Raw genomic sequence first — 101,132 nt, 5'->3', positions numbered from 1 at the left:
ATGCCCTGTTCTTCTTGATATAGTCCAGCTTCTCAGATTATTTGCTCAGTCTACAGACTGAATAGATATGGTGAAAGGATACAACACCGACGCACACCTTTCCTGACTTTAAACCACGTAGTATCCCCGAGTTCTGTCCAAACGACTGCTTCTTGATCTAAGTACAAATTCCTCATAAGCACATTTAAGTGTCAAGAAATTCCCATTCTTCACAATGTTATCCATAATTTGTTATGATCCACACAGTTGAATGCCTTTGCATAGTCAATAAAACACAGGTAAACATCTTTCTGGTATTCTGTGCTTTCAACTAGGATCTATCTGACGTCAGCCATAATATACCTGGTTCTGTGTTCTTTTCTGAATCCAGCTTGAATTTCTGGCAGTCCCTGCCAGGGAACTGTAATACAGGGAACTGCATATTGGCCCACAGAATCCTTCAAAATTGCAACTCTAAGCTTGAATTTTTTTCTTTAGTTTTTTCAGCTTGAGAAATGCTGAGTGTCTTCTTCACCTTTGGTTTTCTATCTCCAGGTCTTTGCACATTTCATTATAATATCTTGTCTTTTCAAGCCTCCCTTTGAAGTCTTCTGTTCAGCTCTTTTACTTCATTTCTTCCATTTACTTTAGCTACTCTACATTCAAGAGCAAGTTTCAGAGTCTCTTCTGACATTCATTTTGGCATTTTCTTTCTTTTTAATCACCTTTTGCATGTGCAGTAAGTGAGGGTGAATTTGTTGCAAGTAGGGGTTGCTTCAGTCATTTCAAAGTGAGGGCAAACTTTCATAACGAGTACAAGTTGTCCATGAGGCAGACATTTGTAATTTGGGGACTTACTGTACCTTTCATTGTGGCAGGAAATGTTACACACATGTAACTCCAACAACTGGTTTAACACTCATGAACCCTGAATCCATGCTGAATAGAAGTTTACTTGAAATCTGGTCTAAATCTTTTAAGAAATGTCATACAACGAAGATTTTGGTATTTTTACTTTGTGGCTTTTTTTTTGTAGAAGGGCATTGGTTTAGATTGAGACATACCTTCATAGGTAAAGTTAACTGAATCCATGACCACACTCTTCAACTTCAGAGAATTAAAAAAGTTTACATCCTTAAAAGTACAGTAGTTCCATCATTTCTCTTAATAATGGCAAAAGTATTTGAGTTTCCTGATCTTGTATAAAATACATAATATATGGGTACAGTGTCTTTCACATAGTAAGCATTCAATAATTGTTTAATGAATTGAAATGTAATTATAAGTAAACTTTCCAAAAATGTTATAAAACGTTGGCAATGACCAAATTACTATGAATTCCCTTAATACTAGATCTCTGAATGTGACATCAGAAGTACAGGAATGTGTTGCTTTAACATCCCTTTGGGCAACGTCCCACTACATATACGTCCATGGTCTCACAAGGTTATAAGAGAGTTAAGAAATCTCGATGGGAGAGTGGGAGTAGTGTGGGTATTTTGCTAAGTATGGAGATCTGATCTGTCTCTCACTAGCTCTCTGGGTCTGTGTCTACCTGGTCCTGGAGTGACAGGGGAGGGGGTACCAGCACTTGCCTCAGCAGGGACCGCACAGATGCCACCAGAGCTGCTGAGGAGGATGTGCCACTGGCACACTGCCTCCAGTCTGGGTACCCTGCCTGTGATGCCCAGGCCCTCCTGTGGTGACAGCTGCTGAATGGTCTGGGCTGTGGCAGTGGCAGGAAGAACAGGAGTCTGGGGGAGGAAGAGGAGATGGAGATGGAAACGGAGGAGGAGGCGGAGGAGGGGCTGGGAGAGTTTAAAGCCCCCTGGGGGGCAAGGAAGGCAGGCATGAAGAAAGGAAGGAAAGGGAGCCTGTGCAGGCAGCCCAGAAAGTGGCCGGCAGGACTGCCTGTGCACTGAAGCGGGTGGGGGCCAGGCTCGGCTCTTGGAAACCGGGTAGTGGCCATACAGGAATGGTGGCTGTGGTGCCAAAGTTTTTGTGCAGATCCTCGACATGGCGGTGGCAGCACAGGTCCTGCAATCCTCTCTCCTGTATACAATATGGTGTTCACACAATGTCCAAATCACATAATGTTCCATTTCATAGAAAGTATCATGGAAGTTAAGTGATGTATACCTGTAAAAGCATTTGTAAGGGGTTCGATTTGTCTAGTAAGCATTGACTCTTACACATAGTCCCTAGTGGTTTTGTTTTTAATTGCAGACTGCAAAATTGGATCCATTTCAGAGTACGACATCATTCTGATTCATTTAGTCTTAGAGATCATCCACTCTGCATATGCGGAAACTAAGACCCAAAGAATCTATGAGCTAATGACAACAGGGCTAGGCTCTAGGATACCTTCTGCTCTGTCTCAGTCATGACAGAAGGGATGGGCAGGGTGGGGGTTGAGAGGGAAAGTGGCAGAATGCAACAGTTGACAGGGTCTGAAAGGCAAAAAAAGAAAACAAAAAATATTAAAGTGTTATAAAGGTTCCAGAAAGGAGGGAAATTCATGAGAACAATTATGACTGATTAGTTGAGAAGAAAAAGGTGAACAATACTGTTTTATGGAAACAGGTTCAGAGATAGTGCCACTCCTGAAAATGTCCTTATTTTTTCTCTAAAAATGTTACACAGTATTAAAAACTTGTTTTGTTTGGAATATTGATAAAATAATCTTAAGTTACAGGTGGAAAATATAATAAATAGAACATTGCTTAAATGGCTTAGAATTAGTTTCCTTAATAACTAACAAATGTGTCACATAAGTCCAGTATAACATTTTTATTGGCACTTGAGATAAATGCATTACTCACTAGTGGATATGCCAAGAAGAAAATCCCCACCCTATTTCCACCCCCATAAAACTACAAATGATTATTAAGCTGTGACAGAGTGACTTGGAGTACAAAACAGAAGTCTTCATGGTTATCTGTGTTCTTAAAGATTAACTTTTGTCATAGTGTTAAGATAAAAAAATGGTTAGCACTATAAAGATTCCCATATGGAAAAAACAAACCAAAACTCAATTATGATTCTGGTGCCTCCAATAGTGGCTAGCTTCATTTCTCAGCAGTACTCCTTTAGACTTTTAAATTGCTGCCATTTCCCATATTTAGTAAGTGCAATTAATTTAAATTAGGTATTAGCTGAAATATCTTCCACAGAAAAGCTTTCAAAATTCAAAGTGCAGCCCTCTTTATCCATCATTTATCTAGCCCTCATGTATCCTGGACAAAACTAACGAGTCCTTCCCTTTTGCTTTCAGTCGACTTTAGGTGAGCTTATAATATACAGTTAACTTGGAAACCCTGGTGGCGTAGTGGTTAAGTGCTGTGGCTGCTAACCAAAAGGTCAGCAGTTCGAATCCACCAGGCGTTCCTTGGAAACCCCATGGGGCAGTTCTATTCTGTTTCATAGGGTCGCTACTCGACAGCAATGGGTATGGGTATACAATTAACCTAGAAAAAAAGAGCTAGGTAAAATCTCCCAAAAAAACCAAACCCAGTGCCGTCGAGTCGATTCCGACCCATAGCGACCCTATAGGACCGAGTAGAACTGGCCCATAGAATTCCCATGGAGCACCTGGAAGATTCAAACTGCCGACCCTTTGGTTAGCAGCCGTAGCACTTAACCATTGCACCACAAGGGTTTGCAGAGCTAGGTAAAGCTTACATAAAATTTAGTTAATGTTCCTGGCTTTAAAAAAATCTTGTACGCTGTTCTTGGCTGAGCACTATACCAAGCATGTTAACAGATAAGCCATAAACCCTTGCTGAGGAGTTCCACTTCTGGGATGGTAGCATGAGGAGCTCTGTAGATACACTCCCCATTGAAACAACCAGAGCTGGCAAAAACTACAAAAATAAAACTATTGAAAGTCTCCAGAAAGTGTCCTGAGGGCATAGAGTAAATGAAGAAACGTATAAGCAAAAAAATCTACTAAAACTTGGCAAGAACAGCAAGTCTCTCCTCAGCTCCCAAACTAAAATTAATGTATTTCACTGGGAGGGGAAGGTTGCTAGCATTTCTCATCCCCTCCAAATCCAAATTAAAGAGTCTAAATTACACTTACTTCTCACTTATTGACTATCTTGTTACCTGACATTCTGCGTTTATGACAGCAGTAAAAAATTTACTATCTTATTTTGTGCATTAAGGAGGTGGTGGGCATGGCAGCAATGGCTGCAGGATATTCGCTCCCTCATGGAGGGTCTCTGGACAGCCTCTGGGAAGCTGGGCTATGCTGCCCCACACTGTCAACTCCCTCATGCCAGCAGGGCTGTCCTCTTCAGTGGCCATAGTCTCCAGTCAGATGCACAGGCAGCATTGAGCCAGTGGGTACCTGTTCCAGCTTCCCAGCTCCTATGCAGCCTGAGGCCCTCCAGCTCAAAATTAATGTGGAATGGGAAGGGAGGAAAGAAACAGGCATTGGAGGGGGTTTGGAAGAAATGCATGTGAGTTTAAAGACATCCCAAAGTGAGCCAAACTGGACCTGAAGCCTCTGCCTCAGTGGGGCTGGGTGCAGGGCCAGGCTCCCAGCACTCTCGCAGGAAGCCCCCAGTCTAGGTAACTCACCATGCCTGGAGGGCAGAGCTGCCTCTGGAATCTTGAAGCAGGGCTTGCAGGGTGGGAGTGGAGCCCTGGAGGTGGCTCCAGGAGGGAAGCTCTGTCCCAGCACAGGAAGAAGGTGAAGTGGTTAAGCTGTGTGGGTCCAGTCACATAGCCCAGCTTTACCCAGCTTTATCTCCTCCAAGCCTCCTTCTCCACGGAGAAATAATCCATAACTGGACTCAGCACAGTGATAAGCACATCAGCAAATCTTAGCTATGGTCATATTTCCTAAATAAAAAACCTCAAATGGATGGTCTTAAAACAGAAAGAAAAAATCCCCCATTTTCGTGTAATGCTGATTTTCACATAACAACCTGGATTTTGGAACCTAACCATGTTGGTAAGTACGGAATGGATGTACTGTTGAGTGCAGCTGAGAGGTTGGGGGCCCCCTCCACCCAGTCCCTACCAACAGAATGGGGGCTCTATCTCAGGATCATAAGGCTGAGAATATTGGAGCTTTCATTACCTCCATGTCTGCCTGCTCGTAAGGCAGATGTTCCACATTGTGACAGGCAAGCTGAGAAGACTAGAGACTACCACTGCACTTAGCATCCAGGACAGTGGCTCAGAGATTTTGCCCAGATGATAGACAGTTTGTAAGAGAAGAGACCTAAGAAGTTCTCCCCAAAGGAAGTGCCTTCATTTGAAATAGAGTTCAAATCCATCAGCTGCTCCTTGGAAACCTTCTGGTGCAGTTCTACTCTGTCCTATAGGGTTTCTATGAGGTGGAATCAACTTGACGGCAAGTTTGCTTTTTTTGGGTTTGGGTAGGTAAGTTCATGCCTACAGGCACTATCAAAAACAATAAACCAAAAAGCAAACAAAAGCCAATCATTGCCATCAAGTCAATTCCAACACATAGTGACTCTACAGGACAGACCAGAATTGACCCATAGGGTTTCCAAGGCTGTACATCTTTTACGGAAGCAGAATGCCACATCTTTCTCCCCTGGAGTGGCTGGTGAGTTCAAACTACTGACATTTTGGTTAGCAGCTATGTGCTCAATGACTGTGCCACTAGGGCTCCTTCCCCTCTTAATTAAGAGCAACAAGCTAAACCACAAGCCAGCTAGTTCACTAAAGAGTCTCAGAAAGACAGTTAAGAGCCCTCCTGGGGTCAAAACAAACCTCAGAGATCGCCCTCAAATGTTATCTCTGCTAAATTGAAGTGGATCAGACTACTGAGCAATTTATACCCAAGGCATTGACGAAAACAATATAGCAAAGATAGATACAGTAATTAGTGGTGTATAAGGACTGGGAGAAATACCAAAGGAGGCAGACAGCTTAACAGAGAGATTAGGGAAATAGTTACAGCTAGCCTTGCTGTAACCACTGAGAACCCAGGGTGATTGTGCACACGCTCAAGGCTATGTCCTCTGAGGATCAACATCAGAGGCTTCACACGTTGGGAGAAACATACTTCATTGAACAAGCAAGTCAGTACACTCAGATCCACTCCCAGACACATCATAGTAAAAATGCTGAAAGCCAAAAACAAAGAGAAAATCTTGAGAGCATCAAAATGAGTCTTCATCTACCAGGGAATCTCAATAAAATAAACAGCGAACTTCATCAGAAACAACGGAGGCTAGAAGACAATGAGACAGCAAATTCTAAGTGCTAAAAGAGGGAAAAAACCTGTCAAAGAAGCTTATATTCTGCAAAACTATCTTTCAAAAATGAAGGCAAAATAAAGACATTCCTAGATAATAAAAACTGAGAGATTCATTGCCAGCAGACCCAACTTACACAAAATACTAATGGAAGTTCTTCAGGTTGAAAGTGAACCCAGATAAAAATTTGAGTCCATACAAAAAAACAAAAGGCAGCAGTAGAATTTGTAATTATAAAATACAGAACAAAAGCATCATTCTTTCTTGTCTAAGTGACTTAAAAAGCAACAGTAGGGGGGAGGCGGAGCCAACATGGCACTATAGACAGAAACACCACACTGTCCCTCCACAGCAAAGACCTGAAAAACTAAGTAAAACAGAGACAAATGTCAATCCTGGAACGCTAAGCGTCAAATGAAGGGATAAAGAACTCAACCAAGCACCAAATGGAATAAGAAACTGACAGAGAATAGACAGCGCTGAGAGTTACGGAGTGGAGGCCCCCTATCAGTTAATGTGGTATGGATTTGCCATCTCGGACCCCTCGGCCACCAAGAACAGTGGACAGAGAGTACAAGGAGACAGTTTCACAGAGCTCCCAGCAGGAGACAGAGCACCCGGTAACCAGTGATACACGCTTTCCCACCCTGCACCCTTCCTCCCCCTGCTCGGCCTCTGCCAATCGCTTGGCTGGGGATACACCAGCTCCTTGCCACTTGGATTTACCCCATCCACATTGGCTGGCTCCTTCAGTATAACTTTTTTCCTTGCTGTTGTTGCTTTTTTTTTGTCTTTTTCTGGTTTCTTCTCTCTCATCTCCTTCCTTCCTTCCTCTCGAACACCTGTTTCTGTGTGCCATCTCCGCTCCTTGACAGCCTGTGCAGCACTTCTCACCTGAGGAGCTACTTCCCCAGTCTGCAAGCCATGCTGGTGGGCTCCTTGGGGCACTTTTTTTTCATTTTTTCCTTCATTTCTCAGTTTCTTGTTTCTATCTTCCTTCTTGTCCTTTCTCTCGAATACCTGGCACCATGTGCCATCTTCGCTCCTTCTAGTTGTGCTGTGCGGTGCCACTCATCTGGGGAGCCACTTTCACAGTCCGTGCCACCATGCTGGTAGACTCCCTGGGGGCATTTTTTTTTTTTTCATTTCTTGGTTTCTTGTTTCTCTCTACCTTCCTTCCTTTCCCCTGAATACCTGGCACCGTGTGCCATCTCCGCTCCCTCTAGATGTGCTGTTCAGTGCCACTTGGTTAGGGAGCCTCTTACCTGCTCCATGTTGCCAACCCACTGGACCCCTTGGGGCTTTTTTTCCTTTTTTCAGTTTCTTATCTCTACCATCCTTCCATTCTTTTCTCCTGAATACCTGCCACCGTGTGCCACCTCTGTGACTTCTAGACGAGCTGTACAACCAACCCAGAGGACTCCCTCAAGGCATTTTTTTTCTTTCCTCAGTTTATCTACCTCATTTCCTTTCTCCTGACACCTGGTGCCCATGTGCCATCTCTGCTCCTTCTGGATGACTGTGCAGCACCCCTCGGCTAGGGAGCCCCTTCCCCGGTCCATGCCACCAAGCCAGTGGGATCCCTCAGGACATTTTTTTCCTCTTCTTTTCTCATTTCTTGTTTCTCCCTACCTTCCTTACGTTTCTCTTGAACACCTAGTGCCGTATGCCATCTCTACTCTTTCTTGACAGGCTGTGCAATGATGCTTGGTCACGGACCCACTTCTGGTAGGCTGCGTGAGGCATTTTTTTTATTCTCTGTTTCTTGTCTCTCTCTTTGATGGTTATGAGCAAGGTGAGGGATGGGGATGTAAAAACACGAAACAGACAACAGATAAATGGTAACTTTGGTAAAGGGTAAAACAGTACACGGTACTAGGGAAGCCAACACAATTTGTACAAGGCAAGGTCATGGAAGCTCCATAAACACATCCAAATTCCCTGAGGGAACAAATTACTGGGCTGAGCGCTGTAGGGATTATGGTTTCAGGGAACATGTAGCTCAAGTGGCATAACAGTTTATAAAGAAAATGTTCTACATTTTACTTTGATAAGTAGCATCTGGGGTCTTAAAAGCCTGTGAGCAGCCATCTAAGATACTGCACTGGTCTTACCCCATCTGGAGCAAGGGAAAATGAAGAAAACCAAAGACACAAGGGAAAGATTAGTCCAAAGGACTAATGGACCACAAGTACTACAGCCGCCACCACACTGAGTCCAGCACAAGTAGATAGTACCTGGCTACCACCGACTGTTCTGACAAGAATCACAACAGAGGGTCCCGGACAGAGCTGGAGAAAAATGTAGAACAAAATTCTAACTCACCAAAAAAAAAAAACAGACTTATTGATCTGACAGAGACTGGAGAAACCCCAAGAGTATGGCTCCCGGACACCGTTTTAGCTCAGTAATGAAGTCACTCCCGAGGTTCACCCTTCATCCAAAGATTGGACAGGTCCATAAAGCAAAAAGAGACTAAATGGGCACATCAGCCCAGGGGCAAGGACGAGAAGGCAGGCAGGGACAGGAAAGCTGGTAATAGGAAACCCAAGGTTGAGGAGGGGAGAGTGTTGACTTATGAACCTATGAAATGCATCTTAAGCAATGCTTAGAAGAAACTTTATAGCTGTAAACACTTACATTCAAAAAGAAGATTCCAAATCAACAACCTAACCTTCCACCTTAAGATGCTGGAAAAAGATGAGCAAACTAAACCGAAAGCAAGAAGAAAGGAAATAAGTGTTAAAATAGAAAGTAATGAATAGAGAAAATCAACAAAACCCAAAGTTGTCTCATCAAAAAGATCAACAAAACAGAGAAATATTAAGCTAGGCTAACCAATAAAAAAAGGGACAAGACTCAAATTACCAAGAACAGAAATAAAAAAGGAGACTACCAACCTAACAGAAAAACAAAGAATTATAAGGGAATACTATGAACAACTCTATGCCAACAAATAGATAATTCAGATGAAATGGGAAAAATTCTGGAAAAACAAAAACTACCAAAATTGACTTAAGAGACAGAAAATCTGATTAGATATAAAACAAGTAAAGAAACTATAAGTTAGTAATCAGAAACTTCCTACGGGGGTGGTGGGGGGCATTACCATTGTGCTGATTCCAACTCATAGTGGCCCTATAGGACAAAGAGAAGTGCAGGTCCTATTGGCTTCAATGATGAATTTTACCAGTCAAAGAAGAGTTCATACTAATTCTTCACAAACTCTTCCAAAAATAAAAGAGGAGGGAGCACTTCTCAATTCATCCCATGAGGTATTACCCTGATACCAAATCTGTGTTACAATGTCAGACACTAATTCATACTTTCCAATAATGTATGATTGAGTATATTCTCAGAAAAATAATTCCAGTCCTTTGCTTTGATATAACTGAGAGCAGAAATTGCTACTAACTATACTTTTTTTTTTATATACTTTCTTATAGGGTTTTTCCTTTCTAAAATCCTTTCCCTTTACTTGATATTTACCTTTCAAGCAGTTGTAGATCAACTACATCTGTTCTAAGCACGGCACTAAGTCAAGAAAGATTTCACTACTATATTTCCTACTAAATTGAGTCTGCTTTTTTATTAACTTGCTTTTTAAATCTGGGTATCTTTTTTTTTTTTTGGAAAACAAGAAATCTTATATTACTTCTTTAGACTGATATGAGAAGTAACATGCCAAATGTCATTCGCTTTCAGAAACATTCCAAGAAAGGTTATACATAGCACATATCGAATGTTCCCATAAGTACACTGCTTTAAAAATTCTAATATACTTTATACTTTCGACACTATTCCCTAATTATGTGCCTTTTACTTTACATTTTAAGTGTTTTTTCTAAGTTTTTAATCCATAATTCAAAAATTTTGTATTTTATCTTTATCCTTTAAATTTTCTGGAATACTTTCAAAAGCAGTACTTTTGTAATAACGTAAGATCCAATAAGAAATTCCTTATTATATAATAATGGGCAGAGGGGAACATAAGGACAAAAAAAGCCATTTATTTACAAACTTTCATACACACTTTTCAAATTTTGTAAGATTCATTGTGACAAATGAACATACTTTTTTAAAAATGTCAAACAATATTAGATACTTTTATTTAAAATGTTAGTCATAAGATCAAACTAAAGAATTACTTATAATTTATTGCGTGATCCAAATTAACAAAATATAAAAAATTACATTTATAACTCAAAATGACAAACCACTTTCTAAAGAAAAACATTCTCATTTATGCTATCATAATTTTTCCTACGGAGAATTGACAAAGAGTGTAAAGTTATATTGTGCCACAAATGGTTAAAAGCAATTTTTGGTTTAACAGTTTGAGTAAGATGAATAAAAATATGTACACTACTAAAAAAAAATTAGGGTTATTTTCTCTGAAAAGTTAGCTTGCAAATGAAAAGAAGAAATCCAAATCCGCATACTGTAACAGCTGTCCTCTTCAAAATTCTACTCCTCCATGGAGATGCTTCTTCCACTGATGGTATATGAGTTGGGTCATTTTCCCGTTCATTTTGCAACTAATATTTAGAAGAGGAAAAGAAAAGACATAATATGCAATACACTGGAAATAAAAATGTATTTACTTAAAAAGAAAAAAATGTTAATTCTCTTGATTGAGATGTAGGCAACTCAAGATTCCCTTGGAAGATTTAAATTGAACACATATGTCTTGAAAGACAGCCTTTCTTTCACCAGGATCTCAATATGTTAAATTATTAGTTTCACATTAAAATTAAATGCTTTCATGTATTATCACATTCTAATATGATATTTTATATAATGAGATAAAGTTCCTTTAATGTTAGCTTAAAGTTTCTATTTCTACCTATGAGGAATGACAATTTATACTTCCTTATCAACTGCTGTCTTAGAAAAAAGTGAATCATTCTTTCAGCAAACTTAAAATACATGAAAATTTAGCAAAAACTAGATGATCAGAAGCTAATGCTAGAAGTTTAACATATAATGTCAAGAGCAAAAGGTCAGCAAAAATTTAAAGCGCTTTCAGCACTTTTCAGCAATCAAAGCACATGGCCCAGTCAGTTTCTAAATTCTTACAGACAGAAATTTCTTGCTAAAGAAGCACCCCCTCGCACACACTGCTTCCGTATGGTGTGGTGTAGTCTGTGTGTGTATGTGTGAGAGACAGAAAGAGAGATGGTTGTTGGGTATGGGTCAGGAAAAGGAGAATGAACAGAAACCAAAAGATCTTTGAAAGATAAAGAGAATCAGGCACATTTATAGAGTGATATTTACTAGAAACATCCTGTGCTTGAGTGGTGATATATTTTCAACATTAACAGGAATAACCACTTCTAAAATCTACAGTGTAAATATTTAATTAAAAAAGCCTGCAAAATTAATTTTAAATTTATAGCAGAAAAAAGGACTTCAATGCCAATCTCATTAATACTGTAATCTTGGTCTAACTTCCAAATGGCTTCATTCAGCAACAGATTCCTTTTTGACACTGATGCTCCATTTACTGAATCCTGAGACAGTCATTCCTTTTATTAACCAATTACTTGGAATGACCCTTTCTGACAAGAGCCTGTCAGTGTGTTGGTTTGCAAGAGAGTGATGTGGTGTTAAAGTCTAGCCTTGACCTCTCCCACCCTCTCTCTTTGTCACCTCCATACACTTATCTGTGATAACTCATATGGTTCCTTTTTTTTTTTAAATCCTCTTCAGCTATTATTGGTAAACTCTGAAATATAAAAAGCTTAATAAGCATGGTAGCATATACCCAAATCTGGAAGCTCTCATAGTTCCTTAAATCAAATCTCATTAAGGTGATAACTACTTGTAATGAATCCAGTAAAACCAATCCACTAACTTCCTTCAAAATTGAGACTCTCCTGCCCAAAGAGCTGTGTTTGCCATTATTACAGACCAAAAAGTGTGTTTCCAAGTTAGTCCTTATGAGGGAATGTATAAATTCAAGGCAGAAAAAGTCACAGAAAGAAGGTCTTCCATTTAGCTAAAGAAAAGGGAAATTCTCTTTACAGGTTAGCATTATTAAAATAAATACTGTTGGACTGTTTCTGTTTTAGAGTCAAAAGTCAGTCTCTAAAGCAGTGTTTCTTAATTTCATTTATTTAAGGAAAATCTAGTTCTCCATCTCTAATTGTATATCAACCCTCTACTCCTCTCGCCCCCAGGTTTTTAGTTCATCTTGGAGAAACCAAATAGTTTATTATATATCCTGAACAAATACGTCTTAGGGAATTTTTTTATGCTAAGGTTAGCGCTTTGCAGGAAGTGTGTTTACAAAAACTGTTCCAAACTTCCCTTGGATAGCTATAAAAAAGACCATGTTAAGTAAAATCGGTACTATTTTCTTTTGATTCTTCCAGATGAGATGAGCGTAGTGAAGACAAATGGCGGCAATTTTTGTGTTGTTAGCAAATTCAGCTTCAAGCCTAGCTTGTGTGTAGCAGTTGCCTTAATGTTTGTTGAATGAATAAATATCAGAGATAATACAATTTCTAAGATGCTTCTTTCTCTGGAAAGGAGTTATTTTCTGTAAGAATTTTGAAACATACTGTTCATTTGCCACATTTAAAATGTCTTTTTTCCCTACTATTTTGAAGAATTTGTGTCTCAACTTTCTGCTCCCTTTAAAAGACTTCTTGTAATTTACAGATATATTAGCTAGATTAACAGTTTAGCTTAGCCGGAATGTGTATAAACTTTGTTTTGGAGAAAAATAACTGTTTGGATAAAATATTAATGAAAATATTAAATGGCTTATGGGTTGGAGCTATAAAAATTTAATGCATAATCTAACTTTCACATCCATTTTTTTATCCAAAAGCTTTATAGACATCAAATTTATTAATTAAACAGAACTTGGAGAACTCAGAAATGAGTTCTTAGCTGGCTGAAAGTTGTTTACTTTTTTAATTGCCTATCTTCAACAAAGTTTTCTATTTCAAGAAGTTAGATTTTGTTTTCTTCCTTTTTCTTAGGGGAAAAAAATTACTTATTCTTAAATCCAGATATGTACTTCTATATGACTATAAAAACAAGAACCAGAAAGCCCACATTCTTTAAAAAACATTCTTTTTTTCCATCTTGTCTAATGGGAGCTTCAGTTGTTCTTTTCAGAACTGCTTCATTGTCTAAGACATGCTGTAAATAATTTTCCTTAGTTTTTTACACTTCTTTATGCTAAATAAATACCTTCTGAATTAAATCTTTTAGTTTGCAGACTTCTTCACTCAAATCTTCAACATTACTAACCAGTTCTTCACAAACAGAAGTAAAATTCTGGGGAGACGCCCATTCTAGTACTATCTGTTAATATTATCAAAAGTTACATTTTAGAGAATAGAAAAGCTTCACAACTTTATATCCACAAAGATTATAAAACATTTTTAAACATAAAATTATAATTTAAAAGCATTTTTTGTTCAATTTTCCTGACAGCAAAAATAAATCAGTAATTTTATATAAATAGTCGTTATCAGTTTGCTCAATCCATTTACTTAAATATATGTATGTATAACTTTCTATGTGGAGAATAACATTAATATTTATGGTGGATATGCCAATTCATGAAGGTTTTAAGAATGATATGATCCCCATATTAGTGTTATATAAAAATCATAGGAAAACAAGTGCATTTAAAAATTTTCACTATAGACAAGTAGCTAAAACCGATTCACCTAAAAAGTCTACAAAATAATTTTGCTTTCTCAGGTCACTTACACTTTCTCTATCTAAAAATTTCCTTCATTAAAAAAATCTTAATATTGATTTGTTTTTTAATAATACTAAACAACAGTTTTGTTTCAACTTTCACTTGGATGTCCTTTAAGAACAAGTAAGTTCAATACACTGGTCAGTTTAATTTTTGATCTGCCTCATTTTCCTTTTTCTGAGGGCTAGAATACTTCTCAAGTAACTAGTATTTAAAGTAGTAATACTTCAACCAATTGACTTATTTAATCATACACGATTTCGTGGAGGAATAGATTAACCAGATCAGTACTGTGCTTTTGAATTGTCTGGAATGGTCTTTAGTATTCATTTTTTTCTTCACTTAATAAGTTTGTAGAATACCTTGTGAGAACTGACAGGTAACTCAGTAATGATATTCTGAACCGCTGTTATTAAATGGCCACACTGTTTGTTTAATTTCAGAAGGAAACTGAGGAACTCATCACCACTAAAGAAAGAAAAACAAACAGGAATCACTAATAATGGCAGTTTACTTCATTCTATTGGGTAGTTACTCGAAATCTATTCTTAAAATTAGATTCTTTCAAAAATACTTACAAAATAGCCAGTATCTATTAGGAAATGAAATAAATATTGAATACACAGAGCAAGCCAAGTCTCTGATCTTTGGGATCTCAAGGTTTAGGATGATACACAGACAAACAATTACAGCATCATTATTCACAATGGCACAAAGATGGAAGATGCAAAATTTGGGTATCTACTATGCGCAGATACTGCACTAGGTATTTTACATTATTTCTTTTAATCTCCCCTGTGAGGTATATGTTAACACTAGTGTATAACTGAGGTATCTAAAACTGAGAGAGAATGAACTTAGTATCACACAGTATGGTGGGAATAGGGATAAATTTGCCAGGTAGATAATGAAAGGAAGGGATTCCAGACGAAGAGAAGAGCAGGTGCAAAAGTACAAGGGTAGAAGGTAACCAAGTTATAACTAAATTATGAGTTATGAGAAAGTAATCAGAGAAGGGGCTGAATGTAACCGTTTATTAAAAGAAATTTGTGGCATGCTAAGGAATTGGATTTTATCTTTTTGATAATGTAGAGCTATTAAAAAATTTTAAACAGGAATGTAGAAAATCAAATTTTTGCTTTAGAAAGTTTATCTTAGGAGTGGTATTAATTAAAGGTTTTTACTGACGAATTTTTTTAATAAGTAGATCTCCAGGTCCTTCTTTCTAGTCTGTCTTAGTCCGGAAGCTCTGCTGAAACCTATCTACCATGGGTAACACCACTAGGATATGAAATACCAGCAGCATAGCTTCCAGCATCACAGGAACATGCAAGCCACCACGGTACGACAAACTGAGAGATGAGCAAACAACCTGAGAAGCCTGACTACATGAGGAAGAATGTGGCATCAGGATTGGAAGAAGACTAACTAACCTGTGATATGCAGATGACACAGCTTGCTTGTTGAAGGCAAAGCAGCACTTACTGATGAAAGCAAAGAAGCATTTACTGATGCAGATCAAAGACCACAGCCTTCAGTATGGATTACACCTCAACATAAGGAAAACAAAAATCCTCACACGGGACCAATACGCAACACCATGATAAACAGAGAAAAGACTGAAGATGTCAAGGATTGCATTTTACTTGGATCCACAATCAACACCCATGGAAGCAGCAGTCAAGAAACCAAATGAAGTGTTGTACTGGGCAATCTGCTGCAAAAGACTTCTTTAAAGTGTTAAACAGCAAAGATGTCACCTTGAAGACTAAGCCATGGTATTTTCAATCGCCTCATCTGCATGTGAAAGCTAGACAATGAATAAAAAAGACCAAAAAAGAATTGATGCCTTTGAATTATGGTGTTGGTGAAGAATATTGAATATACCATGGACTGCCAGAAGAACAAACACATCTACTTGGAAGAAGTACAGCCAGAATGCACCTTAGAATCGAGGATGGCGAGACTTCATCTCACATACTTTAGACATGTTATCAGGAGGGACCAGTCCCTGGGGAAGGACATCAAGCTTGGTAAAGTGGAGGGTCAGCAAAAAAGAGGAGGATCCTCAATGAGATGGAATGACACAGTGGCCCCAGCAACGGGCTCAAATGTAGCAATGACTGTGAAGATGGCGCAGGACCAGGTGGTGTTTCACTCTGTTGTACCCAGAGTCACCACAAGTCGGAACCAACCTGACAGCACTTAATAACAACAGCATGAATTAAAGGGGCACAAGAGTGGACGTAAGGACACTAGTCAGGTGGCTAATGAAAAAAATCCATCCAAGAGATGATGAAAGAAAGCTTAAATTAAGGATCTATTAGTCAGATTGGGAGCAGACAGAGTGGTATTTAAGAAATATTTTGGAGAACAAATTGAAGAAACTTGGTTATGGATAGCATTTAAAAGAAAGGAGGATTCTAAGATAATTCTCGGTTTCTGCTTTCAATGGAAGCAGGTGCCACCAAGCAAGAAAGTACACTTGGGGTTAGGTGCTGGGAAAAAGAGTGAGGTGACGAGAAAATATTGTTGTTGTTGTTGTTAGGTGCCGTCAAGTAGGTTCCAACTCATAGCGACCCTAAGCACAACAGAACAAAACACTACCCGGTCCTGCACCAACCTTATAATCGTTGTTATGCTTGACCTCATTGTTGCAGCCACTGTGTCAATCCACCTTGTTGAGGGTCTTTTTTTTTTTTTTTATTCCAAAGCCTACGCTTTTAATTACTATACCATAATATTTTCTCGAAGCTTTCGAGAAAATATTATGGCACAGTAATTAAAAGCGTAGGCTTTGGAATAAAAAAAAAATCTGAATTTGAATTCAGCTTCCACACTTATTAGCTTTATGATCTTGAGCTGAGTGTTTCCATATCTCTAGAATGACAATAGGAGGACCTGTCAGGAGGACTGAAGGAGATCATGTATGTAAAGCATCCAGTATTGTGCCTAGCACATAGCTGGTATTCAAGTAAGCTTAAATTATGATGGCCACAACATGATGAGACATACAAGTGGCAATGACAGCAACCAGTAGAAAATGTAGGACTGGTGGCACTATGGTTAAGAGCTACAGTGAGCTATGGCCGCTAACCAAAAGGTCAGCAGTTTGAATCCACCAGCTGCTCCTTGGAAATCCTATGGAGCGGTTCTGTTCTGTCACATAGGGTTGCCATGAGTCAGAATCAACTCTACAGCAATGGGTTTAGTTTTTGGTTTTGCACGGGTACTTAACATGGGATCCTGAGATCCCTGAGGCTGGAGAGAAATCGGGAAATTCATGAATTTAGATGGGAAAAAATTAAATTTTATTTTCACTAACTTCTAACCAAAATTCTTATTTCCTCCAGTTTTGAACACAAGCACAAGCCAGAGTAGTATTCACAGTGTCTGTGATTTGGTCACCAACAGAAATCAAACTTATGGTCAGTCATGGAGAAGAGCACAGACAAAAAAGATACATACTGTGAAGAGGGTAGAGCTGATGGGGTGGAAGAGAAAAGCTGTCAAAGGAAAAGTAGCCTGAGAAGTAAGAAGAAAATCAAGAGTTATGAAAGGCAATGAAGGAGATGGATTCAAGAAGAAGGAAACAGACAAGCATGTTAAAAAGTAAGGTAAGTCCGATGATTCTGGCAATGAGGAGATACTGGCAGCTAGGTTCGTTTCAGTGACAGAAGCCAATTTACAGTGGCAGCCACAAAAAAACTTACACAACGCCAATAGAAAAGTGGACTAAGGATATGAACAGGTGATTCAGAGAAAAAGAAACTTAAATAATAAATATGGGGGGATACAATAAAAATAAGATGCTACCTTTCTAGCAGAATGGCAAAAATTACGTAGACTATTAACATAAAGAGTTGGCAAGGATGTGCCACGATCTTTTGGGAAAAGTCATTAACACCCTACGATATACAGATGACATTTACTTGCTTGCTGAAAATGAAGACAACCTGATGAAGGTCAAAGATTATAGCCTTCAGTATGGGTCATACTCAAATGTAAAGAAAAACTGAAATCATCAAAACTGAACCAATAAACAATATCATGATAAATGGAGAAAAAATTGAAGTTGTCAATGATTTCATTCTACTTGAATCAACAATCAACGTCCATGGAAACAGCAGTCAAGAGATCAAATGACATTATTTCATGGGCAAATCTGCTAGAAAAAAATTCTTTAAGGCTTTCCAAAGCAAAGATGTCATTTTGATGTCTAAGGTGTGCCTCAAAAAGCCATTGTCAAACTACACAACTTATGTTACAGCCCTCAGTATTTTGTACTTACTTACAGAATTCAAAATAAGAAGACATGACATAGATCTGGTAGACTGTATTATGTGTTCAAATTACCATGTTCCTTCTACTGAGCCCAACACTACCAGGTCCCTCCTACCAGAGGATTATATTTTATGCCCCAGTGACAAAAGACCTGGCCATGTGACTGCTTTGGAAAGTAAAATATGACTGAAAATCATGATGCAAATTCTGAGCAGAAGCTTTAAAAGCCATGGAACGGTTCTGCCATCATGTCTCTCTTCCCCTTGCCACAAGAAGAGCATGTCCTGGAGAGGACCTGTCCCTCCAGCAGGCTATGAGAATAACCCCAACAAGGAGCAGAGCCACTGTAGCCAACCCAAGATACAGATGAGCAAGAAATAAACTTTGTTATAAATCACTGAGATTTAGAAGTTATTTTCTACAATAGCATAACATACTGTAAGCTCTCTAAAACAACAGGCGTATTTTAAAAATTTAAGTATTAAGACAAAATTAATATTTTAAATAAAGGTACTACATACTCATTTGTAGACTATATGCGAAAATTAAAATCACCAACAATAATTACTGGTACTATTTTCTTCCAAAATGTTTTCTTACAGTATTCCTTTTCTTCCAGTATTTTGCCTATGCATGTATACAACTGGCATTATACTTGACATGCCATTTTATATTGTGTCTTTTATGCTTATTATGACTATTTTCCCAAAACATTAAGTCTCAAAATAATTTTTAATGACTGAATAAAATAATTGTATTAATGTACTGTTAGTTCAACCATTCCCCTGATGTTAAGTAATTAGATTGTTTCCAATTTTAGAATGTTAAAAATAATAGCTGTGAATAATATCTTTATACACAAAATTTGTATCTCCACAAATATTTCTTTGTGTGTGTATGTATGTGGAGGGGCTTGCCATAATCTTGAGATGCCTTTAACACATTCCAGTGTATATCAGGTAGGCTCAGAGCTCAGAGAAAGGTCTGGGCAGAAACTGAAAAATTAAAGACATGGATGAATATATATTATTTCTGTTCAAAATATTTCACAATAGTAATGGAGTGGTTATTAATATTTTTAAATTGCATTCTCTAATTTTGAAAACATACTAATGCTAATTGCAGAAAAAAAATAAATGTACTGTGCATATGTGTCTTGTAACAGACAGTATTTTAGAAAATTTGACACAGAAGAAAAGTATCTTAAAATAAATCAGTAGCTATTGTTGAAGTCACATTACTAGGAGATTACAATCAATCAGTTCAACTTTTCCTGCTGTTAGTTTTCTTATGACTTAATGACTAATTTCTTCTTTAAAGAATGACTTGGAGCAAATGGGAAGTAAAACCTTTTCCATAACAGCATGTAAACAAAGCCTGTGATTTAATAACAAGGTCAAATTCCTGGAATATATGTCTGCCAGTTTTATTTTTAAAAAATTCAGCAGTTTTAATAAGTGAACCATTCAGGATTCTGCACATTCTTTACATCTATTGAATTCCACAAAGTAAATTCATGCAGGCAACCATGTCATCATACAAATAAGTTATATTATAAAATTTAATTTCCACGTCAGTCATGTAGAACTGAGAATATTCCTTCATAGAAACAATGAAAAAAAAAAAAAAAGTAAAGAAAATGAACAAAGAAGAGATTCAAAAAGGTTTACAGATTCAGTGCAGACAACTGAAATCCTTCATAACGCATTTAAACATTTAAGAACCATAATGTTATTTTTGAAATAATGATGAGGAATTAATCTGAATATAGATATTCATATCATAAGGTGATCTATTAAGAAACAGGGAGATAATTTAAACTTCGCAATAAAGATTTTAAAGAAACATCCCTCATCTAAATTATCCACAAAACTTCTTTAAATTCTAAAATGCTGTGAAAACCTTATTTGCATGTTTAATTAATGTTTATCATAGTTGCAATGTTAGTTTTAGACAAGCTATGCTTGTGATGATATTATTGCATTTGTTAACACTGTATTTTATAGGATATTACAATTCTTAGATTCATTTAGCCATTTACTCAATAAAATTTGTCTATACATTTATGTCACAGGCAATGGAGACTGTGGTTAAGATACACATTAAACTCCCTAGGTTATTCTGTTAGGATTGCCAGGTATGGAAACTACAAGCATAAATCATGGCTGTAATTCCCAATGTGTTTTAAAAGCATATATGTAAAGACCAAGTTCCCACTGATATACACGGTGCTTTAACTTGGTCAAGCATATAATCCTCATTTATATTATTTCTAGTGAAAAAAAAAATGAAACTAGAAAATCCTGAAATAAAAAATAGTACCTTTATTATCAGTGGAAAATAAAGTTTTTGCTACACTCAGTTAACTAAAAAAGAAAAACTATAAAACAATGCCAAATTGGTATTAAAAGTAAGATTACACGAAGCTGGCGAAGTAGAAAAACTTTTATGGAACTTCTAACAGAGAACTTTTATGTACTTTTAAGAGGTCTAAAGGCAAAATGAGGAACTCTGGTGGCACGGTGGTTAAGCACTCGGCTGCTAACCGGAAGGTCGGCAGTTCTAAGCCACCAGCCACTCTGTGGGAGAAAGATGTGGCAATCTGCTTCTGTAAAGATGTGTAGCCTTGGGAATCCTATGGGGCAGTTCTACTCTGTCCTATGGGTTTGGTATGAGTCAGAACTCGACAGTAACAGGTTTGGTAAAGGCAAAATATCTTACTTGTCCTCTGCACAGGTATTTTTGCTATATTTATTCCCTGTTATTTTTTGATACATATGAAACCAAAAGGAGAAGGGGAAGAAAGCTTCCCAAGCACTGAAAGAGCAAACAGAAAGGATGAATTAAGAAGAAATGCTTATACATAAGCAAAATAGACTCAGTAAAATATATGTAATTAACAAGACGAGGTAGAATGAGAGGCAGAGGGAGAGGGAAAACATATCTGGTGCACAAATCCCCAAGAAGGGAAGAAAACCATGGTTGAAAAAAAGAAAATTTCATAGGTTGGTTATTAAGCGGTATTGTTTAGTAAAAGAAGTTCAAAATTACCTAGTTGCATAGAGAAAAAAGTAATTATTATGGGTTATTTAGGATTCCAAAATCTGAGTGTCTAAATTACTATATATAAAAGTAATTTAAGAAAATTATGAACAAAGAGTTAGACAATCATATAGTCCTAGAGACAGAAGAAATCTTGAACATTTTCTAACCCATTTGTCTTAGTCATCTAGTGTTGCTATAACAGAAGTGCCACAAGTGGATGGATTTAACAAAGAAAAGTTTATTTCCTCACAGTAAAGAAAGCTAAAAGTCCAAATTCAGGGCATCAGCTCCAGGGAAGACTTTCTGTCTTAGCTGGCCTTCTCATCAATTTTCCCCTTCTTTGCACAAAAAAAAAAAAAAAATTTTTTTTTTTTTGCACAGGGACTTTGGGTCCAAAGGATGCACTCTGCTCCTGGCACTACTTTCTTTGTGGTATGAGCCCCCCTGTTTCTCTGCTTGCTTCTCTCTTTTAAATGCCAAGACATTGCCTCAAGACACAATCCATTCTTGTAGATTGAATCCTGCCTCACTAACACACCCATCCTCCCTCATTAACATCACAGAGACAGGATTTACAACATACAGAAAAATCATACAATACCAGGAATCATGGCCCAACCAAACTGATACATACAGTTTTTGGGGGGACATAATTCAATCTATGATACCATCCTACATTTGAATTTCTCCTGTAAGTGCAATATCCCAGAGGTAAGTTATTATATACAGTGAATACAATGAAATTATTATCTTATTTATTCTGGACACTGTATTTCTATTAATGTATTCTAAGAGTGCTAGATTTTCTTAGCTAGTCATGTGCAATATTCACCTAAACTGAGGTGATAAAAAGCCAACTAAAAGCCTTCTTGAGGTGTATTAAGTTAGGTTTCATCCATTCTATAGTAATATAGCTAATTTTGGGCTTTCTATTTATCCTTATTAAATTTAACCCTATTAAGTTTTGGGAAGTTTGCTTCAACCTGCCAAGACGTTTAAAATCTTGATTCTCTAGATCTGCAGCTAGTCACTAGTCACATGTAGCTATCAAGTGCTTGGTGCTTGAAATATAGTCAGTCTGAATTAAGATATGCTGTGAGTTTAAAATACATACCAAATTTCAAAGACTTAAGGTAAATGAATAAAATATATCAAAATAAATTTTTTTGCAACCATCACCACTTTTATTTCCAATTTTTTTCATCCTCCAACACAGATACTCTGTATCCTTTAAGCAGTAACTCTCCACTCTTTTCCCCCCAGCCCCTGGTAACCACTAATCTTTTGTCTCTATGCATTTGCCTACTGTAGGTATTTCATATCAGCGAGATCATACAATATTTGTCCTTTTGTGTTTGATTTATTTCATTCAGCATGTTTTCAAAGTTCATTCAGGCTGTAGCATATATCAAAACTTCACTTCTGTTTATGGCTGAATAATATTCCATTGTATGTATATACCATATTTTGTTTATCTAGTCATCTGTTGATGGACACTTCAGCTGTTTCTACCTTTTGGCTATAGTGAATAATGATGCAATGAACCTTGGTGTACAATCATGAGTAATTTTTAAAAACTGATTATATGCTGAAATAATATTTTTGACTTTTTGGGGTTAAGTAAATATATTATCGAAATAAATTTTATGCGTTTCTTCTTGCTTTTTTAAAAGTGACTACCAGAAATTCTTAAATTACATATGTGACTCCCCTAGTTCTACTGGACAGCACTGCTCTAGATAACACTTAACGCTACCAATTTTCCATCATCTTTAAAGTTGAAAAATACACTTTGTCTTCATTCAAGTCATCAACTATTTTGAACAGGCCAGAGCTGAAAACAAAGAGCACCATGGTGAGATAATTATAAGGCCATTACACATTCATCAATCTGCTTTATGGACAGGTATCTGATTACTGTCTTAGTCATCTAGCGCTGCTATAACAGAAATACCACAAGTGGATGGCTTTAACAAGGAGAAATATACTTTCCCACAGTCTAGTAGAAATTTTTTTTTTTTTTAGTAGGCTACAAGTCCAAAATCAGGGTGTCAGCTCCAGGGGAAGGCTTTCTCTCTCTGCTGGCTCTGGAGGAAGGTCCTTCTCATCAATCTTCCCCGAGACTAGGAGCTTCTCTGTGTAGGAACCCCAGGTCTAAAGGATGTGCCCCGCTCCTGGCACTGCTTTTTTGGTGGTATGAGGTCCCCCAATCCCTGCTCGCTTCCCTTTCCTTTTATCTCTAGTAAGTAAAAGGTAGTGCAGGTCACGCCCCAGGGAAATCCCTTTACATTGGATCAGGGATGTGACCTGAGTAAAGGTATTATATCCCACCCTAATCCTCTTTGACATGATCTAATCTTGCCTCATTAACCAAAGGCAGAGATTAGGATTTACAACACATTGGAAAATTATATCAATCACAAAATGGAGGACAGTCACACAATACTGGAAATCATGGCTTAACCAAGTTGACACATTTTTTGAGAACACAATTCAATCCATGACAATTACTGACAAATCCAGTTCAATAAACATTTACTCCACGTTATCGACAAAGGAATTCTCAGGGACTTTGTTAAAAGTCCTACTAGATTCATTCACAACATACCTTAGTCCTATAATCTACTCTTCTTTATCAGTTTTCTCATGATTTGTTCTCAGTGAATATTTGGCTGGGGACTCATATTCAACTTCCCTTATCCTAAAAGTCTTGAAACAATGTGAATTATCTCTAAGGGGACTGCCTAAAAATGGGAAGTAAGAAGTAAAAGAATTTAAGGTTTTAAATAGCAATTGTTTTCATTTTGAAAATAGGGAACTGATCTAATGATCAGTGATAGAGAGCTCAATGGAACATATAATAAAAAAAAATAGAAGCAGTGATATTTAAATAGGCACCACAGAGCAGAAGTAGCATCAAATGAGTACTTCCAAAGATATGTTATTGCCACTGGGATTGTGTTAAATGCCTTACTTAGCTACTGAGACTTGTTAAAGCACAAGTCTCTCTTCTGTTCAAACTGGATAAAAAACCCAACCAAGTGCTAAACTGGGAGCAAATCATTTTAAAAATCATTTACATAAAAACTAACTAAATAAATTGGAATTCTAAAAAAATGTTCAAGCAACCCACAGGAAAGCAAGAAAAAAGAAACAGAAGAACATGAAACAGAAATAACAAACATAAAACAAATAATAAGATGGCAATAAAATACATATGACTATATCCAATGCCATAAAACAAACCTTAAAGAACTGAAATCATACTTTTCCTGGTCATAATGGAGTCAAACTAGAAATCATTAACAGAAAGACAACAGGAAGCTCTCCAAACACTTGGAAATTAAGCAACACACTTCTAAACAATCCATGTGTCAAAAGAGGAAGTCTCAAAGGAAATAAAAATATACGTACAGCTGAATGAAAAGGAAGCACATCAAAATTTGCTGGATGCAACTAAAACAGTGCCAGAGGGAAATTTATACCACTAAGTGCTCATATAAAAAAAAACAAGAGGGGAAAAAATCCCAAATAAATAATCTAAACATCCACCTCAAGAATCTAGAAAAATAAACTCAAGGCTAGACAGACTCTTCCGGTAACCTCTTTACAACAAAGGCCCGAAAAAACAAGTGAAACGAGTATATTTGTGACAAGCTAGTAGCCCTGAGCTTCAAAGGCAAGCTTAGAAAATGAACTGAGGGGCAGGGGGAGGAAGAGACCGTTCAGAAGCGGAGAGGAGTTAACAGACCTGAATTGCGGGGAGGTCTCAGGCACCATTCCCGGAGCGGCAACAGTGGGCTGGTACTAGCGTTCGGCTGCAGTTTCCTCAGGGAGAAGAAGCCAGCCACACAGCCTACTCACACCTCTGGAACCTAAGAAGAACGGTGCTCTCGGCAAAAGCTAAGTACTTGCATATATTTTACCACGCCACTCCCCCACCTCCAAGCCGGCTTCAGCGGCTGAATTCCCTGGGCCTGAGACAGGCCCTGTTGAGCGCCTAGAGCCATCTTCCTGGCCTTGGAGAAGGAAAAAATTTGCAATTGGGGGAAAACATAATTTGCGAGCTCCACTAACTGGGGGAGCTCAGGACAGAAGTGGCTCCTGTTCAGGCATAAACCGTCTATGGACTTTGAGCACCATTCCCTTCTCTAAGGACCTTTGTGTGTGACTATTTCGGGAGAACAGGCCCTTGTTGACAGACTCCAGCCGTTTCAGCTGTGCGGCGGAGAGGTGGGTGTTTGATGTTTGACATTGCTTTGCCTATTAAACAAGGTCCTCACCTACCCACATCAGGGATCTAAGGATTGGTAGCTTCACTCAGGTCACCCCGCCACCCGCGACAGGGGTCCAAGGATAACTGGTACCTCCCAGTCCGTACAACCAAAAACTTTGGGTGCCCATGGTCTGTCTACAGAACCCACCCACCTGCACGCTCTAGGGAACAGGGACACACTTTCCTCAGAGACACTTGGGGGTCGGTTCTCAGCCCCCTGCCTTGTTCAGAGCATGACCCCCTGCTGCAATCAGATACCGGTACATACACCAATCACCCCTGCCCCTCTAAGACTGTAGGACAGAGCCTCTACCACACACTTGATGATCAGCTACCTGGAAACCTGAGCCGAATTCATCAAGAAAACTGAATGGACTCCTAGGCTGATATACCTGATAACAGCTCTAGCCAGCTGGGGACAGGACGTCAGAGCTCCAAAGGCAAAAATGATCAGGCTAGCTCACTCATGCAACCCATTTGGGTATATCAAAACAAAACAAAGCAAAAAGCTACAACACAGTAAGCAAGCATAAACTAATACAATAACTTACAGATGGCTCGGAGACAACAGTCAATATCAAGTCACATAAAGAAACAGACCATGATCACCTCAACAAGCTCTCAAAACAAAGAATCCAGGGATCTTCTAGATGAAAGTGCACTCCTAGAATTACCAGAGCCAGAATACAAAAGATTAACATACAGAGCCCTTTAAGACATTAGAAAGGAAATGAGGCAATATGTAGAACAAGCCAAGGAACACACTGATAAAGCAATTGAAAAAATTAGAAAGATTATTCAGGAATATAACGAAAAACTAAATAAGTTGGAAAAATCCATAGACAGTAATCAGAAATTCAAAAGATTAACAATAAAATTACAGAAGCAGACAACTCAACAGAAAGTCAGAGGAGCAGAATTGAGCAAGTAGAAGCCAGAATTTCTGAACTCAAATATATTATATATCTGGCACTAACATATTTGAAGAAAAATCAGATAAAAGAATTAAAAAAAAAATGAAGAAATCTTAAGAATTATGTGGGGCTCTATCAAGAGAAATAACCTATGAGTGATTGGAGTACCAGAACAGGGAGGGATAAGAGAAAATACAGAGAGAATTGTTGAAGATTTGTTGGCAGAAAACTTCCCTGATATCATGAAAGATGAGAAGCTATCTACCTAAGATGCTCATCAAACTCCCCATAAGGTAGATCTTAAAAGAAAGTCACCAAGACATACTATAATCAAACTTGCCAAAACCAAAGATAAAGAGTTTTCAGAGCAGCTAGGGATACATGAAAAGCTACCTACAAAGGAGAGCCAATAAGAATAAGCTTGGACTACTTGGCAGAAACCATGCAGGCAAGAAGGCAATGGGATGACATATTTAAAAAGAAACTGAAGGAAAAAAATTGCCAGCCAAGAATCCAGCAAAACTGTCTCTTAAATATGAGGGTGAAATTAGGACATTTCCAGATAAACACAAGTTTAGGGAATTCGTAAAAACCAAACCAAAACTACAAAAAATACTAAAGGGAGTTCTTTGGTTAGAAAATCAATAACATCAGGTGTCAACCCAAGACTAGAACACTGGGCAGGGCAATCAGAACTCAACCCAGACAGGGAAATCAAAAAAAAACAAAGGTTTAAAAAAAAAAAAAAAAAAGCTCAAAACAGGGTAACAGCGATGTTATTATATGAAAGAAGACAATATTAAAACAATAAAGAGGGACTAAGAAATGTAATCACAGACCTTCCATATGAAGAGGAAGACCCGGCGATACAAAGAAATAAAAGTTAGGTTTAAATTTAGAAAAACAGGAGTAAACGATAAGGTAACCACAAAGGAGACAAACTACCCTAATCATCAAAATAGAATACAAGAAAAAATAGAGACTCAGCAGAAACAAAATCAACAACAACGAATATGAGAAAAGGACAATATATAATCTACTCAGCACATAAAATTAAGTGGGGAAAAAGAAACTCAACAACACACAAAAAAAGACATCAAAATGATAGCACTAAATTCATACCTATCCATAATTATTGGACTAAATGCACCAATAAAGAGACAGAGAGTGGCAGAATGGATTAAAAAACAAGATCCGTCTATATGCTGCCTACAAGAGACACACCTTAGACTAAGAAAGACACAAACAAACTGAAACCCAAAGGATGGAAAAAATACATCAAGCAAACAACAATCAAAAAAGAGCAGGAGTAACAACATTAATTTCTGACAAAATAGACTTTAAAGTTGAATCAAAAAGGATAAAGAAGGACAGTATATAATGATTAAAGGGACAATACACCAAGAAGATATAACCATATTAAATATTATACACCCAATGACAGGGTTGCCAAGATACATAAAACAAACTCTATCAGCACTGAAAAGTGAGATAGACAGCTCTACAATAATAGTAGGAGACATCAACATACCACTTTTGGTGAAAGACAGGACATCCAGAAAGAAGCTCAATAAAGACACAGAAGATCGAAATGCCACAATCAACCAACTTGACCTCATAGACATGTACAGAAAACTTCACCCAACATCAGCCAAGTATTCTTTCTTTTCTAGTGCACATGGAACATTGTCTAGAATAGACCACACATTAGGTCATAAAGCAAGCCTTAGCAGAATCCAAGACACTGAAATATTACAAAGCATCTTCTCTGACCATAAGACCATGAAAGTGGAAATCAATAACAGGAAAAGCAGGGAAAAGAAATCAAACACTTGGAAACTGAACAATACCATGGTCAAAAAAGACTGGATTATAGAAGACATGAAGGATCTAATAAAGAAATTCATAGAATCCAATGAGAATGAAAACACTTCCTATCAGAACCTTTGGGACACAGCTAAAGCAGTGCTCAGAGGTCAATTTGTATAAAAAAATGCACACATCCAAAAAGATGACAGGGCCCAAATCAAAGAATTATCCCTACAACTTGAACAAATAGAAAGAGAGCAACAAAAGAAACCCACAGGCACCAGAAAAAAACAAATAATAAAAATTCGAGCTGAACTAAATACAAAACAGAAAAACAATTGAAAGAATTAACAAGACCAAAAGCTGGTTCTTTGAAAAATTCAACAAAATTGATAAACCACTGGCCAAACTGACAAAAGAAAAACAGGAAACAAATAACCTGAATAAGAAATGAGACGGGCGATATTACAACAGATCCAACTGAAATTAAAAGAATCACATCAGATTACTATGAAAAACTGTACTCTAACAAATTTGAAAACCTAGAAGAAATGGATGATTTCCTAGAAACACACTCCCTATCTAAAGTAACACAAACAGAGACAGAGCAACTAAATAGACCCATAACAAAATAAGAGATTGAAGAGGTAATCAAAAAACTCCCAACAAAAAAAAGGCCTGGGCCAGATGGTTTCACTGCAGAGTTCTACCAAACTTTCAGAGAAAAGTTAACACCACTACTACTAAAGGTATTTCAGAGCATAGAAAAGGATGGAATACTCCCAAACTCATTCTATGAAGCCAGCATATCCCTGATACCAAAACCAGGTAAAGACACCACAAAAAAAAGAAAATTACAGACCTATAACCCTCATGAACTTAGATACAAAAATCCTCAACAAAATTGTAGCCAATAGAATTTGACAATATATCAAAATAATAATTCACCATGACCAAGTGGCATTCATACCAGGTATGCAGGGATGGTTCAACATTAGAAGAGCAATTAATGTAATCCATCACACAAATAAAACAAAAGACAAGAATCACACGATTTTCTCAATTGATGCAGAAAAGGCATTTGACAAAGTTCAACACCCATTCATGATAAAAACTCTCAGCAAAATAGGAATTGAAGGAAAATTCCTCAACATAATAAAGGGCATTCATACAAAGCCAAAAGCCAATATCATCCTAAATGGAGAGGGCCTGAAAGCATTTCCCTTGAGAATGGGAACCAGACAAGGATGCCTTTTATCACCGTTCTCATTCAACATTGTCCTGGAGGTCCTAGCCAGAGCAATTAGGATAGACAAAGAAATAAAGGGCATCCAGATTGGCAAGGAAGAAGTAAAAGTATCTCTATTTGTAGACAACATGATCTTATACACAGAAAACCCTAAGGAATCCTCCAGAAAACTACTGAAACTAATACAAGAGTTCAGCAGAGTATCGGGATACAAGATAAACATACAAAAATCAGTTGGATTCCTCTACACCAACAAAAACAACATCGAAGAGGAAATCACCAAATCAATACCATTTACAGCAGCCCCCTAGAAGATAAAATACTTAGTAATAAATCTTACCAGAGATGTAAAAGACTTATACAAAGAAAACAATACACTTCTGCAAGAAACCCAGAGACCTACATAAGTGGAAAAACATACCTTGCTCATAGATAGGAAGATTTAACATTATAAAAATATCTATCCTACCAAAAGCGATCTATATATTTAATGCAATTCCCATCCAAATTCCAATGACGTTCTTTAATAAGATGGAGAAACAAATCACCAACTTCACATGGAAGGGAAAGAGGCCCCAGATAAGTAAAGCATTACTGAAAAAGAAGAACAAAGTGGGAGGCCTTACTCTACTTGATTTTAGAACCTATTATACTGCCACAGTAGTCAAAACAGCCTGTTACTGGTACAACAACAGATACATAGACCAGTGGAACAGAACTGAGAATCCAGACATAAATCCAACCACATATGACAGCTGATATTTGAAAAAGGCCCCAAAACAGTTAAATGGGGGAAAAGACAGTCTTTTTAACAAATGGTGCTAGCACAACTGGATAGCTATCTGCAAAAAAATGAAACAGGATCTATACCTCACTCCATGCACAGAAACGAGCTCAAAATGGATTAAAGACCTAAATATAAAATCTAAAATGATAAAGATCATGGAAGAAAAAATAGGGCAATGTTAGGAGCCCTAACATATGGCATAAACAGTATAAAAACATTATTAAGAATACAGAAGAAAAACTAGATAACTGGGAGCTCCTAAAAATCAAACACCTATGCTCATCCAAAGACTTCACCAAGAGAGTAAAAAGATTACCTACAGGCTGGGAAAAAGTTTTTAGCTATGACATTTCCGATCAGCGTCTGATCTCTAAAATCTACATGATACTGCAAAAACTCGACTGCAAAAAGACAAATAACCCAATTAAAAAATGGGCAAAAGATATGACTAGACACTTCACTAAAGAAGACATTCAGATAGCTAACACATACATGAGGAAATGCTCACAATCATTAGCCATTAGAGAAATGCAGATGAAAACTACAATGAGATTTCATCTCACTCCAACAAGGTTGGCATTAATCCAAAAACACAAAATAATAGATGTTGGAGAGGCTGTGGAGAGATTGGAACACTTATACACTGCTGGTAGGAATGTAAAATGATACAACCACTTTGGAAATCGATTTGGCGCTTCCTTAAAAAGCTAGAAATAGAACTACCATATGATCCAGCAATCCTACTCCTCGGAATATACCCTAGAGGAATAAGAGCCTATACACGAACGGATACATGCACACCCATGTTTACTGCAGCACTGTTTACAATAGCAAAAACATGGAAGCAACCAAGGTGCCCATCAATGGATGAATGGATAAACAAATTATGGTATATTCACACAATGGAATACTACGCGTCAATAAAGAACAGTGAGCAATCTGTGAAACATTTCATAACATGGAGGAACCTGGAAGGCATTATGCTGAGTGAAACTAGTCAGTTGCAAAAGCACAAATATTGTATAAGACCACTATTATAAGAACTTGAGGAACAGTTTAAACTGAGAAGAAAATACTCTTGTGTGCTTACAAGAAGGGGGTGGGTGGAAATGTGGGAGGGGGTATTCATTAATTAGTAGATAAGAACTACTTTAGGTGAAGGGAAAGACAACACACAATACATGTGAGGTCAGCACAACTGGACTAAAACCAAAAGCAAAGAAGTTTCCTGAATAAACTTAATGCTTCGAAGGCCAGCGTAGCAGGGGCAGGGATTTGGGGACCATGGTTTCAGGGGACATCTAAGTCAATTGGCATAATAAAATCTATTAAGAACATTCTGCACCCCAATTTGAAGAGTGGCGTCTGGGGTCTTAAACACTAGCAAGTGGCCATCTAAGATGCATCAACAAGTCTCAACCCACCTAGATCAAAGGAGAATGAAGAACACCAAGAACACAAGGTAATTACAAGCCCAAGAAATAGAAAGGGCCACATGATCCAGAGACTACATCATCCTGAGACCAGAAGAACTAGATGGTGCCTGGCTACAACTGATGACTGCCCTGACAGGGAACACAACAGAGAACCCCTGAGGGAGCAGGAGAGCAGTGGGGTGCAGACCCCAAGTTCTCATAAAAAGACCAGACTTAATGGTCTGACTGAGACTAGGACCCTGGTGGTCATGGCCCTCAGACCTTCTGCTGGCTCAGGAAAGGAACCATTCCTGAAGCCAACTCTTCAGACATGGATTGGACTGGACAATGGGTTGAAGAGGGATGCTGGTGAGCTTCTTAGGTCAGGTGGACACTTGAGACTATGTTGGCACCTCTTGCCTAGAGAGGAGATGAGAGGGCAGAGGGGGTTAGAAGCTGGCGAAATGGACACGAAAAGAGAGGGCAGAGGGAGGGAACGGGCTGTCTCATTAGGGGGAGAGTAACTGGGAGTATGTAGCAAGGTGTATATAAGTTTTTGTTTGAGAGACTGACTTGATTTGTAAACTTTCACTTAAGCACAATAAAATTTATTTAAAAAACAAACAAACAAAAAACCAAAAACTAGGAATAGAGAAGAATTTCCTCAATCTCATAAAAAAGCAACTACAAAAATTACCTAGTTAACATTATGATGTTGTTGTTAGGTACTGCCAAGTTGGCTTCAACTCCTGGTGACCTATGTACAACAGAACGAGACATTGCCTAGTCCTGCGCCATCCTCACAATCTTTGTTATACTTCAGCCCATTGTTGCACCACTGTGTCAATGCACCTCACTGAAGGTCTTCTTTTTTGCTGAGCTTCTGGTTCACCAAGCAAGATGTCCTTCTCCGGGGGCTGATTCTTCCTGATAACATGTCCAAAGTATGTGAGACACAGTCTCGCCATCCTTGCTTCTAAGAAACATTCTGGTTGTATTTCTTCCAAGATAGATTTGTTCATTCTTTTGGCAATCTGTGGTATATTTAATATTCTTTGCCAACAGCATAATTCAAAGGCATCGATTCTCCTTTGGTCTTCCTTATTCACTGTCCAGCTTTTGTATGCATATGAGGCGACTGGTAACACCATGGCTTCGGTCAGGTGGGCCTTAGTCCTTAAAAGTGACATCTTTTCTTTTTAACAGTTTATTTTTTGCTTTTTAACACTTTAAACAGGTCTTTTGCAGCCGATTTGCCATGCAATGTCTTGTTTGATTTCTTGATTGGGGCTTCCATGGGTGTTGACTGTAGAGCCAAGTAAAATGAAATCCTTGATAACCTCAATCTTTTCTCTGTTTATCATAATGTTGCTTATCGGTTCAGTTGTGATGACTTGTTTTCTCTATGTTGAGATGTAAACCACAATGAAGGCTGCAGTCTTTGATCTTCATCACTAAGTACTTCAAGTCTTCTTCACTTTCAGCAAGCAAGGTTGTGTCACCTGCATAACGCAGGCTGTTAATGAGTCTTCCCTTCAATCCTGATGCCCTGTTCTTCTTGACACAGTCCAGCTTCTTGGATTATTTGCTCAGAATACACACTATATAAGTATGGTGAAAGGAAACAACCCTGACGCACACCTTTCCTGACTTTAAAACACGCAGTATCCCGTTGTTCTCTTAGAATGACTGCCTCTTGGTCTATGTACAGGTTCCGCATGAGGCACAATTAAGTGTTCTGGATTCCACACAGTCGAATGCCTTAGCGTAGTCAATAAAACACAGGTAAACATCTTTCTGGTATTCTCTGCTTTCACACAGGATATATCTGACATTAGCAATGGTATCCCTGGCTCCACGTCCTCTTCTGAATTTGGCTTGAATTTCTGGTAGTTCCCTGTGGGTGTACTGCTACAACTACTTTTGAATGATCTTCAGCAAAATTTTACTTGGGTGTGACATTAATAATATTGCTCAAAAATCTCCGCATTCGGTTGGATAACCTTTCTTTGGAAAAGGCATAAATATGGATCTCTTCCAGTCAGTTGGCCAGGTAGCTATCTTTCAATTTCTTGGCTTAGATGATTGAGCACTTCTAGTGCTGCATCCGTTTGCTGAAACATCTCAATAGGTATTTCACCAATTCCTGGGGCCTTGTTTTTCGCCAATGACTTCAGTGCAGCTTAGACCTCTTCCTTCAGTACCATGGTTCCTGATCATTGGCTATCTCCTGAAATGGCTGAACATTGACCAATTCTTTTGGGAACAGTGATTCTGTGTATTCTTTCCATCTTCTTTTGATGCTTCCTGTGTTGTTTAATATTTTCCCTGTAGGATTCTTCAACTTCAACTTGAGGCTTGTGTTTTTTCTTCAGTTCTTTCAGCTTGAGAAATGCTGAGTGTGTTCTTCCCCTTTGGTTTTCTAACTCCAGGTCTTTGCACATTTCATTGTAAGACTTTACTTTGTCTTCTTGAGCTGCCCTTTGAAATCTTCTGTTCAGCTCTTTTACTTCATCATTTCTTCCATTTGCTTTAGCTACTCAACATTCAAGAGCATGTTTCAGAGTCTTTTCTGACATTCATTTTGGTCTTTTCTTTCTTTCCTGTCTTTTTAATGACCTCTTGTATGATGTCTTTGATGTCATTCCACAACTCGCTGGCCTTCAGTCATTAGTGTTCAATGTGTCAAATCTAGTCTTCTGATGGTCTCTAAATTCAGGTGGGATATTCTCAGGGTCATATTTTGGCTCTCAGACTTGTTAATTTTCTTCAGCTTCAACTTGAACTTACACGTGAGCAATTGATAGTCTGTTCCACAGTAGACCCTTGGCCTTGTTCTGATGGTTTTGAACTGTTCTACTGTCTTTTTCCATAGATGTAATCGATTTGATTCCTGTGTATTCCATCTGGTGAGGTCCATGTGTATAGTTGCTGTTTATGTTGGTGAAAAAAGGTATCTGTGATGAGGAAGTTGTTGGTCTTCCAAAATTTTATCATGCAATCTCAGTATCATTTCTATCACCAAGGCCATATTTTCCAACTACCGATTCTTCTTGTTTCCAACTTTTGCATTCCAATCACCAAGGCATCCTGATTGCATGTTCGATCAATTTCAGACTGCAGAAAAAGTTGGTAAAAATCTTCAATTTCTTCACCTTTGGCCTTAAGTGGTTGGTGCGAAAATTCGAATAATAGTCGTATTAACTGGTCCTCCTTGTAGGCATTCGGATATTATCCTATCACTTGCAGCATTGTACACTTCAGAATAGATCTTGAAATGTTCTTTTTCACGATGAATGCAATGCCATTCCTCTCAAATTGTCATTCCCAGCATAGCAGGATGTATGATTGTGTGATTCAAAATGCCCACCAGTCCACTTTGTCTCACTAATGCCTAGGTATCGATGTCTGCGTGTACCATTTCATTTTTGACCATTTCCAATTTTCCTAGATTCATACTTCATATATTCCACATTCTGGTTATTAATGGATGTTTGCAGCTGTTTCTTCTCACTTTCAGTCATGCCACATCTGCAGATGAAGGTCCCGAAAGCTTGACTCCATCCATGTCGTTAAGGTTGACTCTACTTTGAGGAGGTAGCTCTTCCCCAGTCTTACTTTGAGTACCTTCCAATCTGAGGGGCTCATCTTCCGGAATTATACCAGACAATGTTCCACTGCTATTAATACAGTTTTCACTGGTTAATTCTTTTCAGATGTAGACTGCCAGGTCCTTCTTCCTAGTCTGTCTTAGGCTGGAAGCTCAGCTCAGACCCCCCCACATCTGTCAATTTGTCATACTGTAGGGGGGCTTGCATGTTGCTGTGATGCTGGAAGCTATGCCACCAGTATTCAAATACCAGCAGGGTCACCCATGGTAGACAGTTACACCATAGTTAATGCAAAAGATTGACTGCTTTCTACCTAAGATTGAGAAGAAGGCAAGGATGTCTGCTACCCTTATTCTTAGTTCACACAATAGTGGAAGTTCTACCCACTACAATACACAAGAAAAAAAAGAGGCATACAGACTAGAAAAGAAGAAATACACTTGTCTCTTTTTCAGACTACATGACTGCCTATGTAGAAAATCTCCCAGAATCTACAAAAACTTCCTAGCTCTAATAAGTGCATTCAGTAAGTTCACAGGATAAGTGATCGACATGGAAAAATCAATTGTATGTGGGCCAAAATAAAAAAATGAAGTATCTACACATAAATCTAATAAAACATGTACAGGATCTGTGTAATGAAAAACTGAAAATGCTGATGAAAGAAACCAAAGAAGATCTAAAAATTGTACAATTATGTCTGTGGACTGGAAGAGTCAATGTAATAAAGATGTCAATTCTTCATAAATTAATCAAGAAGATTAATGCAAATTACTACAAAATCTCAGAGAGGTGCTTTTTAGACACAGATAATCTTATTCTAAAATGCACATGAAAAAGAAAAGGTCCTGAAATAGCCAAAACAATTCTGAAAAAGAACAAAATGAGAGGAATCACTCTTCCTGAAATAAACGCTCAATACATATATATGTATACAGTGTACATATATGTCCATATATATGTATACAGTATACATATTGTACGTGTGTGTATATATACACACATACATATATACATACACACATGTATATATGTGTATATGCGTGTGTGTATACATATACCAAAAACCAAGCCCATTACTGTCAAGTCGATTCCGACTCATAGCAACCCTGTAAGACAGAGCAGAACTGCCCCATACAGCTTCCAAGGAATGCCTGGTGGATTCGAACTGCCAAGCTTTTGGTTTACAGCTGTAGCTCTTAACCACTATACCACCAGGGTTTTCACGTATATATACATGGAGCCCTAGTGGCACTGTGGTTAAAGTGCTTGGCTACCAATCAAAAGGCTGGCAGTTCAAACCTACTAGTTGCTCCATAGAAGAAAGATGTGGTAGTCTGCTTCCATAAAGATTTACAGCCTTGGAAACCCTATGGGGCAGATCTACTCTGTCCTAAAGGGTTGCTATGAATAGACTTGACAGCAATGGGTTTAGGTTTTGGTTTATATATATAGCCAGAGTAATCCAGATGGTGTGGTAATGATGGAAAGAGACGTGTAGAGAACACAGAATATTGAACCTAGAATAGATCCACACAAATACACCCAATTAATTTTTAACAATGGATCAAAAGCAGTTTAATGGAGGTTTCATAGCTGTCTCAACAAATGGTACTGAAGCAACTGGATATCCACAGGGGGGAACAATGAACATTGACCTAAACCTCATACTTTTATAAAAACGAACTCAAATTAGATCATGAATTTTGATGTAAAATGTAACACCATAAAACTTCTAGGAAAAAAGCCTAAGAGAAATTCTTTAGGACCTAAGGCTAGGCAAAGTATTATTAAACTTGACACAAAAAGCACGATCCATAAAAAGAAAAACTGATAAACTGGGCATCATCAAAATAAAAAACTTTGCTCTGTCAAAGACCATGTTAAGAGGGAGAAAATACCAATTACTAACTGGGAGAATATATTTGCTAATCACATATCCAACAAAGGACTTGTACCTAAAAAACCCCCAAAATTCAACATTAAAAAAATCAGGGAAAAAAAAAAACCCAATCCAATAAGAAAACAAGCAAAAGACATAAAGAGACATTCCATTAAAGAGGACAGAGATGGCCAATAAGCACAAGAAAAGTTATTCAAAATCATTAGCCATCAGGGAAATACAAATAAAACCAAAGTAAGGTATTATTTACACATCTATCAGAACAGCTTTAAAAAAAGTGGTAACACCAAATGCTGGCAAGGATGCAGAAGAACTAGATCATGCACGCACTGCTGGCAGAACATAAAATGATGCTGCCATTCTGAAAATCATCCTGACCGTTTTTTAAAAAACTAAACATGGAACTATCACATGACCTAGTAATTGCCCTCTTGGGCATTTCTTCCATGGAAATGAAAACTTATTTCATGCAGAATTCTTGTACGTAATGTTCACTGCAGCTTTACTGTAATAGCCAAAAGCTAAAAAATACTCAAAGGTCCTTCAATGGGTGAATGATTAAACAAACTGTGGTATATTCATATCATGGAATACTATGGAGCAATAAAAAAGGAATAAACTATTGATATACAAAATAACAACTTGGATGAACCTTAAGGAAATTACGCACTATGAAAAAAGCCAATCTAAAAAGGATACATAGTGCATGATTCCATTTATATAACATTCATAAAATAACACCATCATAGGGACAGAGAATGGATTAGTGGTTCCCAGGGGCTAGTGAGGGGGGCGGGAATGGATCCGGTTCTAAGGGATAGAATGAGGGAGCCTTATGGTAATGGTGACCTGAAGCAACATGTGATGAAACTGCATACAGCTACACAAACACACACTAGAGAAGTGAGTAACTTCTGTGGATCGTATCAATGCCAATACTCAGGTTTGATATACTATAGTTACACAAGATGTTAATACTGGAGGAGGTTAGGTGAAGGGTGCATGGGATCTCCCTGTACATCTCTTTGCAACTTCCTGTGAACCTATAATTATTTCAAAATAAAAAGTTAAGAAAATCACTTAAGAGTTACATAATAATAAAATAAAACATTTTCATAACTGAATACTTATAATCAGTATAAGACATGTTTATAATACTGGAAATTAACTTTACATATTGATAACAATTTCATACAATAATACTAAAAATAAAGAGAGCAAGAACAACGATGAATCTGGGATACATCTCATAACATGGATGCATCTGGAGGGCATTATTCTGAGTGAAATGTCAATCACAAAAGGAGAAATATTGTATGAGACCATGACTGTAAAAACTCATGACTGGGCTGAGGGCTACGGGGACCGTGGTCTCGGGGACATCTAGCTCAACTGGCATAACATAGTTTATGAAGAAAATGTTCCACATTCTACTGTGGTGAGTAGCGTCTTGGGTTTTAAAAACCCGTGAGCGGCCATCTAGGATACTCCACTGGTCTTGCCCCTTTGGGAACAAAGGAGAATGAAGAAAACTAAAGGCACAAGGGAAAGATCAGTCCAAAGGACTAACGGACCACATCTACCACGGCCTCTACCAGACTGAGTCCAGTACAACTAGATGGTGCCCGGCTACCACCACTGACTGCTCTGACAGGGATCACAAGACAGGGTCCCAGAGAGAGCTGGTGAAAAATGTAGAAAAAAATTTTAACTCAAAAAGAAGGACCAGACTTGCTGGCCTAACAGAGTCTGGAGAAACCCTAAGAGTATGGCCCCCGGCGCCCATCCGGTCAGTAATGAAGTCACTCCTAAGGTTTACCCTTCAGCCAAAGACAGGACAGGCCCATGAAACAAACAAGACTAAAGGTGCACACCAGCCCTGGGGCAAGGACTAGAAGGCAGGAAGGGACAGGAAAGCTGGTAATAGGGAACCTAAGGTTGAGAAGGGAGTGTTGACATGTCGTGGGATGGTTAACCAACGTCATAAAATAGTATCTGTACTGTTTAATGAGAAACTAGTTTGTTTTGTAAACCTTCACCTAAAGTACAATAAAAATAATAAATAAAGAGAGCAGAGTTACATAAGAAATGCTTTCTTACTGCCCTAAGCAAAAATATTACTTTTAATTTTCTATTTAACACATAAAATGATATAAAGAGAATAAAATCTATGGTACGAAGACGGAATCTCTTACATAGTTCAATTTAGTAAGTAAAATGCAAGGAAAAAAATGTTTCCATGTGAGTTGACAAGGGGAACCATTTTGCTTCAAAATAATGCATCATAAAATAATTTCATAATAATTGTTAACTGATAAAAATGACTTCATAAAAATTGACTTTATAAAGTATACCTCATTTTAGAACATGGTATATTGCAAAATGAGTTGTCCATTTCTATGGGAAAATGATGGTAGCAAGTAAAATGACTCTAATGATCAAAATTAAACTAAGAAAAAGAGCAGCTTGTTTTAAACCGCTATTAATGTAAATCGGTGATTTTACCTGATTTCCAACTTTGCCACTTCAGGAAGCTCTCCGAATTTTATCTCTTCTACTGCTAACTCTTTAAGAGCAGCCAGAATTTTCTGCTGATCTCTACTGGCAATTCCATTCTATACAGAAAACGAATTTAAAGTGCATTAAGACAGTTATACTTGAATTATTTAATATTCAAAATTACTAAACAAGTTTTCTGTTTAATTTACATCTTGAAAAAGTAGATACATATTGGAAAAATAACAAACATGAAAAAGTATATGGTATGCCTTTAACCATGATGGACAAGGTTACATTATTAAAATATTTAGTGACTACAGTTAATTATTTGCAATAAATACAAATTATGATAGACTATAAAAACCAAATACTAGATTTTAATTTATAAATCTTTCAAAAACCCACAGTACAATAATTTTTCCTTCAAACTATTATCAGTGACAAGTGAGAATTAAGCCTTATTTTTGTCTCTATTCGACTTTTAGTATTAAACTAAAATTTCTACCCTAGATTTAGCTAATACAGTTACTTTTTTAGTAATACTGAATATTTAAGTTTCCAATGCGCTCATGCAGCAAGATCGTTACTTTTTAGATATCATATTTATCAAAGTATCTCTAACCCTTCCAACAGCTATTTCTGAATTGTTGCTTTATTTATTAGATGACAAAATAATAGGTTTTGATAATTTTTGGGAATGGAGCAAAGCAAGACACATGTTCATACCCACATACATAAAAAACCACCTCTTAATTCTAAGTTGCCTACTGTTTTACAAATCTATTTCACATTTAGGAATGAAGTACCAGTTTTAGTTGAGATATCATGACAATCTGAATAAAGATAAAAATAAAAATTTAACTCTAAGTCCTTAAATATTCTTAAAGTAACTTAATACTACAACAGAACAATGAGATATGGTTATCCATAATCAAGAACCTAGTAAAAGATTAATCAAAGTCTGTGGCTCTAGGATTTTTAAGAGAAAATAAAAGGATCCACAATTAAAACAGCATGAAAGAATATGTCTGAAGTTTTTGAAACTGATACCACCCCACTGCCTTCCAGTGGATTCTGACTCATAGTGACTCTACAGGACAGAGCAGATTTACAAGGCTGCAAATCTTTACAGAAGCAGACTGCTACCATCTTTCTCCTGCAGAGTGGCTGGTGGGTTTGAATGCTGACTTTTCAGTCAGCAGCCAAGCACTGAACCACTGTATCTCCAAGGCTCCTTAAAATTGATACTAACCTTTGAAAATTCATCTTTTCTCATGGTCAAAAGGTGTCTTAAAGATATATCCCTTTCCTGTAGAAAAGGGAAAAAAAAATACCACTTTTCAGTATAAATAAAGTAGCAGAAGGGAAGTAAGGCCAGGATACATAAGTCAGTTATATGTTCCACTCTTGACTTCCAACTGTCTAGAGGAGTTAGGATACACAGATATAGAAGTACACCACTAGGTAATTAGTAATGAGTGTCACAGTACCTATATTCACCTAAGAAAGCGTAAACATAACTAGTTTTCCAGATTCAAAGAAAATAATTATAATTTATATTTGCTTACAAAAATAAAAGCAGTTTGATAGTTTGATGGAAATTGTTTTATGAATATTTTAAATTTCTAACTGTATCAAATCAAACCATCAGTAACATCTATTTTACTCAATATTTCTCAAATAGGAAGAACTTTCAAGGTTGTACAATGCATTTCAATTCAGAAGTACCTAAATAGAATGTACATATCCTGAGGAGAGCCTGTCTTAAGTCAATGGTACTTTAGTGTGCCAGTATCCCCATCTAGCTGATCAAAATTATCATCTACAGAAACCACATACTGTATGCTTAAAACATGCAGATAATGCTCGGGATATGACCTAATTAAATCTTCTTAACAACCCTACACTACATGTTATCATCCTTACGAAAAAAAAAGATGTTAAAGTAACGTATCATTTAATAATCACTGGAGTCAGAATCTGGTAATATGGTTGTCCAGTTTAAAATCAGGCTTCTCCTAATATTCTCTACAGGAAAATCAGGAACTAGAAAAACAAACTATGGACTTAGACAGACAAGGAGGAATTCTATGAATTATTAGGCAGTGGGTAAAACTGTTTAAAAACCTATTGCCATCTGGTGGGTTCTAACTCATAGCAACCCTAAAGGAAAGAGTAGAACTGCTCCACTGGCTTCCAAGGTTGTAATCTTTATAAACGCAGACTACCACATCTTTCTTCTGCAGAGTGGATGGTGGGCTCGAACTGCTGACCTTTCAGTTAGCAGCCATATGCTTAACCACTGCACCACCAGGGCTCCTAAAACTGCTTAATCCAACCATCTTCTAAGTATACGCAAATTTTGGGAACAAATTTAGAAATGCTTATTACACATTTAAAACGGGGTGTACTACAAATTACAGAGGAAAGTGCAACTGACACTCATTCACAGGCATGCTTATAAGTTAAAATGTAATGTTACACTAACAAACATATATACACAACTAACTGTAAGTTATCATATGGAATCTTACCTTTAATAAATCTGTCATGTGTTCAAGTCCAAGACCATATAAAAATATTTCCAGATCTCCAAATGCTGCATATGAACTATGAATATTTATAGAACAGAACAATATACATACATATACTTAGGTTTCAGAGAGAGAATAAGAATGAGTAAGAATGAATCCATGCAGAATACATTTGCAAATTTACATATCAGATTTATGCTGTATCAAATGAGCAAGTTTTCTTGAGTGAAGATACAAGAGAGAAAACGGCAATGATAAAATGCAGCTTATCTTTCCTAAGAATGATAGTATTTGCTAGTATGTATTTGTTGCGAGATATCTGCACACAAAAAAATGTTTTTAATTGAAATAAGTGAAAATTAAGTAATTTTAAATGTGGGTAAGTACAGAACAGTTTTGTGGCCATATAATTCACAATTGTGTTTGGGGAAAGAAATACATTTTTAATTTTAGCTTATAAAAGCAGAAATGTGCTAAAAAGAATTAGAAAGCAAGATGCAATACAGTTTGAACACTAACATAAATACAATCTTAGAACCTTTCAGGAATAAATTTTATTGTTAATGTGTTTTATTTAAAATAAAGTTTACACTTAAAGTCAAAAGTTATTCTCATTAGTATTAGCTATTCGCATAAATATAACTCTTCTAACATTCTGGAGAACAGAGTACTTAAAATCCTGACATTTCTAAGTAATATTAAAAAATGTCGTTTAAAATACTTTTAGCTAAGTCACCCCATTTATTATAAGTAATAAGAACATGCACAAATTTTACTCATTTGTAGGTATTCGTGAACTAAAATGTTGTTACCTAAATATATAATCTTTTTCTTTATCAGAATCTGTCATCAATAGTTTACAAATAGTCTCCTCTTTAGTTAGTTGTTGAAGCTTTCCTTCCAACGGATTTAATGTCAAAGAAAGTAAACTGAAGATCTGAAAAAGTTAAGCCATTCGAATGCTTAATATTATTATGTACTATCACTTCCACTTAAAAGAAACTGAGCGTGTGATTATGTCAACAAAGGAAATTTTAGCAAGGTAAGACAATAAATGCCTTTACACCTGAGAACAACTTTTATAAAATCAAATAAATATTTCCTTGACCTAAAATAATAATCAGAAATAAAAATTAAAGGAAGACAATAATTAACAAAACTGTCAGCAAGACATAAAACAAAAAATTCCATTTTTACGAGTTAAAGATGAAATTCTGAGTCTGTTCTTAAAATACACTGTGGTCAGCAAGGAGGAAGTCCTAAGCACACCTAAAGGTATGCAAATGTATACAACTGTACACAAATGTATATAAATCCCAACTCTACACCTTAAAGAGACATTTGGTGACATTCCTTACTTTTAAAGCCTAACTGCTTAGGAAGTCATGGTATGTCACATCAAATAAAATGTAAATGTAATCGGTCAAAATACAAGATCAAATCTCACTTTAAGAAATGACGATGCCTTAAAATATTTAACCTTTGATATTCACAAATTTCTTGTTACGTCAAACTTGGTGTCATCTACCCTAAATTTAACAATGTAGTAAACCAATTATAGGTTTTCAAATTTTCAAAGGTTAGGAGAAAAACTAAATTTCTTTTAAAAGTTTCACAGAGCTTTGGCGATTAACATTTACTCTAGAATAATTTTGGAAATGTAGATTTTACTTGGAAAATGATCATATATTTATCAGATTGCTTAAAAAAGTTTTTCACATGCTGTGTAAGTGGTGGGGTCTAATGATATATGATGACCCCTTCTGGAATGTCACTTCAAATTCAGAAACCCGGTTTCAGAAAATCTTGAGCTACATAACTTGGTTTTAAGATTGTACTACATTTGATTCTAGTTGAGAAATTACAGACCTTTGACCAAAAGCTCTAATGTTCAGACCCAATGTTTTAACAATAATCTAATGAATGGCAAATATTTGCTACTGACTTTAACTTTTGAATGACAATAGTTCACATAACCAAAGTTGTTATCACTTAATCATTTGCCTTGTTACATATTTAAGAAGTAATATGGCTTGAAAAATTTTATTATTAACTTGTCCAATATCTACAAATTAAAATTACAAAACAATGCTTCAATTATATGTTCAAATTTTAACATTTTACTAGCTTTCTCAGTATGCTAATATTTAAAAATTGGGGCCAGTTTCAAATGTTTAAACAAATAAATAGCATGTAACAATTTATTTCTAGGGCCAGAATAAAACTTTTTTACCCTCGTTATATAACCTTTGCATTAAAAAAAAAAAAAAAAATTTTGCATTACCACGTTATAAATGCCTGTTTATTTAGTAAAAGACGAGTACCATAAAAAAAAAATAAAGTTTTTATCACCTGGCAGGAGGAAAAAGATTGTACCTATTTAAACATTTAATAATAGCCAGATACATTATTATTTCACTTGTGAGTTTTAACAAGATAATACCAAGGTTCTACAAATGATAATGTAACATGCCATAGAAAAATATATAGAAGGATACCTCTGGATGTTTATTTTTATTTGCAACCTCACTTGGTGTCTTTCCATCTTTGGTTTGTAGCATTTTATTAGCTCCAAGTTCAAGCAACTTCAAAACAACATTTTTATGACCCTGACGTGCTGCCCATGTTAAAGCCTACGATTGGGGGAAAAACAACGTTTAAAGAGAGGGAGTGTGTATGAGACAGAGAAGGAAAGTTTTCAGCTGTATTTGTGGCACAACAAAAAACTAAACATGGTTAATTAATAAATGGAATAATGCAATCTCTTCATTTCACAATATAATGTGAAATATACATAATTCCAAAGTTTAATTGCAAAGTAGCCTGTCAGTGCTGATTTTATAAAACCAAATGTTTTATAGTCAAATGATGTTATACTAATCGTTGAGGTTTTTTTTTACAAAAAAGAATTCTTATGTACATTCTAGCCCAGGCTTTGTAGTTACAGCTTCTTTTGTCAGGATTGAGGAGCCAGGGAGTCAGATAATTCTCTTCTCCTATCTCAGCTGTGCTTCTCTTCACCAAAAGAACAATTATAGCCCTGTCTTTCTATCCTTACTACTACAGAAGATTCGTTTTGTGAATTACTGATCACGAGACACCTATGTCTTAGAAACGAAAGAGGGACAGCGTAAAGTGGTTCTCACAGTGTAACCGTTCTCATCCTGGGCGTTAACTTCCGCTCCCTGAGCAACAAGAAGAGCAACCACCTGAGGGTGACCGTCTCGTGCAGCATACATGATCGGGGTCATAAGTCTCCTGAGGAGGAGGAAAAAAGAAACATCTGTGTTAACGTTTCCATTAACAGCCACTCAACTTCATTAATTTAACCATACACATTACCTCAGTGTTGCTTTGACAGCAATGAAAAAGAAATGAAAGCTTACAATAAATCAGGTGATTTAAAAACCCCATCTCTCAGCTAATAAGTAAACGTAGAAGAGATGATACTAAAGTATTGAATGCTTACATAGCACCCTCTAGTGAAGAAATGTGTAAAAAAAATCACGAAATAAGCCAGGTTTTCATATGGCGTTTTATAACTTTACATATTCACCTAGAAAAATATCAGAGTACCAACACGATGCTCATGCCAGAATAATGAATGACACAAGTAAGTCCCTACTCTCACAGGCTTTGCTCATACTAAATGCTTCCTACATTTTATTTAGTGCTGTCTCTGAAATTAAAAAAAAAATGAAATGTAAAATTCTCTTACTTCTTAATGTAGTCTATTCAGATTCTACTTAAGTTTGGGTCTGAAAAATTTTACCCTGACTGGGAGTCTCTCTCAGTCAAGAAACAGATCAGCCCAATAGTTTAACCAGTCTAATATTCTCAGTTTGTCTCTGAGAGCATTTTCTAAGACAGCATACTGATTTCTGTCTAGTATATCCTATTTCATATTTACTGTAATCTACTTCTGGGAGTTTGTCAGCTTCTGGACCTATTCCGAATGTCTTAGGCTGGGTTCTCTAGAGGAGCAAAACCAATGAAATATATATATATATATATATATATACACACACGAACATACAGAGAGAGAGAGATTTATTTCAAGGAAATAGCTCACACAGTGGTGGAGACTGGCAAATTCTAAATCCATGGGTCAGGCATCAGGCTAGGGGCTTCTCCTGACTCATGTGGCTGCAGGGGTGATGACTTCAAAATTGGCATGTCACACAGTAGGCTGCTGGCTCATGGGGCTGTGTGAGCTGGCAAATCCCCAAATCTTCAGGTCAGACAGCAAGTTTCTGGCTCACGTCCCAAGAACCGGGGGTCAGAGGCTGACGAGTCAGACACAGGATCGAGAGAGGGCAAGCTTTGCCAGAACATCCACATACACTGGATGTAGGCTATACCCCCAAGGAAATGCCCCTTTCAAATGACTGGCTGCTCACATCGGATCACAAATTGGAGTATCTGCCAAACCACTGAGAATCATGGCCTAGCCAAGTTGACACATAACCTTAACCGTCATACTGAAGAGCACCAGAAAGATTCTATCAGTTCTACTGGGGCTGATCTTGGTCTGTTTTAAAGGAGGTCTGGGATTCTGAGCTCAAACTTCCTGAGTCATCCCCAGTATACGACTTATAGACAAAGAACTTAAGAACAACAAATTAAATAATTTCAAAATTCTCTGTTTTTATCTCACTAAGGAAACTCAAGTTAGTTACTCACATTATAACTATCTATAGACAATTTCGTTTTTCTATGAATATGATCACTTTTTTTATAGACAATTTCATTTTTCTATAGTCTATATAAAGTATATCCTGAATATGATCACTTCACACCAATGTCTTTAGCACAAAAAGATTCACACAATTATGTCTTTTCTATTTCCTAGTGTATTATATTTTTTTTATTTTGTTGTTAAGAATATACACAGCAAAACGTACACCAATTCAACCGTTTTTACACGTACAATACGGTAACACTGATTATTCCCTAGTATATTATAATTTCAATGTTTGATGTGAAATATGTTAAGGTAGCTGTAAAGCACTGCATCTTCTACCATGAATATTTCCTACATAGTGGCTCTATCAGATAAACAATCGTCATGAGGTAAAGAATGAATATCCTGGACAATATAAGCAAACATACAAAAAATATAAAACCAAAAACTCACTGCTGTCAAGTCAATTCCAACCCATAGTAGCCCTAAGAACAGAGCAGAACTACCCCACAGGGTTTCCAAGGCTGTAAATCTTTACAGAAGCAGACTGCCGTATCTTTCTCCCGTGGAGTGGCTGGTAGGTTCAAACTGCTGACCTTTAGGTTAGCAGCTGAACGCTTTAACCACTGTGCCATCAGGGCAGAAAAAATTATCTAAGTAAACTAATTATCCAGATGGTTAACACCTAAATCAATTCTTGATGTCTGTCCTCCATCCCACTTGTCTTAGGCTGGGTTCTCTAGAGAAGCAAAACCAGTAATGCGTGTAACAGAGAGAGATTTATATTAAAGAAACAGCTCACACAATTGTAGGGGTTGGAACGTCTCAAGTCCTTGGATCAGGATAGAGTCCTTTCCCAATTCACGGAGCTGTAGAAGCTGGTGAACCCAAGATGAGCAGGTTGGAGAGAAGGGATCCCACTCACAGGTTGTGACGGTGGAGGAATCCCCAAGGTCGGCAGGCAAGACCGCAAGGTTTCTCCTGAGTCACTTAGCTGCAGGTGCCAGGAAACCCAAGATAGGCAGGTCAGGGAGCATGACTCTTGCTCACAGGTCGTGAAGATTGGCGAATCCCAAGATGGACAGGTAAGCTGCTAGCTCAAGGCCCAAGAACCAGAGGTCAGACGAGACAGCTGCTGGATTCAGAACAAGCCAACAACCTTTGCAAAGCGAGCAGGAAGGTAGCAGGCAGCAGAAGGCAGACAGATGAAGGCTGAGGGGGCGATGAGCCACCAAAGGCCCCGCCCCCCACAGGTACCACTCAGCAGATTCCATCATGGGGGTGATTACATATCATATTTCAACAGGGGAGTGATCACAACATTATATAACTGTCAAAACACTGAGAATCACAGCCCAGCCAAGTTAACACACAATCTTAACCATCACAGTCCACCCCTTGTCAACTTTGCATCTGTACACATCTCCCCAAGCCATACATAATCTCTGAATAAACACAATTACAAAGTAATACTTGCACCTACCATGATACAACTAACACACGTAAACAAAAAATGCACTAGCCCTGTTTACATCTTGTATTTGGCCAAAGGGTGGAATGTCATGGATTGAATTATGTCCTCCCAAAAATGTGTGTATCAACTTGCTTAGGCCATGATTCCCAGTATTCTGTGGTTGTCCTCTATTCTGTGATTTAAATTTTGTGTTAAAATGATTAGGGTGGGATTGTAACACCACCCTTACCTAGGTCACATCCCTGATCCAATGTAAAGGGAGTTTCCCTGGGGTGTGGCCTGCACCACCTTTTATCTCTCAAGAGGTAAAAGGAAAGGGAATCTAGCAGAGAGCTGGGGACCTCATACCACCATGAAAGTAGCACCAGGAGCAGAGCACATCCTCTGGACCAGGGGTCACTGTGCCTGAGAAGCTCCTCAACCATGGGAAGATTGAGGACAAGGACCTTCCTTCAGAGCCGACTGAGAGAGAAAGCTTTCCCCTGGAGCTGATGGCTTGAATTTGGACTTTCTGTCTACTTTACTGTGAGAATAAACTCCTCTTTGTTAAAGCCACCTACTTGTGGTATTTCTGTTATAGCACCACTAGATGACTAAGACACCATTCTTCCCACAACAGTCCGTATATACTCCCAATCTTCCCTATTTCATGAGGCCGCCATTAACCACATTGCTCAGGCCCAAGCATCAGTCATGACTATTCTTGTTATCACTCCATGTGCAAGCCACCAACAGGTTCTATTGGCTCTATCTTCATAATATATTCTGAATTTGACCACTTCTCATCACCTCGCTAGCCACTGAAGTAGTCCAAGTCATCATTACCTTTCTCTGACTTATATTATTACAACTGTCTTCTTGCTTCTACTTTTGGCCCCTTATAGTTTATTCTCTTTGTAAGCATCAAGGTCTTTCCTCTCTGGGACTGTGGAAGTGCTATTCCCTTCACCTTTCCCCAGATCTTTATATTGCTTATTCTTTCACTTTATTCAGATCCTTAGTAAAGGGAGAAGATCAATAAAACTGATAAATCTCTCACCAGACTGATTGGGACAAAGAGAAGACACAAATTACTAGTATCAGGAGTGAGGAAAGTGACATCAGTACACAGTCTCCAGATTTTAAAAGTATAAGGGAATATTATGAACAAAATTCAACCCAATAAATTCAACAACTAAATGAAATGGATAAATTTCTTGAAGATGCAAACTACCAAAGCTCACTCAAGAAGAAATAAATAACCTGAAAAGCCCTATATTTATTAAAGAAATTGAATCAGCAATTGAAAACCTTTCCACTAAGAAAACAACAGGCCCAGATGGGTTCATTGGTGAATTTTACAAGACAGTTAATAAAGAAACTTATTGAATTCTACACAAACTCTTCCAGAAAACTGAAAAGGAGGAAATGCTTTCCAACTCATTCTATGAGGCCAGAATTACTCTAATACCAAATCAGAGAAAGATGTTTTTTGGGGTGAAGAAGACTACAGATCAATGATCTTCACTGAACACGAGTGCAAACATTCTGAAGAAAGTTCAGCAAACAGAATCTAACAACATATAATACATATGACCAATTGCAGTGATTTCAGGAATGCACGGTTGGTTTGACATTCAAAAGTCATTCAATAAAATATACCATATTAACAAACTAAAAATGAAAAGCCATATGATTTTCTCAATAAATGCAGAACAAGTATTTGACAAAATCTAACATCAATTTATGATATTAAAAAACAAAACAAAACAAAAAACTCTCAGCAATGCAGAAATATAAGCACGCTTCCTCTACTTGATAAAGGACATCTATGAGAAACCAACAGCTAACATCATCCTTAATGGTAAAGATTGAATGTTTTGCCTCTAAGAGGAACAAGACAAGGATGTTTGATCTCACCATTTCCAGTCAACATTGTGCTAAAAGTTCCAGTGAGTGCAATAAAACAAAGGAAAACAAACAAGAGGTATCCAGATTAAAAAAAAAAAAATCCAGATAGAGAAGTAAAATTGTCTTTATCTGCAGATGGCATGATCTATGTAGAAAACTGATGCAATCTACAAAAAAAAGACACTAAAACTAACAAATGAATTTAGGAAGGCTGCAAGATACAAGATCAATATATTTCTATATAATAGCAATAAGCAATCTGAAATGAAAATTAATAAAACAATACCATACATAATGCTAATCAAAATATGGAAGCAGGGAAATCTGCTATTTATTAAAAATGCAACCAGTATTGGCATAGTCACACACATACCTACACACTCACATACTTGTATATATGTGACTGATAGCTTCACTTGCAATTTGGATCCAGATGTCTCTAGCCCAAACACAGGTCTACAGAGGTTGGCTACAAGAGGAAATATTGTATAGTGGTTAAATGAATGGGTCGAAGGAATCAGAATACCCGATTTTAAATCTTAGCTCTACTACTAACTAGCTGTGACATTAAATAAATTACTGTTCACGCTTCAGTTTCCCCATCTATAAATTGAAAATAATAATAGTACATACTTTAGGAGTTGTTATGGGGATTAAATGATCTAACACATGTGAGATGCTTGACATACAAGTGTTAGTTATCATTCAATCATTTATTTAAAAAAATGTACTGAGCACTTACATGTGTCACATACTATTCTAAGTACTAGAGACAGTGTAATACACAAAACCAAGTCACTGACCACATGGAGCTTATAGTCAAGTAAGCTGCTGCTATTGCTGTTGCTGCTGATTCAGCAATACCACTAAAGATGGTTGAACATGAAGATCTTTTACAGAAACTGGAAGTTTTACAAGTTCCGCTGTAATGCTAGAATGTATCAATGAGTTTATAAATATCTGATAAATTAGAATGCCAAAATCCTGTGTTTTCACGTCACAAAATATTTTCAGTTTAAAATATTTTTCCTGAATATAGCATTCAATAGTACTGGCATAATCTTTTATTTCACTTATACATTGCTAAAAACTCAGAATACTGTTTGTTTACTACCCTGAGTGGAGTATCATCTTAATACAACGGAATTACAATGGTCTAAAAAAGCTTAACAAAACTCAGCAAGTCTTTCCTCTATTATTATATATTTAATTTTAGATGATTTTAACCTTGTCATCTATCCAGGCTAACAGGTATTTGGTTTATAACTAAATAAAAACTTCTAGAGTGACCTATCAGTATTATAATGCTTACTGCTGTTGGCAAATTATTAAAATGAATTAGATATAATAAGTTACACACCATGTAGTTGTTCTCTTCTATCCAAAGGCTGGGATTATCTCGGGAATTTCTTATCAGATATATACATTATTTACCATTATTATTTCAACTCCCCAAACTCTGGATAAGTTTCAATTTCACAGGATTAAAAAATGAAAATGGTGGAGCCATTTCTTCTATAAAAGCCTAGACCATATTGGTTAAACTCACATGAAAAACAACCTACATTTAAACATCAATTTAGATTACAGAATTAAAAGAAAATAAAAAGATCACAGTAGCATCAGACTTCTCATTTGCAACAGCTGAAGCTAGAAAAGAGTGGAACTGTGTCTAGAGACTGAGACATACAAGCAACCTAAAAATCTTATTCTTGGACAAGCTATATCACTTACCTTTCAGAGTGAAAGAAAGATGTTCAAGGAAATTACAAGAATTTATAAAGTATATTACCCAAGTATTCCACCTGAGGAAAATACTTGAGAAAAGACACTAACCAACACCAACTATACGAGACTAAGGGGTCAACAATTACTCTAAAGCGATAATGAGAAGATAAGGGGGTAGGGAAACTAGAGCACCCAAAGTGGAACAACCAGAATGCAGTAAAAAAGAATGCTGACTCATCGTGAAAAATGTTAACTAACGTCACTGAAAAATCTGTATAAAAATTGTCAAATGGGAACCAATTTGCTGTGTAAATTTTCACCAAAAACACAGTAAAATAATATTAAAAAAGAAAAAAGACTATAACCAAACAAAAAATGGGCCAGGACATCCTGATGAAGGAGGATGAAAACAAGTAACAGTGAAAAGTGATGAAGGCTCAGTCCTTTTTAGACCCTTCTATTTTCTTCACTTTCTCTATGATATTCTTTTGTTGAATTTATTGTCCCTGTTTCATGATGCTTACACTTTCCTGATTTTGGTGATTTGTGGTTTGTGAACCCATCTTCTGGCCTGTCAAAATTCCCCAGGCATGGCCCACTTGAGCCAGCAGCCCTGACTTGGCCTATCACAAAAACAGTTCTTAGGTACTGCCAAGGATTCCATCTGTTTCTATCAGGAGGTTACTCTTTTTCTACTCCAGAGATAATTTCGATTATTTTGAGGAGAACTTTATTAAAATATTTTAATATGTTTGATTATCTGTAATTTGGTACGGATGGGCAAGACTTTAGTACACACTCAGTTTAACATCTCGAAGTCATAAACTTAATTTTCAGAGAATTTCTGGTCTTTTTGGGGGCAGGGAGGGGCATCATGTTTCTCTTCCAGAATTTTGAGAATCATTTCAGCAAATTAAAACAATACCCTTGGCATTCTGATTGGATATTTAATTTTACAAATTAATTTAGATAAAAAAACAAGTGTTTTTTTAAATGCTGGTAAACTCGGGGCATACTGGTTAAGTGCTACGGTTGCTAACCAAAAGGTCTGTAGTTCGAATCCACCAGGCACTCCCTTGGAAACTCTATGGGGCAGTTCTACTCTGTCGTACAGGGTCGCTATGAGTCAGAATCGACTCAATGGCAAAGGGTTTTTTAAAAAATGCTGAGTCATCCTAGCCAAGAACATGACATTTAATCTTCTTTTATTTCACTCAGTATCATCTTTAGCATTTCTTCATTTAGGTCCTTCACTTTCCTTGTATACTTTATCTCTAGATATTTATGCTTTTTATTCCTGAGAATGGCATCTATTAACTCATTGTATCCTCAAACTGGTTATTGTTGTGCTGTCGAGTTGGTTCCGACTCACAGTAACCTTACATACAACAGAACAAAACACTGCCCAGTCCTGCCCCATCCTCTCAACTGTTTTATGCTTGAGCCCATCATTGCAGCCACTGTGTCAAACTGGTTATTATTTGTAAATTGGAAACCAATTGAATTTTGCACAGTAGTATTGAAAAATACTACTTCACTTTATGATTATTATTTCTAGCAGATTTTTGAGTTGATTATATGGGTTTACGAAGCATATTTTCATAACATCTGAACAATTATAATTTGGTCCCCCTTTCTTTTTTTTTTTTTCCTAATAAGGGAACCCTGGTGGTGTAGTGGTTAACTGCTACAGCTGCTAACCAAAAGACTCGCAGTTCAAATCCACCAGGTGTTCCTCGGAAACTCTATGGGAAGTTCTACGCTGTCCTATAGGGTCGCTATGTGTCAGAATTAACTCAAGGCAAATGGGTTTTTTTCCCTAACAAAAAAAAATAGTTTAATAAAAGGCAGCGTAATTCAATGATGTAAAGTAAGGATTCACAAACTTTTTTTCTGTAAAGGGCAAGATAGTAAATATCTTAGGCTTGTGAGCCATACAGGCTCTGTAGTAACCACTCAACTCTGCATGAAAGCTGCCGGAAAGAATACATAAATGAATGAGCACAGCTGTCTTCCAGTAAAACTTCAGAGGTTTGCTGACCTCTGGTTTCGAGTATGAGCTCTGGAGTCAGACCGCCTAGGTTCAAATCTAGTCTTCTGCATTTACTGGCTGTGTCACCTTAGGCAATTTTTATAAACTCTGTCTCAGTTTCTACAACTTTGTAAAAAAAAAAAATTTGTAGAGACATACTAATACTTTTTACATTTGTGGTATCCATTTGTGATATAAGGAGCCTTGGTGGTGCAATGGTTAAGCACTTGGCTGCTAACTGAAAGGTCGGTGATTTGAACCCACCAGCAGCTCCACTGGAGAAAAGATCTGGCAATCTGATTCCATAAAGATTACAGCCTAAGAAACCCTACGGGGCAGTTCTACTCTGTCATATAGGAGCACTGTAAGTTGGAATTGACTTGATGGCACACAACACAACGTTTGTGATATTATCATCATTGGTGACAGTAATACTGTTGAGCAATTAAAGCAGTACTAGGCTCCAAGTAAATGCTCTATCATTACTAGCTGTTGTTATTTTACATCTTTCTTTTCTTGCATAATTGAATTGCCTTAGGGTTCTCAAAACAATGGTTAAAAAAAAAAGAGTGCTTATAACAAGCAAATTTGTCTTGTCCTGACATTAATGTAAATCCTACAAGTGCTCCTTTATTAAGCATGCAGCTGTTTTGGTTTCTGATATATGTTTATAAAATTAAGGGACTATTGATCTAATCCAATTTTACTAAGGTTATAAAAATTACAAACAGATTTTAACTTTCATAAAATGTCCTTCTGGCATCTATTACAATAGCTTTCTTTAAAAAAACTGTTTCCCTAATATTGAAACACTTTTCCATAGCTGATATGAATTCCATTTGATCATTCTATATTACTCACCTAAGGTACTATAATATTCAATCAGCTAATAATTCATTTAGGATTTTTGTAACTACATTCATAACTGAAACTAATTTAAAGTTTTTTGGATTGGATAATTTTTTTATCAGATTTAAGTATGTGTTATGCTTGCTTTATAAAAAGAAACAGATTTATTTCTTTATGTTCTAGAATTATTTAAATTGCCTTAGTGTAATCTATTCCTTGACAGTTTAAAAGAAATAACTGTGAAATTATCTGAAGCTGACACTTTTTTGGAGGTTAGCTTTCTGACAAAAGTTCATGACATAAAATTAAAAATCAGAGAAAAACAGTATAAGCAAAAAAAAAAAAAAAATTAGAAATCATACCTACAACATATTACATTCCAAAAAGCTAAAAGATTCATATAAGAACAAAAAACTCTTTATAAACCAGTAAGAAACACATGGAGCACCAAATATAAAAATTGGCAAGGGATACAGATAGGCAATTAATACACAAATAGAAACCAATAAAGATGTAGGACAGTAATCAACTATATGTTATTCGAAGACACGAAAACTAAAATTTTACAGTACGATTTTTTTCTGAAAATCAGATTGGAAAAATTGAAACACAAAAAATATCTCGTGATGTCACTACATGAACCCTCTCAAGTACTTCTGGTGACAGTGTAAATTGATTCAACTTTTGCAGAAGACAATTTGGCGGTACTTCTGAGAACAGATGGGCCCTGGTAGCAAAAGGTCGGCAGTTCAAATCCACCAACCACTCTTTGGAAACCCTTTAGGGCAGTTCTACTCTGTCCTACAGGGTCGCTTTGAGTCAGAACCGACTCGATGGCAATGGGTTTTGGTTATCAGAACAGAGGAGTCCCTGGGTAGTGCAGACAGTTAATGTGACCGGCTGCTGACTGAAAGGTTGGAAGTTTGAGTCTACTCAGAGGTGCCTTGGAAGAAAGTCCTGGCGATCTACTTCCAAAAAGTCAGCCATTGAAAACCCTCCGGAGCACAGTTCCACTCTGACACACCTGGGGTCGCTATGAGTTGGAACAGACTCAATGGCAACTGGTTTTCTCAATCAGGATAGAAATGTGTTCTGTAGAAATCCTGCCCAAGTTGTCAAGTATCTTCACTGTAGCATTTGTTGAAAGAATAAAAAAACTGGAAACAGTCTAAATATTCTTCAGTAAAATAATGGCTTAAAAAGAATAAAGTTTTTGTACATTATATACCCGTAATTAAATCTTTTTCTGGATGACAGACTCTCTTATTAGTCTCTTTTTCCTGTTATTTCACTTCAGCAAAACCTCCACTAGAGGGCACACAAGGAAAAGCAGAAACAACTAATTCGTGAATCTGACCGGGAACACGTATACCTTCAAAATGATGTATTCACCACTTCTCTGTACTAAGGGCAAAATGGGTTGTCTTTCTGTCATATTTTACTGTGTACTTTAGTATAATCTACCTATCTCCTGTTTTTAATCTGTTTAGAACAATCAGCTTTTAACTGGGAGATTAATGAAACAACCACTATGATAAAGGAGATTTTGACTATGCTAAAATCCTATGAACCGAACTTCCAACAGTCAAAGTAGTTTTATTAGACCAACCTTCCTACTAAGAAAAATTGTAAAAGCTTATCAAATACATAAAATATGTTTGAAGGCAATGCAGAAAAACCAAGGGAGCCAGACATGAGAGGTCAAGATCCTAGGCAGAAAAGAAGCATTCGCTGAGCTTTTGCTTTCAAAAAACCAAAGCCATTGCCATCAAGTCAATTCCACTGTACAGGACCAAGCAGAGCTACCCCAAGGGTTTCCAAGAAGCGGCTGGTGGATTCAAACTGCCGACCTTTTGGTTAGCAGTTGTAGTTAACCACTGTACCACTAGAGCTCCATTTGCTTTCAAAAAAAAAAAAAAAAAATCAAGGCACTTGCAAATTCCTAAATGGCACATGTGTATGGAGTGAGGGGGGATGGGTCAAGGACTACAAACTAAGCAGAAACCTGCTGCTAAGAAGTTAAAAATGCTAAGAAGGGTTTTTACTATTTACATAAGGCTGAGGATGTTGAGTAGAGGAGACAAAGGAAACCCTGGTGGTGTAGTGGTTAAGCGCTAGGGCTTCTAACCAAAGGGTCGTCAGTTTGAATCCGCCAGGAGCTCCTTGGAAACTCTATGGGGCAGTTTTACTCTGTCCTATAGGGTTGCTACGAGTCAGATGCGACTCGACGGCACGGGGTTTGGTTTTGAGGAGACAAAAACTGGCATCCCAATTTCTCCAGGGGACTAAGGCTCAGGTAAATACCTCAGACTTTGAGTTGAGACATTTGAAGGGCTATTTTTAAAAAAAAAAAAAAAAAAAAATGGGAAATACACTAACCCTGAAGCCCAGGCTTGAACCGTTTTAATACCTGATTACATCAAGGTGGCTGGCCCCTGCTCTGTCAGTCAGAAGAAATTAAATATTTTCTGGAAGTAAATAGACCCAATTAGATGCTTACATACAGTATCCAACATCTAATAGAAAATTACCAGGCATTCACGGAGACAAAAGCAAGTGACCAAAAGACAAGTGAAACTAGACAATAAAAATGGACTTACAATCTTATCAGAAACACGTTAAAATAAGCATTAGGATGTTTCAGAAAATAGTAGACACATTTAGAGACCTGGATTCCACAAAAAAGAGTCAAACAGAAATCCTAGAACTTAGAAATAGAATTATTAAAATTAAGCATGTAATAGACAAGTTTAACTGTAGTTTAGATATAGCAGAAGAGAATTAATGACCTGGAAGATATGTAAGACAAACTCAGAGGGAAACATGGCAACAAAAAAAAAAGGATAAAAAATAAAGAAATGAGTGTCAAGAGACATATGGGGCATGATGTAATAGTTTAAATCTGAATTGGAGAGAAGAGAGAATGAGGCAAAAACAATAGCTAAAGACATACTGGCTGAAAATTTTCCCAAACTAATGAAAGGCATCAATAGACTTAAGAAGGCAGTTCGAATCTGCCAGGCGCTCCTTGGAAACTCTGTGGGGCAGTTCTACTCTGTCCTATAGGGTCGCTATGAGTCGGAACTGACTCGAGGGCACTGGGTGGTTATACACCACAAGCTGGACAAATACAGAGAAAAGTATACTTAGAGATAACACAGCAAAACTGCTGAAAACAAAAGACAAGTAGAAAATCTTTAAAAGAATCAGAGGGGGAAAAAAGGCAACACCCTCAAAAATCAACAATAAGTCAAACAGCTGACTTTTCAACAGAAGCAATGGAAGTACCAAAGGAAATTAACTCTAACCTAGAATTCTATACCCAATGAAAACAGCTTTCAAAAATGAAAATGAAATAATGACATTTTCAAACAAAAACAGATGTCTTCAGACGTACTAAAGAAAGGTTTTCAGAATAAAAATGATCCCTAACTGAAACATGGAAATACAGAATGGAATGAAGAGCATCAGAAAAGATGTCTATGTGGATAAATCTAAGTTGGCAATAATAATAACATAATTGATAACAAAATTATAATGTATTGTAAAGTTCAAAATATATATAGATTTAAGATACATGACAAAAATAGCATAAAGGCAGAAGTGGGATGGGCAAATGGAGTTAAATACTGTAAGATTCCTACATTGCCTAGGAATTGGTAAAAGTACTAAGTTATAGTAGAATCTAGTAAGTACAAAATCCATGTTGCAATCTCTAGGTTAGCCTCTAAAAAAGTAATAAAACAAAGAATAACTATAACTAGCAAGCTAGTACAGAGAAGAAATAGAAAAAAAGAAATTGATTAATCTAAAAACAGTCAAAAAAAGAAAGGTTACTGGCTAAATGAAATAGACATACCAGTGTACATATTAAATGTAAATGGACCAAATATACCAAAAAAAGAAAAAACTACTATCCGTCAAATTGAAAAAAAAAAAAAAAACTATATGCTTCTTACTTTAAATAAAAGCACACAGAAAGGTTGAAAGTATGAAAAAATGATATACAAAACAAATACTAAAAAGAAAAAGAAGCTAGCACACTCATACTACTACTGTTACTGTGCTGTGTGGTGTGCCGCTGAGTCAATTCAAACTCGGAGCAACCCTACAGGACAGAACAGAACAGAACTGCCCCATAGCACTTCCTAAACTGTAATCTTTATAGGAACAGATTGCCAGGTCTTTTCTCCCTCAGAGTTGCTGGGTGGATTCACACCACTGACCTATCAGCAGCTGAGCACTTCAGCCACTGAGCCACCAGTGCTCCTTCTTACTACTATTAGACAAAGTATATAACAATGGAAGCGCTAAACATAAAAGGAAACACTTCATAAAGATAGAAGGTCAATACATCAAGAATACGGTAGTCTTAAAATAAACAAGCAAAAGGTGACTAAAACGAATCACAGTAATTAATAGAACAAGAAAGCAAAAATCAGCAGTCACTTAGAAGACCTCCAAGAACTAATAAACTCGGCCTGATTAACACACATAGAATATTACACTCAGTTACTGCCAAAATCACATTCTTTTCTAGTACATACCGAACATTTGCAAAAACTGACCCTAAAGCTGGGTCCTGAAAAGTCCTGACAAACTTCAAAGATCTGAAATTATTCAGAGTATGTTCTCTGACCACAATGAAATTAAGCTAGAAATTAGTAACAAAAAGAGATAAATAAATTTTGAATATAAATTGTGGTATACTCAAACACTGCAATATTTCACAGCACTAAAATAAACAGCAGATACATAAAACATGGATGTTTCCCAAAAACACACTGAGCAAAAGAATTCAGACAGTAAAGAGCACATACCATATGCTGTACTCAACAAAACTAATCCGTGGTGACAAAAAAATCACAAGAGTGGCTGCCTCTGGGTTTCAGGGGATTGTCTGGGAAGGTATCTAAGGGAACTTCCTATGGTAATGGTTATGTGGGTATATACATTTGTCATAATTCAAACCGTATTGCTTAAGATCTGTGCATTTCACTCTGTAAATCAGACCTCAATTTTTGTAAGTGATATTGTGATGCTTATGAGTGGACGGAACATTGTATGTATATATAACTTAACTTGGACGGAAAAAATACACACAAATTACAAGACTGTGGTTGCCTCTGGGGGAGGAAGAAAAAACATGACGGGGAAGCACAGAAAATGGCCTTTAACCACAATTGCATTATTTTATTTAAAACACATTTAACACACAAATAGAATAAGCAAAACACAGCTTTTCAAAGTCTATACAAATTACAGCTTTGATATGCAGAAGTTCTGCGTATTTTTCTTACATTTTTAGTAAGTCTTTTTTACTGGCTTTAATAAGGGTCAATGGATATTAAAAATTGATTTTCTGAGAAGATCCAGTAAATTTGTGATTGAATAATGGCCTCAATTATTGCAGAGTTCCACAAAAACATATCAACAGGAGATACTAAACTCTCTTAGCAAGAATGGATTCACTGCTGTACATAGGTACACTGTTATACCTGTAACATTGGATGGGAGCAAAAATCTCCAATAAGGAAATATAATCATAGCACTCTAATTATGCTTCTTATTAATAATAATATCACCCATCTATGCACATAAGTTACTACAGTAGATAAATAATTTATATATGACGCTTCTCTTACATCAACAGTCATTCTTCTTCTAACTTTGTTAGCACAGACCATTAATACATAGAAAGCAACCTGTTCTGACGACAAAGGATACAGTATATTCAAGACAAAGTCTAAATTCTGAAAGCAGTAAAGTCATGAGAAAGGCCTAAATTGTTTTTATACTCTAACTTTTTACTTTATACTGCTAACTTCTTACAGGACTTCTACTACCACTTGACACCCCCTTAGATTATACAAAAAGTATACTCTAAGACAAAACCAAAAAAATGGATATATAATAACTCTTCTACATTTTATTGGGACTAAGACATCATAAATTATAGGAGAAACACCAATCTGAGATGCTAGTATGTGAAAAAAATGTGAGTTTTAGAATACATGAAACATGGTTGTTTTTTGCTTAAAATTATTTTTGTGAAAATTTATATGGTGACATAAATCTAATTAATATCAAAGCTCAAAGAGAGACTACTGAAGAGGATGGAGTATAATTTTTAATTATAAAGCATTCAAACAACTACATTTGTCCATCTGAGTAATCTATGTGAGGAGTGTTAGGCAAATTCCAGTTTCATTTTTTTCATTTAAACAGAGTTTAAAGACTGCTGAAGAAAAGCCTGTACTTGACACCCTCATTTAGCCAACATTTTACAGCTCTTCTCTCTTTTTTGCAAAGCTTCTAGAAAGAGTAGTTAATATCCACTCTTTCCACATCCTCAATTGTCATTTACTCCTGATTCACTGCACTAATAATTCACATTTTTTTATACTGAAATACAGTCATGTGTCACTTATGTTCGTGATATGTTCTGTGAAATAGGACATTATAGGATTTGGATGCTGTGCAAACACCGTATTATGTTCTTAGCAAAGCTATATGGGATACCTTTTGTTTTACTTCCAAATTGATGCTACTACTTCTCCTCTTGCTGCTAACACTAGCACTGGTTTTACACCATCTGGGAGCCATGATGAACTTCCCGCTTAATATTTTCAACAGCAAATTAAACAGAGAGATAACGCTACAATACTGGACAGGTAATGCAATACACGTGACTGGGTGCTGCTGCCTACAAGTCGAAGCATACGCTGTTATACAGTAAACTTTTTATCTGTAAGTAGGAAAATTCACATTAAAATAACGAAAGAAAGTACAGCACGGCACACACATAGGCCAGTAACATAGGTGTTTGTTTTAACTATCAACACATATGTGTTGTTGTTAGGTGCCACTGAGGTGGTTCCAACTTACAGCAACTCTGTGTGTAACAGAATTAAACACTGCCCAGTCCTGCATCATCCTCACAAACGTTGCTACATCTGAGATCGTTGTTATGGCCGCTGTGTTATTCCATTTCATTGAGGCTCTTCCTCTTTTTTGCTGAGCCTCTACTTTACCAAGCCTCTACTCTACCTTCTCCAGGGACTGGTTGCTCCTAAAAACATGTCTTAAATCCATGAGACAAAGTCCCACCATCCTTGCTTCCAAGGAGCACTGTGGCTGTACTTCTTCCAAGACAGACTTGTTCGTTCTTCTGGTAGTCCATGGTATATTAAATATTCTTTCACAACACCACAATTTGAAGGCATCAATTCTTCTTCAGCCTTCCTTATTCATTGTCCTGTTTTCCACGTATATGAAGTGATCGAAAATACCATGGCTTGGGTTAGTCCTCAAAGTGACAGCTTTGCTTTTTAACACTTTAAAGAGGTCTTTTGCAGCAGATTTGCCTAATGCACTATTGCATTTAATTTCTTGACTGCTGCTTTCAAGGACATTGACTGTGGATCCAGGTAAAACAAAATCCTTGACAATTTCAATATTTTCTCCATTTATCATGATGTTCACTGATCCAGTTGTGAGGATTTTTGTTTTATGATGAGGTGTAATTCATACTCAAGGCTGTGGTCTTTGATCTTCATCAGTAAGTGCTTCAAGTCCTCTTCACTTTCAGCAAGCAAGGTTGTATCATCTGCATATCGCAAGTTGTTAATGAGTCTTCCTCCAATCCTGATGCCGAGTTCTTCTTCATATAGTCCAGCTTTCTGGATTATTTGCTGCGCATACAGAGTGAGTAAGTATGGTGAAAAGGATATAACCTTGATGCACACCTTTTCTGATTTTAAACCACTCAGTATCCCCTTGTTCTGTTCGAACAACTGCCTTTTGATCTGTGTACAGGTTCTGCATGAGCACAATTAAGTGTTCTGGAATTCCCATTCTTCACAATGTTACCAATAATTTGTTATGATCCACACAGTTAAATGCCTCTGCTTAGTCAATATAACACAAGTAAACATCTTTCTGGTATTGTCTGCTTTCAACCAAGATCCATCTGACATCAGCAATGACGTCCCTGGTTCCACGTCCTCTTCTAAATCTGGCTTAAATTTCTGGCAGTTCTCTGTCATGTACTGTTGCAACCGCTTTTGAATGATCTTCGACAAAATTTCACCTGCCTGCGATATTAATGATATTGCTCGATAATTTCCACATTCTGTTGGATCACTTTTCTTTGGAACAGGCACAAATATGGATCACTTCTAGTCAGTTGGCCAGGTAGCTGTCTTCCAATTTCTTGGCATAGATGAGTGGGTGCTTCTAGGGTTGCATCCATTTGTTGAAACATCTCAATTGGTTTTCTGTCAATTTCTGGAGCCTTGTTTTTCACCAATGACTTCAGTGCAGCCTGGACTTCTTCCTTCGGTACCACTGGTTCTCGATCACATGCTACCTCCTAAAATGGCTAAACGTGAACCAGTTCTTTTTTGTACAGTTATTCTGTATACTCCTTCCATCTTCTTTTGATGCGTCCTATGTTGTTCAATATTTTCACAGAATCCTTCAATACTGCAGCTAGAGGCTTGAAGTTTTTCTTAGGCTCTTTCACCTTGAGAAATGCCAAGTGTGTTCTTCCCTTTTGGTTTTCTTAACTCCAGGTCTTTGCACATTTCATTATAATACTTTACTTTGTCTTCTTGACCCGACCTTTGACATCTTCTGTTCAGCTATTTTATGTGATCATTTCTTCCTTCTGCTTTAGCTACTCTACGTTCAAGAGCAAGTTGCAGGATCTCTTCTGACGTTTATTTTGGTCTTTTATTTCTTTCCTATCTTTTAAATGACTTTTTGATTTCTTCATGTACGATGTCCTTGGTGTCATCCCACAATGCATCTGGTCTTTGGTCATTAGTTTTCACTGCATCACATCTACTCTTGAGATGGTCTCTAAATTCAGATGGGATACGCTCAATGTCATACTTTGGCTCTTGTGGACTTGTTTTAATTTCTTCAGCTTCAACCGGAACTTGCCTATGAGCAACTGATGATCTGTTCCACAGTCAGCCCCGGCCTTGAAGATAGACGTGTCATAGGTTATATAATACCATACTGATATACACTTGGCAGTGCAATCATTTTGTATACAAGAGACATTAGATACGCATGCTGCAAGCAGGAAGCTATTGCATTCACTACATCCTGTTACGTCTGCTACGTCCCATTCTCTGATCGGGATTTCTTAACTGTCTTAACCTTATGGGACCACGGACATACATGTGGTCAGACACTGCCCGAACAGATGTTATGTGGCACTGTAGTTAATCATTTTTTATGTTCGGTCAAAAGAACACATAACTGCACATACCAAATTCACACACACACACAAAAGACCAGACTTACTGGTCTGATAGAGACTGGAGGAACCCCTGGTGCTATGGTCCCTGGGCACCCTGCTAACTCAGGACCGAAGCCACTCCTGAAGTCCACATTCCAGCCAAAAATTATACAGGCCTATTAAACAAATTATTAAACAAATAATAACACATATGAGAAAAGCATTTCTTAGGCCAATGAAGTATGTGAGACCAAGTGGGAAACACCTGCCCAAAAGCAAGGACAAGAAGGCACAAAGGGACAGGAAACCTGGACAAATGGACACGGGGAACCCAAGGTGTAAAGGAAAGGAGTAGAGTGCAAACACACTGCAGGGACTGCAGCCAATGTTAGAAAAAAATTTGCGTATAAATTTTTGAACGAGAAATTAATTTGTACTATAAACTTTCACCTAAAACACAATAAAATTAAAAAAAAAAACCTGAATATACTTACGCTTGTATGCATATTTTATTAAAACACAATAAATATTTAAAGAAAAACAGTATATATTTACTGGTTGCTTTAGTTTTATAAATCAGTCAGAACTGTGCATTTAGAAATGGTGGCTCTCATAACGCGGCTCAGAAAACAGTATCAATTTAAGTAAATGTTCTACTTAATAACCACCTACTTGAGTTGGAATCGACTGGATGGCAACGGGTTTGAGTTTGTTTTTTTTTTTTTTGGTGAAAAGGCGGCGTGTCAAGTATTTTCATATTCATTACCTTATCACAACCACCCTGCTAGCTAGTTATCCCAACTACCAATCACCAAAGAAACTGAGGTACCAAGAGGTCAAAAAGACATAATAGTTTTATTAGGCTGGACAAGTTGCTAAGACAGAATCTGGATTCAGATCTTCAGGTTTAAGTTCCTTTTTATCATGCCTCATGCTTTCTGTGGTATAAACGGATTAATACATTAGCTACTTCACAAATAATACATTTCAGTTTTTTTTTTTGCAAATAATATACACAAAATGATTCTATTTCCAATCTATTAAATTCAGGGAAGAACTTGAAAAATATAAACATGAAAGAACTGTACAAGAATAAAAATACACACACACACACTCACAGCACCATGGTAGTCAAGACTTTCACACTTGAAAAAATGAGAGAATAACACAAGATGTATAAAAAAATACACTAAACAAGATATTCACCTCCTAAAATAGTAGGTCACAAACAAAGTACCCCTGGTAGCTGCAATATGAAAATTTTTAATAAAAGATTAAGCTGGTCCTTGGAAGCATAATCTGAATATGCAAGAAGGACAAGAGAGGGTATTTCAACCTGAAGAATAACAAAAGCAAAAAGTTGGAGGCAGGTATGACAATGGTATATTGGACAGAGAGTGTCATAAGTGTATAAATATTGTACTTTGACACAACTAATGCATGCCTTCTACATTTGTTTGCCAACTGTGCCCTCCTCCTGTGAGGTATTTTTGTAAATACACTATAATATTTTTTTTCCAGCACATGCAAAGAAAAGTGGCATAATGGCACTTATGATAATATCTCATGGGGGGCAGGTATGGTTGGCAAACAAACATAGGAAGTGTGCACTATTTGCATAAAAATACACAAAATAAAAGTGAGACATTAGGGACCAGTTAGAAATAAATACCAAAAACCAAACAAATAGGCATCGAGTCCATTCCAGCATGTGGCGGGCCAATGTGCCAAGAGCAGAACTGTGCTCCATGGGATTTTTAGTGGCTGACAGTTTTTTTTTTTTTCAGCAAGTAGATCGCTGGCCTTTCTTCCGAGGCACCTCTGGATGGACTTGAAACATCAACATTTTTGATCACCAACTCAGCACATTAACGGTTTGCACCATAAGGTGGGATCAAATTATGGAGAGTTTTGGATTTCATCTAACAGGCAAAAAGAAGCTTCTACAGGAAGTATGATCAGGTAACAGGATTGGCTAACAGAGAAATAGTGTATTCAAAAACATCAATAAGGAGGCGGGGCCAAGATGGCTGACTAGGTAGACGCTACCTCGGATCCCTCTTGCAACAAAGACTCGGAAAAACAAGTGAATCGATCACATACATGACAATCTACAAACCCTGAACAACAAACACAGATTTAAAGAGTTGACCTGAGTGATAGAGACGGAGAACGAACAACTACGGGGAAGCAGCGACTGTTTTCAGAGCCTGGAGCCAGCGTCCCAGTCAGGTAACCTTGGCGCCGGGCTTTGGATGGGGCCCAGGGGAGCTGAACGCGGCATCTGGTCACGGCGCAAACATGGGGCACAGCCCTACTCCCCTGAACTAACCCAGGGAGGGGGCCCAGCCTGTCTGCGGGGGCTGCACGGTGACGCAGCTGGCAGGACGAGAAGTCCCCAGGAGGCAGCGACTGATTTTGGAGCCGGGAGTGCAGTGTCCCAGCAGGGGAATCTTGACGCTGGGCTTTGGACTGGCAGCGGAGGATCTGACCGCGGCTTCAGCGGGCTAGACCCTCGGGGACAATCTCCACACAGCCAGCACATATAGGCGACACGCCCCTTGGGAATCTCAGATAAAATAGTCATCCCAAGCAAGATAAGCAACTTTGGCTATATTCCGGGGTGCTACTCTCTTCTGTTTTTCTGAACCCTCCCCTCCCCTTCCCAGGCGGCTTCATTAACATTGGAATTTCCTGAGCCAGAGGGAGTAACAGCTCCGGCTCCGCGGCTTTGTTTTTCCCTTTTTTTTTTTTGGTCTTTTCCTAACCCATTCTTCTGGCCTGAGAGAAGCAACCACAAAAAACCCAGGGACCAAAAATCCTTCCCTAATTGGACTAAAAACACAGAACCAGCTACAGCCAAGCATATATGATCCAAAGCTCGGGCTTTCATCCTTACAGGCAACAAGGTGGCTGTTATAATGCAAAGGCAGTTCTGATAGGGATCTGACTGCATTTTTTTTTAGCTGATTTACTGGAAAAACAAGTTCCCCAGGTCTGATATCTCTGCTTATTCAACAGAGCCCTAACTGACCCACAACAGGGAACTGAGGGCTGAAGCTCCCCCCAGACCACCTAGCCTCTTGCCTTAGGGGTCTAAGGAGGGTGACACCTACCAATCTGTAGAGGTACTTGCATTGGGGCCTAAGGTACAGCTGCAGAGCCCTCCCACCAAGGTGCTATAGGAATAGAGACACACCTACCTCACTGACACTTGGGGGAAGCCTGTCAGCATCCTGCCCCCGCTGGAGTGTGAACCCCAGCTGCTAATAGAATCTGGTGCACACAACTATCACCACTACTTCTCAAGGTGGATACGTGTTAGGGTGCAGCACACACTTGATGACCCCAAATCAGATTCTACTCAAGAATAGTGAATAGGCTCAGGCATATATACCTGGCAACAGCCCAAACCAGCTGGTAACAGGTCATAAGTAAGTCAAGGGCTACAACAAACAAGACAGCACAATCTAGTAGCCCAACCACGTATACTGAAAGAAAACAAAAGATAAGACTCAGTGAGGAAATATAGAAAAAATCACTACTATATCTTTTTTATATCTTAGTGATGGCTCGGAGACAGCAGTCGATATCAAACCACATAAAGAAGCAGACCATGACAGCTTCCACAACCCCCCAAACAAAAGAATCAAAATCTTTCCCAAATGAAGATACTATCCTGGAATTATCAGATACAGAATATAAAAAACTAATCTACAGAATGCTTCAAGACATCAGGGATGACCTCAGAAATGAAATAAGGCAAACTGCAGAAAAAGCCAAGGAACACACTGATAAAACAGTTGAAGAACTCAAAAAGATTATTCAAGAACATAGTGGAAAAATTAATAAGTTGCAAGAATCCATAGAGAGACAGCATGCAGAAATCCAAAAGATTAACAATAAAATTACAGAACTAGACAATGCAATAGGAAGTCAGAGGAGCAGACTCGAGCAATTAGAATGCAGACTGGGAAATCCGGAGGACCAGGGAATTAACACCAACACAGCTGAAAAAAAATCAGATAAAAGAATTAAAAAAAAATGAAGAAACCCTAAGAATCAGGTGGGACTCTATCAAGAAGGATAACTTGCGTGTGATTGGAGTCCCAGAACAGGGAGGGAGGACAGAAAACACAGAGAAAATAGTTGAAGATCTGCTGACAGAAAACTTCCCTGACATCATGAAAGACGAAAGGATATCTATCCAAGATGCTCATCGAACCCCATTTAAGACTGATCCAAAAAGAAAAACACCAAGACATATTATCATCAAACTTGCCAAAACCAAAGATAAACAGAAAATTTTAAAAGCAGTCAGGGAGAAAAGAAAGGTCTCCCTCAAGGGAGAATCAATAAGAATAAGTTCAGACTACTCAGCAGAAACCATGCAGGCGAGAAGGCAATGGGATGACATAGACAGAGCACTGAAGGAGAAAAACTGCCAGCCAAGGACCATATATCCAGCAAAACTCTCTCTGAAATATGAAGGCGAAATTAAGATATTTACGGATAAACACAAACTTAGAGAATCTGCAAAAACCAAACCAAAGCTACAAGAAATACTAAAGGAAATTGTTTGGTCAGAAAACCAATAATATCAGATACCAGTACAACACAAGGTCACAGAACAGAACATCCTGATATCAACTCAAATAGGGAAATCACAAGAACAAATTAAGATTAATTAAAAAAAAAAAATGCTCAAAACAGGGAATCACTGAAGTCAATATGTAAAAGATCACAATAATCAAAAAGAGGGACTAAATACAGGTGGCATAGAACTGCCATATGGAGAGGGATACAAGGTGCTATAGGACAATACAAGTTAGGTTTTTACTTAGAAAAATAGGGGTAAATGTTAAGGTAACCACAAAGAGGTTTAACAACTCCATTACTCAAAATAAAAGCCAAGAAAAAAGTAATGACTCAACAAACATAAAGTCAAATACTATGAAAATGAGGATCTCACAATTTATAAAGAAAAACATCTCAGCACAAAAAAGTAAGTGGAAAAATGAAACTGTCAACAACACACACAAAAAGGCATCAAAATGACAACACTAAACACTTACCTATCTATAATTACGCTGGATGTAAATGGACTAAATGCACCAATAAAGAGACAGACAGTCTCGGATTGGATAAAGAAACACGATACGTCTATATGCTGCCTACAAGAGACACACCTTAGACTTAGAGACACAAACAAACTAAAACTCAAAGGATGGAAAAAAATATATCAAGCAAACAATAAGCGAAAAAGGAGTAGCAATATTAATTTCTGACAAAATAGACTTTAAACTTAAATCCACCACAAAGGAAAAAGAAGGACACTATATAATGATAAAAGGGACAATTGATCAGGAAGATATAACCATATTAAATATTTATGCACCCAGTGACAGGGCTGCAAGATACATAGATCAAATTTTAACAGAACTGAAAAGTGAGATAGACACCTCCACAATTATAGTAGGAGACTTCAACACACCACTTTCGGAGAAGGACAGGACATCCAGGAAGAAGCTCAATAGAGACACGGAAGACCTACTTACAACAATCAACCAACTTGACCTCATTGACTTATACAGAACTCTCCACCCAACTGCTGCAAAGTATACTTTTTTTTCTAGCGCACATGGAACATTCTCTAGAATAGACCACATATTAGGTCATAAAACAAACCTTTGCAGAATCCAAAACATCGAAATATTACTAAGCATCTTCTCAGACCACAAGGCAATAAAACTAGAAATCAATAAGAGAAAAACTAGGGAAAAGAAATCAAATACTTGGAAACTGAACAATACCCTCCTAAAAAAAGACTGGGTTATAGAAGACATTAAGCAGAGAATAAGGAAATTCATAGAATGCAAGGAGAAGGAAAATACTTCCTATCAAAACCTCTGGGACACAGCAAAAGCAGTGCTCAGAGGCCAATTTATATCGATAAATGCACACATACAAAAAGAAGAAAGAGCCAAAAGCAGAGAACTGTCCCGACAACTTGAACAAATAGAAAGTGAGCAACAAAAGAACCCATCAGGCACCAGAAGAAAACAAATAATAAAAATTAGAGCTGAACTAAATGAATTAAGAGAACAGAAAAACAATTGAAAGAACTAACAAAGCCAAAAGCTGGTTCTTTGAAAAAATTAACAAAATTGATAAACCATTGGCTAGACTGACTAAAGAAATACAGGAAAGGAAACAAATAACCTGAATAAGAAACGAGAAGGGCCACATCACAACAGACCCAACTGAAATTAAAAGAATCATATCAGATTATTACGAAAAATTGTACTCTAACAAATTTGAAAACCTAGAAGAAATAGATGAATTCCTGGAAAAACACTACCTACCTAAACTAACACAATCACAAGTAGAACAACTAAATAGACCCATAACAAAAAAAGAGATTGAAACGGTAATCAAAAAACTCCCACCAAAAAAAATCCCTGGCCCGAATGGCTATACTGCAGAGTTCTACCAAACTTTCAGAGAAGAGTTAACACCACTACTACTAAAGGTATTTCAAAGCATAGAAAATGACGGAATACTCCCCAACTCATTCTATGAAGCCACCATCTCCCTGATACCAAAACCAGGTAAAGACACCACAAAAAAAGAAAATTGCAGACCTATATCCCTCATGAACACAGATGCAAAAATCCTCAACAAAATTCTAGCCAATAGAATTCAACAACACATCAAAAAAATAATTCACCACGACCAAGTGGGATTTATACCAGGTATGCAAGGCTGGTTTAATATTAGAAAAACCATTAATGTAATCCACCATATAAATAAAACAAAAGACAAAAACCACATGATCTTATCAATTGATGCAGAAAAGGCATTTGACAGAGTCCAACACCCATTTATGATAAAAACTCTCACCAAAATAGGAATTAAAGGAAAATTCCTCAACATAATAAAGGGCATCTATGCAAAGCCAACAGCCAACATCACTCTAAATGGAGAGAGCCTGAAAGCATTTCCCTTGAGAACGGGAACCAGACAAGGATGCCCTTTATCACCGCTCTTATTCAACATTGTGCTACAAGTCCTAGCCAGAGCAATTAGGCTAGACAAAGAAATGAAGGGTATCCGGATTGGCAAAGAGGAAGTAAAATTATCTCTATTTGCAGATGACATGATCTTATACGCAGAAACCCCCAAGGAATCCTCCAGAAAACTACTGAAACTAATAGAAGAGTTTGGCAGAGTTTCAGGTTATAAGATAAACATACACAAATCACTTGGATTCCTCTACATCTACAAAAAGAACATCGAAGAGGAAATAACCAAATCAATACCATTCACAGTAGCCCCCAAGAAGATAAAATACTTAGGAATAAATCTTACCAAGGATGTAAAAGACCTATACAAAGAAAACTACAAAGCTCTACTACAAGAAATTCAAAAGGACATACTTAAGTGGAAAAACATACCTTGCTCATGGATAGGAAGACTTAACATAGTAAAAATGTCTATTCTACCAAAAGCCATCTATACATACAACGCACTTCCGTTCCAAATTCCAATGTCATTTTTTAAGGTGACAGAGAAACAAATCACCAACTTCATATGGAAGGGAAAGAAGCCTCGGATAAGCAAAGCACTACTGAAAAAGAAGAAGAAAGTGGGAGGCCTCACTCTACCTGATTTCAGAACCTATTATACAGCCAAAACAGCCTGGTACTGGTACAACAACAGACACATAGACCAGTGGAACAGAATTGAGAACCCAGATATAAATCCATCCACATATGAGCAGCTGATATTTGACAAAGGCCCAGTGTCAGTTAATTGGGGAAAAGATAGTCTTTTTAACAAATGGTGCTGGCATAACTGGATATCCATTTGCAAAAAAATGAAACAGGACCCATACCTCACACCATGCACAAAAACTAACTCCAAGTGGGTCAAAGACCTAAACATAAAGACTAAAACGATAAAGATCATGGAAGAAAAAATAGGGACAACCCTAGGAGCCCTAATACAAAGCATAAACAGAATACAAAACATTACCAAAAATGACGAAGAGAAACCAGATAACTGGGAGCTCCTAAACATCAAACACCTATGCTCATCTAAAGACTTCACCAAAAGAGTAAAAAGACCACCTACAGACTGGGAAAGAATTTTCAGCTATGACATCTCCAACCAGCGCCTGATCTCTAAAATCTATATGATTCTGTCAAAACTCAACCGCAAAAAGACAAACAACCCAATCAAGAAGTGGGCAAAGGATATGAACACACACTTCACTAAAGAAGATATTCAGGCAGCTAACACATACAAGAGAAAATGCTCTCGATCATTAGCCGTTAGAGAAATGCAAATTAAAACTACGACGAGATTCCATCTCACTCCAACAAGGCTGGCATTAATCCAAAAAACACAAAATAATAAATGTTGGAGAGGCTGCGGAGAGATTGGAACTCTTATACACTGCTGGTGGGAATGTAAAATGGTACAACCACTTTGTAAATCTATCTGGCGTTATCTTAAACAGTTAGAAATAGAACTACCATACAACCCAGAAATCCCACTCCTCAGAATATACCCTAGAGAAATAAGAGCCTTCACATGAACAGATATATGCACTCCCATGTTTATTGCAGCTCTGTTTACAATAGCAAAAAGCTGGAAGCAACCAAGGTGTCCATCAACGGATGAATGGTTAAATAAATTGTGGTATAGTCACACAATGGAATACCAAGCATCGATAACGAAGAGTGACGAATCTGTGAAACATTTCATAACATGGAGGAACCTGGAAGGCATTATGCCGAGCAAAATTAGTCAGAGGCAAAAGGACAAATATTGTATAAGACCACTATTATAAGATCTTGAGAAATAGTATAAACTGAGAAGAACACATACTTTTGTGGTTATGAGGAGGGGAGGGAGGGAGGGTGGGAGAGGGTTTTTTACTGATTAATTAGTAGCTAAGAACTGCTTTAGGTGAAGGGAAGGACAATACTCAATACATGGAAGGTCAGCTCAATTGGACTGGACCAAAAGCAAAGAAGTTTCCGGGATAAAATGAATGCTTCAAAGGTCAGCAGAGCAAGGGCCAGGGTTTGGGGACCATGGTTTAAGGGGACTTCTAAGTCAACTGGCAAAATAATTCTATTACGAAAACATTCTGCATCCCACTTTGAAATGTGGCGTCTGGGGTCTTAAATGCTAACAAGCAGCCAACTAAGATGCATCAATTGGTCTCAACCCACCTGGATCAAAGGAAAATGAAGAACACCAAGGTCACACGATAACTAAGTGCCCAAGAGACAGAAAGGGCCACATGAACCAGAGACCTACATCATCCTGAGACCAGAAGAACTAGTTGGTGCCTGGCCACAATCGATGACTGCCCTGACAGGGAGCATAACAGAGAACCCCTGAGGGAGCAGGAAATCAGTGGGATGCAGACCCCAAATTCTCACAAAAAGACCATACTTAATGGTATGACTGAGACTAGAGGAATCCCGGCAGTCATGGTCCCCAAACCTTCTGTTGGCACAGGACAGGAACCATTCCCGAAGACAACTCATCAGACATGAAAGGGACTGGACAGTGGGTAGGAGAGAGATGCTGATGAAGAGTGAGCTAATTATATCAGATGGACACTTGAGACTGTGTTGGCATCTCCTGTCTGGAGGGGGGATGGGAGGATAGAGAGAGTTGGAAGCTGGCCAAATTGCCACAAAAGGAGAGACTGGAAGGGCTGACTCATTAGGGGGAGAGCAAGTGGGAGTACGGAGTAAGGTGTACATAAACTTATATGTAACAGTCTGACTTGATTTGTAAATGTTCACTTGAAGCTCAATAAAAGTTAATAAAAAAAAAAAAATCAATGAGGAAACTATTAAAGTAGCCCCTAAAGAAGGATTATAACAGGAAATATCAAAACTGTAATAAATCTAAGAAACATAAAGAACAAGTTAGGGATGAATTATATATAAAAAGAAATGCAAGAGTCAGAAACAAATACCACCTTCTCTTGGTAGAAGTTTATGTTCAAAATTTAAAATTAATTATTGCTTTAACTGTACAGTATAAAGGAAACATACTATTATTGGGACTGTGAAGAAAATACATTTGAGGTAACATGGCCAGCCATTACAGCTGTCCACCAAATATTTTTGATTTTCCTTCTGGGTACACAGTAGGATTCCACTTCCTCACTCCTCTGAAGTTAGGTGTGGCTATGTGACCACAATTAAATACGCCATTAAATGCTAGAAATGGCATGGGTACTTCCAGGTGGAAGCGTCAGTAGCCAGTACTCAGTTTACCATTTTCTTTCCCTCCACTATTAATGCTCTCACAGTGAGTTTTAGGGTAAGAACAACATGGGAAGAGCCCCCAAAAGACCCTTAATATATAAGTAGTCTGAGTGAGTAGTAGTTTTATTGTTTTAAAGCCACTGAGATTTTGGAATCGTTTGTTACTATCGCATAATAGTTTAGTACAAGATATAGTCATCCTGACTGATACAAATTATCATCAAAAACATACAACACAGCAGGCACTGTCATTTGCTTACCTAAATTCAAATCCCTTCTTTCCCCAACAGGTATATCCTCTCATCCTTTACAAAAGAACACAAGTTTTATTTCAGTAACTAATCCACTTCTATATGGCCGTGTACTTCATTAAGCCATTCATGGTAACTCAATTTCCCTAGCCAGTTTAATAAGGGTCAAGTGATATAATCCCTGGACAAAGAGATAAAAGGGAAGTCTGATGGGGGGAGCACCTGGTGGATTCGAACTGCCGGCCTTTTCATTAGCAGCCATAGCTCTTAACCACTAGGCCACCAGGGTTTCAAAAAAAAAAAAAATTCAAGAGGAGTTAAAGAAATCAAGTGGTCCTTACAGTCGAGACAAGATTTTCCTCTCTCAACTAGAAATGGGACTATGTTTAACTTAGAATTACTGTTGCTAGTGGCTGATTCATGAGGTTGTCTGGTCCTGTGCCATCTTCATGATCCTTAGTATGTTAGAGTCCACTGTTGTGGCTACTATGTCAACCTATCTTATTGAGGGTTTCCCTCATTTTTGCTGACCACCTACTTCACCAACCATGATGTCCTTTTCTAGTGACTAATCTTTCCTGATGGTATGTCCAATGTAAGTGAGCCTAAGACTTGCCACCCTTGCTTCTAAGGAGTATTCTTGATAAATTTCTTCTAAGACTGATTTGTTCATTCTCTTTGATAGTCTCTGCCAATACCACAATTTGAATGCATCAATTCCACTTCTATCTTCCTTTTTGACTGTCCAGGTTTTGCACGCATTTATGAGGTGATAGAAAGGTCATAGCTTAGGTCAGTCACACCACAGTTATCAAAGTGACAACTTCGTTTTTTAAAATTTTAAAGAGGTCTTCTGCTCCAGGTTTGCCAAATGTAGTACACTGTGTGATTACTTGACTATTTCCATGGATATCGACTGTCGATTCAAGTAGAATGAAATCGCTGACAATTTCAATTTCTTCTCCATTTATCATATTGTCTATCAATCTAGTTGTAAGGACTTTTGTTTCTTTTATGTTGAGGTGTAATCCATACTAAAGGCTGTAGTCTTTTACCTTCATCAGTAAGTGCTTCAGGTCTTTCTTCATTCTCAGCAAGCAAGGTTGTATCATCTGTGTATGACAGGTTGTTAACCAGTCTTCCTCCAATCCTGATGCTGTGTTCTTCACATAATCCAACTTCTCAGATTATTTGTTCAGAAGACAGATGAGTAAGTGGTGTCAGTGGATTCAATCTTGGCGCATATCTTTTCCGATTTTAAACCAAGCAGTATCCCGTTGCTGTGTTCGAACAACTGTCTCTTGATCCATGTATAGGTTCTGCATGAGCACAATTAAATTCACATTCTTCATTATGTTATCCATAATTTGTTACAATCCACATAGTCAAATGCCCTCTTGGTCAATAAAACATAGGCAAACATCTTTCTGGTATTCTCTGTTTTCGGCCAAGATGCATGTGACATCGGTAATGATATTCCTCACTCCACACCCTCTCCTGAACACAGCCTGAACTTCTGGCAGTTTCCTGTTGATGCATAGCTGTAGTCATTTTTGAATTATCTTCAGGACAAGTTTGCTAGCATGTGATATTAATGATACTGTTTGATAATTTCCACATTTTGTTATAGGTAATTAGGATCACATTTATGGCTGTTTATTAACCAAACTGCTGCCTACTTAAAAAACGTGAAATTTTCATTAATCCATTTGGAGTTACACATTTACTATAATATAAACGCTATTTTCTATTATTTTTCATGATATACACCTTATGAATAGGTCTTGTAGGTATATGACTTATTTTCATTATTTCCTTGAAAACCTATCATTCCTAATTAATAGGTTTCCTGGTATCTAATTAGTATTAAAAGTTATAACTAAGAAATAAAGTGTGACTTTTTCAGTGATTGTAACAATAATTTATATCAATTGCTCATATGCAAGTTCAAGAGGAAGCTGAAGAAAATTAGAACAAGTCCACGAGAGCCAAAGTACAACCTTTAGAATATTCCACCTGAATTTAGATACCATCTCAAGAACAGATTTGATGTGCTGAACACTAATGACCGAAGCCCACATGAGTTGTGAAATGACATCACAGACATCATGCATGAAGAAATAAGAGGTCATTAAAAAAGACAAAAAAAAAAGACTAAAACAGATGTCAGAAGAGACTATGAAAGTTGCTCTTGAACACCGAGTAGCTAGAGTGAACAGAAGAAATGATGAAGTAAAAGAGCTGAACAGAAGATTTCAAAGGTGGCTCGAGAAGACAAAATAAAGTGCTATGATGACACACGCAAAGACCTGGAGTTAGAACACCAAAAGGGAAGAACACGCTTGGCATTTCTCAAGCTGAAAGAACTGAAGAAAATACTCAAACCTTGAATTGCAATAGCGTAGGACTCCGTGGGCAAAATACCAAACAGCACAGTAAGCATCAAAAGAAGATGGAATATACACAGTCACTATGCCAAAAATAACTGGTCAAAGTTCAACCATTTCAGGAGGTGGCATATGATCAAGAACTGATGGTACTGAAGAAGTCCAAGCTGCACTGAAGGCAGTGGCGAAAAACAAGGCTCCAGGAATTGATGGAATACCAACTGAGATGTTTCAACAAACAGATGCAGTGCTGGAGGTACTTACTTGTCTACCCAGGAAATTTGAAAAGCAGCTACTGGGGCAATTGAATGGAAGAGATCCATATTTATGCTCATTCCAAAGCAAAGTGATCCATTAGAACATGAGAATTATCAAACAATGCCATTAGTATCACAGGCAAGTAAAATTTTTGCTGAAGGTCATTCAAGCGGTTGCAGCAGTACATCAACAGGGAACTGTCAGAAAGTCATGCCAGATTCAGAAGAGGACATGGGAAGCAGGGATATCACTGCTAATGTCAGATGGATCTTGGCTGAAAGCAGAGAATACCAGAAAGATGTTTATTTTTGTGTTTGACTGACTATGCAAAGGCATTTGACTGTGTGGCATAACAAATTATGGATAACATTGCAAAGAACGGGAATTTCAGAACACTTAACTGAGCTTATGAGGAACCTATACAGAGATCAAGAGGCAGTTGTTCGAAGAAAAGGAGGGGATACTGCATATTTTGAAGTCAGGAGAGGTGTGCATCAGGGTTGTATCCTTTCACCATACTTATTCAATCTGCATGCTGAGGAAATAATCCAAAAAGCTGGAATACATGAAGTTGAACGGGGAAGATTCATTAACAACCTGTGTTATGCAGATAACACAACCTTGCTTGCTGAAAATGAAGAGGACCTGAAGCGCTTACTGATAAAGATCAAAGACTACAATATTCGGTATGGATTATATCAACATAAAGAAAACAAAAATCCTAACAACTGGACCAATAAGCAACAACATGATAAATGGAGAAAAGGCTAAAGTTGTCAAGAATTTCATTTTATTTGCATTTACAATCAGCACAGCAATGAAGGTAGCAAAGGACACATTGCATTGGGCAAATCTGCTGCAAAAGACCTCTTTAAAGTGTTAAAAAGCAAAGATGTCACTTTGAAGACTAAGGTAGGCCTTAGTGTTTTCAATTCCCTCCTCATATGCATGTGAAAGCTGGGCAATGAATGAGGAAGATCAAAAAAGAACTGATGCCTTTGAATTATGGTGTTGGCGAAGAATACTGAATATACCATGAACTGCCAGAAGAAGGAACAAATCTGTCTTGGAACAAGTACAGTCAGAATGCTCTTTAGAAGCAAGGATGGCAAGACTGTGTCTCAAAAACTTTGGACATGTTATCAGGAGGGATCAGTCCCTGGGTGGTCCCAGGGACATCACGTTTTATAAGGCAGAGGGTCAATGAAAAAGACGAAGACCCTCAAGGAGACAGAGTGACACAGTGGCTGCAACGATGGGTTCAAGCATAACAACAATCACGTGGATGGTGCTGGACCAGGCTGCTATGAGTCAGAAACAATTCAAGGGCACCTAATAGCAACAACGACAATAAAAAACACTTGTTATGTTTATACACGTTTTACAAAATACTATTACATAATTTATAACAATTTGATATTACATGATATTTCATCTGATTGCCACAAGAACCTAGTAAAATAGGTAAAACAAGTTCCTTCATCTTATTCTAGAGATGCGAAAGAGTTCAAAGAGTTTCAGAGGTTCAACCAAGGTTAAAACGCTATGAAGCAATAGGAGCTGGGACATGTAATTCTGATTTCAAGATACTTCACAAATAAAACATTTTCAATTCTCACCTATTCATAATTTAAAAACAAAACAAAACACAAATTAGTTACCATCAAGCCTATTCTGATTCATAGTGACCCCATGTGTGTCAGAGTAGAACTGTGCTCCACAGGGTTTTCAATTGCTAGTTTTCAGAACCAGATTTTCAGACCTTTCTTCTGAGGCACCTCTGGGTAGATTCAAACTGCCAACCTTCCAGTCAGCTGCTGAGAGCATTAACCATTGTACCACCCAGGGACTTACCATTAATTAGGTAACTCAAAACACACTTTTTGCTTAATTAACAGAAATAAACATCGTGACTCCTTTACCAACATAATAGGATTTCACAATGACAAAACACAATAATGTTTAAAAAAAAAGCAAATAAAGAAAAAATATCCTCAAGCATAGAAAATAAATTTTTTTCTTTATTCTTCTTGGGAACTTCTGGTCACCATTACATTGTTGGGAACTAATGCACTAAAGTGAGATAATTTCTAAATAATAAATTATAAACTCTTATACTATCACCATATTTTTGTGCAAATAATACACACCTTCCCCGTTTGTTTGCCAACCGTGGCCGCCCCCTCCCCGCCCCCCTGCAAGGTTATTTCTGTAAGCACATTATGCCAGTTTTTTTTTCTAACCTAAAAAAAAAAAAAAATTGGCACAGTGGTACTTACGAAAATACCTCGTGGGGAGATGGCATGGTTGGCAAACAAACGTAGGAGGTGCCTGTTATCTGCGTAAAAATATGGTAGTTCTCTGCCACCAATTGTTAATACTTCAGGAAATTAATCATACCGGAATAGAAAAATTCTTATCTCTTGATAGCAATTCTTTAGTGATCTGGGATGGCTTTAATCATTACACAGGGTATGTAAAGTTTTTGTTCTCTTTAGAAAGATAAATGAGAAAAAAAAATCACGCTTTTATATAAGCTACTGAGCTTTTATTTCATACATAGAATTTAAAATATAACAAAAGACAAAAATCAAATTAATCAAACTAATTTCATAATGAAACAGTATACAATTATAACCCAATCAGAGTCTATAACATAATCAATGAGAGTTGTGAGAAGGAAGTCTATTTGATGGAGAATTCAGTTCAATTTTAGAAAATAATGGGATTTGAACCTTGGCAGTCTGGCTCATAAGACCATATTCTTAACCATTATACAACCCAAAAGTGTAAAAACTATAAAACAACCTAAATATCTATTAACATGGCAATGGTTCAATAAATTACAGTGCTTTAATGCTAAGGACTATAGTGCAGCTATTAAATTGATATAAACCTACTTTGTACTGACAAGAAAAGATCCCCCCAAAATTTTTAAGGAACAAGCCACAGAACAATACATCTAATGTGAACTTATTTGTGTTCAAAAATAAAAACTATGTATGTAAATATTTTGTTTGTATGTAAACTTACTTAAAAGATTGGAAGGACAGATATTAAGCTACTAAATGTGGCTATCTCTGAGGCAAGGAATTAAAGGAATTCCTTTACTCACGGAATACTCATGATTTATTATATATTTTGAAAAAAAAAAAAAAAACCCGTTGCCCTTGACTCGATTCCTACTCATAGTGACCCTACTGGACAGAGTAGAACTGCCCCATAGAATTTCCAAGAAGCAGCTGGTAGATTCCAACTGCCAACCTTTTGGTTAGCAGCCAAACACTTAACCAATATGCCACGAGGGCTCCTACTTACTCTGACTTCTTTAATTACATACATATTTTATGAAAAAAATATATTAATTCTGTTTCATAGGTTTAAAAGGCCAGGAAGAAATATTACAAAATAAATGCCGATTTCTAGTGATGTTTTCTGAATGAGTTTTTAAAAAAAATTCTTCCTTTAAATATTTTTGTGACTTCAGTTTGTTTTTAGAATAAAAATACATCACAAATTTATTTACAACTAGAAAACAAGTTAGTATTGTAATCCTAAATAACACCTCAATCTACCAAGCTGCTACACTGACATTTACAACTAAATTTATATTCTGAGAAATAAAGTAACATTTTCCCATAGTATCTTCTACTTATTAAAATATGCAGTAACATTCAGAAAGTTAACAATCACACAATGGTTACGTCAAAGCCTTGAACATTAGTTAATATGTGCTGTCTTATCAATGGTAATAAAACATTTGTTGAAATTAAAATGTCACATCATTTTACAAAACCCTTATCTCGTGATTAAACAATCTAACTATAACAAGCTCCTTTCCCAGACTTATTACCTTCTAAACGTAAAGAAAAGGAGTTTTGCTGGTGCAACGGTTAAATACTAGGCGGCTAATTGAAAGGCTGATGGTCCAAACCTACAGAGCAGCTCTGCAGGGGAAAGACCTGGCAATCTCCTTCTATAAAGATGACAGCCTAGAAAATTCTATGGGATAATTCTGTTCTATCCTGCGGGGTGTTCAAAAATAAAAACTGTGTATTTAACAACAACAAATGTATCTTTTTACTACAAGAAAAGGTTTTAGCAAACTAGGAAAAAAGATCACAATTTCCGAAAATGGAATATAAAGTACATGCATTTGAAAATATACTTATCACAATAAAAATACAAGCTCCAAATTCAGAACTAAATCTAAGAAAATTTTAAATTCTGTCATGTCTATAAAAATCTATTTTGGGGTTTATTAGTTTACGCTATCATTTTCTTTATTACATTATAAACATACAAAGGAAAATAAAGATTCTAAGTCCATACCATGAGCAACTGCCAAGCCCCAATTCAATTGAGTGCAGGCTACCTTGTTTCCAGACATAAACATTATTGAGCTGAATTAAGTGAAAACATTTTTCTGTTCGCATACTTCACGTTGCAGTCTGTGCACATTTTAGGTCAAAATATTCACTACCTATTATAACTTAGGGGAAAAGTACCCTGAAGATATAAGACAGTTTAACACAAACACATGTTAAAAAGAAATTACAAAAGTCATGCTGTCTAATCCGGACTGTGTTGAAAAAAATCCTAAATACAGACAAAATGGGGAATATGAATGCATCCCAGTGGTGGACCCTGCTCAGGTTAAACTGTTGTAAATGTCCTTATCACACCTCTGCTACATTCAAAAGCACTTAAATACCCAAGTCTCAATTTTCTGACCTGTAAAAGTAACGTGATACTATCTCCCACTGAACTGTAATGGTTATTCATTAGACAACATATTTGAGAGCAACTGACACAGTGTCTGGCATACAGCAAACATTCAATACATAGTTCATTTAGAAAAAACTAAACAAAAAATGACCAAGCCCAGAAACAAATTCTAAAGCCAAACTAAGCAAACTGGTATTAAACTCCCTTATTGGCTACAAATATGCACACTGTGCTAAGTATTGTCAGTCGCAAGATCCAAGGAAAATGTAAGATGTGACTTGGGCCTGAAAAGTTAATTTAAAAATGGCTTTCAAGTTGTCAGCATCAGTCCTACAGGAGGTAAAATGAGAAGAAGAAAACTAATAAAAAAATAGCAAAAGGACAAGGTCAATCAATACATACTAATACTGAAAGCTATCCACAAAATAATAAAAAAAAAAAATTTTTTTTTTTTTTTTTTTTGCAAAATAATAAGCCAGTGTTATTTCCAAAGATCAACAAGATATAAAAAGTCTACATGGAAAACAAAGGTAGGCAGTATTAAAGGAAGATATATAAGTAAAAAACAATTTCAAAGTTTAGAGGACAGGGATTTCTACTTCTGGTAATGGCAAGCTAGGTAATTTGGAGCAAACTTGTGAAGGCATTTGAAAAGTTACATGAAATTTTAAAAAATTTCTTAAAAACTAAAGAATTAAGAAGATACATAAAGGGGAACTACTGCACAAAATCTAAAAGGCAAAAACCCAGAGAGATAAACTCAGCACTCACACTTGCTTTACCCTTGAGGGCATTTGTCAATCCAGGGGTACCCAATGTGAAAATAAACTGTGGCTTTAGAGGCCTTTACATCACCAAGATGATTCAGGGAACCACAACCTTGAACTCACAAGAAAAGAGTTCTGGACTGATGGTGCATCATACTCTTGTTAGAAATACACAAAAGTCTCTCTGATGGATCAACCTAGGCCTCATATTATTCCCATAAGTTCTTATATCTAATGATTAGCACTTAATCATGAGTGAAAACCACAAGAAATATTGCTAGCAGAAACAAACCTACAAAGATTTCAGATACTGAAACTGTTCTAACAAGACTACACTACATGTTTACTATGATTAAATAAGTTTTCAATTTAAAGCCGGAAAATATTTTCAGGGAATGAGAAGCTATAAAAAATAACATTGCTAATTAAAAAAAAAAAATCAATCAAATTCTAGAAATTAAAAAAAAAACAAAAAACCCAAGAACTGAAATTACTGTTCACTTCAACTAAAGGTATGTTCCAATTCCAAGTTAATAACCAGATCTGAAAGTTATACCTAAACAGGGATCATATGAGATATGACAGGAGTATTGTGAACTGATTTGTTAATGTTAAAAATTGACCGATAGTTTTTCTACAAGTCTTTCTTATCTTTATTTGTTAAATACTGAGCAGCTACTCTATGAGTCTTGCCATTTCTCACACCTAGATCAGAGTTTCTCAACCTTGGCACTACTAACATCTTGGGATGGATAAGTCTTTGTTGTGGGGGACTGTCTGTACATTGTAGTGTATTTAGCAAAATTCTTGGTCTCTATCTACTAGATGTCAACAGCATCCCCTAGATGTGACAACCACAAAAAATCTCTCCAGACATTGCTAAATATCCCCTGGGAGGCAAAACAGACCTTGGTTGAGAACTACTGCACTAGACCAAAACCTCTGTGTCTCAAAAAAGATCTGGGAATTATCTAAAGCTGTCCAGTACCTTCCAAGGCTACTTCACGGGTGCCGTAAGTACTAAATTAGAAAAACCCTTGGTGACTAGCATAGTTATTTGTAGATATCAGGCACTAGGATCAATATTAAGGAGCTCTGGTGCCACAGCGGTTAAAGTGCTCAGCTGTTAACAGAAACGTTAGCGGTTCAAACCCACCAGCCACTCCAAGGGAGAACAATGTGGCCGTCTGCTTCCGTAAAGATTTATAGCCTTCGAAACCCTATGGGGCAGTTCTACCCCGTCCTATACGGTCACTATGAGTTGGGACTGACTTGATCGCAGTGGGTTTAGGATCAGTATTATTTGAATTAATGAATTATGAATGATAAGTCTACTCATGTTAGACCTATTTCTATTGAATGGGCTACTTCCTTCAATTTGAAGATTAAACAGAACAGAGAGAGAGATTTAATAGGAAGATGGAGCCAGACAAGAAACTCAACGTGATGAAAAAATCTGATTCATCTTTATTATTACTGACATTTCAATAGACTTAAGATACATTTTACTGCATGTCCCCTATCCATTGAGCTACAATTACATATACGGTATTATCTAGTTAACTGGTGAAGTCTTAGGAAGATGCAAACACTCCTATTTATTATTTCGGAATTCTTGGTATTTGTGTGAAACTCTTTATGTTACACAGAGAGAACACACACTGTGAGGCTCTACTGTTACAGCTCAATCATCATACTGAGTATATGGACCATAGGAAATAAGACAGCTTCTTGTCCTCCTTTACCTCTCACTCCAAATTTTTATGCCATTCCTGTAAAAATCAAAAGGTGAAAGACTGTCCTCCTTCCCACAGCCTTTATGACCTCTTTCCATTCATCAACTATTTGGTCAGTAAACACATATTATTCATTTTTTTTTTTTTAAAGGAATGTGCCATGCTACCAAATGCCTAGCTGGCTAATAGTCAAAGAAAAGTATCTCCACCACTTTGAAGGGACAGTAAAGTTCTCACCTACAAGCAACATTTGGATCAGCATTTCTTGAAAGCAGTAGCTCCACACACTTCAAGATCTGTTCCTGTGAGCCTCGAGCAGAACACGCAGTTATCAAAACAGTGTGCTTATCTACAGTGAATAGAAAGGTGAGGAAAAAACCCACACATCAAGGAGTGTATCTAATCGGCTTCTTTTACCATTTGAAACATTCTAAATCTTTATTGCACTCTTAAAATTCTACAGTCTATTCCCAAAGCTCTTACTCTTAGCAGTATACTGCCAGAATTCAAACACTGGTTGATTTAAATTTGCCTCCTGAGCTCATGTTCAGAAAACAATGATCTGTATCCCCTAGCTTCACTTCTTCAAACTCATTCCACAACTGACTGACATCTGGTTTATGCCCAAATCACTCTACTGAAACTGACCTAACTGCCACATCAGTTGGTTTCTTTTCAATGCTTTTCCTACTTGATCTCTCCGAACACACCGTTTCCTAAAATGCTTGTCTCAGCTCTTCCGGCATCAGTGGAGATCATGATGCCGTAAGAACTTCTGAAATAGGAACTAGGGAATTCAAAACAGGTCACAACAACCAAGGTTTAGATTCATGGTTCAATACTGATGGAGCAAAAAGATAAAGATTCTGCCACTTCTGCCACTAATAAACTGTGGCTCCAGTGCTGTCTTTATATCGCATTAGACCTAACTTATAGATATGAAACTAATACCTGCCCCCTCCTTACCTAAAGGGGCTATTATGGGATACAAAAAGATTTTATGTGAACATGCTGTGAAAAATATAAAGTGTTTTATAACTGTAACTGATTACAAAAACTCTGTTAGGATCAAGTCAATTCTGACTCACAGCAACCCTACGGTACAGAGTAGAACTACCCCATAGGATTACAAGGAGCAGCTGGTGGATGTGAACTGCCGACCTACTGGTTAGCAGCTGAGCTCTTAACCACTGCGCTACCAGAGCTCCAACTGATTACAAGGAAAAAAAAAAAAAACTACTAAAAACGTTAATTTTTTGAGCACAATATCTTATGTTTTCAAAAATTTCATTCCTTAGTATAGCCTTCAGGGGCTATATTTAGAATGACCTAACAAAAACAAAAACTTACAGCAGATTAAACATGAATCTGTCATTAAGGCAGAAATTTATGTTAATAGATAAATGAGAAAACAGAATAGAAATGATTTTACAAATATCTAATATGGATACAAAATTAATGCAAAAATTAATCCTAAAATAAAACCTACACATGAACTATAAATTAACTGCCTATTGGAAACATTAAAAATAAGTAATCAGTAATTGAACACGATTTACACACATACTCTTGTTCTTCAAAAGCATTAAACCAAAAAAAAAAACCAAACCCACTGCCGCTGAGTTGATTCCGACTTACAGCGACCCCACAGGACAGAATAGAACTGCCCCATAGAGTTTCCAAGGAGCGCCTGGTGGATTCGAGCTGCCGACCCTCTGGTTAGCAGCCGTAGCACTTAACCACTACGCCACCAGGGTTTCCTCAAAAGCATTACTGAGTGGAAATTATTTAAAAGCAAAGATAGGAACATATGGATTTAACAAACTGTCTTTGAAACAAGTACAAATGGCATTATAGTTTAGAGTTGAGCTTAATGTTCCAAAACCTGATTTTCAAGTAACTTTCCACAAAATTATCAACTTTTTCATATTTTCTTTCAATGAATTTTTTCTTTAAAATCATCAAAATCCCCTAACATGGAAACTGTTGTTAGTTGCCACTGAAGTCGACTCCAACTCATGGTAACCCCATGTGTGCAAGGAGAACTGTTCCACAGGGTTTTCCGGGCTGTGACCTTCTGGAAGCAGATAACCAGGCCTGTGTTCCAAGGCACCTCTGGGTGGGTTCGAACCACCAACCTTTTAGGCTAGTAGTTGAACACAGAACTTAAAGGTATATAATAACAAACAGAATATAGCTGGAATATACTTCTTTGAAGAAAAAAAGATTTTTTTGTCTATGACTTCTAATTTGATTTAGTATGTTATTTACAAAAAACTAATAGGAAGAATTTTTTTTAACTGCTTTAATTTTTTTCACTCTGTATAACAGCTGCTGGGGAATCAAGAAAACCATAGTACACATAATCGGTTAAGTTACCTCACACATCTTACCCTTCTCAAAGCTTGCATTAGCACCTCTGTCCAAAAGGACCCGAACCAGCTCTACATTGGCAACGCTAGCAGCATACATAAGGGGAGTCCATCCATATCGAAAGCTGGACTCTACACTGATGCCTGTCAACACAAAAACAAGCTCTTAACCCTGCCCCTCACAAAAAAAAAAAAAAAAAAATCAGGGTCATCATAATATGCTTAAAGTATTATGCATAATGACTGTTATGGATTGAATTGTTTTCCCCCCCAAAATATGTTGAAATCCTAGCCCCTGTACCTGTGAATGTGACCATGCTTGTGGAAACAGGGTTTTTCTTTTGTTATCAGTTAAGTTAAAGGAGGTCATAATGGAAAACGGTAGGTCCTAATACTAATCCCTTCTAAAACCAAAAATCCAAACTCAATACCACTGAGTTAATTTTAACTCATGGCAAACCCATGTTACAGAGCAGAACTGCTCCACAGGGTTTTCTTGGCTATAATCTTTATGGAAACAGACAGCCAGGCCTTTCTTCTGCAGTGGCATTGTTGCATTGGTTCGAACTGCCAACCTTCAGGTTAGCTGACTCACTGCCGTCAAGTTGATCCTCATTCACAGCGAACCTACAGGACAGAGTAAAACTGCCCCATAGGGTTTCCAAGGCCAGAATCTTTACAGAAGCCAACTGCCACATCTTTCTTCTGTGGAGCAGCCGGTGGGTTCAAACCTTCCCTATGCAAAACTTATTCATGGGGGTCTGGCAAACCATGAAGTTAAAAGGATCAGGGTGAGATTATAAAAACTGTTAAGAAACGTAGACTGTACTGTGTGATCAAGGGAGTGATATTATTATATCTGTGTTATGAAGACAATGAAGGTACCACTGTTGAGAGTGGCACAGGAGGTTGGGAGACCACTTATGAGTGGGAACAAAAGTATCTTTCTACTTATACCTATACACTTAAAGTGGCTTTTAAAAGTGAGCCACTTTTAATTTTTTTTTCCATTAAAAACAAATTTTAAAAGGTTGACTAAATACCAATTTACCAGTAGGCTCTGTTCAAAAGGCTGGAAAACCCAGTGTTTGCCCATCAATTTTACCAGGTCCTAATCTTTTAAGACCCTCCAAAAACTACATTGTACCTATTTCCACTACTCCCAAGACAACTCTCTTGTTTTTCTAAAACAAATGTCTGCCTAATCCACCCCATCCAACATTATGTACACTCCTGTATATGTTCATACCAGGTATTCAGAACCTATTCAAATTTCAGTCTTCAATTACAAACTCATGTTTCATTGTTCCCAAAGTCACATAGATCCTTCTCACATGTTACCAGAGTAAAAGCTAACAAACAATCCTTAAAGAACATATAATACTACCAAAAACAAAACCAGTTGCTCAGTGGATTCCAACTAAGGACAACCCCTTTTGTTGCAGCCTGGAACTGCACTTCATAGGGTTTTTAAGACTGTGACTCTTCTGAAGCATAGCACCAGGCCTTTCTTACAAGGCACCTCCTGGGTGGGTTGGAACTGTCAACCTTTCAGTTAAGTCAACTGTCTGCACCACCCAGGCACTCCATAATAATATCATAACCAAGTAAATGCTGAGAAAAGCAAGAATTATGCAGCTGATGGAGAATGGCAGAACAGGCTTCTGGAAGGAGGTGGCAGAACTGATGGAAGGTAATCAGGGTGGCATTCTAAATTTGAGAGTAGATGGAGAAAATAAAACAGACAAAAGCTCAGAATCAAGAATAAGTAAGATATATGGGACACCTGATACATGCTTCCATTAGAAAAACAACATAAACCTATTAAAATAAGGAACTCTTGTGAACTTAGAAAACTGCGTTCAGTTGAAACTAATGTCCTTTATCTCTCACCAGAATCTAGGAGCTCCTCGACCAACGAAATATCTCCTGTGGTCAATGCTTTCTTAAATATTTCATTCTTTTCTTCAGTGGGTAACGGACTCGTTAATTTCTAAAGAAATAGAAAGTTTAAAAGCAATTCTTGTTACATGTATTTTCATTTGCACTGCATCAGAAAACAATAATGTTTGGTACGTGATTTCGTTGTTGTTGCTAACATACCAAGTGCGTAAAGAATGATCTTTAAAGGAAGGAGGAATGACGGGGTCCAAACCCCGCGGAAGAGCTCCATGGAAGACCTAAGCCTTCCCTCTCCGGGCAGGCGAGGCCTGGAAACGCCAGCTCCACTTCCCCTCGACCACCATAACAATGGGACAGGACGGAAACGTGCTTGCATAGGGAACGCGCGTTTGATCTAACACACTTCGGGAAGGTGAGGAAAATTCTGCGTGTTTGCTTGGGGCCCAAAGGCTCCTTATTTCCCCTGGGAAAAGGTTTGGGCAACACCGGGGAGGAAGTAAGAGTTTTCACATGGGCCTCGCCTTCGAGGTCCAAGGCAGGTTGCTACCAGGTGTGGCCCAGTCAAGGCTGCCTGCACTACCTGAGATGCCCGGTCGAGATAGCCAATCTCCCAGCCGTCATCCTCGCTCTCGCTACTCTCGCCTCCTCCGGCCACCGGCAATCCGCGTTGAACGGCCGCAGCCATACCTGCTGGCCTCTCCACAGCGCACTGCGCCGCGCCAGAGCGTCGGCGCACGGCGGCACGTAGGGCTGGGCGGGAAGGCGCGACGTGCGAACGCTGGGGCCTTGGTGCCTGCTGCGCAGGCGCGTGCGCCGTACGCCGCTGTCACCTCGCACCCTCCGCCCAAATCCTGGGCGTGGCTAGCGGGGCAGGCGCTTCTCGAGATTCCAGCCTACTGGCTGCCTTTTCCAGCTTCCTTCAGGGGCTTATTCTTTCGGGGTATTTGCTTGACGAAGTTTTTTCTCTGCAAGGAATGCGCCACTTGTGGTAAGAACAGAATAGAATTTGATGTCTGTTAAGAGTTTGGTTGCTAACCAAAAGGTCTGCAGTTCAAATACACCAGCCGCTCCTTGGAAACCCTATGGGGCGGTTCTACTCTGTCCTATAGGGTCTCTATGAGTATTTGGTTTAAAACTAGACTCTATCGCCTTTCTGTTAAGTCCTCTATCAAACATGTTTCACCCTGGAGAGGGACTGCTACTGGGCAGAATACATCGTAAAGAGCGCCATCTATATACGTTCAAGAAACCATCACTGGAAGCCGCCGAGTCAATTCAGACTCATAGTGGCCGTATAGGACAGAGTAGAACTGCCCCATAGGGTTTCCAAGGCCGTAAATCGTTTACGGAAGCCGACTGCCACATCCTTCTCCAGCAGAGTGGCTGGTGGGTTCGAACCACCGAACCTTTAGTTACCAGCTTAGCGCTTTAACCACTGTGCCACCAGTGCCCCTGGAACCAACAAAACCAATACCAAACCGAGTACCGTCGAGTCGATTCCCACTCATGGCGACCCTATAGGACAAAGTAGAAACTGCCCCATAGAGTTTCCAAGGAATGCCTGGCAGATTCAAACTGCCGACCCTTTGGTTAGCAGCCATAGCACTTAACCACTACGCCACCAGGGTTTGGAACCAATAAGGGGGACAGGAAATTAGTGATCAGAATGGGAGCGAGAGAAAACAATGTCACAAAGAATTCTTGCTTTGAATGCCACTTACTCTTAGATCTCGGTTTATATTTAGAAACTACAGGCCATCAAAACGCTTTCCTTCCAGGAAGTATAGACTTAAATTAGAGGACAAAGTCAGTTATAAAATGGCTAAAATGGGTAATAGATGTACACAAATGTTCATAGCAACATTACTCATAATAGCCAAAAAGTGGAAACAACTCAAATGTCCATCAATTAATGAATGGTTAAATAATACATGGGATATAAAAAAAAAAAAATTTTTTTTTTTTTTTTTTTTATATCCGTACCAGAAACCCCGGTGGTGTAGTAGTTAAGTGCTATGGCTGGTGACAAAAAGGTCAGCAGTTGGAATCCACCAGGCGCTCCTCGGAAATTCTATGGGGCAGTTCTACTCTGTCCTGTAGGGTCACTATGAGTTGGAATTGGCTCCACAGCGTCATGTATACATAGCCATACCACACGTATCATTCGGCCTGTTTTCAATGTTCATCATGTTGGAGCATGTATCAGTACTTCATTCCTCTGTGTGCTGTGTAATGTGTACTATTGATTTCAGAGGGTGATTTTTAGGAAGTAGCAGGACCCATTAGAAGGTTACTGTATTTGTAACCCAGAGAAGTGGTAGGAAAAATTGAGAGATGATGCATTTCAAAATTTATTGTGAATGCTAATCAGTAGGACTTGGTGATTGCTGTAAATGATGGCGAGGAAAGAGGAGTCAAAGTTGATGTGACAAGGAACACACAGATGGAGGAAGAGGTTTTGAGGAAACAGAGATAAGTTCTGTCCTGCAAATACAGGTATGCACCACATAACAACCATTTAGGCAACATCAGACCACATAAACATCTGTGGTACCAAGAGGTTATAATAGAGTTCAGAAATCCAGATAGGGACTGGGATATAAGAGACATAAGTAAACATAGCAAACACAACGGTTTCCTGCACGCAACCCATGTATCTCATGTCTCTTGTACCATACAAAGTGATTGTGCCAAGAGGCATATAATGATACAGTACATATATACAGGCAGTCCCCAGATTATGAATGAGTTCCACTCCTAAATCTGTCTTAAAATTGGCTTGGTACATAATCAGGACAGTAAGATATAGTTTGTATCTAACATCAGTCAAACATTCGCCTTAGTACATAGTGTACCCCTCTATGCACAAAAAAAACATTAAAGAAACACTTGCAGATACACTAAAACATCTTTAACAAGTTGTTGTTGTCAGTTCCAGCTCATAGCAACCCTATGTACAATGGAACAAAACACTGCCCATTCCTGCAGCATCCTCACAATTGTGATGCTTGAGCCCATTGTTGCAACTACTATGTCAATCCATCTCATTGAGGGCCTTCCTCTTTTTTCACTGACCCTCTACTTTACCAAGCATGGTGTCTGTCATGGATTGAACTGTGTCCCCCCCAAAATATGTCAATTTGTCTAGGCCATGATTCCCAGTATTGTGTGATTGTTCACCATTTTGTCATCTGATGTGATTTTCCTATGTGTTGTGAATCCTACCTCTATGTTGTAGTGTTTCTGTTATAGCAGCACTAGGTAGCTAAAACAACGTCCTTCTCTAGGGGCTGGTCCCTCCTGATAACATGTCCAAAGTATGTGAGATGAAGTCTTGCCACCCTTGCTTCTAAGGAACATTTCGGCTGTACTTCTTCTAAGACACATTTATTTGTTCTTCTGGCTGTCCACAATATATTCAATATTCTTCTCCAACTGCATAATTAAAAGGCATCAATTCTTTGCTTATGTTTCTTATTCACTGTCCAGCTTTTGCATGCATATGAGGGGATTGAAAACATCATGGCTTGGATCAGGTGCGCTTTAGTCATTAAAGTGACATCTTTGCTTTTTAACACTTTAAACAGGTCTTTTTTTTGCAGCAGATTTGCCCAATGCAATGCATTGTTTGATTTCTTGACTGTTGCTATCATGGGTGTTGATTATGGACCCAAATAAATTGAAATCCTTAACAACTTCATTATATCCATTTATCATGATGTTGCTTATTGGTCCAATTGTGAGGATTTTTGTTTTCTTTATGTTGAGGCATAATCCATACTGAAAGCTGTAGTGTTTGATTTTCATCAGTAAGTGTTTCAAGTCCTCTTCACTGTCAGCAAGCAAGGTTGTGTCATCTGCATATCACAGATTGTTACTGAGTCTTCCTCCAATCCCGATGCCCTATTCTTCCTTACATAGTCCAGCTTCTCGGATGATTTGCTCAGCATATGTATTGAATAAATATGGTGAAATGTACAATCCTGATGTATACCTTTCCTGACTTTAAACCATGCAACATCCCGTTGCTCTATTTGAACAGCTGCCTCTTGGCCTATGCACAGGTTCCTCATGAGCACAATTAAGTGTTCTGGAATTCCATTCTTTGCAATATTATCCATAATTTGTTAGTCTCCACACAGTCGAATGCCTTTGCACAGTCAATAAAACACAGGTAAACAGCTTTCTGGTATTCTCTGCTTTCAGCCAAGAGCCATTTGACATTAGCAATGATATCCATGTTCTGTGTCCTCTTCTGAATCTGGCTTGAATTTCTGGCAGTTCCCTGTCAATGTACTTCTGCAACCACTCTTGAATGATCTTAGCAATATTTTACTTGTGTGTGATATTAACGATAAACTAAACCCCACGCTGTCAAGTTGATTCTGACTCATAGTGACCCTATAGGACAAAGTAGAACTGCCCCATAGAGTTTCCAAGGAGCACCTGGTGGATTAGAACTGCCGACCCTTTGGTTAGCAGCCGTAGCACTTAACCAGTAAGCCACCAGGATTTTGTTTGATAATTTCCACATTCGGTTAGATCACCTTTCTTTGGAATGACCACAAATATGCATCTCTTTCAGTTGGTCGGCCAGGTAACTATCTTCCAAATTTCTTGGCATAGACAAGTGAGCACTTCCAGTGCTGCATCGATTTGTTTAAACATACAATTGATATTCTGTCCATTCCTGGAGGCTTGTTTTTCTCTAATCCCTTCAGTATAGCTTGGACGTCTTCCTTCAGTACCATCAGTTCTTGATCATATGCTACCTCCTGAAATTAGTGAACATCGACCAGTTCTTTTTGGTACAGTGACTCCATGTATTCCTTCCATCTTCTTTTGATGCTTCCTGTGTCATTTAATATTTTTCCCACAGAATACTTCAATATTGCAACTCCAGGCTTGAATTTTTCTTCAGTTCTTTCAGCCTGAGAAATGCTGAGCATGTTCTTCTCTTTTGGTTTTCTAGCACTGGGTCTCTTTGCATGTGTCATTATAATACTTTGCTTTGTTTTCTCAAGCTGCCCTTTGAAATCTTCTTTTCATCTCTTTTACTTCATCATTTCTTCCTTTTGCTTTAGCTACTCGATGTTCAAAAGCAAGTTTCAAAGTCTCTTCTCACGTCCATTTTGGTCTTTTCTTTCTTTCCTGTCTTTTCAATGACCTCTCTTATCTTCAGGTATGATGTCCTTGATGTCATTCCACAACTCATCTGGTCTTTGGTCTTTAGTGTTCAATGCATCAAATCTATTTTTGAGATGGTCTCTAAATTCAGGTGGGATATACTCAATGTCATACTTTGGTTCTCATGGACTTGTTCTAATTTTCTTCAGGTTCAACTTGAATATGAGCAACTGATGATCTGTTCTGCATTTCACCCCTGGCCTTGTTCTGACTGATGATGTCGAGCTTTTCCATTGTCTCTGTCCACAGACGTAGTCAATTTGATTCCTGTGTATTCCAGCTCATGAGGTCCATGTGTATAGTTGCCATTTATGTTGTTGAAAAAAGATATTTGCAATGGAGAAGCGGTTGGGCTTACAAAATTCTATCATCCAATCTCTGGCATTGTTTCTATCACCAAAGCCATATTTTCCAATACCAATCCTTCTTCTTTGTTTTCAACTTTTGAATTCCAATCACCAGTAATTATCAATGCATCTTGATTGCATGTTTGATCTCTTTCAGGCTGCAAAGGCTAGTAAAAATTTTCAGTTTCTTCATCTTTGGCCTTAGTGGTTGATGTGTAAATTTGAATAACAGTCTTATTAACTGTTCTTCCTTGTAGATGTATGGATATTATCCTATCTCTGACAGTGTTGTACTTCAGATAGACCTTGAAATGTTCTTTTGGATGATGAATGCTATGCCATTCCTCTTCAATTTGTCATTCCCAGTATAGTAGACCATACAATTGTCCCATTCAAATGGCCAATACCAGTCCATTTTAGCTCACTATTGACTAGGATATTGATCTTCATGCATTCCACTTCATTTTTCACATTTTTCAATTTTACTAGTTTCATACTTTGTACATTCCACATTCCTATGATTAATGGATGTTTGCAGCTGTTTCTTCTCAGTTTGAGTCATGCCACATCAGCAAATGAAGGTCCCAAAAGCTTGACTCCACCCACATCATTAAGGTCAACTCTCTTTTGAGGAGACAACTCTTCCCCAGTCTTATTTTGAGTGTCTTCCAACCTGGGCTACTCATCTTCCTGCACTATATTAGACAATGTTCAGCTGCTGTTCATGAGGTTTTCATTGACCAGTTTTTTCAGAAGTAGACCACCAGGTCCTTCTTCCTAGCCTGCCTTAGTCTGGATGCTCTGCTGAAACCTGTCCACCATGGGTAACCCTGCCGGTGTTTGAAATACGGTGGGATAGCTTCCGACATCACAGCAACACACAAGCTACCACAGTATGACAAACTAACAGAAGCGTGGAGATCTTTAACATAGTAACACTAATAATAATAATAATAATGTTTGATGTGCATTGCAAAGCAATGCCCATTTACTATTACGAACCATTGTATGTACCTCAAATTTTTAATATAATAGGCTTTACGGGGGTTGGTTCATAACTATGTGTTGTACATAAGTTGGACACTCGTAACCCAACGACTGCTAGTAACCTATAATATATATGGTGTTGTTGCAACATCCAAATCACATAATGTTCTATTTCACAGAATCATCTTGGACGGTAAGTGATGCATGACTGTAGAATCTGAAATGCCTGAGGAACATCCTTGTACACATATGATCTGAAGCTTCCTGAGGCCCGGGCTATTGGTTAAGCTTTAGAAATTATCTTCCTGAGAGGTAGCAATGAACATGTTAAAGTGATGAAATTGCCAAGGGAGAAGGGATAGGCTGAGGAGATCAGAACACCAGGAACACTTAGGGACCAGCTATTCATTTAGGGAGCCATCTACAAAAAGGACAACAAAGGAGCCTGAGAAATAGTGATCAAACAAGCAGGAGAACTAGGGGAGATCAATGCCTCTGTTAAACCAAAAATCATACTAAGCTGGTACTAGGAATTGATTGAAGTTTATTCAGTATACGATTTGCAAATCAGGGTAACGTTTCAACTATTGTCCTTTGTGTAGTTGTGTGCCATCAAGTTCATTCTGACTTATAGCCACTTTATATGACAGAGTTGAACTTCCACATAGGGTTTCCTAGGCTGTGATCTTTAGGGGAGCAGATTGTCAGGTCTTTTCTCCCATGGAGCTGTTGGTGGGTTTGAATCACTGACCTTTTGGTTAGCAGGTGAGTACCCTAGGGAGTAAAAAATGTTGCAAAGAAGAAAGAACTTCCAAAAGTTTCAATAGCCCATCCTATCACTAACAAAGGTGGTGCAGTGTTTAAGAGCTATGGCTGCTAATCAAATAGATTGGAAGTTGGAATCCACCAGCTACTCCTTGGAAACCCCATGGGGCAGTTCTACTCTGTCCTATAAGGTCTCTATGAGTTGGAATCTACTCAATGGCAATAGGTGTGGTTTTTGGTTTTGGTGGTCCCTGACTTATGACAGGTTTCTGTTCTGAGGACTCCACCATGAGTTGGTTCTGACATAGTCAAATACCTCACTTTTATTTTTTTTTTAGTTTTCATTATTATTGTCTTTTATTATCAGCATCTTTATGAATCCAATCTTTATTTGACTTTGGGGGTTGGCATGAGAATGATAACATCAGCAAATTACCTACTGCCACACTGTATGTAGTACGTATTACTAATGATAAGATGGACAAAAGAAACTCACACTATTAAGTGTGGTTTGTCGTAACTTGAATACGTGATAAGTTGGGGACTTCCTGTAATTATACATTTCCTTGGAAAAGGGGCTGGGGATAGAATTAATAAAACAAGTTGTGGTCTTGAATTCCATATAGCATTGTCTTGAAGAACAATTAAAATAATTACTGGTTTACCCTAAAACATAGCTCCTAGTGTGACCTCTGAAGTTTCAGTTGAAACTGCACATAGATAATTCCTTTAAAATTTTTAATTCTTTTAAAATCCAGAAATTTGGATTCTGGGAGAATCAAAACTCCATTTCATACCTCAAAAATCTGGCACTGAATTGTAGTACAAGGTAACAATAATGACAGTAGTGGTAACAGCAACAATAGCAATCAATAATGAATTCATCTTACAGTGTCACCTATATGCCAGTCACTGTTCTAAGGGTTTTAATATTTAATACTCACATAGTACTTAATACCCACAAAGCCTTATGGAGGTAAATAACCAAAACACGGTTGTTATCAAGTCAGCTCTGACTCATGGCAACCCACTATGCTAATTTTGCATAAGGGGAAACTGAGGAACAGAGTAATAAAGTCACTTGTTCAAAGTCAGTGAGCAGCAGGGCTGGAATTCAAACAAAGAAAGCAGGTGCCTCTGAAGTCCATGATTTTGGTCATTACTACCTGTTATGGACTGAATTGTGCCTCTCCCAACCCCCAAATATTTTGAAGTCCTAACCAGAGGCATAGTGAGAGGGTGGTAGAGGGGAGCACTTGCTCCCAGGCACAAGTCCAAGGAGGCATCAGACAAGGTGCGGCATGATTGTCTGAGGAACCACAAATGTGAAAGGCACCTGAAGAGGAGGGGAAGGTGTTTCTGCTGACAGAAGCTGCTATTAACATGTATTCATCTGGAATTTGGAGGGGGCATGCAATTTAGAGATTGCCCCTGGGTGCTGGAACGGGGTGGGGGCTGCAATTTAGAGCTTGCCCCTGGACACTTCTTACTGAGACCAGCAGTCTACTCACCATCTTGAATAGGCAAAGGGCTGTGCCTGCCAACTTCTGTGATATAGGAACTAACTCCCTGTCTTTAAGCTGTCTCCTTATTTAGGTGTGCTTCCTGTTTCTGGATAAGCTGAGGAAAACAAGAGACTGGGGTGGCAGGACCAGCTGAAACTGGCCAGAACTAGATCTGGCCTGCCTGACATGCACAGAACCATTGACCCCCTGTCCTCTGGGTGACCCCGGAACTCTTCTCCCACTGGACAGAGCCAATCGTTAGTGGCCCAAGATTGGGCGAAAGCTTGCGAGGGGTCGAAGCCTAACATCCAGTTTGAGAGCCCACCCTCCCCCCCGACCCTTTTCAGGCTAAGCACGTACAGAAAGGCCAGACTGCACGGAAACATCTTTTTGGGCCAGACCAGTCAGCGAGCTGGCCCCACCTTGAGGCATTCCTAAAGACCCCAGACCTGATTTACTTCACTCATATAAACCCCTTGGGCTATCGTTCTGGGGGCGATCCTGACTAGGCAAGTTCCTGTGTGCTCCTTTGCTTGGCCAACCAAATAAAGCTTCTTCTTTCTCCTTCACTTCTTTTGTGTCTCTGTGGACTCACCAAGCTGACCTGGAACATTACCCTCACTAAGCCTCTGGTCCTAACCCCTGGTACCTATGAACAGCATGACCTTGTTTGGAAATAGGGTCTTTGAAGATGTTGTCAATTTAATTAACATGAGATCATACTGGAGTAGGGTGGGTCCTAATCACATCTGAATGGTGTGAGAACAGACTAGAGGGGAAGATGGCCAAGGAAAGATGCATCCACAAACCAAGGGATGCCTGGGAGAGACAAGAAAAGATCTTTCCCTAGAGACTCGGAGGTTGCATTGCCCAGTCAAGGCATTAATTTGGAATTTTAGCCTCAGGTATGATGGCACAGTGGTTAAGGGGTATGGCTCCTAACCAAAAGGTCAGAAGTTCAAATCTACCAGGCTCTCCTTTGAAACCCTAGGAGGGAGTTCTACTCTGTCCTATAGAATCTCTATGAGTTGGAATTGACTCGATGGCATCAGATCAAGTCAGCTTCAGATATAACTTGGAATGTAGAATGTCCACAAAAGCGCTTCCTTCCTAGAATACTTGTTTCTTCCAGGTGTTTCGCTACCACACCGTTAGGTAGATTTTGTCATCTGACTAGTAAACCACACTCAGAGTAAACCATGACTCAGGTACAAGTAAATCACAAGCTTAATTCCTAGCTAGATAAGAGATCAGTAGTTTGGTTTTATCTGAAGAAATGTGAGAATTCCCCCAGAGTGACTTCCTTGAGTGGATCAGAAAGCCACCTACCCACTGCTTTAATGACTGCAGTGTTCTGCTTGGTTCACTGATGACAGGAGAGCAGTAAAAAAAGAGGGCAAGAAACCAGGTGCATCCGAGAAATAAATATGACTCAAATGTAAGCTCTCCCCGGTTCCTGGATTTTTTTTTTTTAAACTTCCAAGCTTTAAGTCAAACATTAGTAATGATTAGCTAATACAGTTCATTTTACCATTCTGGGATGATTATGCTGCATTTCGTAGGGAACTTGTTTTAAATGTAATAAATGTTATCACATTTTTATAATTCCTGCTTATTTTCTATAGTACCATAGGGGATATTACCTTTAATAACTTGAAAAAGTCCTGTTGGTACTATTATTTATCATCATTTTGCAAATGAGGAACTAAGACACAGAGAAATTAAGAAATTTGACCAGTGGTAGAACTAGGAGTCAATTCAGGTGTACTACCTCCGAAGTTCACCCTTTTCTTAGCCACTCCACTATTTTCTGGAAATAAAGCCATAGACAGATGTGACATTACGCTTTCTTGTGTGAGTGATTTTTCACATAATTTTCTAATGTTCTCATGTATGATACATTATTTATTATAGATAATTACCTAATGAAACAATTAAATTAGTTTGCTATTGCTCTTATGCACGCCTATTAAATGAATAATACCGTATTTTCACAAATAATGGGCTCACACATATAAAATGCAGCATGGATTGCTTACAAAAATAGTGAAGGGGGTTGCATGGTTGGCAAAAAAAACATATAAGACATGCATTATTTGTGTAAAAATATGGTAATAAACAACATGGTTAACAACTTAAATTTATAAAGTTACTCTTTCAAATAATTCTAAGTATCTTTATACATGTTTTCATACCTGTGATTTCCTTATGAGTCCTGTGAGAGAAAGACTGAGGTAGATGTAGTTATTTCATGGGATAACTGTGAATAGTAGCTCAAGATTGTGTCAAAAAGATATGGACCAAAACCCAGATTAAAATACCCCCCAAAACCAAACCCATTGCCATCGAGTCGATTCCAACTCACAGTGACCCTAACTGCCCCATAGAGTTTTCAAGGAGCGTCTGGTGGATTTGAACTGCTGACTTTTTGGTTAGCAGCTGTAGCATATAACCACTACACCACCAAAGTTTCCACCAGATTAACACAGAGCCAGGCTATTCTTGAAATGAAATGGAACGCACAAACATCAATATCCTAGGCATTGGTGAGCTGAAAAGAACCAGTATCAGCCATTTTGAATCTGAAAATTGTATGGTCTACTATGCTGGGAGTGATGAATTGAAAAGGAATGGCATTGCATTCATCCTCAAAAAGAACATTTCAGTATCTGTCCTGAAGTACAAAGCTTTCAGTGATAGGATAATATCCATACTCCTACAAGGAAGACGGTACAAGGAAGACCAGTTAATACTCATGACTGTTATTCAAATTTGCATACCAACCACTAAGGCCAAAGATGAAGAAATTGAAGATTTTTATCAACTTCTTCAGTCTGAAATTGATTGAATATATAATTAGGATGCACTGATAATTACTGGTGGTCAGAATGTGAAAGTTGGGAACAAAGAAGGATCAGTAGTTGGAAATTTTGCCTTGGTGATAGAAACGATGCCGGAGATCACATGTTAGAATTTTGCAAGACCAATGACATCATCATTGCAAATAACTTTTTTCAAACAACATAAATGGTGACTACACATGTGGACTTCACCAGATGGAATACCCAAAAATCAAATCAACTACATCTGTAGAAACAGATGATAGAAAAACTCAATACCATCAGTTAGAACAAGGCAAGGGCCTGACTGCAGAATAGACCATTAATTGCTCATATGCAAGTTGAAGTTGAGGAAGATTAGAACAAGTCCATGAAAGCCAAAGTATGACCTTGAGTATATTCCACCTGAATTTAGAGACCGTCTCAAGAATAGTTGTGACACATTGAACACTAATGACTGAAGATCAGACATGTTGTGGAATGACATCAAGGACATCATACATAACGAAAGCAACCCATTAACCACTGCTGTCATTAAAAAGACAGCAAAGAAAGAAAAGACCAAAATAGACGTCAGAAGAGACTCTGAAGCTTGCTCTTGAACATCGAGTAGCTAAAG

The 101,132-nt window shown here is 37.7% G+C and overlaps 1 protein-coding gene across 1 annotated transcript; it reads right to left on the bottom strand.

Moving 5' to 3' along the window:
- Nucleotides 1-10,334: 10,334 nt before the first annotated feature.
- ASZ1 (ankyrin repeat, SAM and basic leucine zipper domain containing 1) lies at nt 10,335-89,603 on the bottom strand. The gene is made up of 13 exons (XM_003407233.4): nt 89,463-89,603; nt 88,874-88,973; nt 87,002-87,124; nt 84,846-84,957; nt 45,417-45,528; nt 44,769-44,903; nt 43,083-43,207; nt 42,271-42,346; nt 40,989-41,045; nt 39,743-39,852; nt 14,307-14,412; nt 13,425-13,538; nt 10,335-10,756 (listed from the first exon to the last, which is right to left on the bottom strand). Exons 1-13 carry the CDS (start codon nt 89,565-89,567, stop codon nt 10,604-10,606), a joined length of 1,428 nt encoding a protein of 475 aa, XP_003407281.2. The 5' UTR covers nt 89,568-89,603; the 3' UTR covers nt 10,335-10,603.
- Nucleotides 89,604-101,132: the final 11,529 nt, after the last annotated feature.

This window comes from Loxodonta africana, chromosome 8 (assembly GCF_030014295.1).
Source record: "Loxodonta africana isolate mLoxAfr1 chromosome 8, mLoxAfr1.hap2, whole genome shotgun sequence".
Taxonomy (NCBI): Eukaryota; Metazoa; Chordata; class Mammalia; order Proboscidea; family Elephantidae; genus Loxodonta; species Loxodonta africana.
The sequence above is the reverse complement of the archived record's forward strand: the minus strand, read 5'-3'. Positions and strand labels throughout refer to the sequence as shown.

Bases quoted from the DNA above. Each gene is read 5' to 3' on its own strand.
- ASZ1 (XM_003407233.4), bottom strand. From the start codon at position 89,567: ATGGCTGCGGCCGTTCAACGCGGATTGCCGGTGGCCGGAGGAGGCGAG. The intron at 88,974-89,462 runs GTAGTGCAGGCA...CTATTTCTTTAG, and splicing joins ATCTCGACCGGGCATCTCAG to AAATTAACGAGTCCGTTACC. The intron at 45,529-84,845 runs GTGAGAACTTTA...CCTCCTCCTCAG, and splicing joins GATCCAAATGTTGCTTGTAG to GAGACTTATGACCCCGATCA.